This window comes from Sciurus vulgaris (assembly GCF_902686455.1).
Source record: "Sciurus vulgaris genome assembly, chromosome: 5".
Taxonomy (NCBI): Eukaryota; Metazoa; Chordata; class Mammalia; order Rodentia; family Sciuridae; genus Sciurus; species Sciurus vulgaris.
This window is the reverse complement of record NC_136465.1, coordinates 129,479,228-129,607,100: the sequence shown is the minus strand read 5'-3', so window position 1 is coordinate 129,607,100 and position 127,873 is coordinate 129,479,228. Positions and strand designations below refer to the sequence as shown.

Here is a 127,873-nt window from a genome sequence, read left to right as displayed (position 1 = left end):
CTCTCCTTGCTGATTATTTTCCAGGAGTCCTTTATGCCAACCTACTAGTGATCCACCTGTACTTAATCCAATGATTAGCTTTTGAACCTAATCAAATAGTGAGAGGCACTAACGGTAATGACTTGGCTAATGTTTTGAGTAAGAATGTGAACAAGACACAAAAACTAGAGGAGCAATACAAGGTTCATTATGGAAGCTGAATGAGGCAAAGGAGAAAAAAATGAACTTTAAAGAACAAAAGATGTTTTAGTCAGGTTTTCCTGTTTTAATAGTATAGATCACAATTATGCTGATCCACTCAATTGGATCAGGCTTTTTTTTTTTGCATGTTCTAGAACTACTCTATGAACATTTTAATAGTTCCATTGCTCAACACAATACATTAAATTTGATCTACCTTTGGGAAGGCTTATACCATGTTTAGTAGCAAGATTTTAAAAAAAAACGATTTCTGATCTTAAAATCTTGGTGATGTGGCACAAATTTTGATTAATTAAGAGAATTGTGACCATTTTGAAGATGTCTTGAAAACAAAATCTGAAATTTTCTCTACAAATCAATCCCAGGAATTCTGAGGGCTATTGTAGTTACCTTTAATGAATAACATAAAGTCCTGGTCTGGACACAACCCAAAGCAGTAAAAGTGGCCAATATTGTGTTTTTACGGAGAATTCATCTTCCAAAGAATGTGAGTAAATAATTAACTCCTTTATAAAAAGTAGAAAGAATTGAGGCAATTAAGATGCATATCTAAATTTTATCTAAAATGTCCAGATGAAATCACCTCATTTTCCCTCAATGGTAGGAAAAAAAAATACACTCTGTGATGTCCTTCCTTTTGGTCAGTGGAGATATACAAAAAATTCCAGATCCATTACAAAAATGCTAAAAATGTTTGATCCCTCACCTCTCACCTTGAGTAAGCCTTGGTCCTATTTTTATAAAACATTTGAACCTAAAAGAAATTGGACTTTAATAGTGATTTGAATTCCTAGGAGCATTTAATATTCTCTGTCAATGTTCAAGTCACTAGACAAAATAAGGCAAGAATACTTCCTGTGTGTTTTAATCAACTTGCTATGGCTGTAACAAAATGCTTGAGATAATCTACTTAAAAAGATGAAGGGCTACCAGGCTTGATGGGTGATAGACACCTGTAATCCTCAGCAACTAGGGAGGTTGAGGCAGAAGGATTACAAGTTTGAAGCTAGCCTTAGCAATTTAGCAAGACCCTGCCTCAAAATAAAAAATAAAAAGCTCAGTGCTAAAACATACCTGGGTTCAATACTTAGTACAAAAAAAAAAAAACAAAAAAAAAAAAAACAAACAAAAAAAAAATGAGAGAGATAGAGACAGAGAAAGAAAACAAACAAAAGGAAGAAAGGCTTATATTGGCTCACAGTTTCAGAGGTTCCAGTCCAGTTGTCCCTGCTGCTTTGGGCCTGTGGTGAGGTGACACATCATGGCAGGAAGCACATGGTAAAGCCACCTGCTCACCTCATGGCTGGGAGGCACTCCCTCTATGGCCTAACTTTCTCACACTAGGCCCCCATTCTTAAAGGTTCCTCTACCTCTGGATGTGGGGTAAAAAGTACACTCATACATTGCTGGTGGGGCTGCAAATTAGTGCAGCCACTCTGGAAAGCAGTGTGGAGATTCCTTAGAAAACTTGAAATGGAACCACCATTTGACCCAGCTATCCCACTCCTTGATTTACACCCAAAAGTCTTAAAATCAGCATACTACAGTGATGCAGCCACATCAATGTTCATAGCTGCTCAATTCACAATAGCCAGATTGTGGAACCAACCTAGATGCCCCTCAATTGATGAATGGATAAAGAAACTGTGGTATATATATACAATGGACTATTACTCAGCCATAAAAAATAATAAAATTATGGCATTTGCAGGCAAATGGATGCAGTTGGAGAATATCATGCTAAGTGAGATAAACCAATTTCAAAAAAACCAAAGGATGAATGATCTCGCTGATAAGCGGATGATGACACAAAATGGGGGGTGGGAGGGGGGCAAGAATGGAGGAAGGAAGGACTGTATAGAGGGAAAAGAGGGGTGGGAGGGGTGGGGGAAGGAAAAAACAACAGAATGAATCAAACACCATTACCCTATGTAAATGTATGATCACACAAGTGGTATGCCTTACTCCATGTACAAACAGAAACAACATGTATCCCATTTGTTTACAATAAAGATAACATAAAAAAAATAAAAGTTTCCTCTACCTCCAAAACATACCATGAACCGGAGACCAAGCCTTTAATATGTTGGTCATTGAGGGACAGTTATCCAAACCATCGCAATGTCAGTGGGTTCAAAATCCAAATTTTAGTTCTAATCATTCCCAGGCCCCTCCTTTCTTCCTTACTTTCTAGTTAGGTATGAATTTAATTCTTCTGTAGACCTGCTTTACACACACAGGGGGCAAGGTGGGAAAAGAAGCAGGCAGAGACGGTGCATTTCAAAGACAACAGCATAAAAATGGCCTCAAGTGGGCTTGATGGAAATTATTTCCAAAATATAAAATTAAAATTTGAAAAAAGAATTCGATTTCCCTCCCTCAAAATGCTGCTTTAGAACTTGAGTAACCCGGTGGGCTACCTAGAGCACCTCGTCCTTGCCCAGCCCACTTTGAGAAACAATAGATCACAGTGGCTGAGGGAGCGGCAGGCCTGGGCACAAACGCCAGCTCCCCTCACACCGTGTGACCTGGAGAAGCTGCTGACTTCCAGGCTTCAATTTTCACATCCGTAAAATGACAGTGATAGCAGTGCTTACTCTGCGGGGTGGTGGTGAAGACGAAATGCTCTAACCTGTGGGAAGCTGCTAGCAAAGGGCCAGGATCATATGAGACACTCCATGAGTTTGAGCCACTATGATAATTCCAAGGGGGAAGCCAGTCTGCATCCAGCCCACTCTCCCTCCTCCGGCCCAGAATCGTCAGCCCATCATGCGATTATCCGCAGACAGAAAGGCTGCTTCATTTATTTCTCACTTCCTCGCTGTCATTTTGCCTCTAGAATGTTGATGTCAAAAGAGATGTAAATAATAATGTTATCTGTTTACGCAACATTATTCTTATTTTCTTTCTTCCCTCAGAAATGCTCTGATATTATCAAATTAGTCGCATTTTGAAGATGATATCCACTAGAACTAATCAAATGCAACATTTTTTTATTCCTTGGTTTTACCCTGAATCCTCGCCCATTAATGTAACAGCTGCACTATTTTAAAAGGAGGCTGGAAACACTCACGCTGCAGATATTCGGCACTTGGTGACTGCAATCATGACTGTTTACTAAATATTAATATTCTGTATGTGTTGTGCAGTTCAGCCTTCTAATGCCAATGCTCATTCATTGCAAAGAATAAGAAGTTTACAGAAAGGCATTCCCGTTTAAACCAAAATCTAGTTCTCTCCAGTTGTCCTCGGATCTTTGAACATTAACTCCCACTTGCCAAATTTCTGAACATACAGTAAAAGAACCATTTCAATCTTAAACCTCTTCTGATACTGTGGTTTATTATAAAATAACTTATATTTGGTCTCACTCCGGTACACAACTTCTAGAACCCTTGGATAAGAGTGTCTTTGGGATGCTAATGAGAGGGCTGGTGGCTAGCAGCCCCCATGTACTTTCAGGATTGGGGTTGTTCACAGGACCAGTCAAGGCATGATTAGAAGGTCGGGACTTTTCCTACCCACAATCTCCAGGGAGGGGAGAAAGGCTGAAGCTTGACTTGATCGTCAATGGTCAATAATTTAATCAATCATGCCATGTAATGAAGTTTCCTTCTATAAATACCTCAAAGTACTGGGCTTGGGGAGATTCCTGATAACTGAGCATGTGGAGGGAGGTCCCTGTGGGTGCTTCCTGGAGAGGGCATGGAGAATCCAAGTCCTGTCACCCATACCTTGCCCTGTGCATCTTTACTTCTGATTCTTCAGTTATATCCTTTATAAATAAACTGATAAATGTAAGTAAAGTGTTTCTGAGATGAATGAGCCACTCTTGCAAATTAACTGAACCCAGGAAGGGTTCATAGGAACCCCTTAGGTAAAGCCAGTCAGAAGGATCCGTCATAAGTCGCACTTGCCCCTGGCATCTGAAAGGAGAGAGGCAGTCTTTGGGACTGCATCCTTGACCCACAGGATCCAACACTGTCTCCAGGCAAATAGTGTCAGAATTGAATTGCACTGGAGGACCCCAGCTGATGTCTGCTGGAGAATCTGCTGGAGAACGGCTGCAGCTGGTGTGAGGTAGGGGGAAATACCCATATACCTAGTATCAGAAATACTGAGTGACAGACTAGAGGGGAGAGGGTAAGAAAAAAACACTTTGCTATCTCTTGAGTATTTGAGAGTGGTATCATCTTCTGATAATAGAGTGCTATTTGAATTTTGTTACTATTTCTTGTGTGTCCTGAACATTTCAATGTTTGAGATATTACTGTTTGAGATATTACTGACACTGTTATTTCTCCTGAATACAAATGTCCCTGAAAAGACCTGCGTAGCACCAAAGGCCCCTGCCTCCTCCCCTTCTCCGTAGGCTTGCATCTCAATAATTCTAACAGTGTCTGTACGCAAGTGCAAACTTCATAATTTACTGGCTTTTTGTACCTGAGAGAAAACAGCTAAACATTTGATATTATGTAGACTAAAGTTTCAGATGTTTGACCTAAATTGTATATTTTGATTTTACTTTTCATATGAATACCTTGGTGGATTCCATTTAGAGCCTGTATTTATACATACCATGCAAATGGTCAAAGAAGTGACTCAATAAAAGATCACTCAATTGAGGGAGCTTTTATAAATCTGTTATTATCTCTTGGAAATAAAAACTGGTTTCACATTTTTAAACTAACTTCTGATTATTGCTCTAATGAGTATAGTATTACTTTCTGGTTTTAAAAAAATGCTTTCTAGTTTTATTTCTTTGTTCTGAGTATAAACATAAAAATTCAAATTAGTAGCCAGGCACAGTGGCACATTGCTGTCATTCCAGCTACTCAGAAAACTAAGGCAGGAGAATCAAGAACTTGAGGCCACCCTGGGTGAGTTAGAGACAAGCTTTCTGAAAAATAAAATAAAAAATGAGGTGGGGGCTGTTGTAATTCAGTGCTGGAGCACTTGCCTAGCATGTGCAGGGTCCTGGCTTTAATTCCCAGTCACACACACCAAAGAAGAAAAAAATAAAATTGCTTATACAGAAAAGCAAAAACAAGACAGTAGAAATCACTTGAAATCCCACACTTCATTTACATTTTGCTGAATATCCTTGGAGACATCTCTCTATGAATGTGCACATATAGATGTAATTCTACATAATGTCCTAGAATCTGGCTTTTCCAGTCAGCAATATGTTTGGACATTTTCCTGTGCCAACAAATATAGCTCTGCATCTGTGATTCTCATTATGTCCGTCATCTTCTGGATAAGAGTATGATGTGTATGTGGAATACTGTGAACCCAGGTTCAAAGCTGGAGAGTCACCCCATCCATCGCCATAATTTATGACAGTCTCACTATACCGACCCGCCATATTGTTCTCACCTTATCCTTCCATGACTGGCACTTGTTTCCAAAAGTTCATAGTTGCATATTTGTTAGGTCTTTTTTCCAAACTTTAAATTTTTTACCTATAGTAGATACCATTTTTGTCTTAAGTTCCACTCTTATCTAGAGTCTGAAACATCTTATAGCTGAGAACATGAATGCTGATAATTCTGCTCCTGTTCCACTCTGAATACTTTGATTTATAAAAGAGTCTGATGCTACTTGATAATGTATAAAGCTACATACAGGAAGTAAAATCTTTATTAAAAGAGTCATTTTTAACTTACTTTCCTACTTAGCAAACAATTCAAGGTTTTCCTACTAATAGACAACTGATGACTTACATGTTACTTTTTCTTTTGGTAATTCTGATAAGTGACACAAGGGTACACAGGCTCACCCCACAACTCAGAAAGTCTCCTTTTCACAGTCAATGAGCTCCATACAGTGTACTTGGCCATTGACCATTATATTGCACTTCTCAGAACTCGAATAGGTTGAGAAGTTGACCTTAAGTTATAGGATGACATTAAAATCCATTTTTAGAAAACAAAACAAAGAGACCAATTTGGAATATTAACTTTACAGTTTTTTTGTGTTTAGCAGGATTCATTCTTTGGGGAAATACTTCTGCACGGTCAGGCATAGTCAACTCCTGCCGACAGAGAGGCAAGCACATTCATCCACTCATTTATTCAACCAGTACGTTATTTCAGAAGGGACAACTGTAAGGTGTAGTCCCAATATACAATGATGCCCTTAGAGCTGGGCAAATTTCTATATATGTAGGCTGTTGCTGGTTGGTGTCTTGCTCTGAAGTTGAGCCCAATGTACTCCTTTCACAGCCAAGTTGCTTCTGCCTTCCAGATGATTCCAGAAGCATGGTAGTAGCTCTAAGCACATCTGATTCAAAATGAGGAGACCTTAGTTTAACTCATTTGTAACCTTGAGGATTACCTCTGCACCTCAGAATTGCTATACAGGGTTAGCATTCAAAATGAGGGTTAATCCATCAGACTCCTAGAGTTTTTTGTACATGCTGTATTATGTGTGTGATAGATTAGCATAGGGTAGGTCTTTAAAAAGGGTTATGTGGAGCTACTGTGTTTAGTGTCCAAGCAGAATAAAATTCCTTTCTGCTTGCTCCTTTTCACAGTTCAAACCAAAAAAGATACAAACCAGTAAATAAATCCAGCCAATTCCAACTACTAGAGAACTTAAAAATAATTCTTTTCTTAAACACAGGCTCTCCCTTTTCTTTATTCAACATCTGTTTGTAGAAAAACAAAAGGCCAGTCACCTTCATTCAGATACTTCCATGACAGTGGCTAATCTTTGATTTAAACAGATAAGAATTTGATTCTTATTTCCTCTCTGGTTCTGAATCACATTTAATGGAACCAAATTGTTGATCCTTTATTTAAGAGAAGGATCTTCACGATCAAGGATAAAGTTCAATATTAAACTGGATTCCTACCTTGCCCATGGAGTGATAGTGTTCTGGCTATCTCTGCTGGTCACCAAAACATCATTTCACCTCCTGGTGGGTTTCTATAGCTATCGCATTCAGAAGAAAGCTACTCAAGAAACAGATACTTGCTGTTGGGAACAATCAGATTGACTTCCTGAGTATCTGAAAGACTCTCTCTCAGTCCACAGCTCCAGGGGACGGGGGAAGTGACAACAGGCTGTTGTGACTTGTTAACTACCCACTGAAGACCTCTCTTCATTTCTCATCTTTCTCTAGGTGTTTCTTCAAGTTTTTCATTTCTCCCACCTCTAAAGTTCTTTCCTGATCTCATCCCTCTTCTTCTAACAGAGCATGTTGTAGACAGAAATCATTTCAGTCTTTTGATTCACATGTCACAAAAGAAAGGTCTTTATGGTCACTTACTCTAAACCTCTCATTCTTCAGATGAGGAAAGAGTGTTAGAAACAGAATTAAAATCAGGGTCCTGGACTGACCTCCAGACCAAAGCACTTCCAATTTGCTATATTTGTGAAATAAATGTTGAAGGTTCCCATGGTTAGTTTTAAAATTAGATGAGTTAAGTCTTTTCTGTTCGTCTGGAGATGAAAAGAGAGCATAGCTTCTCTGTCTGTCCGGTGGTGTCATGCCTGGTCTGGGGCAGTCTGACTAGCTCTTGAGGATTTGTGCCCATTCCATCAGTTGGACCCTTCATTGATGTGCTGTTTTATACTTGATTAAAAAATGGGAAATTCAGCCAGGTGACTGATTCTCCTGGATCCCTTTTCACTATCTACCCCCTCTTCCCTGTCTAAACCTACTAATCTTCATTTCTCACACAGAAATGCCTGTTTATGATTCCTGCCCTTCACTAACAATGAGAGACAAGTATGAGGAAATAAAAGTCTATATTATGGTTTTGATAAGCATCTTTTTCCAGTGTATTCTTGGAGGATGATAGAATTTATTTATTTATTTTTGTGCTGTTGTGCTAAGCACATGTTCTACCACTGAGCTATCCCCCAGCCCAGAATTTATTTGAATTCCCATACCAATTTTTGCCTCTATTAGTGTACTAATACACTATTAGTGTATATTTAAGAAAGATATTATTTTCAAATTATGGTTTACATTAAAATCGTCATGTTTCTCTTCCTGTATTTATTTATTTATTTTGCAGGACATGGTGACATTTTTCTCTTCTTATCATAGGAAGACAAATTCACTTTAGAAAGATAAATGTCACATTTTAATGAAAGCCAGCTTACAGTTTGGATGGGGATAGGGATCCTAAAAGGGGAACAAACAGGGGTACACTTTGACATTTCTCATTCTTCTTAACTGAAGCGTAAGATTTACCTTTATTTTTTAATATTGGAGAAAATGCCCTGGAAATCCCATCATAAGGATGAACTGAATACCTCTGGGAGTTCATTGACCCTCATAAACTAAATCCAGAGCAATATTCCCTGACACACACAAAAAAATTCAGTAAAAAGGAAAATAAAGCAAATGAGAATTGGAATGTGAAGCATTTTTACTGCAAATAAAAAAGAAGCCAGATGAGCATGACATTAGGAGGGTGGATTCTAGAAGAGTGCTGCATCCAAGGTCAAAGCCATGTGACTGCATAGGCTTCCGGGAATTTTATCTCTGCACAGTGGATCATGTAATGGTGAGCCATATCACTACATGGAGTTTAATTTTTTTTAATATACAAACTAACATAGTACCTACAGTGGACATTTATCCTCTTTTGGTTGTCCAGACCTGATCTTCCTTCCCAGTTTTGGAGAATTTTTCCTATGGTGAGTCATGGTGGGAAGCAGCGTCTGCCTCTCACTATCTGCTCTCACTCAGGTCTTAGAGACTGGAACAATTCCTGCAAATAGGAACTTACTCCAGCTATAGGGATTACCACACCCACTGACCAGCAGCAGCAGGGAAGCCAAGGGCATGCTGTGGTTGGTGCTGGCGTGGGTGCTGTTGTCAGAGACCCATCCACTGGTTGAGAGCGGCATCCTCCCCAGACTCAGCCTACAGTGGTATTGGGCTCTGATGTTCAGTGCATCACCTTTTCTAGTTGAATCTCTAGAAGCCCTTTCTACTCAGTGTGATCTGGAAACTTGTTAGGAAAGCAGAATCTGGCCTCACCCCAGATCTACCCAGTCAATGTCTTAAAATTCAGTAGAGTGTCTTGCACATAATAAAACCTTCATGAATATTTCCTGAATGTATAGACATAAGGAAATGTATTAAAATTAAATCTTGTGGAAGTTATCTGAATTATATTTCTTCAAAGCATATGTAGGTGAACAGCTCTTAACCCAATGGTTGTACTCTTGAAAACAACAGCGAATGATATTATATATAATGAATTATATTCTAAAAGTACTTCACTGATAGTGAAGGGGCTCTTCTACTGAATACTTCTGTAAATTCATTATGCCTTTTCAATACATACTCACTTCTTTACTTATCTATGTTGTTAATTTGTATTCCTCCAAGCAGAGCACACCACAGTAAAGATTACGGTAATCAACTGAGTTGTCACTGAAATGACCATTGAAATTCTCTCCACAGCCCCCAGTATTTTGGTCATCATCTGTCTTTCCATTGGCTCCCTAAAGTGCTAGCTCCACATGATCTTGGTGTGTATCAGCACATAACTAAGCAACCCAAATGGATACATTAAACAGTTGTCCTTACAAGGTCAGTCGAGTGCTGTTATTCCTGAGCACTGCACTGTATTTGGCTACCTGTAATGACTGAACATTAAGGGCAACTTGCCCTTTGGGTTGGCATTGTGCCAACCTCAAGAGCCTTCAGTAGTCATCTCAAGTCAGTGTGGGGGTAGTGCCACTAATACAGTACCAAAGAATACACAGAGCTTTTGCAATCTTACCCAGAAGAGAAGTCCTGAAACGCAAATCTGAAATGCTTTGGTGAAGCAAGCTGGAAGAGAGATAGCCATGTAAGCAGAGGAAATGCTAGAACTTTGTAATCAACCAGTCACCCACTTACCTGTTATGTTCTCAGGAATGTTTCTTAACCCCCTAAGTCTTTAGTATCCTCTTGAATAATCTGGAGCTAGTAAGATTGCTTATCTAATAGCGTGTTTGGGAATTAAGTATGAGAATGGAGATAAAGCAGTGTTGGGCACATAAATGTTGCTCCATAATTATTAACTGTGATGATTGTTACATTTCTACTACAAAATATCAGCTCATGATCAGTTTATAGAATGATTTAAAATGAGGCTTAGCAACACATGTATCACAGATAACCAGATGCTTTTATGTGAGAACTGATCCCATCTTCATATTCCCAAAACTATGACTTTTAAAACCTGTCATCACCATAGATTTTAAGAGATGTGTTGAAGAGATACAATCACAGGATTTGTCTCCAGATAGATTGGGTTGGAATATCAGTATCATGGAGATTATTCCCTTTTCCCCCTTGGAACACTAGATTTTTATTTAGATACCAGTCCCTCCTTCCCACTACCCATATGCTATAAAGAACTGACCAAAGCTTGGACTTAGGGGACCTGCAATCCCTTCCCCCTACCCAAAGTAATTGTTCAAGAATGCAAGCCTCGGGGGTTTCAAGATGGCGGCCTAGAGGGTGGCTGCATTTCATGTTGCTCCAGGACTCAGGATTCAAAAGAGGAGATATTGAGACGCTTGGGACCAACTCAAAGCAGCCGGGTGACTCTCACCCCCTGGGGAGGCATCCCGGATGGGACGGTGCTCCCGGAACGCAGGAAACTTTGTGAAGTAGAACTGCCGGCGAGACGCCCCTCCCCCCGCTGGAGCAGTGAACTCGGGCAGCTGGGAGCGCCGTAAAGGAGGCCGCTCGGCACAGCGCTGGGACTCGGAGCAACCACTGGGGCTCCGGCGGCTGCCCAGGGGAAGAGTGGCGAGGAGAGCTGTGTGGACTCAGGACACCGGGGCCTGCCCTGAGGAGGAGGAGGAGGAGCGTGGCCACTTGGATTCAGAGTGACTGCACCAGAGCTACAGGCGGTTGCCAGAGGAGAAGCCACGCAGCGAGCTGTTTGGACTCAGAACGACGCTTCTGAACCCCGGGGCCTGCCCTGAGGACGAGGAGGAGGAAGAGGAGCGCGGCCGCTTGGATTCGGGTAACTACACCAGAGCTACAGGCGGTTGCCAGAGAAGGGACTGCGTGGCAAGCTGTTTGGACTCTGACCACTTCTGAACCCCGGGGCCTGCCCGGAGGAGTAGGACGAGGAGGAGGAGAAGCGCAGCGGGCCGTTTGGACTCGCAGTGGCTGCATTAGCGCTCCAGGCGGCTGCTCAGAGGAGAAGGTGAGTGGTGAGTTGTTTGGTCTTAAAGTGACAGCTCCTGAATACAGGGGGTTGCCTGGAGGAGAAGCGTGGTGGGACGCTTGGTCTTGAGTGGCCGCACCAGAGCTCCGGGCGGTTGCCCAGAGGACCCGTGCAGCGGGTCACGTGGATTCAGAGCCACTCAGAGGGACTGCTCCTGAACACCCGGGGGGTTATCTGGAGAAGGAGGAGGAACAGGGAGGGTCACTTCGACTCGGAGTGATTGATTGCCCAGGGCTACGGGTGGTTGGTGGGAGGAGGAGGCACGAAGTGAGTTTCTTGAACTCCTAGTGACCGCACCGGAATACTGGGCGGCTGTCTGGAGGAAGAGGCCTGTGGCGGGTCTCTGGGACTCAGAGCGATTGTTCGGGGCCACAGGTGGCTGCTCAGAGGAGGGGCCACACAGCCAGGCGATTAGGTGCAGAGCAGGGTCCCAGGATCTAGGAGGCTTCTGGGTGGAAGAGCCGCACAGAGACAGGCTTAGGGCGGAGCGAAGGTTCCAGGCCTGTGGGCAAATTCTCTGAGGAGGGGCAGCCTAAGGAGATTCATCTGCGAAGGGTGAGGCTCCCAGGCCCAGGAGGTAGGGCCGGGCCCCTGGGAACTTTGCAGAGGAAGGCAGCCCAGCCCAGGCGGTAGCTGTAAATTGAGGGGAACCTCTAGGAGGGAACTGACCAGCGAGACCTCCCCACCGGGTGAGTCTTCCCTGGTGGGTGAGGTTTCCCCACAAGGACGGTAAAACCAGAGACTTAGGCCCAAACAGGCCTTGCCTCAGCCCGCAGCCTAGGTCCCCTTTGGATGACCATTGGTTAACAAGTGGAGGCACCTCTGCCCACTAGCAGGGATTATACCCCACCTGAAGGCCACCACTCCTAGAGAGGCAGCTTCCTTGTGGAGCACCACATTATCAACTTCCTCCATGACTTCAGCCTACTGAAGGCTAAGGGGGGATATATATAGAAATCTTCAGGGACATTGTAAGTCAATAGAGGAAATCTGCAATATCTCAGCAGTCCACTGATACCTGAACAATATGAGAAAACAAGGAAAGAAAATGCTGCAAACAAATCTAGATGTTACATCAATAAAACCCAATGACAACATGGCAGAAGAAATGACAGAAAAGGAGTTCAGAATGTACACAATTAAAATGATCAGAGAAGCAAACGATGAGATGAAAGAGCAAATGCAAGCATTGAATGATCGCACCAATCGACAGTTAAAAGAGCAAATACAGGAAGCAAAAGATCATTTCAATAAAGAGTTAGAGATATTGAAAAAAAACCAAACAGAAATCCTTGACATGAAGGAAACAATAAACCAAATTAAGAACTCCATAGAAAGCATATCCAATAGGATAGAACACCTGGAAGACAGAACCTCAGACACTGAAGAAAAAATATTTAACCTTGAAAACAAAGTTGAACAAACAGAGAAGATGATAAGAAATCATGAACAGAATCTACAAGAACTATGGGATATCATGAAAAGGCCAAATTTAAGAATTATTGGGATTGAGGAAGGTCTAGAGAAACAAGCCAAAGGAATGAACAATTTATTCAATGAAATAATATCAGAAAATTTCCCAAATCTGAAGAATGAAATGGAAAATCAAGTTCAAGAGGCTTATAGGACTCCAAATACACAAAATTACAACAGACCGACACCAAGGCACATTATAATGAAAATACCTAACATACAAAATAAAGACAGAATTTTAAAGGCTGTGAGAGAAAAGAACCAAATTACATTCAGGGGGAAACCAATACGCATATCAGCAGATTTTTCAATCCAGACCCTAAAAGCTAGAAGGGCCTGGAACAACATTTTTCAAGCCCTGAAAGAAAATGGATGCCAACCAAGAATCTTATACCCAGCAAAACTTACCTTCAAATTTGACGATGAAATAAAATCCTTCCATGATAAACAAAAGCTAAAAGAATTTACAAAAAGAAAGCCAGCATTACAGAACATTCTCAACAAAATATTCCATGAGGAAGAGATGAAAAACAAAGAAGCAAATCAGCAAAGGGAGGAATTATCCTAAAGGAATTGTCAAATAAAGGAGGAAACAAGTTGTGTCAAACAAATAAATAAACAAAATTTTAAAAATGAACCAAATGACCGGGAAACCAAATCATTTCTCTATAATAACCCTGAATGTTAATGGCCTGAATTCATCAATCAAAAGACATAGACTGGCAGACTGGATTAAAAAGAAAGATCCAACAATATGTTGCCTGCAAGAGACTCACCTCATAGAAAAAGATACCCATAGATTAAAGGTGAAAGGATGGGGAAAAACATACCATGCACATGGACTCAGCAAAAAAGCTGGAGTATCCATCCTCATTTCCGATAATGTGGACTTCAAGCCAAAGTTAGTCAGAAGGGATAAAGAAGGTCATTTCATACTGCTTAAGGGAAGCATAAATCAGCAAGATATAACAATCATAAACATCTATGCCCCAAACAGTGGCTCATCTATGTATGTCAAACAAATCCTTCTCAATTTCAGAAACCAAATAGACCACAACACAATAATACTAGGTGATTTTAACACGCCGCTCTCACCACTGGACAGATCTTCCAGACAAAAATTGAGCAAAGAAACCATAGATCTCAACAACACAATCAATAATTTAGACTTAACGGACATTTATAGAATATTCCATCCAACCAAGAGTGAATACACTTTCTTCTCAGCAGCACATGGATCCTTCTCTAAAATAGACCATATATTATGCCACAAAGCTAATGTTAGCAAATACAAGAAGATAGAGACACTAGCATGTATTCTATCAGATCATAATGGATTGAAGTTAAAAATAAATGAAAGAGTAAAACACAGAAACTATTCCAACATTTGGAGATTAAACAATATGCTATTATATGATGAATGGATAACAGAAGATATTAGGAAGGAAATTAAAAAATTCTTAGAGGTAAATGAGAACAAAGAAACATCATATCAAAATCTCTGGGACACTATGAAAACAGTACTTAGAGGGAAATTTATTTCATGGAGCGCATTTAATAAAAGAAGTAAAACTCAAAAAATAAACAACCTAACACTACAGCTCAAAGCCCTAGAAAAAGAAGAACAGAACAGCACCAAAAGTAGTAGAAGACAGGAATATGTAAACTCAGAGCTGAAATCAATGAATTGAAACAAAGGAAACAATACAAAAATTGACAAAATAAATAGTTGGTTCTTCGAAAAATAAACAAAATTGATAACCTTTAGCCACACTAACAAAGAGAAGACGAGAGAAAACCCAAATCACTAAATTCGGAATGACAAGGAAATAGTCACAACAGACAGGATGGAAATACAAAACATAATTAGAAGCTATTTGAAAATCTATACTCCAACAAAATAGACAATTTTGAAGTACATCAACAGGTTTTCTAGAGACAGAGAATTGCCTAAACTGAACGAGGAAGGACATAAACAATTTAAATAGACCAATTTCAAGTACTGAAATAGAAGAAGTCATCAAAAGCCTACCAACAAAGAAAGTCCGGGACCAGATGGGTTCTCAGCCGAGCTCTACAAAACCTTTAAAGAAGAGCTCATTCCAATACTTCTCAAAGTATTCCATAAAATACTTCTCAAAGTATTCCATAAAATAGAAGAGGAGGGAATCCTCCCAAACTCATTCTATGAAGCCAATATTCACACTGATACCTAAACCAGACAGAGACTCATCAAGGAAAGAAAATTTCAGACCAATATCCTTAATGAACAGCGACGCAAAAATTCTCAACAAAATTTTAGCAAATCGCATACAAAAAACATATTAAAAGATAGTGCACCATGATCAAGTGGGTTTCCTCCCAGGGATGCAAGGGTTGGTTCAACATCAGAAATCAATAAACGTAATTCACCATATTAATAGACTTAAAGTCAAGAATCACATGATTATTTCAATAGATGCATAAAAAGCATTTGATAAAATACAGCACCCCTTCATGCTCAAAATACTAGAAAAAAATAGGGATAGTGGGAACATTCCTTAACATTGTAAAGGCCATTTATGCTAAGCCCATGGCTAATATCATTCTAAATGGTGAAAAACTGAAAGCATTCCCCCTAAAAACTGGAACAAGGCAGGGATGCCCTCTTTCACAACTTCTATTCAACATCGTTCTTGAGACTCTGGCCAGAGCAATTAGACAAACCAAAGAAATTAAAGGGATACAAATTGGAAAAGAAGAACTCAAACTATCCCTGTTCGCTGATGACATGATTATATATTTAGAGGAACCTGGAAATTCCACCAGAAAACTCTTAGAACTCATAAGTGATTTCAGTAAAGTAGCAGGTTACAAGATCAATGCCCATAAATCCAACGCATTTTTATACATAAGTGATGAATCTTCAGAAAGAGAAATTAGGAAAACTACCCCATTCACAATAGCCTCGAAAAAAATAAAATACTTGGGAATCAATCTCACAAAAGAGGTGAAAGACCTCTACAATGAGAACTATACAACACTAAAGAAAGAAATTAAAGAACACCTTAGAAGATGGAAAGATCTTCCATGTTCTTGGATAGGAAGAATTAATATTGTCAAAATGGCCATACTACCTAAAGTGCTATACAAATTCAATGCAATTCCAATTAAAATCCCAATTGTGTACCTTACAGAAATAGAGCAAGCAATTATGAAATTCATCTGGAAGAATAAGAAACCCAGAATAGCTAAAGCAATCCTTAGCAGGAAGAGTGAAACAGGGGGTATTGCAATACCAGATCTTCAACTCTACTACAAAGCAATAGTAACAAAAACGGCATGGTATTGGTACCAAAATAGAAAGGTAGATCAATGGTACAGAATAGAGGACACGGACACAAACCCAAATAAATACAATTTTCTCATACTAGACAAAGGTGCCAAAAATATGCAATGGAGAAAAGATAGCCTCTTCAACAAATGGTGCTGGGAGAATTGGAAATCCATATGCACAGATGAACTAAAACCCATATCTCTCACCATGCACGAACAAAACTCAAAATGGATTAATGACCTCGGAATCAGACCAGAGACCCTGCAGATTATAGAAAAGAAAAGTAGGTCCAAATCTTCACCTTGTTGGTCTAGGACCAGACTTCCTTAACAGGACTTCCCATAGCACAAGAAATAAAAGCTAGAATCAACCACTGGGATAGATTCAAACTAAAAAGCTTTCTCTCAGCAAAGGAAACTATCAGCAATGCGAAGAAAAGAGCCTACAGAGTGGGAGAATATCTTTGCCAATCATACTTCAGATAGAGCACTAATCTCCAGAATCTATAAAGAACTCAAAAAACTCTACTCCAAGAATTCAAATAATCCAGTCAACAAATGGGCTAAGGAAATGAATAGACACCTCACAGAAGAAGATCTACAAGCAATCAACAAACATATGGAAAAATGTTCAACATCTCTAGTAATAAGAGAAATGCAAATCAAAACCACCCTAAGATTCCATCTCACCCCAATTAAGAATGGCGATTATCAAGAATACGAGCAACAACAGGTGTTTGGCGAGGATGTGGGGAGAAAGGTACACTCATACACTGCTGGTGGGGGCTGCAAATTAGTGCAGCCACTCTGGAAAGCAGTGTGGAGATTCCTTAGAAAACTTGGAATGGACCCTCCATTTGACCCAGCTATCCCACTCCTTGGCCTATACCCAAAGGACTTAAAATCTGCATACTACAGAGATACAGCCACATCAATGTTCATAGCTGCTCAATTCACAATAGCCAGACTGTGGAACCAACCTAGATGCCCTTCAATTGATGAGTGGATAAAGAAACTATGGCATAATATATACAATGGAATATTACTCAGCCATAAAGAATGATAAAATTATGGCATTTGCAGGCAAATGGATGAAATTGGAGAATATCATGCTAAGTGAGATAAGCCAATCTCAAAAAGCCAAAGGACGAATGATATCGCTAATAAGTGGAGGATGACACATAATGGGGGGGAGGGAAGGGTTAGTGTTAGGGTTAGAGTTAGGGTTAGGGAGGGGGGCAAGTATGGAGGAAGGAACTACTGTATAGAGGATAAAGAGGGGTGGGAGGGGTGGGGGGAAGGGAAAAAATAACAGAATGAATCAAACAACATTACTCTATGTAAATTTATGATTACACAAATGGTATGCCTTTACGCCATGTACAAACAGAGAAACAACATGTATCCCATTTGTTTACAATTAAAAAAAAAAAAAAAAGAATGCAAGCCTCAGCCAATCAGGGCACTTAATCCAAAAGGATTGACTTAATAATGGACCAATGAGCTGTGAGGAGAAAAGTGGCAGTCCTGAGAGTGCAACTTGAATACCTCCTATTCTAGCAGCACAACTGATCAAGGACCCAGGTGCTGCACTCAGGTAGTCACCCCCAAGTTTGTGGATCCGAAGGAATATTAACACAGATTGGTTCCTGGGAGACAAAATTTGTATGTCAGTTGATGTTGACTAAAAAATTCTCTTAAGATTTTGCTTAGACTGCACAGTATAAGCACTTCCACCAACCTCTCTCCCTCTTTCCTTCACTCCATGCCAGAGTTCAGTTAGAGTCTGACTCCTCTGCCAGCCTTCACAGATCACTATTCCCATCCACACTTGTTTTTCCCTTTGAGAGCCCAGCAGATATAATCTCATCCTGGTGTCTGTTTTTTTGAGGAATCTCGCCTAACACAGGTTTCCTGGAAGCTTTTAGAAAGTATGTCTCTTTGTTCTGAAAGTAGGTCCTGGGGAAAATGTTCTTGCATCCTCTGGATATATGAATGTCATGGAAAGCCTAAAACTGCCCCCATGATTTCCTAACAGGAGTTCTGTTCTCCAGGTTAAATATTCCAAATGCTTCAATCTTTCTTTGTACTAAGTGGTTTTCAAACCCCTTACCTGCTGGCACCTAGAATGATGGATTAGGTAGAGAAGACAGAAAATTCTGTAAGACTATATTCACTTGTGCTTCTCCATAAGTATTATATGGCTTTAGCTTTTGGAATTTCTATAAATGTATTTTTTTTTTTTTTTTTAGGAATTTGGTAGTTACCTTCACATATTTGAAAGACTGGCACACAGAATGCAACTATTAAATGTTTATTCATTCACTCTTGAGTAAAAGGAGCAGCAGAGGACCTGGATTCCAGAGTCAAACTGAGTTCTAATCCCAATTGTGTCTCCTATAAGCTAGGCATGCTTGGGCAATGTAACTAATCTCTGTGTACCTCAGTATCCATCTCTGTAAAATGTTCCCCAACCTTGCTGATACTGAGTAAATATCTAAGAATGAAAGACTGCTAACCCTAGCCATGTATGAATTAGAGATGTCAGCAGGGACTTACTTTCTAAATACTCTTTCTACTCTCAAATTTTAGGATTTTACTTCTGAATTCCAAAACCAAGATGGCACACTGTGCTAGATCTGAGGTTGGCAAACTGTCTCTGTGAAGGGCCAGATAATGACTACCTGAGCCTCTGTGGCCCACGCAGGCTAGGTTGAGCTACTTAACTTTGCTACTATAGTGTGAAAACAGCCATACACAGTGTGCAATGAATAGCCATGACTACGTGCAAATATAACTTTATTTATAAACACTGAAATGTTAGTCTCATGTAATTTTCTTGTCATAAAATGTTATTCTTCTCTGTGAGAGAATAGCATTCTTGAGAACCATTTGAGAATAGCATTCTTATCCCTCAGACTACGGTTGGGCCTATGAGCCATGGCTTGGCTTCTCGCCCCCTGTGCTAAATGAGGTATAAGGGAGGTTCCCAGTTGAGGATGAGGTGTCATCTGAGGTTGAGAGTTCAATGACAAGTCAACATCTCAGAAAAACTGAGACAGAACCATTTCTGCTCTCATTAGTACAAAAGTCCTTGGATGTAAGAAACAGTAAAACTTGCAATGAACTGGGGTTTTGACATAATGACAACCATCTTCATTGAGCTTATCTTTTCTGAATAGGGTCTCTACCTTTCCCATCTGCTCTCTTTATAAATTTTGTATAATTTTTGATAATTAGAGAATCCTGGACTCTTTCCTGCATCCTTTGACCCCTTTTAAACATATCTACTTAGAATATTTGTATCATGCTTAACTCACCCTTTACACCATTTCAAAAGGCAGAACCCATTTTGAATTCTATGAAGCTCACTTAACTAGTCTTAGAAATAAAGAGGAAAAAGAAATTTAGGAAGTTGCTCACAAGTTACTCTTCATTACGAATTAACAGCTACTAGGAGTAGGTGATCTTGAAGGATACTTGTGAGACCCCAGTCACCACTGACATGGATCAAGAAACTGCTTCAGAATCTCAGGAATTAGTCTACAACTAAACTCTGTACTCTCCTATGTGCTTATTAGGAGTCTATATCTCTGTATTGCTGCTATATGCAAAATCTTGGACAATATAAAACAAAAACCCCAACTCCTACTCTTTACCTTGTTTAAGTGCAAGTGAAAGAAAATTCAACAGAAAAGTAATTTAGATGAGATAAAAAAGTATTTCTCTCTTACCTAAACGAAATCAATATAATTTGTCATAATCAAATTATAACAAACTCAGAGCTGTGATGGAGATTTCAGAAAGTCTTTAAGAATCCAGCTTGATAAGTTTTCATCTCCACCTTCTCTCGGGTAGTCCAAGTTCCAGTCTACAAAGTGAGAAAGTAACAAAGGAGGAGAGAACTCCAAGACACACATGGCTGTTCCTCAGAAAAGGTGCTCAGAAGCTGACCACCATTTATACTTACATCTCACTGCCCAGCATTTAGACACAAGATCATGCTTAGCTAAAGTGAGGATAAAGCTTAGTCTTCCTGAAAGACAAAGAAAATGTCTTCCAGGGGTGACAAACCATCTCTGCCCTGCTTGGGGCTCACTCTCTGAGAACCACTCCATCTTCTCTTCATAGAAAACCTATAGGCAGACAAGAGGAGAGTCTTGTGCTCCGCAGAAGGATCAACCCTAAGGAGAGGCAACCACTGGTGTGGAACTAGAATTTGTTGCAGGTGAGAGCACCTTCCCATCTGGGGAACCCCAGGAAGAGTCCTATTCCATGTGAGCCTCTACCTCCCAGACCCCACATTTATAAATCAGGACAGGATGTGCTAGGCAATTATTCTTGTTTTGAGGGGAAATATTTGAAGTTTCTTGTGGGTAAGCTAAATAAGTTCTATGAATAAATATATATTCTTTTTAAAAATTTTTATTTATTTTTATTTTTACAGACTGCATTTTGATTCATTGTACACAAATGGGGTACAACTTTTCATTTCTATGGTAGTACATAATGTAGATTCACACCATTCATGTAATCAAACATGTACATAGGGTAATGTCTGCCTCAGTCCACTATCTTTCCCCCATCCCCTCCCACCTCCTCATTTCCCTCTACACAATCTAAAGTTCTTTTCTCAGTTCCCCAACCTCCAAAACCTTTCTAAAATTCTCCTGGGTTTGCCCATTTGGTCTAAATGTAATCCATTCATTTTCCTTATGTTGGAAACATTTTGCTCTTATGGATTAATGAACTTTAAGAAATAAAAAGAACTATCAAGGCCTTATCTTTACTCTTAGTGTAAAGTGTAGTGAAGTAAGCAAATATGTCCAAGACATCTGGATGCCATTAAATTCATATTGCTCTGGCAAGGTAAGGTGAAGAGGGGAGAACAGGATTCATGTGCTCAAACAGATGAACCTGCAGAGAGACAGAGATATTGTGGTTTGAATTATTTGATGGTTTGTTTATAGTGAGCAAACAAAGGGATTAATTACCTAATCTTCAATTCCTATATTTTTACTTAAACACAGATTACAGTCCCAGAAAACATAACCTACAAATGATGTAGACTAGAGAATGAAATGCATACTTCTACAGGAGGTTAGCACTGAGCCTTCTCTTGCTATGTTTTCCTCTGACACGCCTGCAAAATTGGCAATATAAAGAATAGCTCTAAATTAAGGAAACTTTGTAGAAAATTATCTTCACCTGGCCTCCATAATCAAAGACAAGAATGATGTCATAAAGACAAAAGCTGTTGATGTAGGTACCTCAACTTATTCATACCTGGAAATATTCTTTGGTGTCATATGTTAATAAGTCTAATTAAAAAATAGTTCGTATCTGAACCCATCTTCTGTAATGTAGAATACAGATTTCAGTTGGTGAAACTAAACCAACATTACAACATAAACTGTATGCGTTTTTGCTACTTTTAGTTTAAACCAAAATATTAAATATACAGGCATAGCTACAAAGTAGTTTTGACTAATTTTCAACCCCTCTTCCCTGGACAACTTGTAGTTTTCTTTACTATTGTATTATGTATGTAGGTAAGTAGGTATATAGATGGGTAGATAGATAGATAGATACATAGATACATAGATAGATAGATCTATTCACCATCATAATCTATAATTTTTCAAAAATGCTGTTTCATTCCAAAGACACAGTGAAAGTGAAACTCTTATTCCTTTTGGTAGACTGAACACATACCCCATCCCTGCCCCAGCACATACCCCAGAGATATTCCTTGTCCTACTCCAGAGACAGCTGTGCAAAGCTCTCAGGCCCAACTCTCAGGCCCAGCTCTTGCTGGCTCAAATCTCCACCCTCTGGAGCTTTTCTCCTAAGTGCTGAGTCTCTCCTCCCCCATGCATCTGTCCACTGAGTGATCTTGGTTTCTCTTTGATGATTTCACCTTATTATGAAAATTATAGAGAAGTGATGAAAAATGGCATGAGGGGACTTTAATTAACTGACTTTCTCCCACCAGGCACTAGACCTTGTGCAGGCTGTGCTGGAGCTAATGTCTAAATAACCAGGAAATGTCAGAGGAGAGACGTGGCATGCACTTTCCCAAGGGGAAGCGGAACAGGGAAAAAACCAGGGGTGGGAACCAGAACTCTGTGTTCCACTCTCCCCTTTTCTGCCACTGACACACTGATAACTGGAGGTGAGCCCTGGATGATATTGTGCACAGCACATATTCACAAAGTGCCTTCAAATTCATCACTATATTGGCTCATCTGTTTCAGCTTTAGTTTGTCCCATATACAGCCCTGTACCCCCACACCATCATTATCCCCATTTTCTTGCAGCTTGTTACCACTCTAGCAGAAGATAATAGTATTTTTACTCTCTCTCTCTCTCTCTCTCTCTCTCTCTCTCTCTCTCTCTCTCTCTCTCTCAGTTTTTCCAACTCCAGGAAACATTCACAATAGCTGCCTAGTCCACAGCTGCTCTCTCACCATGCTGTGCAATGTAACTAAGGATGCGTTCTGCATACTTACATAAATAAATACCTTGCCATTACTGGGCATCTATCTAACTAAGAATGCAAAGTTGTATTTACATAGTTTCAATCTATGGAAATCTTTTGTTGGAGAAATAATTTGCTTTAATAAAAGTAACAACATTGATGGTTAGCCACCAGATGGTTAATCTTGGTTGTCGTCTTGACTGAATTGAGAGGCACCTAGAAAACAGGTAAGGCATCCCTCTGGGTGTGTCTGTGTTTCCGAACCATTGGCAGGTAGGTCAGTGAACTGAGTGGGGAAGACCTGTGCTGAAGGTGGGTGCAAGGGAAAGGGGAGAAGAGGTGAAGCTCATGTGCCATCAGATCTTCTTAACCAGGCATGTTTTTTTGCTGCTGCTGTCAAATATCAGATTCCAGATTCTTCAGCTTTGGAACATGACTTGCACCAGACATTCTCCAGAGGGCTTGCAGGCCTTTGATCTTGAACTGGGTCTGCATCATTGATCCCTCTGCTGTGAAGTTCCCGGCTTCTTAGCCTGAGCAGCTTCTGGGTTCCTGGCTCTGCAACATACAGACAGCCATTGTGAGTTTATCTCCCTCTACCTTATGATCACGTAAACTAATCTAAAAATCCCCTCTTATAAGTAGATTTATGTTCTATTCCCCTGGAGAACCAGATTCATACACTACAGTCTATGTAGCACCTACTATATGCTACCCACAGTAGTAATTAACGGTATCTCCATTCATATTCATACAAATCCTAGTGAGGTGGGCATCGTCACCACATTTATAGGTGAGCTTACCTGTGTTGACCTAAGTCACAGATCTAGGAGTAGGACAGAATTTGAACCTGCTGTCCAAATTCTTCTATACTACACTGTGTAAGCATCAAATATCTCTCTGGTTTTATTTTCCACATGATAATACGGTCCTCCCTTTAACCTTGTCTGTGTGACTGTCATCTCTTCTATTAACTGCCACTCTCATCACCATAAGAGAAATCACTTTTTCACCTAAGGTGGGTTAAAGCGAACACTGACCCCATCTGAAATGGACATGAAGTAAGCCTTCCTCCCACTTCCTGCAGGGTACTCCAGAGACATCTCATGCCAGGGCCTGGTTCCTGTGGGTGGATCTTGAGATGAAGGGTCAGATGGGGCTTGTGGACAGCTGTGCCTTTATGAGGGTCAAAGTCTCCTTCTAGGCCTGTGAATAGAAAGGAGGAAGTTTATCCAGTGGCTCCATGCTGGTTACACAGTGTCCTTTCCTCCTCCCATTTGAGTCACCAGAGAGTCCTGTCTGTTTTTCACAGGTTTCACCTGAATCATTGTAACAATGACCTTGCTGGTGGTGGAGTGTCTTGTGAAAAGAGTGTGTGCCTCAGATAACAACCACCTCGGGTTCAAAATCTACTTCTGTAGAGAGGATATGACACCCACCTTTCCCAGTCAAAATAAAATAAAATAAATCAAAATAAGCAGGGTAAGTGCCCCACAAGTGGCAGATGTATAATAAATGTCCGTGCCTTTGATTTACTCTCTGTTCCAAGAAGCCAAACATTGGGAACTCATGTAGAATTCAGGAATAGGCCAATGGACACCTAATTCTGTGACAGCCAGCCTCCAAAATAGTCCCCATGATTCCTCTCTCCCAATATCCCCACACTTGTATGGTACCCTCCCACTGGATTGGGGTTGGTACTTGTATCCAACAGAATACAGGAATGACAGAATATCATTCTAGAGGCCAGATTATAATTATAAAGGTTGTCACAACCTCTGTCTTGCTTTCCCTTGTTTCACTCACTCTAACGGAGACAAGTCCCCATGTCTTGTGGATCTTGGGTGGCCTAATGGCCCATCCAACAACCTGACTGCAACTTTGTGAGAGACTCTAAGACAGAACAACTTGGTTAAACTGCTGCCAGATTCCTGTGTGAAAGACAAATGTCCTAGACATTTTATGGCCACTGTTTAGGCAGCAATAAATTAATTCACATACATTCTCCATTCCTATTCACCACTACCTACCTCCCCCTGCAGAGATGTCCACCATATAGCTGAAATCTATCTTTCAATCACAAGTAAACTAATTTTACTTGTGATTGAAAACAAATTATAAATTGCTTGAGCATTGGGATGTAGCTCAGTGGGAGAGCATGTGCACCAGGTCCTAGGTTCATTCCTTGGCAACATACATACACACACACACACACACACACACACACAAACAAATTTTTACATTTCTTCATTTTTTTAATTATCAAATGACACATCCCACAAAGTCAAAACAATCTAACTTTCTTAATGAGAATTATCAGTATTGTAACTGGGAACCAAATTTAAAATATATTTGATTTGTTTCTCTTAGAGGGCCTGTTTTAATGGAATACACTGAAAGAATTTGAAGATCTGTGACTTTTTGAAAGTCAAATACTCTTAGGTACTATAAAGCACACTGAATGAAAGAAAACCATAAATCACACTATAAAGATGTTTTTATCATCCAGAGACTTTCTCTCACAATAGATTGATACACTGTAGGTGATCTTGTTCACACATTCCACTACCTTCTCTTGACAATCTGCCATGTGCCAGGAACAAGTTAGGAATAGAAAAAATATTTGCTCCATAAATTCAGAATATTGATGGTCTAGAAGGAAAACATTCTAATCACTGAATTTGTATTTTATTTTTTACTTTATTTAGCTCTCTCTCTCTCTCTCTCTCTCTCTCTCTCTCTCTCTCTCTCTCTCTCTCTCTCTCTCTCTCTGTATATATATATATACATATATACATATAGAATTTTAATCAGAAATTTTAATTTATAATTATTGACTATATAGAGATACTCAAAAGCAGATGATGAAAATGAAGCAAGTTCCAAGGAATTTAAAGTCAGATATTTTGTTATAAATTAGAAGGAAAGGATGAGCAACACTGGTTATCCAATTTGTATGGCCCAGTGCTAGATAAAAATGTAGGTTCCTTGTTCAAAAATTCCTAAGAATATGAACATGAGAGCAGACATTAAATTCAGCATAGTCACTGAGTAAAGAGTCGATGACAGCTTCCCATTAAGCTGGCCCTGGTGACAGGATGTGCTTTGTAGCTTCTAGAAGAGATCTCTGTGGAGTTAGATGGTAGAAGCAAAAGAGAGGCCAGGCCAGGAGTACATGTCATGGAAGGACACTGAAAATCTCCTGTTTAACTAACAGGAATTACTATTTCCACGGTACTTTATATTTTACAGAGCACCTCTGCCAGATCCAGTATCTCACTTAATTGAAGTGACAATTGTGTGAGGTATTAAGGTGATCCCCCTCACCTTAATGTACAAGTTTGTACAGAAGGCAAACTGTACTTGGGCCCACAGTGGTGAAGGGCCTCACTGAAGGCCACTCAGCCAGTACAGGACGAAAAATGCAAACCAAGATCAATACACCCTGCTGCTAAGAGTTGTGGGTTGCAAAGAGACACAGAACTTTACATCTGCAGTCTAGAATTCACTAGTGTAGGTGGGAAGTGACAGGTGGGACATCAACAATCTGTTTTAATTGGTTGTTTTCATGCCTGTGGGTCTGACATAATTTTAGAGCTATACCAGACTAAGTTCCAGATCCCTAATCCCTACTCGCCTTCTCCTGTTTGTCTCCTCATCCTCCATAACAGCTTGAGATCTCATTTCTCCACCAGTTTCTAGACTAGACAATAAAACCCCCATCAACCTAGAAATCTCCCCTCAGGCTTGCCATGTTATAAGACCCAGGAATCTGAATTTCCTACACCTGACTGTTGCACAACCACCTTTTGAAATATAAAGCACACAGCTCTATTTTTAATAGCAACCTAAAACCCTCTTGAAAATTGTAGATGTCATCTTAACTAATCTCTCTTCTTTCCATAGATGACAGCTAGTATGGAATTTGCCAGCATAAATTTGCACTTGAACAAAACAAGTTTAACAGTCATTCTTAAACTCATTTCATTTTCTCTACTCTTATACTTAAAATCATGAAAATTTATGTTTTTATGACAAATTTTAATTATGAAAGATCAAGAAGCAAATTATTAAAACAAAAACCACATTGCTCTTTAATAGTACTATCTAAAATGGCATTACTAATGAAATATTAGCTTTTAATTGGGTAAATATATAAACTTGATTTAAGTACCTCCTCAACTCTAATTAATAATTTTCCCCTTTATTTCATAATGTTTCCCAGTACAGGAAGTCCAATGTCAAGTACAACATATTTCCCTTAAATTCCAGTTTTATTTCCGACTTGCTGTAAGGCACTGGTGCAAGTTTCTAAATTCTCTATATTTCAGTTTTTTTTTTTTTTTTTTTTTTTTTTTTTCTGGCTATAAATCACTAGTTCATAGTGCTTGCCTGGCTTACAAGGATCTTTGAGAAATCCAGGTTCTAGTAGTGCAAGTCATTTTAAAAGTACCAAATATCATTATATTTATGATTACAACCTTCTTGACAGTTTCATCATGCTATACCATAGGAAATATATATTTCAAAATAATAACAACAGAAATTATACAGGTTTGGGAAGGGGTATTCTGAGATCCAGCAAGAGTTAGAATACCTTTAAAAGGATGTTAGCCAGAGCTGGGTGTGGTGGCACATACCTCTAATCCCAGCTACTCAGGAAGCCGAGGCAGAAGGATGTCTAGGGAGAAGATCAAGTCTATCCTGGGCGATTTAGCAAGAACCTCTATCAAAATGAAAAAAAAAAAAAAAATTGTACTGGAGATTGAACCCAGAGGCACTTCACCACTGAGTTACATCTCCAGCCCTTTTCATTTTTTATTTTGAGATAGAGTCTTGCTGAGTTGCTGAAGTTATCACTTAGTTGGCCAGGCTCAAAAAGGGTTGGGTTTGGGGTTGGGTTTGTAACTTAGTGTTTTTCTAGCATGCACGAGGCCCTGGATTCAATCCCCAGGGTTGGAAAAAATACAAACACACACACGTACACACATATGGTAGTTGGTGTGGGGTGTATGCCTGTAGTTTCTAGCTACCCAGGAGGCTGACAGGGAGAATCACCTGAACCCAGGGAGTTCTAGGCCAGCCTAGGCAGCATAGTGAGATCCTGTGCAAAGAAAAAAAAAAAAAAAAAAAAGAACTGAGCCACAAGCACCAAGATAATATTCAAATCCAGAGTCTACTCATATCTCATGATAAACATAAGAGAGGAGACTCTCAAGAATGATGTACGCTATCAACTGCTAAACTAACATTACACGTGAACATATAAATGCAGAATATAAAATGGTATGTATTAGAAACAAATAATATTTGTAACATGTAATAATATCTGTTATCATCACCTTTGTTTTTATTTTATCCTATTTCTAATGTCTATTCCTCAGGGCAATAGGATAGAGTAAGAAATATCAAAAGTGGAAAAAAAAAAAATGGGAGAGTACCAGGAAAGAATGGAGAATCAGGGCAAAAATCTGAAAGGGTATCTGAAGGGATAAGGATGAGAACATAAAGAAAAGAGAGAGAGAGTGGGGACTCACTTGACAGACTTCCTGAAGGAACACTTGCATTCTGTTTGGGGCTCTTCTCTGTCCTGCATGATGGTTTCTGCTCCTTGCCTTGACCAAATCCCTCAAGTGGTGTTTCCTTGCCTTAAATACGGAAGTCAGTTCCATCCCTTGCATGAGACGCTCTTGCTCTTCTACTTTTCTAGTGAGTGCTAATCCCCCAACATCCAACCCCAGCCCTCACACAAGGTTATGGGTTTGATTCGTTTTTTTCCTAAGTTCTCCTCCTCCCTGCCAAATTTTCCCTGGCTGATCCCCAAGTAGTTGTTTCCTCCCAGCTCATCCTGTATGGTATCCCTCCCTATTTCCCTTCATTTGTTTTTCTTGTAGTTCTCCTACACTCTCTCTTGTTTATCTTCTGAGCCATCATATCCTCTATTAGCTGAGGTTATCTCTGGGTGTTGACTCCCATCCAGAAGCATTCATTTTCTTTTGACCCTACTTTAAAAAGGAATTTCAGTTAATTATTTATGCATTTTGTTCTCCCAGAGGGATGATCACTCAGATTTTCTAAAGTCCCTGCTGTCCTACACTATTACACAATTTCATCCGCTGGAAGACAGCTGGCAGGAGACATGACAACCCAGCCCTCTCTTTAATCTAAGGATAAAGATGACCAGCCTGCCTCCATGCTCTACCATCCCTGTTTTTGAAAACTCCTTCTTTGATGGCATGGCATTATTGGTTGTAAATTCAAGCAGGAGACAGAAAAAAAGTAACATTGAACTCTATTCCTTTTTAGGACATTAAAAAAAAAAAAGTAAAAAAAAGTATTATCAAATTAAGCTCAACTTTAATCTTATGATAGCGTTAACTTATGGCTTTTGGTTTCATTTTATGCAAATGACTGCTTATATAAATCTATGTTCATATGTAAGCTACTGGAGTGGACATGGAAGCACTCATGGAAGAAATTGTGTGAAGGCAGAGTGACATTTGTCTTGGATACTCTTTCTTTACAGATTATGACTTGGTAGCTTTGGGGACTATGTGGCCTTATGGGAATACTGTCTTGATTTTTCAAAGAGACACACACTATTTTAAAGGTATTAAGGGAATTTCTATATAACCTCTTTTTAAATGAGCCAAGTCAGCCAGAGGCTGCCTTTTGTTCCAAAGGTTTAAAGTACTTGAGAAGATCTTTTTTTTTTTTTTTTTTTTGAGCTGAAGAATAAATGCCAGTCAGGGAAAGTGAGACCTAGAGAAGTTACTCGTTACGCATGAAGGACTGGTGGTGAAGGCAGGATCAGACGGTGAGCTACTGGCTTCTTTTGCTACCCCCTGCCTTTACGTTCAAGGCTCAGGTACGCCAATGACAAATACAGACTTTTCCACAGAAGGCAAGGCACTGGAGAGTCCTAATATTCCCACTTATAATAGCTTTCTTTTTCCTTATTACATTACACAATTACAATTCAAAATGTACTATCTTCCACTGTATCACACCACCAAGCATGGACCCCAAGAGCTTCTCTGGTCTTTTTATTTTTTATAAACTATAAGCATGTACAATTGAAAACTCAGAATTTCTAATCAACAACATTCCTTTCACATAAATTGCTTAAAATTTCAGAAACATGTCACTTGCCCTCTTACATGGATTTCTAAGTTCATGACGTGAAGACAACAAGAGTGTCTTTTCACTTTAAACATAAAAAGACAATTTAGAAACAGGCAATTCTGATAGATTTTTCCAGGTGCTTGTGACACCCTTGAACACAACATGGAAACCCCTTGTGATTTCCAGAGCACTTCAAAGATTACAACGTGATCATATCCTAATGATGGAATGAAACTCGGTACGGGCAACCGACTCTTCCTGCACTTGTCCTACATGTATTCACGTGCAGACAGACATGTGATTTGAATCATTCTTCTCCTCTTTCCCTGCTCCTAATTCCTTTCTTATACTCCTCTTAGTCCTCCACCTTTTTTCACCCTAGGAAATATTAGATGATCCCTTCATCCCATCACTTTCCTTTAGACCACAGTTGGCAACATCCTTCTCAGACATCACCTTCATATTTGCTGCTGCCTTATAAGGTGACTTTTCACTATCACCCAAATTATTTCTCACTTTGTCTCTCACTGTGCACCAAATTACCATGCGCTCAGCAGCTTCTAACAACATCTGTTTATTAATTTGCAGTCCTCTAGGCCTGAAGTCCAGCTCAGTGTCACTCAGTTCTCTCTTCCAAGGATCACAAAGAGGAACTCAAGCTCTGAGCCAAGTTGAGTCTTCATCTGCAGGCTCTGAGTAGACATTACTCTAGGCCCACTGAGGTCACTGGCAGAATTCAGTCTCTTGTGGTTATAGGACTAAGGGCCTGGCTTCCTTGATGGCTGCTGGCCAGGAGGCCTTTCTCTTTAAGGTTGTTTGAATTCTTTCTCAAGTGGTCACCTGCATCTTCAAATCAAATCCCCTTCACTCTTCACATCTCTCTGACTTCTGTCTCCATCTGGAAAAGCCCTGTTTGAAAGATTTCCTGTGATTAAATCAGGCCCACCCAAGTTAGCTTCTCCCATCTTCAGGCCAACTCTGCCATCAAACATGATACAATCACACGGCTGTATTCACAATTCTGGTTGTAGGGCAACCAGAATTCTCATACTTTGCTGACCAGAGTGAAAATTATTACAACTGCTTTGGGATGCTGTTTGACTGTTTTATGTCCAACAAAACTGGACATACCCATACTTGATACTCAGTAATTCCACTCCTAAGTATATACTCAACAGAAATGTATGAACCTATGGGTGCATTTTAGGAGTTTTTCACACTGCAACCCACTTTTTTGGCCACATCTCAGGAGGAAATATCTTGGTTTGTGGATTTGACCTTGGGCAGAGGTCAAAGTAGAAGAGGAAAGAAAGCAGATGAGGTATAAGGGTATTTGGGTGTTATAATCATGCTCCTTGCCTCCCTTAGCTGGACTACAGTCCTTCATTGCCTGTCCATAGACTACTTTCCATTTCATCAAATTTGTATTTCTCTTTCTGGCATATTATATCCCACCTTTCAGAGCACTTCTCGGAAACTGCATTTTGCAGAGGCTTCTTGATTTTTCTTCATATGCTCCTTCCATGTGTCTTCACAGAAAACGCACAAGCAGATCTCTTGCCTTTGGGTCTCTTACAATTCATAATGTACTACCTTTTTTGGGTTAGCATACAAACTGAACTTTCTGTTGCTCTAGGTAATATGGTATATAATAATTTCTCAGCCTTGAGCTGGCCATTTCCACAAGATCCTCCTTCAGAGACACCTTCCTAAGACACAAAAAGCAGTAACCATCAAGGGGGGAAGTATTGATCAATGGAATGAAATTAAAGTTAAGAACTTCAGTAAAAAGGTAAGTCAGAGACTGGGAAAAGGGAGTTTCAATACATATTCTGACAGAGGGCTCTTATGTGGAACATAGAAAACACTCCTTTGAATCAATTAGAAAAAGGAAGAAAATAAAAAAAAAAAAAAAAAAAAAAAAAAGCACATATCATAATAGACACTCCACAAGAGAATATCCCCAAACAGAAAATAAACATATAAAAAGGCACCTACCTTCATTAGCCATTGGGGAAATGAATGTTAAAATCATAATGCAAAAAATACAACATATCATTCCAAATGGCTGATATAATGAATCAGATATTGTAGGGCAACCAGAATTCTCATACTTTGCTGACCAGAGTGAAAATTATTACAACTGCTTTGGGATGCTGTTTGACTGTTTTATGTCCAACAAAACTGGACATACCCATACTTGATACTCAGTAATTCCACTCCTAAGTATATACTCAACAGAAATGTATGAACCTATTTAACAAATGGCATTTACATGAATGTTAACTGCAGTTAACATTATATTAACTTATATATAATTTATTTCCAAACTGGAAAAAAATCCAACTATCCATCAACAGTGAAATGGATAAAAGAAATCATGATACAGTGGAATAATATAAAGGAACGAGCATTAAACAAATTGCAGCTATACACAAAAAAATGAATGAATCTCACAATAATATTGAGTAAAAAGAGTCAGTCACAAAAGGAACATGTCATGACTCCCTCTTTTATAAAGTTTAAAAACAGACAAAAAGTCATCATTGATTTTTGAAATCAGAAGAGTACTTACCCACGGGTGTTAAGAAGGAGACACAAGAAGGCATCTGGGGTGTTGGTGAGGTTCTGATTACTGATCCAGATACTAATCATGTATGTGTTCATTTTGAGAAAGCAAATGGAGCTGAACACTTAATTATTTATACCCTTTATACATGCATTTCATAATTCAGCAGAAAATCTCACATTATGCAAAATAATTTATATATCCAATATCTTTCCTACCCGTGAGTGTGGAACCACATCAGTTTATTCATTACAATATTAGCAGCCCCTGGACAGAGTCTAACTCATAATGTTGCTTGTTGAATGGCTGATTAATGAATTCTTAAGAGTGTTTCCTAGTACATCCTTTTCTTCTTCACTGGACTAGCATTCCCCCATGTTTTACCCAATATCTTTAGATATTACTAGGCAATTGTTTCAGGTATATGAGCTTGTGGAATGGGTAACGGACAGCAAAATGCAGTGAGGGAGCTGGAATTTAAGCTTCCCAAGGGCAAAAGCTTTTTTATTGCTTGTTTACTGTGCAAGCAGGCACTATTCTGATAATTTTACATGTACTATAGAAGACCTTTTAAATCTTCATAACAAGCAGCGATTTTCTTACCTATGCACATAGTAGGCATTTGAAAAATATTTGAGGAAGTATTATAAAAGGTACGTCTCATTCCTTTCCTCCCAGCTTCCCCACATAGTCATAACTGCAGACTAATGGTCTGTCTCAGTGGGGTGGAATGGGGAACTGGAAGAGGGAAGGCAGGAGAGTTTTGACAGGGTGGCAGATACAGATGTTTGGCATCATCCCCAAATGAGATTATATGTGCAGCAACATTCACTCATAGGACTGGAAGGAGTCATACTGACAGAATCTTTAGCTTGGGTCCCACTGCCTACAGTGTTCCCTACTCATGTTGCTTACGTATGTCATGTTTATTTTGAAAAGCAAAATAAGTACTTCATACTTACTCAAATGCATGTGCTAAAAGTACTAATTTCTTAAATATAAATATTAAAAATACAACATGACATCCATAACCCTATTTTGGTATTTCTTCACTTTTGAACATAGCAGGATTTTTTTTTTTTTTTCAAATGGAAGTGGCTCAAGGCACTTTGACTTTGGAGAGATGCTGACAAATGGGCAATTGAGTTCAGTGCGTGCAGCAGGATTTCATCTCATGCCAACTTGAGTGTAACCACTGCTAAGAGAGAAGGAAAAATGGTCATAGCTCATGGGCTGATTTGAATCACTGAAGCCCATAAAAAAACCTGAGGCTTCTTTTATTTTTAACTCTTTACCCTGCAAGAGTTGTGCCCAGGATGGCTTTTAAAGAGTAACAGAAATGCTTGAATTTGCTTTTCATTTCCGTCCCTATCTCAGGGCTCCGGGGTGCAGATTCTCAGGAGGTTTTGATGACAATAGCAACACCTTCTACTTAGACGGGATTTACAATTCATTTGAGTCCCCTTCAGTCCTCTGAAGAGCCCTGTCAACAGTAACTACTCCTGTTTGAGAGTCCAACTAACAACCCTCCTCACCTCCCAAGAAAGTAGAGTGACCTGTCCCAGGTTACGGAACTACAAATGGCCAAGAATGGATCCCATTTCCTGTGATGGGGAAAAGAAGCATATCAGGATCCGCAGGCTGAGAACCATTCCATTGCCTCAAAAATTGCTGTGTTTATTGATGCTTCTGCCTTTAATTATGGGGAAAAATGTTTAAAAATTAATTTCAGTTGGCATTTTTTCCATTTTCATCCACTGAAAAAACTCAAACATTTTTACTTCTTTTAACATGTACATTTAACTTGGGAAACGGTCCATGTGAACCAGGTGAAGGAATTTTATTTTTATTTGGGCAGAAACCAAAAAGGAGAAAATACTTTTGGCAGAGAATGAAGCCACACTATTTTGAAAGGAAAAAAAGAGAGAGAGAATATAACATAAAAAGGAAAATATTTCAAATTTGTAAGGAAAAATATTTTTTACTAGAAAAATTTCCTCATGCTCTCATTTGTGCTTGGCGTAGCCTCCCTGTGGCATTACAGGCAATCTGTCTCTCAGCACCACAGCTGTGAAATATACGAACTTAAGGAGAAGCAGTCGGTTTTAACCCCGCCCTCATTTATTAGCCTCTTCACTTTCTCTGGATTTCATTGTCTTGCCATAGGCTTTCACGTTTGCTGTCTAACTTGTTTCATAATTCTATTTTACAGAATAACATCTTCATCTAGCATAGGTTAGAATAACAGGGGAAATGGTAACAATCAGAATGATGTATTATCACAAAACCACATTGACATATTTGAGTAATTTATTAGGGATGCTATTGCTCAGGCTATCCTGGAGGAATGGACTAGCTTAAGAGCATACAAAACTACAGACTTTATAACAGGAATTCCTTCTACTAGTTCAGGAGCTGGCAAACTTCTTTGCAAAAAGCTAGATAGCAAGTATCTTAAGTTTTATAGATGGTACTACCCCATCTCAACTATTTAACTCTGCTATTGCAGTGAAAGCAGTTAAGACAATAGACAATATACCAATGAATGGCTATAGCAGTGTTTCCATAAAACCTTTACAAAAGAAGATGGTAGTCAAATTTGTGAGGTGGAGCTACGGTTTGTTGACCTCTGATCTGGATGATAGATACGTTTGCAACTGCATTATAAAGAGTCCTCCTAGACACTCAGCCCAAACCATTTGTCTGTTAATTTATCTGAAAAGTTGTGTTTTTTTTTTTTTTAAAGTTAAAATTAAAATGAATGTTCTCAGGAAAACATATTTAAAGGGTGGATACTTTACAACTTTGTTGAAGGACTGGTTATGTCTCAATAAATTAATCTGAAAAGATCAATGGATAAAAATGTGTTTTTGGTGCCTATGCAATGAATAAACCAAAATGCACAGCTGAACTTTGAGCATTGTTGATCTTCAGATTACAGCTTTGCCGCACCCAGTCTCCCTTACAGCAACTCCAGCACACAAAGTCAATGCTGCTTCTTTTAAGGATTAACTCCTGCTTTAATCTTGGTGGCATTATTGTGCATTGTACTGACTATACTTTTTAAGGCAAAATGTATGACTTGTAGAGACTCGGTATGATGTTTCCAAACTGAAAAATGACTTCATTTCCAACTTGATACTGATGGTGAAAATCCTTTCCTTTATTTAGGAATTTCCCTAAGATTTTAATAGATATTTCCTAACCAGGATTTTGTTTAAATTTCAAACAAATAAATGAACTTAAAGCACCACATGTCAGCTGCCACACAGTTAAGTACTAATGGTGTTCACTTAACTGTCCTCCTGAACTGAGCTGCCAGCACTAGGCATAGAACACCAGGCAGTTTCAATGATTAAGGTAGTTTAAGTTATTATATTACCATATTGGAATATTGATAGAAATTACTCCAAAACATGCAAAAATTTGTATATGAGTCAACAGCTAGAATATTGCTTGGTCTTAACCCATGTTGTACGTGAACTGCTGCCCTGAAGGATTTTGTACCTGTAATTCCTTCCCTATGTTTCCCTGGCTGATCCTGGCTTACAGATCTCTCCTTGTTTCAACCTGGACTTTTTCAGTGGCATAGCAACTAGGACATCTATTTTATACTATTCTATATTGTACTCCTGACTATGATATTTATTTTCATATTTGCATTGGGCTTTTATTGTCCTTCCTCCTCCAAGTATGGGGGTTGCTCATCCAATGTATGATCAATGTCTCTTGAATAAATGAATGAATAAAGGTCTTTGTTTATTCATTAATCCAGTCTATGACTCCTCACTGAGTGCTGACCATGCACTAGTAAACATAACAGGCAAAAGTCCTGTAATAGTGTGGCATACATTCCAATGGAGGAAGTCTAAAAAATAAACATAATTAATTGAACAAGTGGTAAGTTAACACTTAACAAGTGGTAAGTCCTACAGAGAAAATTAAAATGGGAAAGGGGAACACGGAAAGCTGGAGGATGTAGGGATTGAGTTTCACTGTGGTGGTTAAGGACGGTCTCAGTAAGGAGACATTTGAGCAAAGACCTGAAGGAGGCAGGGAGAGGACCTGCCCATTTCCTGGGAGAAGAGTTTTTCTAGGCAGAGACACACAGAGGAGCAGCCTGGGGCACTAAGGTCATGTCATGAAGTGCAAAGAGGACAAAAAGGAAGGGGATCTGACCTCCAGAAGGACTTTTCACTCAAAGTGAGATCAGTTATTTGCTTCCTGGGTTTTCAAAAGTTGATTTGTCATAAGCTATACAATGGCTTTGACCATTCTTTCTCCAAAAAAGAGATGATCCCACATGTCTACTTATTCTCCACATTTTCCATGTTTAATTTTCTTATAGGCAAAATAGGAACAACACCTTTTCTTACAGGGAATTTTGAAGGGGTTCAATGACCATCACAGTAAGAACATGAGTTTAAACTATCCAATAAGCTGGCAATGCAACTATTTTTTATCAACAACCACTTACTGAGAGCCATTTATGAGGAAGGCAAATGGAACTTTTATAAGAGACATGTGGGGAAGATTGAAGGGCTGGAGCAGGCTGAAAAGGAAAGCAAAATCAATTGATAAGGAAGGAGGGACAAGGAAAGGGAAATAAAGGTCAATGTTTCTAATCACAGGAATAAAGAACATGGCACTGGGTGCTGGGCTGACCTGGTTTCAAATCATAAATATTCCGTTTACCTTCGGTAAGTCACATTTGAGCCCATTTCCCTCTGTATAAAAATAGGATTTGACATGTGCCTCTCAGCACACTATTAGGATTAAAAGAGTGTACCTACATACCCAACACAACAACAGCACCAACTGCTGAGTGAATATTAGTCACCATACTTGTCATTATCGTCATCATCCCAGATCAGGAAACAGAGGCCATTTTGCATCTTTTGACAAAAAATAAATAAATAAAATAAAATAAAAAGCAGGGAAGACCTCTTGAGGGGAAACCTAATAAGGATTCATTTTAAAAGCAGCTGACTGTAAATCATGTACTAGGACCCAATTTATTGCTTGAATCAGGATGAGCCCCAAGGAACATCTTTTCAGTAATTCAAGTTCCTAAGAATTTGGCTCAGCTAGGAAACAGGAGTTATCCTGGAGAACGCATATCTACAGAAAGGAGGACATAATTCTGTAAAAACCTGGTGATAATTCTACATTAAAAACAAATACAGGCGACCTTGTGTGACTTGGATAAAGACCGTAATGTATTAGCAGTTTCAGGAAAAGCAGAAGACAGATTTGGAACTGAGCAATACAAAAATGAAACCCCACTGTGCCAAGGAAGAAGGGATGAAGTTAATCAGCTGCCAAGTGCTTTTCCATTTGGGATAGACAGGGTTTAGAGCTGGCAGCCCGAGCAGCACAAGACTTGATGTATGAGAGTCTTATAAAATTATCTGAATTTATTCTGTACTGCAGAGGGCATCTGCCACTTTTTAATTTGTCTGGCAGCCCTTACTGCAGAGAACAGCCCCTTCCCAACTCTGTATGATTCTCTTGAGTCTATCATTCACTGAGTCCTACCTTCCCCATCAGAGTAGTTTTGAACCCCAAAAGGTCCAATTGGAATACCTCATTTCCTAGGCCAGAGAAAGACACATAACCCAAGCCTGCTAGCTGTCAGTACCATACAGTCTTAGAGCTGCTGGAAGTTTGTTGGTACATCGTGGAACAAAACTAACAATTCAGTGAAAAGCAAGAAGAATCAAAAAACAGTTATAGATAGAAGGAACAGGAAGGGGAAAGAGAGCAAGAGAGAGACAAAGAGGGAGGCATGAAGGGAAGAGGAGCAGGAGAGAGAGAGAGAGAGAGAGAGAGAGAGAGAGAGAGAGAGAGAGAGAGAGAGAGAGGGAGAGAGAGAGAGAGACAGTCTTATTGATACCATGTGACTTTTAATTCTTTTAATTCCTTGGTTCAGAGATCCCTGAACCTCCCACTTCTTGGGACTTTTCATTCAAGCAGATAGATTACTTTTTTTTTCTTTCTATTTTTGTTACTTTTATTATGAATTGAATTTTTTCATTTATAACCAAAAACATCAACTAGGAAAAATGTGAAAGAAATGATGACTCTAATGTGATAAGGGTGGCAACCTACATGGGATACACAATTCTGTCTACCCAAAACAATATAAATAAATACAAGTCTTTAGATGTTACAACAGATTTGGGTAGAAGTTCACAGCCCGTCTGACCCACATCCTGGTCTTAAAGGTCTGATATATAAGGAATTGCATTGCAGTCTTTCAGCTGTAACCACAACTCACCTGAGGTAGTAAAATTGCTCCCCTCCATTGGGAAATTGTTTTTCAAGTATAGGAAGGTTTAAAGTTAAATGTAAAGATCATAAGTAAATTGGATCCATCATATTAATACTATTAAGTAGGTTTAGAAACAGAAGTTAAAGTTTGTGTTTAAAGTGTTAGCAATGTTTAAGGAAAACTATCATTAAAGAATCTGACAAATTTGAAGTCATCATTTCAACTTCAAATTTATAATTAATTTTATTCTTTTTATCTTAACTTGCAAAATTTTGATAATTATATATTTTAGAAAGTATTTAAAGGTTTTGATTCATTGTGGCTTTAAAATGAATTTTTAAATTCACAAGCTCTTTGGTTTTGCTTGTTAAAGTTTAAGTCAGGCTTGTTAGGCATGAGTTGATTGATAAATTATAAATGTTTATTTCTATACTGGAAAGATTTTGATCTGCTCAGTTGTATTAATCAAATAGGTGGAAGAATGGTCTTTAAAATTACATAAAAATTCCCTGTTTTATAAGTAAAATCAGAATTACAAAGTGAACTTAAAGGACTTGCAACTTAATGGAACACTTATATTTTTTTCAGACTTTATTTTTTCTATTTGTTCTTTATAGATATACATGATAGTAGAATGTATTTTGACAAACTAATACTCAACTACCTATAAATAGTTTCTTTCTATGCACAAAACCCCCCACTTCCAAAATATTGAAAAACACATCATCACACATGGCAAGAAAAATCATTACAAATACAGAAGGCCTGGCTGCAACAGCACTTCCTGTAGAGAGTGAGAAGTGTGTGGTCTCGATGGGAAATGAGGTAAGGCAAACCACATAAAAATATTCCCAGTAAACAATGATGAACCAGTTGGATCAGCTTCCAGGAACTAAAAGTAGATAATCAACAACTGAGGTGGTAATAATCTTTCTCCCTCCCTCCCTCCCTCCCTCCCTCCCTCCCTCCCTCCCTCCCTCCCTCCCTCCCTTCCTTCCTTCCTTCCTTCCTTCCTTCCTTCCTTCCTTTTTTCTTTCATCAGATGCTTATTGAATATGTAGTACACATTAAGCTCTATTCCAGAGTTCTAAGATAGAAGTGAAGAAAGGGAAACAGATTATAGGTTGGATGTGAAAAAGGTAGAAGGAGAGTGGATACAGCAACTGGAGATGAAGGAGAGAGGCCGGCAGTTACTTCCACAGAGGAAGGACCAGGCTGCCTCGTCTCAGATTCCTTAGCTTTGCCCCATGTCAGCAAGCACGAACTATAAGAAGTGGGAGTATCCCAAAACATAACTCTGAAGAAAAAGAGAAAATAAAAGGAAAAGAGAATGAGGTAATACTTTTGGTAAAAATAGATTCCAGCCACAAAAGAAGATGGGGTGGGAAGGGACCAGTGGAAGAAGCGAGTGGCAGTGACTACTGAAACAAAAAGAAAACAAGATGAACTCGAAGTAACTACAGGGCTGATCTGAGTGGCACAAATATGGGTAAAACAGCATAAAGTAGGTACAGGCAGTACAAATAACAAGACCAAAAAAAAATCACTGAAGACTCAGTCTGTGGGATTCTGAGAAGAAAATGTGGATATGAGTTGAGGCAAAAGAAATGACTAAACACCAGAGCATCTGATTCCAAAGGACTGAGGCTGGCTCTTCGTGCTGATCTGGAGAGCAAGAGAGACACATGGTCCATGGCAGCTCAAGAGGACAAGCACATGGTCATGCTGCAGAGAAGGGTGATAGGCTTGTTCCTAGGGCCTTCCTGTCCACTCAGGTACAGGCCTCTGGAAGTCCTGTTGCCCACACACCTGGCCATTCCATCCCATAGCAGACAGCCAGAACATGCAATGAGTGATGCAGATGGTAATGTTTGGTGGGTGTTGTTTTGTTCTGATTATTTTTTAAAAAAATATTCCTAATACATAAGTAAAATATATTTGGTCTAGGAAAATTAGTTGAAAGATAATCAAATGAAATATGAGGAAAAACAAGATCACCACCCTAAATATTGGTGTTCCTAAGAGAGAAAAGGCGATTGGCATTTCTAATTAGTCATTCAACAATTTTGCTGGAACTGCCAACCCATCTTCATCCTACCCTGAAAGTTGGCAGTTATGGCCCCAATACAGGAAATGTGGTAAACAGAACTGCCAAGTCCCAGTCACGAATAAAGCTTTTCATCAACTAAGGCAAGACATTCTCTTCAAGTACCTACAAAGCTACATTGGCAAGATCTGTAAAGGGTCTCACTCAAGTATTCATCAGACTACTGAGTGCTGCATACATATGAGGAAACAACCCAAGACTAAGGAAAGAGTTATCCGAAAGGATTAGGGGGATAACATAAAGTTCTTCCGTATACCATTCATTCCCAACAACCAGACTAGAAAATCTCCTATTTCATAGGTCATTGGGTAGAATACTCAGAGGACTCTTGCCTCAGTAATGGGGCAAAATTAGTACTAGACTGAATACTGCTCTGTTCCTACATAACAAATCTCAAAAGTATGACCTGAAAGAATTAAACTGTTTCCAAGTAACTTAACTGCAGTCCCACAAAAGCTCAAAAATATTTATTAAAAAAAAATCCAACAGCCCCAATTAGGAAAAATATACAATGTCTATCATACAACGTCTGGTGAGAAAAAAAAAAAAAATCAATCAATTGAAACCAACTCAAACCTGAGGCAGATGTTAGAATTAACAGACAAGAATATTAAAATAGCTACTGTAGCTGTATATGATATATTTTTTAAGTTAGGTAGAGATGTGGAAGATATTAAAAATATACAAATCAAACTTCCAGAAATGAAAGAAATGTGCTTGAGATTTACAAAATTACACTGAATGGGATTAAAAGTAGATTAAAACTCACAGAAGAAAAGATTAGTGAACCTGAAGACAAAACAATAGAACTACCCAAATTAAATATATAAAATATCATATAGGAAAAAGAATAATATCTCTTGAAGAAAGATGTATACCATAAGACTTAAGTCAACCTTATGTACGTGTGGATAATGTTTGTAACAAAGAGCTAAAGTTAACAAGCCAACAGAGGAGACAAAATGGAGTCATAAAAATAACTCAGTCCAAAAGAACGCAGAAAAAGAGGGGAAGGGAATAGAAAATATATAGAAGGCAGACAGCAAGATGAAGGATTTTAACCTTAGCATGTCAGTAATCACATTAAATGTTATTATTTAGGCACTTCAGTTGAGATTGTCAGGATTGAGTGGATTAAAAATCAGAATCCACCTATATTCTTACTACAAGAAGTACACTTTGCATACAAACAAATAAGTAAGTCAAGTGTGAAATAATGGAAAAGATATACCATGAACAAAAGTATCCATGTATAGACAGAATTATGTCCCTTCAAAATTCATATGGTGAAGCCCTAACCAGGTTGTATTGTATTTGGAGAAAGAGCCTTTAAGGTCATTTAGGTCAAATGGTGTCATAAAGATGGGAACTCTATCCTGTAGGACTGATATAAACAGAGAAAGGCACCAGAGAGAGCTAGCTCTAGCTCTCATTCTCTCTCTCTCCTCTCTCTCTAACACACACACACACACACACACACACACATACAGTATGGCCATATGAGGACAGAGCAAGAAGGCAGCCATCTGCAAGTCAAGAAGAGAGGCCTTGACAAATGCCAATTTGGCTGGCACCTTGATCTTAGACTTCCAGCCTTTAGAATTATGCAAAAATAAATTTCTATTGTTTAAGCCAGTGAGCCTGTGCTAATTTGTTATGGTAACCCAAACACATTAATTCACATGCTATGACTAATCAAAAGCAAGATTAAGTGAATATATCAAAGTCAGACAAAGTAGATATCAGAACAAATAATTTCACCAGGGACAAAAACAGGCATTTTATAATGAAAAAGGGGTCAACTCATGACAATATGAAATACTTATATAGCTAATAACAAGAATTCAAAATATTTGAAGAAAAAAGATCACAGATCTACAAGAACAAGTAGACTAATCTACAACCATAGATGAAGGTGTATCAATATTCTCTCTCAATAATCTATAAGAGAGAGAAAAAATGGGTAAAGAGAAGCAAAACCATCCACCAATATGACCTAATTGACACTTAAAAAATCCTCACCAAACAACAGCTGTACACACATTTTTCCAAGTGCACATGGAACATTACTGAATTCAATATCAACAAAATATGTATTCTGACCATTACTGGAATTAAGTTAGAATCAATAACAAAAAATTTCTGGATAATTCTCAAATATATGCAACAAAATAACACATTTCTAAGTATCTGGGGATAAAAGAAGAAACCAAAAGGAATATTAGGAAGTATTTTGAAGTATTGAAAATGTAAAAAGAACATTAAAATTTGTGGGATGCTACTAAAGAAGTACAGTACTTTAGGGGAAAATTTAGAGTATTAAATGCTTTATTTAAATTTTTTTTTTTTAGATGTTGATCAACCTTTATTTTATTCATTTATTTATATGTGGTGCTGAGGATTGAACCCAGTGCCTCACACATGCTAGGCAAGTGCTGGACCACTGAGCCACAACCCCAGCTCACTAACTGCCTGTATTAGAAGAAAGTTTCTCAGATCAATGTCAGTTACTTTACAAATAGGTAAGTTTAGCAAAGTTACTGAATACATAATCATATTAAAAATCAATTTTGTTTCTTATATACTAGTAACAAATAATTAGAAAATAAAATCTTACAAAATAACATTTATAATTGTTATGATCTGGATATGAAGTGTCCCCCAATAAATTCTTGTGATAGACAATGCAGGAACATTTAGAGGTATAATTTTAGATTATGAGAGATCTAATCTGATCAGTGGATTGATCTACTTATTGGGTTAAAAATTTTAAAGGACTACTGTACTGGTAACTATAATCAGGTGGGGCTTGGCTAGAGGAAGTAGGGCTTGGGAGGATGAGTTTGGGGATTATATCTTTTCCCCAGGCTCTTCCCTGCTTCCTGGCTACCATCAAGTAAGCAAGTGTCTTGTAATGCCCTTCTGCCATCATGTTCTGCTTTATCTCAGCCCCAAAGCAATTGAGTTAGCCAACCATGGACTGAACCTCTGAAACCATGGCCCCCAAATAAACTTTCCCCCCTCTGAGTTGTTCTTGTTAGGTATCCCAGTCACAACAACAAAAAGCTACTGAAACAACAGTAGAATAAAAAATGTGAAATACTTAGGAATAAATCTAAAACACACACACACACACACACACACACACACACACACATACACACACATACACGCGCACACATACATATATGCACACATATGCCCAAAACTAATCAAATTAGATACATGAAATATGAGAACTTTATTGTATGCCAGTAACACCTAGTAAAGTTGGTAAAATCTAAATAAAATAATACATAAGTATGGTTAAATAGTCTCAAAACAAATAACCAAATTATGTTATGTGCATACATAAATATGTGACATTGAAACCCACTATTATGTATAATATACCTCACCAATTAAAATAAATCTCAAAATAGGACAAAGTAGAAAGTTCTCTCTCCCCCCATAAAGAGTTCCACTCACCAGTAATAACTGTTTTTTAATATGTTTCATTTAAAAATTTCTTCTGGGAATTGACTACATAACATTAAATATAACTATACCACTATTTCTCGATTTGTGAATTTTAATCTGTATCTTTTGACCTCTCATTTAAAAAAAAAATGAGAAAATAGACTTTCTAAACTACTACCTCCCACTTCCAATCTCTGCTCATTGAATTTTAATATTTAGTTCTGTTTGTATTCCTACATAATCATCATTGAAAACACATAGCACTTTTTATATGCCATTATTCTAAGAATTATATTAAGTCCTTTTATTTTCAGAAGAGCTTTGTGAAATATTAATTATTTTTGTCCTCATTTTTCATAAGCATACCAAGGCATAAATAAGCAATAGCCCAAGTCAAAGTATGGAGCTCATTTCAAATCCTGATATTCTGGTCCTAGGATTCATGCTCTGAATGACTATGCTGTACTGTCACCATAATTAACCAATTTAAATAATATCCTTAAAACCCTCAAACATGAATATAACATCTTGTAATTTTCTAAGTTTGATGAAGAAATCCAACATCACTACATTTTCTTCCACCACTCTTCAAATCTCTCCAAACCTCCATTCCAACATATTATTGTTGTCCCATTTGTCCCACAACTATAATTTCTGAGGCACTGTCTGTATGTTGATATTTTTCAAACTGAAAACCAGAAAGTAGAGTCACAGTAGCATCTGTAGGAAAAGGTTCAGTGGCACTACTGCAGAAAGTGCCTCTGAGCATTTAGAGGCAATGCAACTCTTGTCAATAAATCCTTGTTAATGGAAGTAGAAAATTAAAGTTTCAAGAGGGTTAGGATGGCAGCATAACATAATGGCCTACTATGCCTTTGCTGTGTCACAAGATCACTCAGCTTCCTAGTCATTCTATTTGAAAGTAGAGAAGATCCATGTCCTCCTGAAAGGGATTCCTCACAGAGCCTCTGACTTTCAGTTCTAATTTGGACCGGTGGCTCTCTGTGTTTGCCTCAGGGCTGCCATCCTGGGATCACATTTCATTCCAAAGCTGGGTAACAGCCACATTTCCTTAGAACCTATGACTTCCTCTTACTTGAATTCTTTTTTGTTTCACTTGAGTAGTCCTTTCAGAAATATTTTTGTGGGTGGTAAATTGTCTGGATTCTTATATATTTGAAAATGCCTCACTCTGGATTGATAGTTTGGCTGGGTAAATAATTTTAGGCTCAAAATATTTCCTTCAATATTTCGAAGACATGCTTCTTGTGTTATTTTCCTTAGTATCTACAATTGTTGAGGATCTGATGCCAATTGGATTCTTGTTTCTTTTTTAGGGACTTACTCTTTCAGCCTTTAGAATCTTCCCATTATTTTCAATGTCTAAAAAGTCATAAGAACATGTCTTGAGGTAGTTTTGTTCATTATCCTATTTTGCATTTCTTTACTTTTCTAATCTAGAGTCCTCCTTTCTCAAAATGTGAAAAATTCTCTCCTGCTCTTTTCTGTTCTGTTTTCTCATTCTGAACATCTTTTGGATGTTAGCATTTTTGGACTGTTCTCTGATCTCTTATTTTTTTTCTCCCATTTCAATTTCTTTCTCCTAAGTCTTCCTTTGAATTTTTGACTTTGGCAATTAGTTTTGCATTTTAAGAACTTTTAAATTTTCACTGTTCTTTTCCTTGGCAACCTATTTTTGCTCCACAAACACTTTTCATGGAATATTTTTTTTTCTTTATGAGAATACTAAATAGAATCACTTCAAAGATATTTTCTATTTCCTGCATTATGTATTTCCTCCAGGGCCTGTGTTCAACCTGGACTTTTTTTTTTAATCCTTATTTTTCCTCCAGTTTTTATGATCCTTGGCTTTTGATTCATATTCACAACTGAGGAAGCTCAACTTGTTCAAGACGGCTAGCTCTGCCTTGCCCAGGTCTCCCCTTCTCTCCACGGGTGGCCATCCCTGGCGGCCTTTGCTCCAGACTTGTGATGGAAGAGGATGCAGCCGGATGCTCCTCTCTCACCTTTCCCACTTTGCAGCAAAACTGGAGAGAATGTCACCAGATGGGATATCACCCCTACTAGGGCTCTTTCCCATGAAGACTATTCAATTATTTTAAAGATTAGTCCTCTGGTTTTTGCTTGAGCATGTGACACAGGGAAGGAGAATGTGGACTCTGACTCACACAGTTATTCCACAGTTGAATCCTCTCCAACTCCCCTCTCATAGTCCAAGTTTTGAGCCTCTCTCTGGGTCTGCTGCCAGGAAAAATAGCTCTGGCCAGAGCCTACTGCAGCCTTCTCTTATGAATGCAGTTTAATCTGTTAATACAATCCAAGTATTTCCACTTTTAAGAAATCTGTCTATACCTCCAGTTCCCTGACATCCCTTCTCCTGTACCTACCATATTTTGCTTATTGTTCTTCTTTTTTCTTTATCAGCATTTCTACGGGATTTTAGAGCAGAAAGCATTTATATGTGTGACTATCTGCTGTCCTGAATAAGAATTCCCATCACATCTTTGCACGTATTTGTGACTTCCTTCTTATTTGGGGACAAAAGTCTCTTCATGGCTTCCACATAGGGCCACAGGGTCATACAAACAATTTCTTAATTTCTCTTCTACTTGTCAGTTTTCCAAATATTTGAAACTGGTTTTCTATTCTCCTGTCCACTACAGGTTAAATATTTATAGCTCCCCTAACTGTGCCTAACTCAACTGCTTGTCCTACCATTCTGATTAGTTTCTTCTGAACATCCTCTTTCTTCCTATAAGAATTCAAGTGTGCAGGGAACCAGTGCTAAGAGCTAGTTCTCAGCAGCCGTGTCTCCCCAGGATATCACATAGTCACAACATCCAGCTATTCCTAACTCCCTACTCTAGGCAAATAAAGTTAATGGTGTATCACCAGCAGCTGCTGTGAAGACCCTGTACGAAGGTGACATATTAAAAAAGTCAAGAAATTATGGGAAGACAGTATTTCCAACCAAGAATTTCTAGGCTGTCTAGCACAGCTTCTAACTTGTACATAAATATGCTATCATCTGAATAAAACTTATTCAAAAACTTAGTTTTACTCATGTGGTAAAGAATAATACTTTGTACTGAGGGGGAAAAAATCAAATAAGTTGTTCCTAAATCAATTGAAGCATGCAGTTGAATTCACTATACATATTATGTTTCAGTTATTCAAAATGCAATTTCAAAACTCCAACCTACTTCCATTTATCACAAGCAAAATTGAATGCTTTCTCAGAGTTTGATATTGTTGTACTAGTAATTTTCATATTATTAGTAGTATATTATTATTATTATCATAATTATCACTACTAATCATATATATAATGTTTAAAAATTACTAAAATGTGGACAAAGACAATCGCTATATTAACTTAAGAGAGGAGAGCTATGGTAATATCCATTTACAGGAAATAGTGTTTAAAAAACTAAATAAAACATTGACAAAATTACATGGTACAGTTCTCAACTAACAAAGATTTTTCTGATTATAGTACCTTTCTTGGAATATTCTCTGGCCCCAGTTCCCTTAAACATGTATTTGTGAATTGTAAAAGAAAAACGGTTCTTAGTATATTCATGTGTAGGGAAATTTTTCTCTCAAATACATAAAGAGACCCAGAAATTTTATAGTAATTCAAAAGAAGTCTTCAAATTATGTTTGTTTGTTTATTCTGTGTGTATGTATGTATTATTTATAAGAATTAAGAAATTGTTATGTGCCAAGCACTAATGATTAAATGATACAATGGGAAAACTTGCAATCTCTATTCTTGCAGCTCTCACAAGAGTGAAAGTTCCAATCTTGTTAAAGCACTTTTTTCCCACGCTGATTCAGAAAGGTAGATTTGGATGCACATCAAATGTGTACCATCCTCTAGAATCAAAAAGTCTGGCATGTTTTCCATTCTCTGGGCCAAATGGACTATGTCAGTAACATTTATGGAGTATTAACAAGAAGGATTCACAGATGAAAAGTTAGCTGGAAGAAGCCATTTCAGGAAAAATCATTTAATGATCTCATCATTATTTCTTCCAATCAATGAGAATCTGGAGATAAAGTACTCCAGTGTCTACAGCCATGTGGTACCATGGGGTGTGCCAAGTATTGGTGGTGCTTTGGAGTCTTCTACCTTCACAACGGAATCTCCTGTAAGCCTCAAATCCTGTGCTCTTGCCCTGGCATCTATTTTAGTTCACCAAATGCCATATTCTGTCACAGTTCCTTTGCTTTGCCTGAAATGCCCTTGCTCTCCTCATTCACCTGGAGTCCTCGCCTACTCAGGTTTCAAGGCTCTGTTCAGACCCTGCTTTTCCTCAAAGCTGACTACTCTGATTCCCGGTGGTTAGTTCAGTGGAGTTGTAGCCACAAAGGTGAGAAAAGACAGACCAGAAGTGAACCTCTGTTCTAGCTTTGCCAGATGTGTAGTTATGCAAACTTTGTGAACTTTCATTTTTCCCATCTATAAAACACACATACTTGCTTTGTAGGGCTGCTTTAGGACTAAATATAATGGGGAAGGTAAGGTCCCTGAATAGTGGGCTTGGCACAAGGACAGCACTCAGTAAATGCTGTTTTCCATCCTCCTTCTCTTTTTTCACACCTTTGAATGGCATGAACTTAAATTCTCATGCTTAGATCAACCATGGCCCCTACTGTGAAAATCATTCAGAAAGCAGTAAGAAATTTCAAATTAAAACTTATAAATAAAAACTTATTATTTTCTGATTACTTACACAGATCCTTCATGCATAGTATGACTCTAAAATAATGAGAATGATCTTTTACTTGAAGATGGGCATATAATATTTTCAAAGATCCTGATCAAAAGCCTCAGCACTGTGTGTTACAACCTATGAATTTTACATAGAGGTCAGTGTTATATTTTTAGTAATCACATCTGCTCTCGCACCTACTTTACAGACTCAAGAGGTAGGCCAGGTACAACAAAGTACATTGACAACAAATATTTCCAAAGGATGGTAATATTCTAAAAGCAATAATTATTGATTTTTTTTTAAGAATTTGCATTTTTCCAAGTGTTTCATGAACACCTTCAACATTCTACAAACATTTGTTATCCCCCACAACATCCTCTGAGGCAGGTCAGTAGTGCTCAGGGACTCAGTTGTCCCAATGTCTGTGATTGTGTGCAAAGGTACTCAGTGTAGCAGAGGGTCACTGGGTATGCTTATTGAATGGCAGGATAAGGAATATGGAGTACTTCTAAACAGGCTAGAAGCTTCCATGCTTTTCCAAGTAGTTCTTGGTTTTGGGTCAAGTTTTCACTTCCATGTTGAGAACTGGGAATCATCAGTGCTTTGCTCCACTATTCTGTCACTGACTTCATAACACAGAAGTTATAAGTATGGAACCTGGAGTGGGTAACCTGGGTTCCAATTCCAGCTCTACTGATTACTAGTAACCAGGTCTTGGGTGAGTTACTTCTTCCACAGACTGAATGTTTATGTATTTTCAGTGTTCATACACTGAAGTCCTCACTCCCAGCATGATGAGATTAGGAAGTGGGAATTTGGGGAGATAACTAGGTTTAGATGAGGTCATGAGGGTGAAACCCTCATGATGGAATTGGTACCCTTATAAAAAGAGGAAGAGACCAGAACTCTTGTTCTTTCTTTCCTCCTACCCCTCTCTCTGCCACGTAAGAAAACAGTAAGAAGGTAGCTGTGTAAAAGACTGAAGGAAAGCCCTTACCAGGAACCACATCTGTCAGGACCTTGATCTTGGAGGTCCCACTTCCACAATGATGAAAAATAAATGTCTGCTCTCTAAGCCATCCAGTCTATGGTATTTTGTTATAGTAGCCCTAGCTGACTAAGACACTTTGGTTCAGCTTCCCTATCTGTAAAATGGTGATAATATTATCACCTACATCATGAGGTTATAAAATAGTACTCAGGACATAATTAATGTTCCTATTTATTAGGAATTATTGGTGTAAAATCTTATTTCTTTTCCAGGGGGGTCCAAGATGGTGGATTAGAGGGAGGTTGTGTTCCTTGTTGCTCCGTAACTTGGGTTTCAAGCAAAGGATATCTGTTTCTCAGTGAGGCAGTCTCTGCTACTTATCGATCCCCTGCTGTTTACCCCATTTGTCCACTGCAATCACCTGCAGTCTCCCAGCACATAGACTACTTTTTGAGTGCAGATTGCTCACTGACTGGTGCCTATCATCCGCCATTTGCCTGCCTCTTGCTTGCCCATCACCTGCCTTTCATCTACCCATCGCCAAGGGTAGCAAGGATTGGCAAGGTCCACCTGCCAATCGTCTGCAAGTAGCCAGGAGACCGAACGTAGACCACCAGCTGCCTGCTGTTGATTGTACTCCACTGTCACAGTACCTGCAGGTTTGGTTACACATGGTTGCTGCCATTTTGAGACAACACCCAGGACCTGTAGGACCCCTGGCTGGACTGACTGAGCCCTGCCTCCAGGACTTCTAAATCAGACCAACCACACCCCACCTACAAGACCCCTAGCCGACCACACCCACACCCCTAAGCTGCAGCTCCCCATTTGCCAACACATTTGGAAGTCAGAAGGGCCATCTTGGATTATCCGGGGAGTGGTAGCTCCCATCTTTAGGTGGAGCAAATCCCTTCCTGAGATGCCTGCTGGAGACTGGAAGCATATTGCCAGGTACCTGTCATGCATTAGGCTACTGAATACAATATGACTATTATAGTGTAGTTTTTTTTTTCTTTTTCTTTCTTTTTTTCCTCCTTTTTGTAAATTTTTAAGACTTTATTTCTCTACTTTTCTTGCTCTATTTTCCTTTTGTTTACCTATTCCCTCAGTCTCTTTCTCCTTTTTCTCATGCTAACAACCAACTTCACTCTTTCTACGATCTAGAACTTCTATATACGCTTTTCTTATCCCATTAACAATTACATCCTACACCCCTCCCCATTCTCTTTGTCCTCCATTAGAAACTATAGACCTTATTGCAAATCTATTTGTTATACTGTAGATAATAATTGAACTCATTCTCTTTTTCAGGCACTGAGATGCAATAGGTGAACAAAAGTACTCAACAAATACTTAGTAGTTGGATAATGCAAAATCATAATTGAATGAAGCCATAAATGTAGACTTTTTAAAATCCACGTGGATCCTATAAATGGCTGATGTCAGAGGACAAAACCTTAAATATTCATATGATTGAACCTCAACAACATGCTCATTTGCCCAAAAGCAGAAATAGAAATGATGAAATTATAGGCCTAATGTCACAGAAGAGAAACCAGTAAAAATAAGCCAAGAAACTCTCTGCACAAATGCTCCTTTTTAAATTTGGCTGTAGCATGGATTGCTTCTTTTAAAAAAAAAGCCTATAAGCCTTGTTTAATTATTATCCAAATACACTGACTCTCCAGTGAGGTCATATTTGGAAATATATATGTATCAACATTTAAACAACTCAAAACCATAAAAGCTTAAATATTTCAGCCAAATTCTCTCTCAAAATTGAATATATGTGTTGTAAAAATTAGGGGGAGACATTCTGAATCAGATCATTGTTTCATGCCACCCTTTTTATATAGTGAGCACAGAGTTCAGAAATTTCAAGATACCATCATTAAAAACTGTTCACAGCACTGATCAGTTCTAATCACAGCTAAAAGTTCTAACACTACTGGGAAAAAAGTAAAAATAAAAAAGTACCTCAAGAAAGCACAGCTATAATATTTACATCTGCCTACAAGAACATAATCATCTTAAGTCTCAAGAGTGCTATAGCTAGGGAAGTTTTTTTTGTTTGTTTGTTTGTTTGTTTGGTACCAGGGACTGAACTCAGGGGCACTTAACCACTGAGCCACATTTCCGCTCCATTTTTATTTTTTGAGTCAGAGTCTCGTTAAATTGCTTAGGACCTTGCTAAGTTGCTGAGGTTGGTTTTGAACTTGCAATCCTCCTGCTTCAGCCTCCCAAGTTGCTGGGATTACAGGTATGCGACACTGTGCCCGGCCTAGGGAGGTATTTTTAAGGACTATATGCAAGTAATTGACACATATTACAAATAGTACAGAGGATTAAAGAATGGAGAGAGCTGGAGTGTGAAATTATGCTCCTTCCTATTGAGAAAAGGAGAATGTGGGCACAGGAATATGAGCACCCTTGTTTTATTTTCCCAGAGATTTGATGAAACATGAGGAACTGAGGGTACTTAGAAAGTTGATCAGTCATAAGAAAGTTCTTTCCAGATATCAGCATAGATAACATTGTCTTTACTGTGAAGGAAAGTGAGGGACTGGTTTTTTAACAGCTAATAAAAACAGACTAGTGCAAGAAAGAAGAGAAAAGCCAGAGAATGGGGAAGCTACCTTCAGTGGCTGGGAGTCCTGAAAACACAGAGGATCCCCAGAGATCCCTGGACAAACCACACACAGACGCACAATATACTACGAATACACATACACATAACACACACACACTTGTGCGTGCGTGCTACACACATATACTCTCAATAGTAATGACAGATAATGGTGAGACTTAGCTGTTATTCCATAATTCCTTGGTAGACAGCTATTATGTTTTCTCAAATTTTCGCTCTACTTAAATAATGAATTACATTCATCCAGAGACCTGTAATATTTTTGCTTATTGTGAATTTTCGTTTTGACCAAGAAAGTAAACTGGGGTGAAAATGTAAGTTATACGCTCTTTGATTCACTTTACCCAGCACTCTCTAAGCAGCAACTTTCATGGGTATAGACAGAACATACCTCGTCACCTTACTGTTCTTTACATCAATGTTTCTGTCAGGAAACAATGAATCCCCCAAATGTGTGTATATCCAAAATATTATTTTTTAAAGTGTTATTAGATTTTATGCCTTAACAGATTAAAATTGATTTTCTCTTAATGTTGTAACAAATTACTCCAAATTTAGTGACTTAAAAACAGTATGAATTTTTACCTCACAGTTCTGTGGGTTAAAAGATTGACACTGATCTCACTAGATGTGATGGTTAATATTGGTTGTCAATTCAATTGGATTGAGAGATGCCTAAAAAGTTGGTAAAGCTCACTTTTGGGTATGTCTGCAAGGGTGTTTCTAGAGATGACTGGCATGTGGATCAGTGAACCAAGGTGGGGGACCTGCCTTAAATCTTTGCAGTACCATCCAATAGTATAGGGACCAGGTGGAACAAAAAGTGGAAGAAGAGGGAAGGTCACACACACGAGCAAGCTCTCTTCTTACATGGGTACATTTTTTTCCTGTGGCCATCACTCATGGACGTCAGACTGCTAATTCTTTAGCCTTTGAATGTGGATATGCACCAGTGACTCTCCAGAATCTTCCAGCCTTCAACCTGGTTCTTGGGCTGCATTGGTCCCTCTTGTTCTGAAGTTTCCAGTTTCTTGGACCAAGCAGCTGCTGGTTTACCCAATTCTGTAGCCTGCAGACAGTCATTGTGGGACTAGCCAAGCTCTGATCATGCAAACCTATTTAATAAATCCCCTCTTATAATTATATGTTCATTCTATTGGTTCTGTCCACTAGACAACCCTGACTGATACACTAGGTTAAAATAGAGATACCAATAGGACTGCATTTCTTTTGCCTCCTTCTACTTTAAAGGATGCTTATGCTTACATGGGCCCACCTGGGAGGGCCCAAGACAATTTCCTCATCCTAAAGTGAGCTGATTAGCAATTCTAGTTTCATCCACAACATTATTTTCCCTTTTCCATGTGTATTAGTCTGCTCTTGCTGCCAAAACAAAATGCTGAGACCGGTAACTTAAAAAACAGAAATTTATTTTCTCATAGCTCTGGAGACTGGAAGTTCAAAATAAGAGGTTGTTTCTGGTGAGGGCTGTGTCCTTAGTTGTAAAAATCTACATTCTTGCTGTGTTTTCACATGGTTTGTGCTAGGTGTGCACATGCTTTGATATCTCTTCTTGTAAGGACACCAGTCCTATAGGACTAGAGCACCACCTTTACCACAAAGGCTGTATCTCCAAATGTAGTCTCACAGGGTTTTGGGGCTTCAATACAGGAGTTTGAGGAGAACACAATGTGACCTATAGCATCAGGTACCTAACATATTCACAGGTTCTGGGGATTAAGACGTGGGCATTTTGGCAGAGGCATTATTCAGTCTATCACAATGTTGTACTTTGAATTTCAGGCCAATGGTAGCGATATACTCTGAAGGTTCAATGAGGGAAGAATGGTGAGACTGAGCCCCGAGTTGCACTCTGGCTTTTTTTTTTTTTTTTTTCCTTTTTCCCAAAATGGTGATAATTGAAGCTTGGACCACTTCCAAACAGAGAACCAAACTTTTTTTTAATCTGGCATTGGTTCAAGGAAGATCAATAGGAGCACTTACTCAAGGTGAAAGCAATGGTCATGGTGCCAGGCCCTCTAAGCCATGGGGCCATGGCAGTTGCAACACTGAAGTGTCTCTTCGATGCCCAAGGTTAATCTGAACACTATTAAATGGTCAGGAACTCATGGGCCAAGCACTTTACATACTGGGTATGTACATACATACATACTTTTTTATACTGGGTTTTAAAATTCACATTTCATGATAGCATGATAGCAATGCATTGTTGGTTATAAAGCAGTATGTCTCAGAACAAGTACAGAGAAAAGGGTCCCCCAAACAGGAAAAACCTCTGATCTTTATATTCTCTTTTATATCATTCATGAAGGTGCCTGGGAAAATCAGCCCATTATTCATCTTCTAGGTAAGGACACATAAGAATGTGTCCATCTTGGTAAAATGTCTTACTGTTGTCAAGAGGAAATAATTAGCCCTGGAGTAGGAGACCTGCAGATTCCAAGCTTGAAAAGAGACAGCGAGTATCTAAAACATGAAAACAACTGCGGGTCCCTTCTACCTTGTTGTCAGTACCATGCACCTCTTAGTGATGGCCAGGGGCCTGTTAATAGAATTTTTACTCAGAATTGGCTACCATTCTAATGTCACCCAAAAGATCAGGCATGGAAAGTGTAGAAGAAAGGAGATTAAGATGAAGGAAATATGTTTTGGTCCTTCGTCTATCCCACTGAATATACACACACACATATGCAGATGTTAAAGAATACATGAGTAAATTATACTGATATAAAAGCACTTATACTCTTAATGTTATGCTGGTTCCTAAAAGGGGGAAAAAAACCCAAACTACCTAAATATGAACTGAGATATGGTGTCAGTTGTATCACCTGAATGCAATTACAGATATCAAGACAAGAACTGAAGTGATGTATACTGGAACACAGACAAGTCTGTTCCATTGCTAAGCTGCCCCTTTCTATGTCCATGGCAGACATTGTTAATCAATCATAGCATGAACCCTGAGGAAACTTGATAATCACAAGACAGGGTTCCAGGCTGCCACTTTCAAGCCTTCAATGGTTGGCATTAGAAATGATATGCCTTCGTGGCATCCAACACTTCAAAACTGCTTCCTCTCCACTGGCTTCTTTACCTCCCCTAAACACACAGGTACTTCAATTATAAGAAGTTGTGGAGCACCTACTATATGCCAGTGCATTTAAGGTAGTAGGAAATAATACAAAGGCAGCAAGAACTAACATAATGTAGATTACATGCAATGAGAGAGACTGACAGTAAACAGTCACTAAACAGACACAAATTTTTTCCAGGTACTGATCAGTGTTTTAGGAAAAAAAAAAAAAAAAAAAAAATCAAACAGGATGATGTAATAGAAAGAGACTGGGGCAGGGAAGATGGGCACTGGAAGAATGGCCAGGAAGAGCTCTCTGCCCAGAGAGGGTCCAGCCTAAGTGAAAATGGTGAGGCGTCACCCGACCAAAGAGAGAGGGGAGAAGTGTGTCCTCAGAGGGAACAGGAAGGACAAAGGTCCTGAGACAGGACCACACTGGAAACATCAGAGACACACAAAAGACAGCTGTGGACAGATTGAGCTGGGGGAGCATGGAACCATATGAAGTTGGAAAAAACCAGGAGTCAGGTCATAGAGGGCTTTCAAGCCCATGTCAAGGAAATTGTCCATTTTTCCTTAATATGATGAGAGGTCATTGGAGAATTTAAGGAGAAGAAAGTACCAGGCTCTGCTTTACTTCTGCCTATCTGAAAAAAAATATTCAATGGATCTGCCTTTACCTGGCATCTTCCATCTTTCTTGACTTCTGAGATTTGTGAGTGGATCTGCTTTCACCACACCACTGCCTCACCATTGGCTCCCTTTTAAACCTATGGATAACTTTCCATTTCCTTTACTATTTTGGAACCTCCTCCTCAAAGGGCAAGGATGGCTTCCTTTGTACACATCTCTTGGACCCTCTCCAAGCACTCCATTCACACATTTGCAAGTTTTTATTGAAGTCCTGTTTTGTCTCAAACTTTACGCTACTCACTAAGGATGCCTTAGGAGGTCAGAAAGAGAGTATCTTGCATTCTTGGAATCTCATGATTAACAATTAACTCAATCTGACATTGAGGTTTTAAAGTCTATGCAAGTGGGTGTTGAGATGGACATCAGAGAACACAGCAGGAGCAACTAGGTCTGAGGAAGCCTGTGAGGTGGGAAACAGCTAAGAACAGAGGAAGCACTGGCTACTGGAGATCTAAAGACAGCTGGAGTTATCCAACTGTCCAGTATTCCAGGTGGCAGAAACTGGAGGTGAGACGGCGCAGGAGAGGTGGAATGGTTTGGCATGGTTCAGCAGGACAGAAATGAGCTCCCTCCCTGTAGTAAAGTCCTCTGCTCACCTGCTACATCCAAGTCTTCTTTTAGTTTTATTCCTTTCCTTCGATATATTTTTATTTTTCCTTTTTTTGTTTTAAAAAATGTTGTTAAAATGTGAACACTCATTGTGACAATTGATGAAAACATATAAGAAAATTAAAATCAATGCTACCTGTTGAAACATTGGAATATTTCCTTCTAATTGTTTTTCTGATGCCATCTCTGCCTCTGCCTGCTATGGTAGGGAAGGCATTCAGTTTTGGGTCTTTGTGTTTGTGTCTACGTATATGTGTGTTTGCAGGGATTTCATTGTTTTATGGGTTTGCTGTTGTTGTTGCTTAATATTACAATGTGGGCATAAATGTAAGCAATCCTTTGTTGATGGATACCAGTGTTTCTTCAGATTTGTGCTATATGCTTATTTTGTACACGAAATTTGTTTATGCCACAGATTATTTCTAGAATGTATTCTTGGAGCAGGATAGAAGCAAGTGAGTACTCCTAGAGCTCTCAGTGCAGACTGCCAAGGTGCCCTCTGGAAAGCTTACACTAATTATATCCCAGCAGCAGCAAATAAGCCTTTTGTGCCACCACACGCTCGTGAGCATCGAGCATCACTGTTCCTTTAATTGTTGATACTTCGTGGGTTAAAAAAACACACACACACACACACATTGCTTTAATTTACATTGCTTTGATTCACAGTTTTATTTATTTATTTATTTATTTATTTATTTATTTATTTTTTATTTGGTTTGTTTCTGATGTAAATGTTTTGAACATGCCTTGTTCTACTTTTCCTCTGCAAAGTGTCTTTCTTACTCTTTTTAAATGTCTTTAATAGATTAATTAAACTGCAACTATGAAACTTGAGGTTTAGTAGGCAAATGGTCTTCCCAGATTTAACAGTTAAAAAACCTTCAAGACTTTAAAAAAAAAAAGCCTTCATGTGTAATTTTAATATGGTCATCGTGAAGGAACACATCCTGCAGGGTCTTAACACACTTCTCCTCACCTCCTAGGCAGAATTCCTAGTCTAGCACCACTTTTATTCTTATTGAATTCTCTCCCTAACTTCTCCCAGGCAGTTGGGACTCCTCTGTTTCATGAAGTGTCACCATTTCCATTTGGGCTCCTATCTAGGTTTTCTTCACAGAAAACCAGGATGGCTGTTTTTTAAAAAAAAAAAAAAAAAAAAAAACCACCAGGCTGGGCTGGGGAGATAGCTCAGTTGGTAGAGTGCTTGCCTCACAAGCACAAAGCCCTGGGTTCAATCCCCAGCACTGCGCACAAAAAAAAAAAAAAAAAAAAAATCCACTTTAAATGCATCAGTGGCTCTCTGGTATAATCAGAACACCTCACCAGTTCCTCACCACGTCTGTGTGCTGTGTGTCCTTGCCTGTGGCCTGACGGTGCTTGCCTTTCTCTCTCTCCTCATTTTACACCGACCACCCCTTGATCACCAGGCTTCAGGTAGCACAAGCCTTAGTCAGGTACTAGAGCTCAGACTCTGGATTGCTCTTCTTCCCTTGGCCTTTGAGCATCCTTCAGAATATCACGTCCTTCAAAACACACCTCTATCCCGCTACCAGAAGAGTGGACTTCGCCCTCCTCCAAGTCCTTTATGCTTCCTCACGACATCCAGCTACTTCGCTTTCTTCATAACTAACATTTTTCATGATTATCTGTTCAGAACCCACCTTCCAGCCTAAAATGGTATCTCCAGACACTTTGTGTTTGCCAGTTTGTGTCCAAAGGGAAGCTGCAGAGAGGGTTCCACCTCCTTTTCTCCACCCAGTTCTACTCACATCCCAGTGGGTTAGCAGAAATCCCTCCCAGGTGCAGAGAAACAGAGGCCAAAGCTAGCGTTGGGTAAGGGCCACCTAGCCCAACCTCAAGTGAAAGAGGGCTTTGTGGAGGGATCCACATTTGGTCTGTGCAGAGTTCCATAGGATGAGGCAGTGGCTACTGAGAAAAGCTTTCTAGAGATGATGGCACATGTGAAATGGCTGGGACAATGTAGCATGTTCGAGGAAACCACATGACAAGGCTTACCTTTCCAAGTGAAGTATTCCCATCCCTTCACTCTGCCTTAAAGTATGCCAAAATTATACACATAAGTCAAATATTGGTGACCAGGTGAATGAATAATACACACATGCTCAAGGAGAGCAATTCTCCTGGAGCGTCTTTTCCTCTCTTCCCACCTGAATTGAAACCGGGCTGAAAACACATCTCCTTGAAGTTATCCTTACTCAGTAGCAACACAAATGACTTTTACTATTCTGAAAGCTATCTTGTTGTTGTTGTTCTCAAATTGTTTAATATTTTCTATCTAATTTCATCTTCCCAATTACATATAAAGTCCTCAAGGGCAGGGACCTACTTCTTTCTCTACTCTTTTCCTTCTTTTGGTATTTTTTGTTTTGGTATACCATACATGTCAAATCCAAACAGTAGTCTTCCCTTACCTGAAGTTTTCTCTTTCAAATGGCTTCAGTTACCTGGGGGTCAACCATTGTCTGAAAATATTAAATGGAAATTTTCAGAAATAAAAAATCCATAGATTTTACATTTTAATTTACTATTCTGAGTAAAGAACTCTCACTTTATTCCACTGAGACATGAAACAACCCTGTGTTCAGTGTGTACATGCTGTATATACTACCCACCCAGTAGACACTAAGGAACCATCTCATCTTCCACTGTCACAGAATCACTGTGTTCAGGTAACCCTTATTTTACTTAACAATGGCCACAAAGTACAAGACCAGTGATCCTGGCAATTTTATTATAGTATGTCATTGTAATTGTCCTATTTTTGTCTTTGTTAATTTCTTAATGTATCTAATTTAGAAATTTTATCAAAGATATATAAAAACATGACATGTACTTATATGTGTTTGTGTATATATGTATGTGTGTATACACACACACACACACACACACACACAATGTTAGTACTACCCCTTGTTTCAAACATCACTATCTTTGGAATACATTAACTGCAGATGAGAGGGGCCTAGACTACAGTATACCCTGTCTGAGAGACAGGCAACCTAGCAAAGGGGACTGCTATATTGGAGAATTTGGCTTATCTGACCCCTATAATCTTCCCTCTCTCATTGTTTCCCCAATCCCTTTTTAAGAGTTTCTGAAAAAATTTTTTGAATGAATTAATAAGATTTTATTCAAAGTTTTCAACTATTTATCAGGAGATAGTTTACCAGTACTTTATGCTCTGCAGACAAAGATGTTAATTTTCAGCTCTTGCCTTCCTCAAATGAATTGGATACTGCACTTCCTTGATGCAATGTAGCAAATCAAAAATAGCTAAAGCTACTTTTCATACATGAAGAAACACCTCTGTTATTATCTTATATTTCTGCATCCTAAGGAGCCCTCAAATCCACCTTCTTTAAATATCTATTTCTCTTCTATGGTCTGATCTGCCATTTCTTGACAACACTTCTATTTTTTTTTTTTTTTTTTTTTTTTTTTTTTGGTACCAGGAATTGAACTCGGGGCACTTGACCACTGAGCCCAATCCCCAGCCCTATTTTGTATTTTATTTAGAGACAGGGTCTCACTGAGTTGTTTAGCATCTCAATTTTACTAAGGTTGGCTTTGAACTCACCATCCTCCTGCCTCAGTCTCTCAAGTTACTGGGATTACAGGTGTGTGCCACCTTGCCCAGCTTGCCAACACTTCTAAATGGTCTTCACCTATTCATACCCTTCTTGGTATATTCTACTAGACAGCCAGGGAGAGCCAAGAGGCTTACAGCATTTTTTTTTTTTTTTTCTCCTTAAAATCCCTTGCTTGTTGCCTTGCACATAAGACAAAGACCAAAATCTTTAATAGGGCCTGCCATGTCCTGGTGCCCAACTACCTACCAGCTGCATGTCACACTCCAATTGCTCACCTAGCTTCCTCTAGCTGCCTGCTTTTCCTTCCTCTGTTCGAAAGCTATTTCCTAGGGAAGCCACCCTGGAACCACACAACCACCACCTCTGCCACTGTGTATACTCAACACCACGTGCATTTCCTTCACAGCACTTATTACATCAGCAATTATGTCTTTGCTCATATAATGATTTATATAATGCCTGCCTTCCCAACCAATCTAAAAACTCCCTTAAGACAAGAACCATGTCTGTTTTGCTCACCATTATGTATTCTGAGTGTCTACAACAGAACTTGGCATGTACTAGGAATTAAATAAATATTTGGCAAATGAATGACATCTGCAATAGATGTTAATACGATTCTATTACTTTTTAAATTTAAGCCTACCCAAGCCAAAATTCCAATGAATTGAATTCTAGGGAAAGGGGAAATTAAGGACTGTATTCTTCTTCAAGTAAAAGCATGATGAATTAGCCCAAATTTACTCATACACTTAAATTTACTTAAGTTCTACATAAATTGTTTATAATTAATTATGTTTCCCCCCAAACAACTGAAAACAATTCAATAATCTTTTACTTAAGTGATCTGGGCCTATTCCTTGGGCTTTGGTTTACAAATAGCACACTTCATTTTTACAAATGAAGAAACAGTCTTGATATTTAAAAGACCTAAAACTCAGGAGGGGAAATAATTTGGGATATAACGCAAGGAAAGACACAATATTTTAGTTTGTAAAACTGGTTTATTTACAATTTGGTATTTTAAAATTGTATCTGAAATTTTTATTTTTATATATTTCCCTGGCAGGCATTCTATATTTTCTTAAATATAGAGGCATATGATAGGAAACCTGAGTAAGTTTGAATGTAAGATTCACCTACTGCTACAGTCAGTAAAATTTAACTTTTAATCCCTGAGAATTAGTAGTGTCAAAAAATATTTTCATACACTCAAATGTTAAAAAAAAAAAAAACATTTTAAGAACACAGAAAATAAAGAATAAGCTACAATAATTACCTCCCCTTAAATGGCAAGGTAAGTTACTCTTCTATAAATATACCAAGGGTGTATACAAGTGCATTTAACATTACTGGGTGCCCCTGAAGAGAAAGAGGATGCTCTAGTCCTTTTTTTTTTTTTTTTTTTGTAGTTTCTACCCATTGCTGGCACACATTCCCTTCCTCCTTCTAAATTTTTTGTGCAATAGGTGGCAATAGGTGCTTTGGAATTTTCCTTTAATGTCCAAGACCAAAATTACCTGATTAAAACCTGGACCCCAAATTTCGTAGTTTTTACAGTCACTTTGAAGCCAGTCACGTTAGTTCCTTCAAGTATCAAGTGAGGATAATAATAGCTCAAAAGAGCATGTGAGGATGAATGGAGGTCCACAGGGCACCATGAGATCTGTGGCACCTTCCTTCCTAAGGAGCAGTGCTCTCTGGAACACCTGATCTGGTCATAGCATATCCTTGCTGCTCCTTTACGTGGATGGATAGTTAATACTCCTAAAATGTCAGCTTTCTTCAGAAAAGTAAATATCAACTCATTAGCTTCCTCACTAAACTTCCTCTGCAAGGAAATGGCAATTCTGTCTTTCTCCCATAAATGAAATACTCCACATATATTAAGAATATGATCATAGCAAACAGTCTAACCAAGTACACAAAGACTTTGCAGGGAGATGCAGTTCTCCTACGTGTGTACCACACACTGGCAGTCATTTTCCATTTGGGACTGCATTAAGTATCACTAAGGAGAAGTGTTTATTTGACTAATGGCCCAACAGAAATTCAATGTAATTCAAACTTAAACAAAACATTGGAACAATACTACAAATAACCTTTCTTCAGATCCCTCTCAATTTTCTTGCCAAAACAAAAAATAATCAAACCAATTTCCCCCTTTTAAAGGACTCAGTATCAACCTCAGCTAGGAACATACTCTAGAGCTGGTTTGATGGAAACTTTGAATTTCCAAAAATATGTGTATAGCTGTTGATTCCAAAAGGGAAATTATAGAGATTCAAACAGAATATAACACTTATCAATTTCAGAAAGAGCTCCGAAAGATTTGATAAAAGAGAGTGGGAACTACAATCTCCCTGAAGTCAGATGGGGATAATATGTTTGAAAAATTGCTGCTTTAGCACTAACTTCCAACTTTATATGTAACGCTCATCTCTTAAAATTTTATTTCTAATTGTCTTGTTTTGTTTTAGGTTGTCTAATTAGTTGGGTTTGTTTTTTGGGTCTTTTGTTTCTTTTGTTTTTGTTGTTTGCACTGGGTATAAACCTTGAAAAGCAAAATAAACAAAAATGGAAATCTATGGCATAGCTTATACTAAGACAAAACCTGGGCTGAGGAACTCTCATACTATTCCCCTGTTTGAGCAAATCCCATTACTGATGCAGGAAAACACACAAAGTAATTCCTCGGCTGCTGGTGGCAGGAGGGATGTAAATACAAATGTGAGGTAGTTCTTTCCACATGAGGGAAATATTTGTCTACATAATATCCCTGCAATGTCTGACAAATTACCAGAGCATCTGCTCGCTGTCATCTGTAAGTAAACTCTTAGCTTGGTGTTAACTGAACTTGACACACCATGAGCCAGTTGCAGTTCACAGGCCTTAGTTCCAACCCAGGCATGACAAGAGGCACTAAAACCCCAAAATGTGAACTACAGAGAACACCAAGTACAAAAACTGCAAAAGCATTCACATTAAAAAGCATGAGGTGGAGCTAGGGAGAGCACACAATAATAATTTACCATAACTTGTGCACTAGAAAGAATGAAGACTGGTGGGGAAGAACTGACAGACTGTCCCCATAGATTAACTGCCACTCCGGAGCATTTAAAAAACAAAGAAAAAAGAAAAAAGAAAAAAAAATTTGAGGCTCTAAGCATGGTAGAATATAGCTGACACCATGTAAAAAATTAACATGAAAACATTAACGGTAAAGAATTAGAATATTCTGAAAACATCAAGAACTGTGTATTAAACTTTAGTCTCTCTTACCTGGAGTTTGCACATCTCTATTGAACTAATAAATTATTGCTGATGAACAAACTAGTAGAATGGACTATTTTAACTTTTCAAGTCACTGATACAGAACTACCTGCTTAACATTCTAAACTCTCTAGACTAGCAGACCAAGAATGATACCAGCAATAGATCAGGAGTTAAATTATAGTTAGAAAAGGGGAGAAAAGTAAGGTAGGACATTAAAATTTTATTCTGAAATTATCTCTGGCCACAACAATAAAATTTAACAAATATTCACTAAACAGTCTTACTCCTGTCATCAGCTGTACAATACATACAGTATCATAGAACTGGCCACTAGGATTAAAATCCACTAGAACATATTTCATGTTAAGTGGCGACAGCAGCATCTCACAGAAATTTTTACATACATATATACACAGTCCACATTCAACCATTTTCACATATTTTCAGTACACACAGTTGCAGCATATTACAGTCACGTGTCTAAGTTGTTGCTCGATAAAAACCCAAGCCACTGCCTAGACATAACTGTAGCAGTTGAGCTGAGTATAATTACAATTAATTTTTTATATGTCCATAGCAGAGAGATGTACAAGCCCCTAAGAAACAAAGAGTTCACAAATACTTGTTTTTTAAATGCTACCACAGCATTATGTTGGGCAATATTAAAACCTTTACCAACCAAATCAGATTTTTAAAAAGTCTTCTGCTTACCAGAAATATTCTTGATGAAAAAAATTACAAAAATGAATGCTCTCTTTAAAATAATTCACACTTGTATTTTAAGATTCCAATATGGCCCAATGCTACTGATGCCTAAAGTGTTTTCTAACATTCTGAAGGAGTCATTTAATATGACTCCAAACCACCCATTAAGTTTAAAAGTGGCTTAAGTGCCTTGCACCCATATTGTAAAAATCCCTGGCCATCCTTACTAGAGCCAGGCACATATAAAAGGAATGCACTTTGGTTCATACCAAATGCCCTGGGATTAATCACACTATAAAATTAAATGGTTTGAGGTAAATTTTTACAAATACAGTTGATTTTTGTCTAGTGTTAGCATAACAAAAAAATATCCTTTAAAAAATCAGTCTGATGTTAAGATACAACAAAGGACATCTTTAACCCCTTAAACACAGGAATTCCCTGTGTAACTAGTCAATGGTTATCTTGTTCAACATCCGATGATGATTCACGCCTTATGGTTTCTATTAAGGCCTGTAACTAGATAGTTAAGACAGATGTAATTTTGCAGAGGTGGGTTCCATCCTTACTGCCTAGCATTCAAAGAGTTAAAGAGGCCAAAAAATGCATGCCCTACAACATGGCATTCAGAACAAAAGGCACATTGTTAACACTAAGGGCACAATTTCTCCTCTACTGTTAATCTACACAGTCTTGCATCACTGTTGTTCCACCGTTGTAGCAATACACTTAAGTGGCAATGAACACTCTGGTGGTGCAAGAAACAGAGCCAAATGAGACTGCAACCGAAGACAAGACGACACTGTGCTATTCCTACATCTGACAACAGCTTAGACATCCCTAGACAATGGTAACCTGTGAGACTAAGGACTGTTTCCAAGCCGACCCCTAGTAGCCTAGCAGAGCCCTTTATTTTTTAGGTTTTGTAAATCACGAAGATGCAAGATTTTTCTTTATCTGATAGTATAATCAAACTAGAATTTTTTAAAAGCAGCTCTGTCACTAAATGCTGACACGTGGTGGCTCTCATGAATATAGAAACTTCCACTGTATTTGGGTAAGAAGGGAAAAAAAAAAAAAAAAAGCCCCATAGCACTGCACATTATAGTTTGGCTTAAAAGTTTCCGGTTGCATTTGTGAATAAAGATAGTCACAAATGCATTGCTGGCATCTTAAGAACCAGTTTTGTGTGGTGGGAAAAAGATAAACATATTTTTACTATTTAATATAAGTTTTCATATGTATAATGATCTTATAGGGAAATAAATAATGGCAGGCTCAGTATCACATATTTGAGCCAATGTAAAAATGAGAGTGGAAATGGAAGAGGAGAATTGTAAGGGGAAAGTGACCTTTATGTGTTTCTATTTATTTTAATGACCTCAAGAAGCTAACCATCATTAAGAGACTCATGGTTTTACAAAGTCACCAAACCAAGTCTTACACTTCTTAAGCCTTTAAGCCAAAATCTCAATAAATACACAAATGTTTAAGTCCTATAAACCACTGATTGGGGGTTTCATCACATGAGCATTATTTAAAATGCAACTTACTAACATATTATTGCACTTTCACAGATTACACATAAATGTGTACAATATGCTAAAGAATTTGACTAGGGGAAATAAGCTATAATTTCTAAATACAGAAGTACAAATTAATTTATCAGTGACACCTTTAAATAGTAAAGGAAATATCAATATCACTATTTTATTAATAAGCTAATCTTATTACTGTTTTTTGGCAAATATCTGAAATATTTCCTGAGCATATTTTTCCACCATCAACCAGCAAAGCCTCAAGATAAGTAAAATTTTTTTTTTTTTTCAAAACTACAATTTTTTTATCTTAAAGTAAGAGAAAACTGTAGGATTCATATTAAAAGAACTTAACCGGAAACTTTCTTGGCCTCACTGGGGACCATGCTTTAAGTACTTGTAATTCAATTTACAGGCAATACAATAATATCTGTGCATATAAAAGGTTATTTATCCTAATTTATACTACCCCAAACCTATTGTCCAAACAGGCAGAAATCTTTCTATATTAAATTGCACATACTAAAAAATTTTTCCACGTGCCTTGAAATTGATATATATCACTGCTCATACATTAGTGATAAAATACTGAAATTTTCACTGTGAAAATAATTATTATTCAGAGAAGAAAATATTCTTTTACCTAACTCTCGGTTACTTTCCCAGGTAAAGTGTCATTCCCACAAAAACAATCAGTGCAATCCAAAAGAAAGTAAAATAAAATAGAGGAATGCAAATTCTGTGGTTCTTCTAAAGATGCAAAGAATAAGTCAAACCATTTAACTTGAGGTTGAATTTCTCTTCCTTTAAATGCGTTGTTAAAGCTGGCCTTACTGAACGGCCACAGTGATTTCTGTTCACCAAGAGGGTTTTCAACCCTACTGTTTCTTTTCTTTTTCTTTTTTTTTTAAATAGAGTTGATACTTTCCCAGGCTAAGGGAACCTTGCAGTGGCACCTGAAATGTGTGAACTCACTCCAACCTGCTAAATCTTCTTTGGAACTATGGAAATTCCCACCTTCAGTAGCTGGACTGCTGTTCTTTTTAAAATTGGAATATGAAGAGATGGTCACAATCATACAGCTGAGATGTCTCTTTCTGAATTAACAGTCTGGGATATACAGCTGAAGGAAGAAGACAAACTAAATGCAGATAACAGATGTGTGGTGAAAGAGGAACAGAGAGAAGAGCAGAGAAGTGAGGAACAGTCATGGAATACATTTCTAAAATTAGGTGCATAACCAATCTTGTAATAGGAGGCTTCCTGACAAAACAGCTTGCCGATCAGAGTAGAAAATTTGGAGGAACACACACGTTTCCGTTTCCACTTAGCCACCAAAATGCTGCCTTGCCAGCTTTTAAAATGTCAGAATGCTAACTGGGCAATTTAAAACTTGGGGATCTTACTTTGTAATTGATTATTACTTCAGGAACAAAATCTCTTAAGGTGCAGTTTTTCTTAGAATATCATTTTCATCCTGACCATTGTCCTCCCACCATCACTACCACCCAGATTAATTTATGGAAAAAGGAAGCAGGACATGCTACACCTCTGCATGAACCTGGCGCGTGGAGAGAGAATGAGAGAATATAATATAAACCATAAAAACATAGTGAATGTCTTTGACCAACCTGTAAATGCGCAGCAGTCATGAAGTAATCAATGGCCTGCCACTGATGTTATTACTCCGCCACACTAAATACAGTAAGGCTCATCGTACTTGTAGAAAACAAAAAGTTTCAGAAAGTATAAAAACTTAAAGCATTGTCCCCATGTATTTTATAAAAACAAAACAAACAACTTTCTTACATTAAAATTAAGTGCTGAAAAGATACAAATGAGTCGAGTTATTGAGCAAATAAAAACAGGTCTGAGCTACTCCTTTTCAACCCAATAAGGCTCAGCTATGTCGTATCTTTCAGATTACCAGCATCGGGGGGGACTCAAGCTCAGCTAACGAGTTTTGGCAACACTGTCCTCTGCTGAATATTCCCATTGGCATCTGTCATTTGTGCCAAATTAGTCCTCAGTTTAGAAGCTGAGCTGGAAGGTGGAGGTAACTTGGAAATCGACGTGATAGCACCAGTGCTCTCGCTTATCCTTTTCACTGAAGTCTTCTCCCCAGTGGGAGGCTTTGGCAACCGCCTCCTCAGCCAGGGGTGCCGTAAAGCCTGGCCCGGGGTCATGCGAACGGCAGGATCCCATTCTAAACACTGTTTTAAGAAGTCAAGGAAAAGGGGATCATCACATCCCTTCAGTGCATTTCCCCACTCTCTGCTCTCCGGTGGGCCCCTCAGTTTCCCCCTCCGGGAACGGCCTCCATTGAGGACCACAGAACCATCTGAAAGGGTCGTGACAGTGCAGTAACGGGGATAACCCTTGGAGCTCACAAAATTTTTGGCTCGTTTGGATGCGTCCAGCAGTTTCTGGGAAGGCATGCCCAACAGTTCAATCATACAGGCCAGCTGGTCCCCTTCATCCTCCCCAGGCAGGAGGGGGTAACCTGTCAGGAGCTCTGCTAAAATGCAGCCCAGGCTCCACATATCAATGGGCATGCCATATCTGGCCCCAAGTATCACTTCCGGAGCCCGGTAAAACCGTGACTGGATGTATGTGTAGACACGCTGATGCTCATAACAACTGGAGCCAAAATCAATCACTTTAATACTGCTTCTACCCTGCTGCTTTAACAAAATGTTCTCGGGCTTAAGGTCACAGTGAATTATTCTGTTTTTGTGTAAAGCATCCAAGCACTGCAGAATCGAGTGAGCAAATTTGCGGACCAAAGGCAGGCTGAAGCCCTGGAATTTATTCTTCTTGATGAGCTCATAGAGGTTCATACTCAGCAGTTCAAACGTCATGCAGATGTGGTTGCGGAAGGTGAAATTCTCCAACATGTGTATGACGTTCATGGTGTTGTCTTTGTCCTGCTTCCGCAGGTGTTCCAGGATTCGGATCTCCTCTGCTGCCTGCCGGTGAAAGCGCTTTTCATTCCGCACCATCTTCAGGGCCACATGCTGGTGGACTTTGTGATCATAGGCCTTGACCACCTGACCAAAGCTCCCCTTTCCAATGACCTTGAGGACCTCGTACCTGTAAGCCACATGATCATGGGGCACCTGCACATATGATCCCTGGTCGTCATCATAGCCACCATTGTTGGGTCCACCTGTCATACCCTGGCGCTTCTTTGCATTTGGACCCAAGAAATATATTTCAGGGTAGCTAAAAATCTCATGGTGTTCGAAGGCTGTTAATTTTTGCATGTATTGCTTCATTGCTTGTTCAGGAGTCATGGGGGTGGCTTTTACCTTCCCCATGCCTTCCATAGACTTCAGAGAGGTGGAGCTCCCCTGCCGTCTGTGAATGCTATCCAGCTGCCGCTCTGGCACCACTGGCAAGCCTGTTTTGCCCATTGTTGTAAGCCCATTTGGTTGTGTCGTGAGCACGGTCCGCTTGTTACTGTTATCCTCAAACAGCTGCTGAACCTGGATCTGTCCGTGGCTGTGGCTGCTAACATGCAGGTGATCATTCATTGTGTGCTTACTGCCACCAATCTGGAATTGAGACAGGAAACATAAATAGAATGGAACAGCTCTGCCTGTTCAGATGTGAGATTTCATAAGTCAGTCACCATCCCCCACCTTTACAAAATCCACCTCCATTTGAATCCACAGGCAGAATCAGTTTTACTAAATGGAGGGACCCCATGAACACACTGACAGAGACTGGAGATGATGCTAACAGGCTCTGATGCAAATAAAGAAAAAGAGCTAAGGTGACTGAGTAAGGCTAAAAAACATGACTGACACACACAAGCAGTCTGCTCTACAAAGTTGGAGTCCTTACAGTAAGTTCTTCATGGAGGTAAAGACTAATCTTTCTTGTTCATCATTCTAAACCTAACATTTAGTACTGGCCCATCGTTAAGTGTTCCACTCAATGCATACTCGACATAAAAATGACACTGGACACAGGAAAAGCATTAGCACATCAGAGTTTACACAGGCTCCCAACCCCCAGATCACAGCATCTTCCACACCCCACACAGCAGCTTCTTTATAACATGAGGATGAGAGTCACATACCATTTCTCCAATATCTAGATCTATTCCAAAACTGCTTAATCACCCGTGTTCCCTTCTCCTTGGAAATCTAGGAACATATATTTGATTTAGTGACAAAGAAAAACATTGCTTGAAAGATCCTCACAAAGATTTGCACCATAGTTATCTTGTAAGCCTCTGATCTATTTTTAAAAGTTTCTGGGCTTTCCTGACTATAATGACCATTTAAGGCCATTCAGCCCATCAAACCAAGCAACCAACACAATGTTTGGGGCCTTGCTTTGGTCAATGGCTCTGCTCTCAGAAAGTAAGCATTTCTATGGCTGCTGAGATTCTCAGCTTTCCAACAGGGAATACAAAGTAGCCATTGCTATTTGAGGCACAGATGCATCCCTGAACAGTCCTATCTAAACAAATTGATCTGGTAAACCAAGAGGCCTAGGCCTTCTGAGAACATGCCTGATTTCCTTCAAAAGAGCTTACTAGGTGATTTTTATATGAAATCTCAAAGATCAACTTATCATTCACAATCCGCCTCATTCATTCAACTCTGGTATTGCCAGAGGTCTGACCACAAAACTAGGAGTGTGGGTGTCCTTCAGGAGTTTATAATAAACTAGCTGAAGGCCTCTGTCATCAGTATTTTTTCTATCATCCCCTGCTAAAGCCTACCTTTGGAGCTTTTTATACTTCTAGGAAAAAAGTACTCTGTAGCTGTAACACAGTAATTCAAGAAATGGTCTGGGAACACTGAGATTATAAACTGAAATTTCAAATCCTTCCTACTAGAAGATCAAGCCCTTTCGATTTTCTTCAGCCGACATATCCCATGTGTTATGATTATCTGAAAACTGCATGCTTCTAAAGTAGATTAGAAGGCAGTAGTTGAACCTGTCTATGACTTTATAGATTCAGGGATCTAATTTCTCAGAGAGATTTACCTAAGACTTATAGTTGAGCTCTTTCATTAAACTCAGAGATGATATTCCATGCTAGGTGACCTTATATTCTATTAGGGTGACTGGACAGGTTAGTTCATCTTCATTCTACACCAAAAGCAGGGTAGTCCATAAAAATGCATTAGGAAAGCCTTAGGCATGTATAAAAGTAATACAGTCTTCACTGCTTTTCTTCCCAAACCTGTTTCTCTGCATCCCTTCCTTTACACTATGGTCTGTCAATCATTAGCACTAAAACACCTGGAATTCAAAACATATCCCTCCTATACAACTATTCTCCTAAGGGCAGGATGAAAGTATACATTACTTACATACATGCTATAAGAAAAGCTTCATTAAGCTTACGGCTACATTAACCTTGCAAGTTTAAGGATTCCTAAAATGATAGCCATCATTTTTTTGAGCTTCAGAAATTCACTCTAATTTTTGCTGTGGCATTTTTTATGTTTCACATACTTCAAAAAGTGATCACAAACATTTCAGTGAGCTAGAGTTTGTCCATGAACTAGACCATCTTGTACCTCTCCAACCGCTTCCTCTTGGTCTGCTTTGGTAGTATCAACTGTCAGTTTGCCTGTCCTTAGGTTGGTTCCAAGGTTCTTTGGGGCTCGAGGCTCAGTTCTCTTGGTTGCTCACTCCTACAACTCCCTGGTTGATCCTGACCACAGCCAGGGCTTTAGCATCACTCATGGGCTGATGTCTGCCCTATCTTCTCTAGTTCAGACCTGCAGAATCCATGTCTCCAGAGCTAACGATCTTCATCCAACTGCTATTCAGCTCTTTCAGAGGCAAGTCAAACTCAACTTGTGATTTTTCTGCCAAAATGTTTTTCTCTTTTCACAATCCTCAATTTTTGACAAACAAGAGACTCCAACTCCGTAGTCACTCAGTTGTACACCTGGAAGTGACACACCTGGAAAACCCTCTTGGCACCCCCATCCATCTTCCCAAAACACTGTGAGGCCTGGCCACGTTTATCTATAAATAACTTTTCCATAAGCATCCTAAATATACCCCATTGCCTTTCACTAGGACATCTGAAGCAGCTTCATAACATGTATCCTTTCTTCTCAGAATGGAATTTTCCAAGTCTCTTCTTCATAACGTCTTTACAGTTACATTTACAAGCATCAATCCGAGTGCTCTTGCTTTTGCTCAAGGCTCACAGTTATTTCCCATTTCCACAGCTAATGCAACTTACCAGTGAGAACACAAGGCCTTAAAATGTACAGCCTCAAAAATCTAAGCCCTTCAGCAGTCTAGTCACTGCCACTCAGCTAAGAGGAACAAAACTGAATTCCCCAAGACCCATGAAAACACCAAGTATTTTTATGCTACTTTGCTTTCGGTGAGGTCACATTTTGTAGGAGCCCAAGGATTTCCAGTAAGACACACATAAAATGAATCCAGCTCCACCATTTACCAACCATGTGAACTTGGGCAATTAATGTCTCTGAACCTCACTGTCCTTGTCTTCAGAGAGAAGGTAACAGAGCAACCTCATTAGTGCTACTAGGAGGATTAAAAAGTATGTATAAAGTATTCAGCAAGTGAAAGTTATTATTACTGTCCTTTTCAGATGCTATATGGAATCTCCTTCCATTGTCTAGGTGATAAACTCCTACTCACTTTTCAATGCCTGGTTTAACTCTCACTTTCCTGACCTACTAAACAGCTCTTTCTGTACTTACAATGCTCTGTTATATTATTAATAACACTTACTTCATTCTACTGCAAATGTTTTAACATCAGATGTTCCCACCTGGAATTGACTGCGAGTAATTTCAAGGCAGGTTCGCCTCTTATCTTTGTAAGTCCCTCTTAATATAAACTCAGATATACAATAAGCACTTAATGAATATTTATTTCTTGGGGGTTATTCTTGAGAAATATATTTTGTACCTTCAAAAAGAAACATGAAGTCAATGCCCAGGGCATTAGGAAACATCCCTGATGACTTAAGTCTCAAAATGTTACACTTTCAGTACATTAGCACAGACTTGGAGGCTGAGGACAGTTGGTTAAAAAGGACCTGTACCAGACATCAACTAAACACCTAAAAGCCACATGTGAAACCTTACACTTTTCAGACATTAAAGGGATTCAAGTGAGAGCGAGTCAAAGAATTTTGAGCCTAGAACGCTGTAGGACTCTGAAATCACAGCCAAACTCAAAAGCACAATTAACAGATCTACAAAGGTGGGGGTCGGGGGTAAAGAATTAGAAAAACCAGAACATTTCCAGAATACATATGCCAGGAGTACATCATAAACTTAAGGTCATTAAAACCCTCTCACTCCCACTTGAGTCTCTGAAGGCTGAGATTTTGGCTTATTCCTATTTGATTTGCTAATGTCTAGCACAGCATGTGTCACATTTAAAAACATAGGTTGAATGATTAAAAATACCCACAAGTGATGAGTTAAATTAGAAGAACCTACAACAGTTTCCTTTGACCATGAAATATTTCAGTATTAAAAGTCATGTAAGAACAACAGTCTAACAAGTTTGGTAACTTTAATCCCTTCCAATGAAAATAGGACAAATTTTTTACTGCACTACTATCTTCAGGGGTTTACAAACTTCTCCAAAGTCATCCTAGAACTATTGTGTGTACTGTTATGGGAATAAATCTGAGTCTAAAGACAGGATGTGAACTCCTCCCAAGCACAGACAGCCCCTGTAGCCTTGAGTCAAACATTAACCTGTTCTGCTTCCAAACATTATTTTTAAAATATGAATTTTCATTATTTAATCCCAATTATTTTATAAAGATAACTGGAGAGTGCTTTCAACATTTAAAAGTCATGAAAGTGATAAATTTCAGTATTTTGGAATTTTATAAACTAAATATATTAATATTCCCATACTATATTTTTTAAAAAAATGGGAATCAAGATAAGTACTGGGTATACTTTAAAAGACAAATAAACTAAATTAGTATAGTATAAAAAGATAAAAGGAGACAGAAAACAATGGGCAATGGGAAATTCTAAGAATCATAATCTTACTATACTCCATTTATGCATGATTTATCAAAATGTATAAATGCATTCTGTCATGTACAATGAAACAATAAAAAAATTTTAAAAAGAATCATAATCTTTATAATCACCTATTTACCTGTCTACTATATCATTTATAAGGGAAAATATGGGCAAATTCCTATGACAAGATCATTTTTCTCTCCTTAATGCCCTTTTCTCCCCACTCATTCTGAAATAATTCTTCCAAGTGTAATTGCTCTGGAATTAAAACTAAAAATCTTATAAAAAATTGACAGACATATGGGAATATGAATCTGCAAAGGTTCTTGCATTTATAACATAGCTAATACAATTTCCTAGATTTAATAGTGCCAGGCAATATATTAAAACCAGACTCAGGAGGGTTTGGGACTGTACAATATGTATTGATATGAGCTGGCTAGGGAATGTTGACCAAACCAGTTATTTTTGTGGAGTCTGCATCTTCATCTAAAAATGAAGGAATAGGGTCCCATAAACTGGGTCACTTTAACCTTTCTTATTCTATGAAATCTGTGATGTTATACATATAGTATCAAAACTAAACAACATTCGAAACCCAAATTCACATTTTCAAAACCAACCATCTAATAATTAACAGCACACTGAAGTTTAGACTTAAGCTAAAATCAAGTAAACCAGGCATATTTATACAGACAGCAAAATACAGACATTTATCATTAGAAGCACTGGGAAATACACTCACATCTTCGCGTTTCTGGCACACAACAGGCTATTCCTCCACTGGAGATTTTGTTTTCTCTAATTTCATCACGTATTTCAATGGCAAAGAGGCACTGATCAAGCTAAGCCCATCCTTAAAAGAGTGGAATCCAGTTGCAAACCAAGTATTCTTTCCCAGTTCACATCATGTCATGTGATTACATCAACACATGGAAAAAAACTGGATGTTATATTTTCCAAACTGTCAGATGATTCTAAACCAAACAAAAAAATCCGAATCCTAAAACCAATGGCAGTCCCTTAACTGAAATATCTGTGACAAGAACATTCAAGGGCAATACACAGAATTATTCATCCTACCTGCAGATTCTCTCCCTCCCATCAACAGTCCAACACAGTTAATATCTGTAGTGAATTCCTAGCCCCTGGGACTAGACATGTCAGAAAGAAAAAAAAAAAAAGAGAGAGAGAGAGAGAGAGAGAATGATTAACAAGAAATGTTTCCTCTGAAATCTCTCTCTCTCTCTCTTCCTCCCTTCCTCCCTCCCTCCCTCCAAGTCTAACAGGAATAACTCCAGCCCAGACATCCACTCACAATTTTTCCTGGAATAAACAGATTTCCCCAGAACACATGAGCTCCAGAGTTGATCCTCCACAGCCTACAAATGTCCTTTTCTACAGGAATTCAACTTTCACGTAGAAAACAAAACCATATCCCTGCCACTGAGCATCCCTCACACAAAACCACCTTAGGGGGCTCATCTGGAAGATCCAACTAGGAAAAAGATCTATAAAACCATCACCTCCTCCAAGAGCAAACCTCCTCTAGGATGCCAGTCACCATCCAAGGGCAATCGCTGGGAGCTGAGAAAAGGTCCATGCTTAAGTCGAATCCAGCTTGCTGATCTCGGCAGTCACCAGTCTCATACTGGGTTCTCCACTCTCTCTTGGCCCTGGGAGGGGCCACAACACCTGTCAGGCACCCTTTCCTTGCCACCTACAAAGCAAAGTTGGCCCTTTCCTTTTGAATAATGTCCAACTAGAGAATCCTACAGGGATGGCTTGTTTTGTTTTGACTGCTGCTGTGGCTTTTATTTTTGTTAATGTTAATTACAATTTCTGCTGTGCTCAAACCTGTAGCACTCATAAAACATGCTTACACACGCGGGCGACAATTGGTGGTGCTCCCTGCTGGCTGGAGCCAGGCCTCAGAGGCTCTTTGGGGGAATCGATTTTCCGGGCAGGGCGGCCTGGCTGTCCCCAACACATATGTTTCTATAAATACCCACTACCCAAGGGGAGGGGGGATGTTTACCGGGTCAGGGAAGGGAACTCTGGAAAGCAAGGATGAAAAAGAGGGAAGACAGAAGGAAAGCTACGAAAAAGAAGTTCCAAGGAAGAGGATCTCAGGGGTGGGCGGGCTCCGGAGGGGAAGTGAGGGGCCCACGCCACGAATCTTCCTTTGTGGCTGCAGCTTTGGCTCGCCCAAGTTAGAGGGCGGCGTCGAGGACAGGCCACAGGCCAGGGGCGTGAAGCTGCCCGCACTTCGCCCTCTCTTGTCCCAGAGTCACAACCCCACAAGCCCGGTGCTTCTGCCAGGCGCCCTCCCGGCGCCCTCCCGCCGCCCACCCCCCTGGCCGCCCGCGGGCTGGTTCTCACCGTGTGGGCTGCGGCGGCAGCGTTGCTGGCCCGGAGAGGAGGCAGGGCGATGGGGGAGGGCGGGCCGGTCCCCACTCCGCTCCGAGGGGCCCCCGCACCGAGCCCCGGGGAAGCCTGAAGCTGGCGAACAGCGCTGTCCCCTCCTCGGCCTGGGAGCCACACGCGGGAGGAGACAAAAGAGGGTCAGGGGGGAGAGAGTCATCCAGATCCCCCACCCCAATGGGCAGCGTATGCTGTCTCCCAGAAGACCGAGAGAGAGACTGGAACAGCAAAAACGTGCATCAGGGGAGTGAAGGGGCGTCGGGACTGGCTCCCCAGCGCGCACCCACGGGCGGGGCTCCGGCAGCTGCAAAGTTAAGTCGGGCCCCGGCGCGCGAGTTCGCGACCCGCGGGGAAGCCGGGCTGGGCCTGAGCTTCGCGGCCCACGTTGCAGGCGGCCAGCGGCCAGAAGGGGGGGTTGGCCGGCTGAGGAGGGCGCACGGCCTCCCAAAGCTGGGACTGGAGGGAAGAAGGCCCCGCCAGCCCCGTCAGAGCCCTCACAGGTCAAGCCAGGCCGGGGCGGGGGGCTCCCTTCGAGGCCGCCCTGGGCCCGCGTGCAACAATGAGCGCAGCGGTGCGGAGGCCAGGGCGCGCGGTCCGCCCGGAGCTCTCCCGCACCTCACCGCCGACTTTATTCGAGGTCCCGCGGACAGCGGCTGCCCGCCCCGCCACAGCTGGTCCGGGGGCGGGCTGTGGGCCGGCTGGGGCGGCGCGGCGGGACAGCCCTCCTTACCGGTCGGGTAGGCGGCGGGAGCGGCGGCCGAAGGTTTCCTGGTTAACATGGCCGCTGGAGAGAAAAATGCATTTCAAGGCTGCCGTCTCCGCCGCCGGTCCCGCTGCTACTTCTCGCGGCCGCCGCCGCCTCCTGGCCGCCCCTCACGCGGGTCTCCGACGCCTCCTCGCCGCCTCGCGTCAGCTACAGCCAGACACACACAGTCCGCTGCATCCCCTCGGCCCGGGCCCGCCGCCGCGAGCCCCCCGCTCTCCTCTTCACCGCCGCCGTCCTCCTCTTCCTCGGGCGGCTGCAGCACCCCCCGGCCCGTGCACATGCCTCGCCCTCCCCTGCGCACCGCTGGCTCCCCGATTCCCTCACATAGGGGCGCGGGGAGCGGGCTGTGCCGCGAGGACCCACTAGCTCGGGAGCCTCCTCCCGGGCTCGCGCGCGCGCCCCCGCGCACACTCACACACCAGCTCCCGCGCGCGCCGCGGCCCAGGAGGGCAGCCCCGCCCCCGCCGTAGGCCCCTCCCCGGACTCCCCCGGCCCCAGCCACACACACTCACGCACACCCCACCCCCACCCAGCCACCCACAGGAGTCCCAGCTCTCCACCGGATCCTCCGCATAGCCACCCTTCTACTCCTGCAAAACTCTGCAGCCCCCGCTCGCCCTCCTCCTGCCCCTCTGGCCATCTGCCCTGTTCCCGTAGGCTTCTCCACCAACGACCTTTTCCCCTCCCCGGCCTCTCCAGCCCCTGCAAAGTCCCTCTTTGGCCTTACTACTCAACCCACCACTGCCTCTCTCCTACCGAAATCGCCGCAGAGACCCCTCCCCTTCCAAGCGCGCCCCTAAACACAAATGCATTTTCAGTTTCTAATGGCTGCTCACAAACAATACTGTCCCCCACTCCACGATCCCAGTGACTTAACCACCCTCCTCTCCAGTTTGTCATGTAGATCACTTAGTTGTGCTAGGGTCACCCTGGAGAGTCAAGCCCCGAGGAGAAACCCTTGCTGAGCCTAGTAACCCCGAGCATGGGCGAAGGCGGGGGCTGCCCTCCCACCTCAACCTCAGCCACACACACTTTCCCCGATTTTACTGACACCAAATGACCGCTCTCCAGTCGCTATGACAAGGGGAGGCAGAGAGACGCTGTGGACGGCAGCTGGGGAAGCAGTTGGCTGTGGGTTGCTAGGCAAAAATAAACATCAGAGACACCTCCCATTTCCTTACAACTCGGAGCCTTTTCCCTGAGCGGCCACTGGGAGAGACACACCTTCCTATCTGCTCTCTGCTGCGAGGGAGCGACACCTCTAAATTCTCTCATCCTCTGGTATGATTCTTTCTCTTTACCTTCCAAGGCACGTGAACTTTTTCGGTGGCCTTTTAATTGGTCTTGTACTGCTTCTCTTTCCCGTGAGACCCAAACAATTGCCTGCCCATCTCACACCTGGACCTTGTGGTGCGCGGCACACTGTGAACCTTTGTCCAAAGGTCATAGGTTTTGCCATTTCACCAGTTAAGAAAGAGGAAAGTCTGGCAAATCCCAGATGACAGGGCAGAAAGTTATGCCGTGGATTTCTTTCCTGAGAGGTATCTAGTTTCTGAAGTTCTCCTGGGGACATGGGTTCATTCCACTCCACCCAATAGCATGTGTCTCCAGGCCCCTTGCAGGATCCAGCTTGCAGGCCCAAACTAGTGCAGACTCCAAACAGAAGAGAGCCACCTCCTGCGGAGTTCCATCGCCTCTACTGTTCGCAAATTGTCATAGCGACCTCCCACAGAGAGCACCTTCAGCTTTATGCAAAACCAAAAACTGGATGTTTCAAGGTACAGTGTGACCCTCCCAGTGACTCCAGGCTCCTGTAGTGAAATCAAGAGTAGGGGGCTTGGTAGGGGGAACCTGTTGCAAAGAGTATAATTTTGCCTAATAATCTTTTCAAAAAATTCTCTTGGGGCTTCCTCCTAAGAGAGTAGTACCACAGTAGAACAATCAGTCTAACTACAAGCTGCAGAAGAATCATGACTTATATTGGTCCTGGTGAGAAATATCTCCCTATGCTTATCACTGAAGGCTTTTACACTTATATGCACTTGGGAAAACATATTTAGTGTTCAGAATTAACTAAAAGAAAAGGGTTACTAAGTAGCAGAGATGAAACTAGAACTGGTTTCCTTACCCCTGGTCTGATGTCCCTGTGCTTTCTATCATACCACCTTGCAATTTCAAGAAAACTCCTTCTTCCTCCTTTCAAAATAATTGCTTATACTGTTTTCCTCATTTTTAAAATGAGTATTCCAACTACTGATGTTCAAATTAAAAAATTCAAAAAATCAATTTTAATATGAACTGACATTTGTTTTAAGATTATCTGTATAATACCCCAATAGAAACTGAATCTACTACTGCTTTTTCATGAATAAGAAAAATACTAATTACTGTCAGCCATAGTTTGAGTTCTAAATTAATAATATTAATTCAGATATTAAACATGAGGAAAAATCAGGAAGTTTTACTTTTTACGAACATAAAGTATCACTAATTAAACTGGCCTGGTGGTGCACACCTGTAATCCCAGCAGATTGGGAGGCTGAGGTAAGAGGGTTGCAAATTCAAGGCCAACATCAGTGACTTAGCATGACCCTGTCTCAAAATTCAAAAAATAAAATAAAAAGGACTGGAGGTGTGGCTCAGTGGTGAAGTGCCCCTAGGTCCAATCCCTGGTACCAAAATTAAATAAATAAATAAAAATAAAAAATAAATCACTAAGTTAAAAGAGATATGAGACATGTTTAGGAAACTTTTCTTAGTATGTTTCGTGAAATGACAAGAATAATTTTGTTTATTTACTCAACATAAGGAAAATTGGCAGTTAACCCAATTATTAACTTTTTTTTTTGTGTGTGTGTGTGTGTGTGTGTGCTGAAGATGAAGCCCAGAGGCCCTTTATCAGTGAACTACATCCCTAGCCCTTTTTATTTTTAATTTTGATACAGGGCCTCACTAAGTTGTTGAGGCTGGCTTCCAACTTTCGATCCTCATGCCTCAGACTCCCAGTTTTTAAATATTTTGATTTTAAATGACACACCTTCGAAAATTATATTAACTCTTACTGACTTCTAAAGTAGTATTAACCATTGCTTGAATTTCGGGATCTCAGCCTGAATTAATGTCTAGTAGAAAGATATATGAATGTTTTTGGGTTCTTAGGGAAGAGTGAATAGGATAAATTCTGGGAGTTATTTTTCTCAAACTGTATTTTTATAAACTATCTGTATGGATTGCATAGTATACTGTATAGTATAATTGCATAGTACACTATCTCTATAAAATACTGTCAAAATATTACCATGTTTAACCTTCATAATTGCTAAATGACCAGAACTGATTTTAAATACCAACCCCCTTGAGGGCTCCATTCAGTTGGTAAGTTGCCTCTTTGGTTCTCACTTGTTGTAAATCCTCTATCTGTCCTGTAATGTTTATGAAATCCAGAGTCAAATAATAAGTAGGTAGGCAGGAATTAGTAGAAGTAGAGAGAAAAAAACTTAGGGAAAATCAGAATTGAGCCTTGTGGAAGGAAGTTGATTTTTCACTAAGGAAAGTACTGATCACAGAGAAAATTGGAAACGAACAAGAAAATTACTGGCTTCAAACCACATTCACTCATTTAATTCCCTTATCCCCAAAACATTTACAAAGAATTTAGTATGTACTAGGCCTAGGAGATATAATGAATCAACAGATGTAGTGGGCTAGGCTTCAGGCTGGCAATCCAATACAACTCCTTCTTTTATTAATTTAAGCAATAAAAAACAGTAAGTGCCTATTAATAGTGTGACGCTATGGTCTGAATGTTTCATATCCCTCCCAAGCTTTATGGTTTAGTGTCTATTAATGTAACCTCCTCAGATATAGGAGGCATGGATGTCAGAAGCAAATGGCCAGTGGTATCTACCCTTGCCTCTGGAGTGTGTCCATGGCCACTGCTAGCATGGAAGTCTAGAAGAGATTTCTGTACTGCCAGAAAGTTGGTGATCTGAAGGGTCTATACTGACTTCCTATCAGCCAAGGTGATGATAAGGAGGTAGGTGTTGAGGGAGATGTTTAGGTCACAAGGCCAGTCTTCTCATGAATGGGATAGTGTGCCCTTATATAAATGAGCAGAGCTAGTAACCTTTTCACTTTGCAGGTATCTAGGGATCAGGCACCATTTAGGAATCAGGCACCAAAACAGGCCCTCACCAGACACCAAATCTGCTGGTACCTTGATCCTGGACTTTCTAGTCTCCAGAAATGTGAGAAATAAATTTCTATGCTTCAAAAACGACCTAGTTTATATTATTTTGTTATAGAAGCCTGAATGGACTAAGACTTCAGCTACCCAATTAATTAAATACTCCCTCACTCTTCATTGCTGTTAAGATGTCCACATCATCAGATGTCATGGGGGAGGTCAGCAAGGCACATAGTAGGCATAGTAGTGGCCCATGAGAAGGAATGAAGAGCTCTTCTTGAGGTGGCTGCTATCCAAGGATGTTCAAAACATCCACTGTGTTTCAGTGGATGCTTTAAAGATGTTTGGAGGAGGTGAGGGTGAACTATTCACACAAGCCAGGATAGGACATCCTAGGCAGAAGTGGGATGTGCAGAGGCACCAAGGTGTAAGAAAACATGTTATGTCCTGGCATAGTCTAAGCAATTCAGAATAGAGGGAGTGTGGGGTGGTAATTATCCTTATAGGGTTAGGGCCGTGTGATTTTGTGAAATATGTATTTCCCCATTTCCTGTCATACAACTCCTAAAATCTTCTGGAATCTTTGAAGTGAGTCATTTTGTATGCTAATGAGTTGACACATGGCTGGCAGCCCCTGGATACTTTCACAGTGTAAGGGAGTCTTCACTAGCAGGAAGGACTAACAGTTGGGACTTTCAACCACATGCCCCAATATCCAGCAAGGGAAGAGGGACTGCCCATTGAGTTGATCACCAATGGCCAGTGATTTTATCCATCATACCCATATTTTAGTCAACTTTTTTCTTGTTGTGACTGAAAGACCTGACAAGAACAATTTTAGAAGAGGATAAATTTATTTGGGGACTTACGATTTCAGAGGTCTCAATTCATAGACAGCAGGCTCCATTCCTTGGGACCTGAGGTGAGGTGGAAGAGTGTGGCAGAGAGAAGTGGCTCACATGATGATCAGAAAGCAGAGAGACTCCACTCCCAGATGAAAAAATACATACTCCAGAGCCCCACTGCCAATGACCCACCTTTTCCAGCCGCACCCTACCCACCTTCAGTTACCACTCAGTTAAGACTCTCATAACCCAATCATTTCTCCTCTAAACCTTCTTGCATTGTCTCACACTTGAGCTTTTGGGGGATACCTCACATCCAAACTAAAACAACCCCTTTTCCCATACTTTTTCCTATGCTTTACTTCCTCAGTATCCTCTGTAATATCCTTTATAATAAACTGGTAAGTGTGTTTCCCTGAGTCTGTGAAATGCTCAAGAACATTAATCAAACCAAGAGAGGGTTATGGGAGTCCTGATTCATAGGTGATTGGTCAGAAGCACAGGTAACTCAATCTGGAACTTGTGACCAGCATCAAAAGGACACTTGAGGACAGTATTGGGGACTGAGGGCTCAACCTGTGGGGCCTGATGTTATTATCTCTAGTACATTACATCAGAATTAAATTGTATTAGAGGACACTCAGCTGGAGTCCACTGTAGAACTGAATGCTTGCTCACTAGTGGGGAGAAACTTCTATACCTTCTTTGAGTTCACAGAAGCCTTTTGTGTGGATGCTTATGGTGAAGAAAAGAGGAAGAGAGGTTTGTTTCTTCTACACAGGTCTGGATAGAGTCAGGTTAGGAATAACCTCAAATTTTATCTGCTCTGGAAATGGAGAAACAAGGTACAAGGACTTTTATAGCAACTACGTAAATTGCTAAGCAACTGATTGTTTTAGGATAACATAGACTTTTTAGGAGAACACAATTAACTGATGGTACCCTCCATTCTCCAGCACCAAGGTCCAGAATCCCTTACAGAGCATGAAGATTTCATGACCTAGTGTCCATTAATGTAAACCTTTCAGATGTAGGAGGCAGGGATGTCAGAACCCAATGACCAATGCCTCTGGAGGGTGGGTCTATGACCATCGCTGGTGTGGAAGTCTAGAAGATTTCTGTACTGCTAGAAAGTTGGTGATCTGAAGTGTCTAGGCCATTGCTGTATTTTGGTTAACGTACTTACAGATCCAGTTTTCTCAAACTAGGTGGAAGAGGGTACATTTGTTTCATACAGCAAGTTAAATATTTGGAAATGTCAGTGAATTGTTCCATCATTCCTTGGGAACATTTTGTCTGCTTTTTTTTTTTTTTTTTTTTTTTTTTCTTCCCAGTCATAACCCAAGGACAGGATTAACATTGAAAACCAGTAAGCAGGTGCTGAGTTTTGGGTCTTGAATGTCCCCCAAAGACCTACCTGCTAACTAAGGACTTGGTTGCCAGTCTGTGGCACTGTTGGGAGGTGGTGAAACTTTTAGGAGGTGGGGCCTAGTGAAAGGAAGTTATATGATTTGCAGTGTGTCCTTAGAGCAGATATGGGGCCCCGTTTTCTTGCTGTTTCTCTTTGCCTGCTGGTCACCACGAGTTGAGCAGCTTTGCCCCACCAGCTGCTCCCCACCATGTTATGCTGCCTCACCATAGACCTAAGAGCAATGAGTCAACCATCCATGGACTGAAACCTCTGAAACCATGAGGCTAAAAAAAACTTTCCTTCATTTAAGTTGTTTGTCTTGGGTATTTTGTCACAGCGATGGAAAGTTTACTAACACAACAGTACAGGGAACATGTCCACAACCCAGTAAAGGTCATATGCTGCATGTTTTCTTTTGGCCCCTCAGATTCACTCTCTACTCTTTCACCGCATTCTGTGTGCCACAGGAGGCTTTACAGACTGAAGCAGGAGTTTTCTTATTGCCCACTGGCCTCCTGCTGGATTTGGGCAATGAAAGGTATTACTGAGATCAAAGGACGCAAGGGCAATGATGTGGGGCTGTTTTTCTCCCTGGCTGTGTATCCCACCCCCAGCTTTTTATGCTGACTAGGGGCCCTGTACACCTTCTGGTTGTGAATCATACTTGCATCTTCAGACCTTCCAAGCTCTAGGCCTCGGTGGGCTAAGAACAGGACAGACATTTTATTCTCTTTTAAAATATAGATCTGTTATGAGGAAAGTTCAGAAACGTCCAGATCAGTATATCCCTGCTAAACTATCCATGGTCTGAGGACTTTCTAGACTCTGGCTAGATGAAATGGGTGTAGAAGGAATCAAGGCTAATAAACCCTCCCAGAGAGTAATGGTGCCTTCACTAACACCTTAACTGCCTGAGTCCTCTCAAAATAATACTAACATTTATGTGTGGTGCTTATTGTGTCAGGTAAATTTCTAGAGACTTTACCCATGTAAAACACATATAATTTTCTAAATTATCTTGTATAGTAGGCCCTATGAGTCCTATTTTAGAGACAAGGAAACTGAAGCACAGATAGGTTAACTAACTTACCCGAGATGGCAAAGCAAATAAATGCCAATGCAAGTAGTCTAGCTTTAGAATCTGTGCTGTTGCTGTTTTGGGCACTAGGTAGAGATTTGACCAGGCAGATCACTATCATAATCTTCTTAATCTCATTATAATTTTTCACAACACAAAATGAACTCTTCAGTAAAGCCCCTCATGTTCACACAGTCAGCCTCAGCAGTCTATTACCCAGGGCAAGCTGGGTAAATGAGAACCATGAATTGAAAAGAGCTAAGTGACATGCCATAGATAGGGCATCAGGGTTAGAATTCAGTTTATTGACCGCCAACAAAATTTTCTTTTTTTTCTCCCAAATTAGATTATTACAAAATTTCCTTTAGGCATTTGTAAAAGTATATGTCATATGTCATAGAATAATCAAGTTCTGATATTGTAGGATTTGGGGAGAAAATTCTAGTGACCCTAGGAATGATTATAGTCTGGTCTTTAAGAATAAACTTTGCCACATTCACAAAAAATTTTAAATAGTTTACTATTTCCCCTTTATTTTATTATAGCAGATCTGCCCCCTTTGCCTCAAGGAAATGGAAACAAAAAGAAAAACAACAACAAAATAAGAGGTGTCTATGGCAGTTGAAGTGGGTGTTCTCTACCAACATGGTCACCCCATAGAGTGATTCACATTTCCCTAGGGCCAGGGAGAATTTCTTTTAATTAAATCATACATTTATCCATATCTATACTCTTATTCAATTTAAAGTCCAGGTTGATATATGTTGGCTCATTTAGGTTGTATGAACACATAGTGTCTAGGAGTCAAAAATGGACAATTGAACAATATGGGTAATTGTTAAATAGTCCTGGACTATTTTTAACATTTTTTAGAAAATATCTTTGACTGATGAAAAGCCACTTTAAATATTATTATAAACAATACATTGTGCTTGTTAGTGTTTCTCATAAGATGATACAGGATAGATTCATTGTTCACACAGCAGTATTCTCCAGCGAAGGTTTTGAAATACAAAAACTCTAAAGCAAACACTTGTGTTTAGCACATGTGCAGATGAATTGCCCTTGATCAGCCTCTTCAACCGGCCCAGATAATAAAAATTAGCCAAGACATAATGAACTATGGGTAGGCAGATAATAATGGATATGAAGACAAGATTAAGAGGGAGTTTGTTAAGTGATCATTCCTTTTTAGAGAAAGGGGGGAAAAACAATTTTATTATAACCTGGAAGGAACAAAAAATAAAGTATGTGGCAAGTTAGAGAGAATAATGCCCTAACAGAATAGGAATGGATAAATAAATCATGGTGTACCAGACAGAATGAAGAGCCAGAAAATTGGTGTGGAGAGAGAACAAGAATAAGAGAGGAGAAAATGAGAGAAACTTTACAGAATTTTTTATAAGAGGACCATGATGAAATGTGAAGTAAGGTCATGCCTGAGATAAAGGTGAAAACAAAAGCCTAGAAAGAAATATAACTGGAATGCTGCAGTCAAGTTTTTTGTTGTTGTTGTTGTTGTTGTTGTTGTTGTTTTTGTTATAATGCACACCTTTATGTCTGGAGTTACCTTATTAAGGGTGCTACCCTAGACAGAACAGATTGCACTTATACTATGGGGCATGGAGTTTGGTCAGGTCCCGGTCTTCTATTCTCTGCCCACACATTTTTCATCTGACCTTGCAGGGGCACCTTTAGCTTCTCTGGTGATACTTTTACACCCTCCCTAAAGATTGAGAAGTGGAAAAGAGGAGTCCTTCAATAAAGACCTGCCTGCACCAGCATGCCTGATCCAAGCAGGAACTAGTACTGTTTCCATGGTGCTATTTCCCAGCTTGGTCCTTATTTTGCCTTTCCTTATGTGCCTAACTCTTGAACAGAATTGCTTCCTCTAATGATGGAGCTATCAAGACAGCAGCTGGGAAAACATGAAAACCCAAAGAATTTATGCAAAGAAATACTATGTTAGGCATGTGAGCTGGACTAGAATTGCACGTTTCTGCTGTGATTCACTCAAGGACCATCATATTTGCAAACAGGAATGTGGACTAATAAGCTAACTGAGTAGAGAAAGATGATCCAGGGCCAAAACATTATTGCATATTTCAGATATTTGAAACAAAAGTTTTCATGCCATGGTCTCGGGTGAGTTTTTCTTCCTTAAGAAATGAAAAATCAACATAATCTTTTGATGAAAGCAGCCTTTATGTGAAGTTGTTGTAAGTTGAGAACACAGATCCCATTAGATACTAAACAGCTGTAATCCAGTAGTTTCACAAGAAGAAAATAATACGATGACCCCAGAAAAGAAATGGAAAAGAGAAAGACCCCATTGTTTTGTTTTGTTTTTTAATTAACGAAAGGACTTTCCCACAGAGTAACTGGCATTGAAGGGTGTCTAAAGGGATTGTTTATGAAGAGTAAGTCAGGGGGAAACACTAATATCCTTAAATTCTGCAAGGTCTTACAAAGTGCCCAAGAAATCACTGAGAGCATACTCAGCTAGCCAGCACCTGCAGCAGAGTCTACAACAGCCCAAGATCAAATTTTCAACAGCAGCTTATGACTTCCTACCCTATGTCAATAAATCTCCCCAAAATTGACAAAATAATTAAATTGAAAGGTAGACAACTGCCCCCCATTCATCAAGTTGCCTTTGAGTTAAGTTTGTCTTAATCTCTCTTCCTCTTCCATAGTATTTCAGTCAACATTTCCCTCCTCATTACAAATTTTCCTGATAAGATTTGGCATTATCTATGAAGCAGGGGTGGGGATTTGTGAACTAAAATTGTCCTTCATCTCGCTAAACCCCAAGTAACTTTCTATTTTCATCCTAAGCAATAGAAGAGTTTTTAAATTCCCTAAAGAACCGGATGAAATTTTTGATTTGTCCCTGATAGGACCATATGTAAACAAGAACTACACTCACCTTTTAAAATTAATCTTGAGAAAAGACAAGGCTGGGAAATGGAAATGTTTTCCTACAATCAAAATATCATAATGATGACTTTCAACCATCCAGAACACAGCAGAAGATAGGAAGGAGTATATTAGTCTATATATACACAATTGGTGTTGCAAAATCCAGGCATCATAACCCAGGCATTTTATTAATAGAAGAATCATTCATGCTTTTGTTCAAAAGCAATCCAGAACATGGTACAAGGGTCAGATGGCCTAGACCTAATCAAGGCTCTGCTGTGTACTCATTGTGTGAGCATTGTCAAATGTGTCAACATCTCCGTGTCACAGTTTTCTAGTCCATAAAGTACTATCTCCATTGTAGGGCTCCTATAAGGATTAAACAAGATGATCTACTTTAAATGCACAGAGCCTAGCATATAGAAAGTACATAATACAGACAAGTAAATAGCATTTAATATGCTTTTCTAGTGAACTTAGAAGTCTGGAGTCCCAGGCTGTATAGCCTATTAGCTTTAGCAAATCAAAAGAGGTGGGAGGGTATTCGTAAAAGATTAACTGATAATTCACAGTACATAAAGAGACAACATGAAAGGATCCAAAAGGTATAGCAGCTTCAAGCCATAGACCATCACAGTCAGGCACCCTGGATTCTTCTAGAACCACACCATGTGAGCAATTGGTGCAATGAATGACGTCTTCCAATAAGCAAGAAGTTTTCAATTTGCTTTTCATTACTTACTCTGAATTATGAAGCCAGGAAAAGTAGAAATTCATAGATTGTTCCATTTCAATGTTTAAAAATTAGCTTATAATTTATAAGCAGCATATTTAATTTACAATGAAAATATTATCTAGCAACAATACCCCTTCCTGGCACTTAACCTTCATACTTAATATGTTTGGGATAGGTAAGAAACCACGTAGAGACCTGTTGAATAACTTTAACAGTACATGTATGTGTGACCCTTTCAATATCAGAATATAAACGAATTTGAAATGTCAAATGATAATATGTACATTGTTATACACTGAAATCACAAATCTACCTGATGATGTTGCACTCATTTAAACTAGCATTTACATCTAAGCTGGGTGCCTGAGCCTCTACCATTCTCTGCACATAAGCAGAAAATGTGCATAAAATGAGTTCTCCACAAGCCCATCCACTCTTTCAGGCAGTGAATGCTGAACCCCACCATGCACCTTCTCCTTGACTGCCTCCTGTGTTTATCCAAAGAGCACTGAAAGCTCTAGTTGAACTTCCACTCTAGACAGGATTAGTGGATGCCCTGATACTCCCCACTGGTTCCTGTTCTGGACTTCTGCACTTCTCCCTTTGCTTTATAGAGTCTTGCTCTTTCAACTCCTTGCCCCTGCAGGAAAAAAGAACAGAGTCACTCTCCCACCCAAGGTGTCAGCAGATAAGAATTTTAAAATAACCCACTATGGGGATATCTTCTCTCTCAATTATTTTGTTTTATTTTTCCCCACATTTTTTATTGGTGCATTATAGTTGTAGTGGGATTTATTTTTACATATTTGTACATGCACACAATATAACAATGTAATTTGGCCAATATCACATGCTGGCACTTCCCCCATCCCTCCCTGCCTTTTATTCATTGGTTACTTTCCTCTACTGATCTTCCTTTGTTTTTTAGGAGATCCACCCCCAACTTTCTTTTCCTTTTTCCTCTCTAGCTTCCACACATGAGAAAAAACATACAACCCTTGACCTTCTTGGTTTGACTTACTTCACTTAACATGATGGTCTCCAGTTTCATCCATTTTCCTGTAAATGCCATAATTTCATTTTTCTTTATGACTGAATAAAATTCCATTGTGTTTTTAAGCCACATTTTCTTTATCCATTCATCTGTTGATAGATACCTAGGTGTTAGTTCCATAGTCCAGCTATTGTGAATTGTGCTGCTGTAAACATGGGTACCCATGTAACATGACGGTAGTAAGATGACTTTAGTTCTTTGGGATGAATACTGAGGAGTATTATAGCTGGGTCATGCCTAGTCTTTTGAAGAACTTCCATACTGATTTCCATAGTGGTTGTACTGATTTACAGCCCCACCAACAATGTACAAATATTCCTTTTCTCTATATTCTTGCCAGCTTTTATCATTATTCATGGTGACTGCCAATCTGAGTGGTGTGAGATGAAATCTCAGGGTAGTTCTGATTTTCATTTCCCTAATTGCTAATGATGTTGAACTTTTTTTCATGTATTTCTTGGCCATTAGCACTTCTTTACTCTCAGTTATTTTAGAAGAGAAAAATGGAGAGCCACCTCCTCCAAATCTATAGGTATATGTGGAAATGAAACCACACAGAGCAAGAAACTCTCAGGAAGTTCTCTGGAAGATAGATAGCTTTCCAGATTCATCTCCCATCACAGTGCCTGAACCAGGGTCCAGCACCCTGCTTAACATATCAACATGAGTTGAGTGTAAGTATTCTTCCAGCTCCATCCAATCTTCCCTGACTCTTGCTTATCAATGAAGATTTCCAGATAGAATGCAGAGAAAATAAGTTACTAGGGAAAACTATGAAAAATAGAGTCATAATGAAAATGTCTCTATGTTTATTCCAGACAGAACCAGTCCTTTTACTGGTTCTGTCTGGAATATCATCAGTCTGGATGATTTCCAAGGTCAAACATCTTTTCCAAAAAGATTTTAGGAGATTCTTACAAAAGGTCAACCTATTTTGGAAGCAGCAGAGCATGACTCTATTTTATTCCACATCATATTCAGTTTAATGCAGACAACTTAAATTTGAGAAGATTTATGAAAAAAAAATAACCTTTGATAACTATCATATTTTAAATTCTGAAAAATAGAGACTTGTTTTTATTCTATTATTATTTTGCTTTTGTACTTTTACCTTTGAAAATTAGGACTTCCATATTGAACCAGAAATTTCAGCTCATATACCAAAAAGAGTGGCTTATTCTGTTAGGAGAAGTAATTGTTATAACTAGGTAGTAATTAATGACTCAGTTTAGTCAATAATTAAAATTGTGTGCAAAAATGTCAAAGTTAGAAGTTGCAAAGTTACAAGTTATAGACCCAAAGCAGTCTATAAATATGTTTCCTTTGCCTTGTACAGAGCTTTTGAAAATGTGAACTCAAGGTCAATGTTTTGAAATCGAGACTTAATAAATATTAATTTTGGCTTTTCTGGAAATAAGGCAAAAAATCTAGCTGTGCTGTCCTCCCTCCCAGTCTTGCAAGGCAGTAAAGGACCCTTCCCTCCACCTTCTTGCACACCACTCCCCAACCTCCACCCTGCACCCTACAGATCACCACAGTCCTTACCACTTCCTGTTATTGTGTGTGTTTTAGGTCAACCTCACCTATCGACAGTACCTACCTTTCTCCAGGAGGGACTTGGGTAAAACCTACAATGAATTTTGCGTTCCCTGAAATGCCCTCGTCTCCATCACTCTGTGGTTTTAAGTTTATCCTTGCACTCCTTCCTTTGCATCATTTATGTTCCATTTCTTGATACTACTGTAAGGATGAACAGAGGTCAATTGTGATTTGGGTATTCATGCTGAGACCTTTCCAACTAGTTTTGTGCATAGATACATCTCTGGCACAAGAAACATTGTTTTCCCCTTGGACTTGAAAATCAACTCAGTTTATACTTAGTACCAAAATATGCAGACACTAAAACCACTGCCTAGATAAGAGCTACTGCAGTGACACTGTTCTGCCCTTTGGTGGCCTAATGCAGTTACTATGGACATAGTTAGCTCTATTTTGGGACTCTTTATACAATATAAGTGATATTCTTACAGTTATCAATTTTTTTTTTTTTTTTTTTTTTTCTGAAAGTAGTTAAGATCCTGAACTTCATGTAGAAGTTCATAAGCATGTTTTGGATCTAGCAGTGATTCACATGTGTCTCAGTGCTAGAGAAGTGCTTAGCTGAAAGGAATACATTCAGGACACAAATGAATCTTAAAGCAAGCTGCTTATTCGGCATCACAACTTAGATATCTAATAAATATCTTGAATGCAACATAACTAATATTGAATGTCTGAGCTCTATGTCTGACGTGTATCTTCACTCATGTTTTCTCTTTATCTCCCTCTGCTAAAATATATGCTTTCTGAGAACAGGGACCTTGGTCACTCTGTTCTGCTGCTGTTTTTTTATACCCAGAACAGTGACTGGGACCTAGGAGTTCCTCAATAAATATTTGATAAATGAATTAGGTAGAAATACCATCAATTTAAACCCTATTTTCAGAATTAAAATTTATAAAAGAGAATGCATGATTCCAATCAGGAGTATCTTTATATGATCTTCAAAAGAACAGGAAACAAAATAAAAACATTTATTTCTTGCATTCTTTGGACATGACCCACAAGTCCTGATTTATCAAAACTAAGTCCTTGACTGGGTTCCAAAGGTGCAGGACCCCCTATAAATGAGGTTCTCTAGGGAAGTTCTCCATGTTGAGATATGACGAAAAGGGACAGAGTTCCATTATGATCTTAGGGTGATTCTGCTCACTCTTGTCAGAGACATCCAGGATTCTAATGCATCTTAAACAGGGACTGCTAAAGGGGAATGCTGAGGCCATTTTGCTGTTTCCCATCTGAGATCTACTCTGTTAATTTGGTAGCATCACAAACTGCTGCATTTGTTTCAAAATCTGACCATGGGTTAAGATGTTACAACTCTTGGTCCTATATTATTAGAACCTAGCACAGTTGCTTCTGAACTTGAACAAATAAAACCTCAGGGAAAAAAGAAGCAAAAGCAAAATACAACAGAAACATCTGCCACTTTAGTAGAAACAATTATGAAACAAAAACAAAGTGGACAACATATTGGCCACATTAAGACCTCTGTTAGCTGTTGATTTGTTAGAGCTGCTTTAGACAGGGCTGCAGTCACTGTTCCTCTTATGTGCCATCAAAGAAGTTCTGTTAAAACAAGAAGTGATCAGCTGTCCAATCTGATTATTAACTCTAGAGTTGGCATTTATCCATTTTGTGCAATTTATGTTCTTGTTGACTTTTCTTTAAAACCCTGAGGAACAATTTGCAAACTGTTCACCCGGTACAGATATTGTTCTAAGAGCTTTTCTGTAGTATCTGACTAGGGTGTTATGAGGAAGAGAATGTGATTATTTCCATTAACAGTGGAGAAAACTAAGCCAGATAGAGGTTAACTAACTTGCTTCAGCAAACAAACCTGGTTAGTTGCAGTGTCTGGTTTGAACACAGGTAGTTTATCTTTGAGTTCATCTTCTTAACTAGTAGAGTTAGAAAGAAGAGAGAGAGAGAGAATAATAAACAGTACTCAAATAATTAGAGTATTTATAACTTTTTATTCAAGTTCTGCAGGAGATGCAAGATAAGAAAATCTATGTCTTTCAGAGTCAAAAGCACTGTTGTGAATTTAACGACCTTTGAAGAGAAAGACCTACCGAGAATAAAAATTTAACCCCAAGCAACATAAGCTCTTATGAAAATGCCTTTCATCTCTCTCCAATCCCAGGAATGACTAGATATCATACATCAGAAAAAGGGAAGAAGGGCATAGCAGGATATTCTGAATATTCTGCCCCAGAGACCTTTTATGCTAGCCAGTACAAGGACTCTAAACATACCATTGGATACACGGAAGAGTACAGCACAGGGCTGTACTCTCCACACGTCAGCGGCACGGATGGCAGTCTACAGCAACATGACAGGACAGCTGTCCTCCCCAGGCAGGAAATGCCCAGAGCTCCTAAAGGACACAGATTGGCCTCATTGTAAATTCTAGTCACATGCCTCCAACATGCTTATACATAAGTGTGCTCCTGCTGCAATGACAATAAAAATATCATGATTTCACCTAACATGATACAACTATCCTGCATACAAACAAGAATGCAAACCACTTCTCCAGAAGAGGAAATAAAATCCTAAAGCGATATTTACTTTTCCCTGATAACCCATAACTTAAATACTATGATATAAAATTAATAATACTTAAATACAGATTTAAGGTCAAAACATCTTAAATTATAAGATAAGGGAATATGAGAGGAAAGAAAACAAAGGTATTTGTTATATACACACAAAAATATATTCAAAATAAAATAAGCTCTTATGATAATTATAGTCCTTGTTTCTGTAACTGGTCATGTGGTATTAGTTAGTATTTATAACTAGATTCATCTACTACACATTCTTTTTTCCCTTTGCCATTAGAAAAGCATTTCAGCTAGTCATAGTCCTTTACCGATGAGAGTGACCCATGCCTTCATTTCTTAAGGATCTGGGCCATTCATAGTCCTGCCTGCACTGAATTTGTAGTTTCCCCTTGACCTTAATCACAGGGTACTGTCACTCTAAGAGACAATTTTGGGGACCTCTTCTATTGCAGACAAGCTCTTCTTTGCCTCCACTGTGGAGTAGTAGGCCAATTTCTTCTTGGTGGTCAGGATCAGTCACCCCAGGCAACATCATAACCCCCTTCTTGGTCTGTTGATTCAGAGGAATGAGCCCAAAGTGGCTTAACTTCCAGTTCAATGGGATCATTGATGTGTTTCTGGGAGGAAGCATTTCTCGCCCTTGAACTAAGACCTCTGGGCCAGCAGAGTATAAAGTTGTGGGAACGGGAAACAAAACTTTGCTAGATAGTTACTAGGGTTAATAGTGAGTGGTGCCATTTCCATTTCCAGCCACTTAGTTCCTGGACTTGTGAATCTTGGGAATCAGAACAGCACCAGATATTAGATGCTGATTCAGAGCACATTCTGTTGAAACTTAACCCAGGCTTGAAACACACAACCATCAAATTAATGGCACAACTGAGTATTTAAGGGCCCATTCTACCATTATCAAGTTGGTGGCTTCAGCATGGTGGGTAAGACCAATGAATGGGCATTGTGACCCTTTTGCTGTAAAGTGAGTTCCTTGATCAGCATCAATGCTGAATAATACCATGATAATAATACCATGATAGTGGATAAGACATTCTATAAGGCCATGGGTAGTTTTGTTAGAAGAATTACATGTGGGGAAGGCAAATTTTGCATATAAATGCATGAATGCATACACCAGGAGGAAAACAATGTTGCCTCTTCCATGCTGGACATTGTCCAGTATAATCAACCTGCTACTAGGTTCCTGGCTAATTGCCCTGGGGAATAGTGCCATGTTGGGGGGATCTGTGTTGGCAGATTGGGTACTCAGTGATGACTGTAGCCAGGTTGGCAGTGGTGAGTTGAAATCCATGTATAACCTCTACCTCTGCCATTCAGACTGCTTTGTTCATGAATCCATTGGATGGTGACAGGGGTAGCTGGGGGAGGAAGTTGACTAGTATCCTTAGATTGGGTCATCCCATATACTTGACTATTAAAATCCTAAGGTCACTTTTTTTTTTTTTTTTTTTGTTCCAGGAATTGAACCCAGAGGAACTTAACCACTGAATCACATCCCCAGCCCTTTTAAATTTTTATTTTGAGACAGGGCCTCACTAAGTTGGTGAGGCTGGCTTTGAACCTGCCATCCTCCTGTCTGAGCTTCCCAAGCCCCTGGGACTACAGGCTTATGCCTCCTGGGATTACAGGCATATACTACCACGCCTAGCTTTTAGGTTACCCTTTTGTAAGCATGCACATGAAACATGCATATATTCACAAATAATGTATATCCACATAAGTCTCCTCTAAAATTTGTCACCAATTTTTCAGTCATTTTTTTTTTCAAATCTCTGACCCTTCAGTCAAGCTATTGGCCACAGTCCATGAAGTGGTATATAATTGTGTGTCTAGTCATTTCTTCTTCCAGGCAAAGTGCACAACCAGGTTCACTGCCTGAAGTTATACCCACTAGGAGGATTTTCCCTCACCACTGTCCTTTGGAGATTTCCAGAGAGAGGATATAGTGCTGCAGCTTTCCGTTTTGGGATAGTACCTGCATAGTATGCAGAATAGCATTTAAACCATGCCCGATTCTCTCTTCCTCTGCCAACTGATTATAGAGAACTTCCCAAGATGTCATAGAAGCGGAATGAGAGAAGTGTAGCAGAAGTAAGGACCAGGGGCATTTGGGTTATCTCTTCATGCAACTTACTTGTGCCTTCAGTGCTTGTTCAGCCCTGTTCATCTATTTACATATATATATATATATATATATATATATATATATATATATATATATACACATAGATAGAGATAGATAGATGAATAGACAGACAGATAGATAGATAGATAGATCTCACTTCCCTATGATAGTGGAGTATTGTTATTACTTGGTGTCACATAACACCAAGCTCACAATAGGCAGTTCAATTCACATGTTAATTTGGCAGTCCATAGTCAACTGTTTAGTCTCTGCTAAGGCCCCCTAGCAGACAAAGAGCTAGTCCTCAAAAGAACAGTTAAATGTGGGTGATGGTAGAAACTTGCTCCAAAATTCTGAAAGCTTGTACTAAGATTCACCTATGTGGACCAGTCAAAGGCATCAAGCAGTATCCCTACCACTGCCACTTCAAGTACCATTGTATCTGCTGGGCCATATAGCTCAAGAAGCTAAGTAGATTGGACCTATTGCAGAACCTTTTCCAGTTCCAGGTCTCACCCCAAACTAGGAGCTTTTCAGATCACTCAGTAAATGGGCCAGAGTGACACACCTGAATGAGAAATATGTTGCTTCCAAAAATCCAAAGATACCCAGTCAGTATTGTGCTTATTTCTAGGTTAGAGGAAAAACAAGATACAACAAATTATCCTTCACCTTAGAAGAAATATCTTCTTATGACACATGTCACTGGCCCTCTAGAGAGTCCACTAAGGTAGAACTTTTTAAATTTTGGTTGGAACAATGTCTCATTCTTTGATACTTAAGTGTCTTTTGGGTTGGGGGAAACTCTTCTACAGGGGAAAAAAAAAAGGCTTATCAGAATTTAGAAACTGAATATCTGCAGTTTTGTCAAGAATATTTTCACATATCCCTATTACAACTTATAGGATTCTATTCTATCCCAATCAATTCTTCACTTTAACTATAGATATCCTGCAAGGCTGGGAATTCAATTTGTGTTATAATTCAGCCATTTGCACAATGAGGTTCTATGTTCGATTTTCAGAAATTTCAGCTCTACTACTTCAGGAGATAAGGAATTTCTTCAGGGTACAAATGGAAGTTCTTAGGTCATTTGTAAGTCATTTTAACTGGAAATTTAAACCTGACTCCATTCTTTTCTTTTACAGCTTTCCCTAGAAACATCAGATACAATGAACCAAAATTGGTATACTCATTAATTCTCCAAAAACCTTTGAAAGTATCATATATAGAGCCACCTATCTCCTTGCTTCTTATAAAGGGTCAATTAGGCATATCCATTGCAGATGTTTTTCATATCTCTATCAATGCTATCTTTACTATTAGAGTCATCAGCATGTTTAAATCTAATCAGATTAGAAAACTCAATTCCAGGAACCACAGTGCCAATTCAGAAAACTCATCCTTAAAATTATTATGTCCCTCTAAAAAATACTTTCAGTACCAAAATCTGTATTAGTATTTATTAGTTTGGATTCTCCAGAAAAACAGAACTAATATGAGATATAGATGGATGGATAGATAACTATAGATTATTGAGTTAATATTCTATCATAGCTCCCTGAAAATTCCCGAATTATAGGGTTCAGATTTCTTCTGGGCTGCTGAACACATGGAGTTATCAGGCAGGTGGTTTCCCAGAGGGGTCATGGAAGTTCTGTACCCCTTCCCACATACCCTGCTCTATATACCTTTTCATCTGGATGCTCATCTGTATCCTTAGTAATTTTATTTTTCATAAATGGGTAAACATAAGTAATGTGTTTCCCTGAGTTCTCTGAGCTATTCTAGCAAATTATTGAACTAGAGGGGAGGGATTATGGGAACTCAGAGCAGTTGGTCAAAAATATATCTCATACCTGGAACTTGTGATTGGAATTTAAGTGGGGGACAATTTGTGGAACTGAGCCCTTAACTTATGGGGTCTGCAGTTAACTCTGGTTAGTGTCAGAATTAAACTGAATCATAGGACACATAGGTTGTATCCATTGAAAAATTGCTTGGTGTAGAAAAAAAAGAAACACATTTTGGTGACCAGAAGTGGTATGCATTGAGAGTATAGTAGGAGAAAACAGTTATGTGCTTTTGTTTACTATTCACAGAGTTAAGAGTGCAGGCTGCAATTTTAAATAAAGGAGTCAGGTAGCCCTCACCAAAGGGTAACATTTGAGTATTTGAAATACTAAGCAAGTTTACCCCCAGATATCTTAGGGGAAGAGTGTCTAGACAAAAAGAACAACTAATGCAAATTTCAGAGAATTTGCTTAGTTAGTTCCAGTAACATGATTTGGCTTACACTGGGAATAGATAAGCACTATTTGGGGAACAAGCTTTATTTTAGTAAACAAGAAAATGATCTTTCTTAATTGATAGTTTCCTTTTTCACATCCCTTGGACATTTTCTTGTGCAGTCAATTCTGTGCCAAATAAAAAGTCTCATCCTATATGTCTGAATCTTATCCAGTGATTTTCAGCCAAGTAATCTTGGCACACAGGTACATTATGACCTGTGAATAGGGTTTCCCCCAAATTCACAGCCAATTTGATTTTTAGGATAGTACCTTAAGATGGGATAAAAACATGTAATTTAAATTCAGTTTTTAAATACTATTTCAAAATGAACTCTTATAAGAAGGGCACAGATTCATGATTTGGTATAAGAGTTTATAATTACAGCTACATAATGATCCTAAGAAACATTACTGCACCTGAGAATCAAAAGTTCTGTGTGGACTTTTGGAACCATATCAACAGTGGAGAAATCATTACTTTGGATTCTTGTCAGTTTTTACCAGATCAAAAGGGAATGTATACATTTATTGGAAATGGTCCTAGAAATGTTTAGTCACCAGCCAAAAGAGAAAATCACATTGAGGCTTTTTCAAAAGTAAACTAGAGAAAATAGTTTATATGAGAAAATTGTAAATGGCTAATAAACCTGATAAAAATGTTTAACTGCACTGGTAAGCATAGAAACACAAAAAAGTTAAAATCCTTAAATCTAATTTAAATAAGAGTTAAAATATTTTTAATGTATATTAAAATATATAAGAGTATTGCCCAAAGATTAATGATATGGGAAAACATTTAAGTGATAAAAGTATTTTGATGCACAATGAAATCTGGTTCAGACACATGGTCTCAGGCATGCAAAAATATGTACTAGAAACAAAACTGGGTGGAAATACACTAAGATAGTAACAGTGGTTATCTTTGAATAGTGAAATTATACAAATGTTTACTTTTCTTATATTTTTAGTACAAAGAATTTATGATAAATACCACATATAATGTTTCTACCATTTTTATTCCAATATAGATTATGTATTTTAATATATGAATCTTTTACAATTTTCAGTATGCAAACTTTCAAAATTATTTTAAAATGGAATAAAAATGTATTTAGAGTATGGCTAAGCAGTATAAATGAAAAGTAAGGTCTTTCTAAATTAAAGATAGTTTTCAATTTTCTAGACATCAAACCAGTGCATCAGTCTGCTGTTGCTCTGGCTAGAATAAATCAGTAACAGTCTATCTGGTGCTCACTGATAGATATTTCAATATTTACCAAATTATTAGTGAAAGTGACTTTAGGGAAACCTTTAAGATAGGCCAAGCCTTCAGAGTGGTGTCATTAAGGAATAGATGAACAGGATAAATTCTTCAAGTAAGTCAACCAGGCGTGGCTGGCAATGCGGTGGGGAGAACATGTACCTAACATATGCGAGACCCTAACTGATTGCCAGCAACACAAGGAAAAGGAAAAAGAAAAAAGAAAAAAATCCAACAAGTAAAAGGGAGGTTAAGTGTAAGAATCTAAATTTTATATACCAATAAGCAACCTTACTAGGTAGTATGAAAATAAAACTGACAGAAATTTGCAACTGTAGATAGAATTACTCAAATCCTGCACAGAAGCATTGCCTTTATCTTTTTTTTTTTTTTTTTTTCTTCCAGCTTAGTATCCTATCCTCCTGTTATTTTGTTAAGTGATATTCCATCTTAATGTCAGGTTTAATAAAAATAAATTAATTAATTAATTAATAAATAATAGCTTCTCTCTTTTTCTGAGGGAGACTTTTTAGCTTTTTAAAGGCAGACCATTTAATTTTATTACTAGGAAAAATGGTATTGGTTATTTGAAGCACAGGTGTTTTCTTTGTTTTCGATTAAGTCTTTGCTCTTGAAACTTTGGAAAACCAGTGTCTTTAGAGCTGCATTTCATTATGAGGCAGTTATGTTCAATGAGTTTGAAGCATCCCCTGAGGGTCTGCCTTCTCTTCTTGTTCCAGGCTGGGTTAGTTTTCTGCACCTTGGTGGCCCATGTAAAATGTTAAAACACCAAGTTATCCAAAGCTTCCCACCAAAACAAGCTAAATGTGTGGAAGTTCAAGTTGCTGTTCAGATGAGTGGATGTCTAAGCCTGGTATTAAGGATGCAGGAAATTCTGAAAAGGCTCTTGAAACAAAGCCACATTAACACTTCCAGGCTTCTGCTGCATTCTTTGGAAAGGTAATTTCCTTGAAGTGCTCACTTAGCTCACCCAAGTGAGCTGTTCTTCCCCCAAAGCTTGTTTCTCTTCCTGCTCTGCTCTGCAGGTGTTTTTTACTTAGTTTTTTTTTTTTTTTTTTTAATGTTCCTCCCTCAGGAATCAGAATGTGATACAAATTTGCTATTCTGTTTCACAGTCTTCATTTTGTTGGGATGGACATTAGATTTTCTTACTAATTGTCACATAGGCTTTTAGGTTTTTCATTCCCTGAAGGCCATACTATGAATCCCACATCAGCTCTAGCAAGATACTTTACACCTCAGAGTCAAAAGCAGACACAATGCTAATGAAAAGCAACCCAAAGGGAAGGGAAAGGGATGAGAGAAACATGTTTCTCTTACATTAAATTTCTTACTTAGCCTGGAAATCACTTATCTTCCTAGTTTCTTTGAAGAGAGTCAGTCTGTAATGAACTTGGAATATGTATCAGTTGCCATATTAGCAAGTTTGGGAGCAGATCCTTCAGCTGTGGTTCTGCCCCAGGTGACTACCACCCTGTTCACACCAGGATTGCAGCTGACTAGTGACATGCTCATCTAAACTGCCTCTTAGAATTGCCAGGTCTGGATACAAAGGGGCAACTTTTTATCACCGGAACCACCTCAGCCTCCTACACGGAGCTACATGCCTCGGGAGACCATCAGTGAAAGAGTCAGCCTCAACATTTCTTATAAATTTCATCAAATATTATCTATTTTGTCCCAGGAAAATATCTAGTGTTTGGCTGCATTTTTTAAAAAAAAATTTCAATTTAATTTAATTTTTAATTTTTGACTGTGCTGGGGATCTAATCTAGGCCTTTGGGCATGCTAAGCAAGTATTCCATCAGTGAGCTGCACCCCAACCTTTGGCTGATCTTACAGCATGCCCCCTTTGGTCATCTCCTCTGTTTTTGTCCATTTTTTAAAAATTTGGTGAGGAATCAAGATACTCAGCATAATCCAGTTAGACTGATGAAATGGATGAGTTCAGCTTCTATCACAGGTGTTTTGCTTATGTTTACCTGAAGTTCCCTCCAGCTAATTTGGAGATATCTTCATAGTGATGATACAATGTACTTACACAGTGTAGAGATCTTAATACCAAGAGTGTATGCCTGTTTTTAAAATCTTGTAATTTATAGTAGTTTTACAGAAATCCGGCAATGCCAAATAAAGAAACAATAGTAATAATTTCAGGTAAAAAAGAACAGGCCTTGAGCAAAACTGCAAGGGTTTCTTCTGGGGTTCAGTTTGTGCACTTCACAATCTGCCTCCCTCTTCCTGGGCCTTATTCCCTCAACTCCTATAAGAATCATTCAAACTGCTGTAGCTAATTTATCTGAAACATCTAGAAGTTAGGTTACTAATATTCTTTTTTCATAGATAAGGAAATTAAGATAGACATAGCTTAGGATTGCACAAATTGTTAGTGGCAAATATGGTGTTTGAAAACGTTTTCTGTTTTAAAATTTGGTGCTTTTCCATATTGCCAATCAATACTGGTTTCATTTTTGTCTACAAGATGATCTATTCTACTTAAGGAATAATTGCCTTTTGCATCTTTTTAAAACCAAAAACGCTCATGCAATTAATCGTATCTGCATAGAGTATCCAATAAGCTCTCCTACAGCATGGTTGTGATGATGGTCTGTGACCACACTTAGAAAGCCCCAGCATGGTGACTAGGCACTGGTGCTTACTGCACATGCAACAGACCTTCCCTTCTGAATTCACCTGTGTGAGCTGGGTGCTCAGTGTTCACCACCGAGGATCTAGGACAAAATTCACTGCACTGTGTTTTTCAGTGTAAGTCTGGGCAATAACAGGGCTTTTGTTAAAAATGTGAAAGCTTTTGCTAGTGAACATACAATTTTTGTTATGGCATGGAATTGGTTTTTTTAACCCCTTTCTTTTTTGTTACAAATTTTCTAGCTGCCTTATCCCTGTGCTTTACCCACAGCATATCTTTCCTTTTCAAGTGCTTTGGAATACCCAGGCCCCTCAGAAAAAGGAAAAGACACATGATTAACTGTTAACACTATGATCTTAATGATTACCATGGCATCCCTTTCTTGGGTATATTTTCCTTTTAAAAAGAGGAACTGAGCAGAAGCAGTATTTAATTCAAAGAATGGAGTTTGCTATGGTGGAATGCCTAACACTACAAGGGTATAACACTTTCAAAGACTGGAGGAAAGAAGGTTATTTAGGACCAGGAGAGGGTGTTCCTTAAGTCATCCTAGGAAGGGCTCCCATCTTTGTTTTGTGCACAGAGGTTCTTTTTAATAATAATTTTAATGGCTTCATGGAATGGGGCAAAAATATCACTTTTTCTCCTCTGCTAAAATTGTTGACCCAGACTGTGAAGGTCAAACTAAAACCATGAAAGCTTCATGATGTGAAGCTGGGGAAGATGAGATTCAGATCCTTAACTACATACTAGCTCTACTTAGGCACTCTACAAACTGAGCACCAGTTTGTCTTGTTGTTATTGTTTTATTTTTCCTCTAAAAATGAAGGCAACTCCTTGGCAGAGCAGTCATAAGACCATATGAATTAGGACTGGTAAAAGAATCAACCACAGCCAGTGTTCTACATGACTATTGCATCTGGATTTTAAGTGGGCTCCACAGTGTGCCCTGCTTTCTCCCTTTCAGATTGGAGCCATGGTTTCCTGGATTGATTAATTCCTTCTCTCCTTTCTTTCATTTCTGTCTTCCTTCCTTTTTCCAGGAGAATTGAACCTGAGCCTCGTGCATGCTAGGCAAGTTAGCTAAATCTCTAGCCCCTCATAGATTTATTTCTTAAAATCAAATAAATTTCTAGGAATTGGCAGCAGTTAGGAACATAGAAAATGATTTAAACGTTCCTCCAAATCAGAGAAAGCAATTCCAAAGTAGAGATCATCTGTATTCTTATTCTTCTCAAAACTTTATTTACTATTCAAAAGACTGCACAGTTGAGAAAGAGAGAAACTAATTAGATTCAAATCCCTACCCTCCTTTTCCAAGTCTAAATTAAAAGGCATCACAAGATACCTGTGTGCTGCAAAAGCTGCCAAAATTTGAAATTTACAACCCCTTTGACTTTATGTTTCAGGAAATTTGATTTTGAGATCTAATTTTAGAATAACAAATAGCCCTACACAGAGCGCCCCAAATGTTCTGGGTTTCCAAGGAGTTGTAATTTCAGCACTTCTCTATGAAAATCTAAATATACAATCTTTCATTCCTATTTTTGATAAATGACTTATATAAATTCTCTGAAAATCAACCTTCGAATCTTATGCAGAACCATTATTTAATCTGCCAAGAAGGCAAAATTTACCATAAGTACTTTATAAGAGCTCAAGGAGTTTTATAAAGACCAAAATAAATCTGAAAAGCAAAAAGCATAGATGCACATAAACATGATGTTATTTTAAACTACTTGAAAAGAATCATTTTCCTTACTTGTACTCTTCCTAGAGCCCACACTAATGTTCCTAATTCCAGCAACCACCTGAACAACCGTTCCATCCAGAACTCTAGGGTTGGCTCTGTTGTCCTCTCAGAAGACAGCATCCAGCCCCACTTTGGACACAGCTCCACCCTTAGAGCAAGTTTTAATACTGCTTCATTCCAGAATGAGATCTTACTGCATGGTTTCAGCATCATTTCTCCTTTACTTTGTGATTTAAAACACACACACACACACACACAAACACACACAACCTTGAGCAGAATGTAACAACCTATGCCTTGAAGTTAATCATAACTTCAATATTTTTGCTGGCTGGCAGAGCTCCTGACATTCAGACATCTAGAACTTTTGGGTTTATTGGTAGAAATTTTATTCCATTTTCTCCAGGCCACTCCTAAAACTATTATTTTGTGCCATGGATTCAAGTTCTTCGGCATGTCTGGTGTCACTCATTTCACAAGTTCTCCTCTTGCCTCTGTGGCAAGACTCGACTGTTTAAGAGTCTACCATATCATAGAGTGTTCTTGAACCCCTCATTAAGTCAACAACCAAGTTAGATGATGAATAGACCATTAACAAATGCTAGATGACTTAGAAAAAAAAGGTGGGTGGTGTCTCATGAAAATTGAAGGGAGATTAGTAGAGTAGAAGAAAGGGACCAGGGGAGGGAAAAGGGGGGAAAAGGGGAAATACTGGGGAATGATATTGGGCAAATTGTATTGTTATATTGTGTACATGTACAAATATGTAACAACAAATCTCACCATTATGTACAATTATAATGCACCAATAAAAATATGAAAAAAGCAAAGTAAAATTAAAAAAATACTAGATGACTTAAAATGAATCCCTATTATTTGGAGATGTTGGCAAATATATCTTTCTAGTTTTTAATAAGAGACTCAGTTTAAGCAAATGCATTTTTAAAAACTTTATTATCATGGAAAATTTAGAGAGAAGTATAGTGAATTTCCATGTAACCTTTACCAGCTCCAATAATTATCAATTCATGGACAATCTACTTCTCATAAATAGTTTTTTTCAATTAATAGATTATTTTTTAACAATTTTAGATTCACAGAACCTAAAACTCTGGAAAGCCCAAAGTTTCTAAATACTACCCCCAAGTTTTCCATTATTAATATTACATATTAGTGTGGAAACATTTGTTACAATATTAATGAGCAAATATTGAAGCAGTACAACTGAAATTAGGATTCACTCTTCGTATTATGCATTCTATGGGTTTTAACAAATATGTAATGGTATATCCATCATTGTCATATCATACAGAATAGTTTTACCAAGTATTTTTTTTAAATACAATTGTGTCTTGCTTAATGATAGGTACATTTTCAGAAATGCATCTTTAGGCATTCTTGCATTGCACTAATATCATAAATTATACAAACCTAGATGATGTAGGTCAAACACTGGACATGCAGTTAAGGGGTGTGGTACACATGAGCTGTACTATATTCTGTTGGTGTAACAAGGCATACTGTTCTGCAATAAACATTTTTTCATACATAAAAAGAGAAGGAGTCCACTCTAAAAACCATGAAAAAAGTATAGCCTAATGAAGACATAAATCAGTAGAAAAGCTATTCACTCATTATCAAGTATTATGCACTGTACATAAATATATGTGATACTTTTATGCAACTGGAAGCACAGTAGGTTGATTTACAAGAGCATCAGCAAAATCACATACGTAATGCAAGTACTGTGACTTTACAATGGCTATATCACTAGGTGACTGGAATTTTTCTGCCCCATTATAAATTTATGGGACCACTGTCATATATGTGCTCCATTATTGACCAGGAGGTTGCTATGTTGTGTGTATTATGAAAATAGCTATGATTAACTCCTATTTACCTCAGGACAAATTATATTTATGCAATTAAAATTCTTTTATTCAAATTCAATTCAAATTTTATGCTTTTTGTGCTGAATTCACACACACTGTGCCTTTCAGTCCACATAGTCATTTCCTTCTGTAGTAATTTTTATCTTCAATTTCTAAGATATTGAAGCTCAGGAAGGTTAAATAACTTTTCCAAAGGTCAAATAGCTAGTCAGGGGCAAAGATTCCAACTTAGATTAAGCAGGAATAATTCATGCTGCTAAATTTGTGACTTGTTAAATGATAGAAATGCTAAAAATAGTCCTTTCTACCATTTGTGGAGCAATTAAGCATGTAGCTGAAAGTAGAGCCAGATGGCATCTGCCTTCCCAGGAGTAAGGTTGCTTATTCTATGGTGGAGCAATGATCTGAAAGTGGAGTTAAGGGTGGTGCTTGGTGCCTAGAGCACCTCCCCTGGGTTATGTTCCCTGTGTATGTGTGCAAGAATGAACAACTGCAAGAGAAGGATCTATTGAGAGCCAGGATCCAATCAGGCCACGGAGCTGAAGGTGGGGAGCATAATGTATGTGCCATGGTACAGAGGTTCCATATGGTAGAGAAGAAAAAAAAAAAAAGAGGAGGGAAAAAGGGGCAGTGGGAAGTTGCAGAGGGGAGAAGAAGCAGAAAGCAAATTATGGATGAGCACAGAAGCCAGAGATGCTTATGTATCAGCTAGTAATTAAGAAAAAAATGAGTGCAAGGTGTAATGGGTTTAACTGACTACCATGTTTGCAAAAGGATGCCCTCTCCAGCCCTTGGCAAGTGTTGGAGTGGGCCAGCCCCACTCTGTCCTGGGGCCAACATGCTCTGTAGTTGCGCAGGGAGAGAGCCTGGTGTTCAGCAACCTAGATACTCAGAGAGTGGTCACACCAGGCCTTGGTGGGTGGTAGCCAGGTTTCTGGATGCTGAGCATGGCCCAGGTGGACACACAGGTGAGTTATTCCATTCAATGTTGGGGTGATGGGGTGATTACCAAAGAAGAACGTATGGTTTAAAAGCAGGGCAATAACAGTAAAAACAGCTTTTTTAAAAAAATCTGCCATTTCTGAGTGGGGTGCAGAGCCAGTTCTAGGAAAAAAAAAAGGAAAGACAGTTTAACTATTCTTGAGTTCTCTCATTACCTTCTTTCCTCCACTTTGAAGACTTCTTTTCTCTTCTCCCTCATGACCATCTGTATTGCCATAGCCCACTGTGAATTTCTCCCCACAGCATATTTTCATGATAATATTCTGTCCCTTTGTACCCCATAAGAATGTACCTGTCATTTCTAATTTTATATTAACTTATCTTGCTATTTTTACAATCGTGGAATATTCATGTTTTAAACTATTTCCTCTTCTCATCCTGTGATTAAATGCCCCCATATAACTCGATCAAGTGATCCTATTATCTGAACATGTTCAGAAACCGAAAACTCTCCACCTTAAAATGTTACCCACCTTTGGATACCTGGGAGTAACAGGGAGTTCTAACTGAGTGAAAATCCTTAACTGTCCCTCAGAGTCATCTGGAATACAAATAATTCCTCTTACACAGGACATTCTTTCAAATAGCAGCCCACAGGCTTATTTCATCAGTATAGTTGCCAAGTCCTATGTACCTCAGACACTGAATAACAATGCAGAAGGGTGACTTCACAATTCCCAGATAAGAAATATGTCTCTCCATGCTAGACTCCACACTAATTGTGAAGATTAATTAAATGTTATCAATCCCCCCCAATAACCCCAAGAGAGAAATACTGTTTTCTTTCTGAATAAATAAGGGCTTACAGGAAAACATGATTTGCCTTCAGGGCACACTGTTTTTTAAGGGCAATGGAAGAACTGAAGTCTGGGTTCTTCAACTTGAAGGTATTTTCTTTTGCCACAGTTCAAATGAAAGTGACTCTTTTCAGACAATGCCCCTTCTAGTGGAGCAATCCGATGTAGAATTCCAGACAAAATTTCAAGTCTGCAGACTGAGAGACAATTCAAAGCCTACTTTATTTATTATTACCATTCCCCCAAAGCATAACATATAAGTAGATTATTACCTCTGTTACTCTCAAGGCTGAACTAAGTGTGAGATGGTGTCTTTGTTAAGGGTAACAGACATTAGGAGTTGTGAGAGTAAACCCTAAGATTTTAGTGACACACTTTGTGCGTTACAACAGTCTAAAGCAGATGTCCTTCTTTGGCAGGTGATTTTCCATGTGGCCTGTTATGGATTTTAAAAATCCATATTTTGAAGTCTATGCATTCCTTTGGTAGAGTACCTCCACATGTGACCTTTCGGGAAATAGTATTGTTATGGATGTCATTAGTTAAGATGAGATCATACTGAAGCAGGGTGGTTTCCTAATCCAATAAGATTGCTTTCTTTATAAAATTGGACACAGGCACACAGGCAAAGAGAATGTGATATAAACATGAAGATGGCCACCTACAAGTTAAGAGAGAGGCCTGGACAGGCCTCAGAAGGAACCCATCCCACCAACACCTGATTTCAAACTTCCAACCTCTGAAACCATGAGGTAGTACCTTTCTGTTAAGCCACCCAATTCATGACACTCTGTTGTGGCATCTCTACCAAATGAATGCATGGCCTTATGAGACCATCTTCCTATTTTGTGGCTCTTCCATTATCTAGAACCTCAGAGTTCTTCATTGGAGCTTCCGTGTTTGGCCAGTAAATGAAGGAGAGCATATGGAAGGCCATATGGTATTCTGTGGAGCACGCATGAAGAGACATCAATGTCTTCTGCCCACATTTCTTTGATAAGAAGTCAGTCAGTGACCAAACCTAACTATAAGAGGAGCTGGGAAATATAGGCTAGTCATGTGTCTGAGCTGGGGAAAACAGATATCAGTAAACACGTAGCAGTTCTTGCCCTGGTAACTTATAGTACAAAGATACTAGAGGAAAGAGGCCACTGCTAGGAAGCTTATATATAATACTTATTTGCCAGCACTGAACTAGGTATGAGGAATATAGCAAGAAACTAAAAGGAACAGATTTGCTTCCTTCAAGGAACTTGTACAGTGATAACCTATGAAAGAAAAATGCAGAGTTCCTGATTTCAGACGATGGTAGTTGTCTTTGTTTGGTTTGTTTCTTTTTGTGCTGGGAATTGAATCCCCTTGTCCTCAAGGGCTAAGCTCACTTTCTACCACTGAGCTATACCGTGAGCCCAGGGAAAGTTTCTTAGAGGAGGAGATGTTGAAATAGAATAGGAAGGAGCTACTGGTCTACCGTCCTTTCTCCACAGTTCCAAAATTCAGCAAGCTCTAAAACTCAAAGTTCTATTATGAAAAGCTATTTGGTAAGAAAATCCAACCTAATCTTGATATATTTGATGGAAAAGCCTGATTCGAATGGACATAAGGCTATCTTTATTCTCTATTGCACTTTGTATGAATATTTATACATCTCACTAAAGAAATTTTGATATGTTTTATTGCCAAAAATAGATCAAGAAACAGTATTGCTATGATGCCAGACAGAGTCAACAGAGAATTGAAATACAGGGTGAATTTTAATGGGAACTAAGGATGGCACGAAACTTCAGAATATCTCTCGTTCACCCAGGTTTATGGACATCTTTAATACTTACTATTCTTGTAATTCTACTAATTGTGTAATTCCCCTATCTCTGACATCAAAGAGCAGTCACCAATGGTGGTGCAATTCCTGGAGCTATAGAAACAGAGGTTTTGTAGTTGTGGGAGCAACACTGAGAGTAGTACCTTGGATGGCTACTGAGAGAGATATGTGAGCCACCTTGACAGAATGAACTGAGGATCCAAGGTTTGTGCTGGTTGGGAAGTTGGAGACAAAGGTAATTATTTGGGCCATTGTGATTCTGGGTTGTCTTCTCCTCGATAACTGTGACATAGGAGAAAAATTGCACCATTCACAGCTTCTGAGATGTTCCACTTTCTCAGTCTTCCATGGCTAACACTTGGAACCCATCATAAAAGGAAATGTTAGTTCCAGTCTCTCACTTATGAGACTTGCACTCACAAATGAGCTACAAGGACAGCAGAGTCACCTTATTTTTCAGGACATCAGGACATCTGGGAAGTGCCTGATGTGGAGTGGCATTGTTAAGCAGAGCTCTGTGGACGTATACTATGACCTGTGTTCAACAATACAGTAGTCATGACCCCCTTGTATCTGTGGATCCTCAGGCACTGAAATGTGAATAGGGTGGTAGAGGAATTGAATATTCAATTTCATCTAACTTTAGTAAATTTATATTTTAAATTATATAGCCACATGAGTTTATTTTAGCTTCTGACCCTGGGGGCTGGAAGTCTAGGACCATGGTATTGGCCTCTACTTAGTTTTTGGTGAGGGCCTTGTTTTGCATCATAACATGGTGGAAAAGTGAAGGGCAAGCCATACATGCAGAAGACAGAAAACAAGGGACGGCCTTGCTTCATAAGAGCTCACTCTTGAGGTAACTGATCCAGCCCCTCGTTCTCCCGAGGGTGAGAACCTCCATGACCTAGTCACCTCTTAGGTCCCACCACCTCTTAGTACTTCCACAAGGGAACTAATTTTCCAACCACAAATTCTGGGGAACATATTCAAAACAAGTACTCTCTTAACTCTACATTCTCTACTCTCTCTCTACATGTTTGTTCTTCCTTCTCCTCTTAGCCAAGTAGAAAGAGAAAAAAAAATTATAAAGCAAGATGTGTACACTGGCATGTTGAAAAGCTTGTTAGACGTTTCTTTGGCTAAAATGTAGTCATTCCACGTAACTTGGTGGGATTAGTTTACTTCAGACTCTAGCTTTTTCCTGGTGACCAACAGGGATGTTATTTTAAAGCCAGGGACACGTTCGCTTTATCCCTGTGTGGCAGAGTGCCTGGTACTTAGCAGGCATTTGCTAAATGTGGGTTGGATTACATAGCTCATCACTGTCATACAATGTTTAAGTTTACTTGGTAAATACTAAGTTGTACAACTCTGCAGACGCTTTGCAAACTCTTCCTGATGCAACCTAATTGGAGCCAGACAGTAAGTCAGTCCAAGTTTATAGAGACATAGCTTAAAATTGGACACCGAATGGAATGATAGTGGAGCTAAACAACAGTCGTGTAACGTGACTTCTCTACAGGTGTAAAAGGAGGACACAACATTCTCCCTGTAAGCAGTGTTAGTGACAATCACTCCAAATATTTTTCATTTCAACTTAGAAAGAAGTCAATAGGGGTTGTCTCAGAGTCTTCCTTAGCACTAATTCTAAGCTGGGAAAACTGAATAAATTTAGCCTTTTAAGTTCCCTGAAGCCTTTCCCACTAGAAGAAAAGACCAAATTCTAAAAGACTTTCTCAAGTAAGTATTCGATAATTTCAACATTGTAAATGTTTTTCTTTTGAGAATTATTTCTCTGAAAATCTATGTTTTTTTTTTCTAATAGCTATAAGAAGCTCTAATTTCTCAATTAAAATCTTAATCCCTGGAATGAGTTCATAAATGAAAAGCAATTATACAAATAAAAGTAGTCTTACAGAAATATTTGTGTCAAATAGTGGATATAATAGTAATGGCATAAAAACAGAGAATTTTGGCTTCATCTTCTTTGTTAAATGAATATTAAAATGGTAGATGTTCCTCCAGCTGACATAAATTTAATGGAGAGGTGCATTTAGAAGCACTATTGCAATGTGTCTGCTAATATCTTCTGGATGTGGATTTCTCCAACTGGGATCAAACCTCTATATTTCAAATGCCCTTTCTGTTATCCACTATCAAATTTGTGAAAAGGGAACTAGGAGAGATTCCTGTCAACCCTGGAAATGTTGTTGTCCAATGCTTGAATTTGCACTTGTCTAACCCTGATTCATTTTAGAGTCACTTAATGGCACAATTGAGCCTCAAGATGTTTTCTGCAGGCCTGTCTGGGTAAGTCAGATATAATGTGTTTATACTTACAGATAACATAACATAAGAATTTCCCTATACACAGACAAGATGTGGACCTTGCACAAAATAAGAGAATTTCAGCAATAGTAAATGATATCATGTAATGGATAATTTTTTGAATAGTTAACTACAGTTAACAAAAAAGTCACAAATGCTAGAAATAATTTTTTATTATCTCAGACAGTAGAAGGAGAAAGTTAGGTTTTATGAAATGTCTTAATCCACCTTGGCCATTCACAATTCATTATTGTTGGTCACCTCAGACAATTAGAAGAGGCTGGGAACCAGAGTTCCCTCCTCCACAACTTCACTACCAACAAGTTTCAGACTGGATTCTGACATGTATATAAATCCTAGTCCTACAACCAGTTCTTGTCACTTCTCTACCTTTCTGGGGGTTCTGACAAGCATATTGTGTGCAAATAGCTCTTCTAGGTAAATACAACGACTTTTGTTGGCAGGATCAGCCAGGTAGATCAAGTCAAGAAAATCCTCCAATAAGCTATGAAGTGAATTCTAAATGTAGAGACTGTTTCAAAGGTATTCAGCTTCAGGGCTGCTCAGATTCACAAATCTTATTCACACAAAGAGAGAGCTCTCAATACAAATCTTTACCTGAAACTGTCTATTTTAGACACAATAAAAAACTCACCAAGAATAAAAACAATGTCTAATATTCATATGCTAAATAATCAGCCTTCTAGGAGTATCTGTATATAGTATTACTGGAAGCATTTGCTACTGGAGTATAGACTTATTAGGATCCTTTCAGTTTCAACTAATTGTCTATGGACTATGGATCTCTGGAGCACTTCTGATCTTATTTAAGTGTCCCAGGAAGTATACTGAGGATACAGAGGTATTTCAAATAAATCACAGGCAATATTAAAAAAGTCATTGGAGGAATGAAAACTGGGGCTGAGCAATCAACAATTTGCAAAGATTTGGGAAGATGCCTTATGATCCACCTGCCTTTTGAGGGTTTCTTCACACTGTGGTCTCATTTATCTTCCTGCCAGATCATTCATGTTGACCACTTTTCATGAAAGGAAGAACTAAGCTTCCAAGTCAGACTGCCTGGGGTTGCAGCATAGCCCTGCCCCTTATGCTTGGCCATTCACCTTGGCCATTCACAATTCATTATTGTTGGTCACCTCAGACAATTAGAAGAGGCTGGGAACCAGAGTTCCCTCCTCCACAACTTCACTACCAACAAGTTTCAGACTGGATTCTGACATGTATATAAATCCTAGTCCTACTTCTGACTTCTAGTCCTATAGTCTGACTTCTCTCTGCCTTCATTTCCTTGCCTGAAACGTGAAGATAATAAGATACCTATGCCATCAGGTTGTTCCAAGGATAGGAAGTAACTGAAATAAAAGATTTGGCACTGTGCCTCACACTTAGTATTCAATAAAATATTTAAAGAAAAGCAAATACGTATCTGCAATGATGGGACTGTATTAGGTAGAAGTACACAGAATAAAGTGCAGTGCCTGGTACCAAGGATCTCACCACCTGAGGGGATACAGACAAGGAAGTAGAAATGGCACAGTGGGTCAGTTCTATGCAAAAGGTATGCAAAATGCAGCACCAGGATAAACTGTCAATCACCATCAAACATCACATTGATCCATCAAAGTCCATTAGACATTTCCAAGAGGAAGGTTAAGATACCTTGTCATTAATGGTGTTAGAGAGTAAATCCTAGCTTAGACTATACTCAAAAATAATTGACACAAAAAGATGTTTTATTTTAAATGTTCTACATTAAAATTTTGTCTCTTTGGATGCTGAAAATATTTTCCAGGGCCCTTTTCTAGTTAGAAATGAGACTACTATAAACAGTCCAACAATTAACTACATACAGTTGGCCTCTATGAACTAAATATAGTTAGTGAGCCCAGATCTATAATTGCCAAACATTTCACCAGTTACAAAGACAAGAAAGAATTATATTAAGGAATCATGGAGTTTAGAAAGAAGTAGAAAGTGTAGAAAGTTTTATCTTTTTTTTAAAATTCGTTTACTCCTTATTTTAATAGGTTATCCCAGCTTTAATAGCAAAGCTCAGTATTCTTTTCTTGCCAAATGTGGGTATACACTAAGATTTTTGAGCCATTTCACAAGAAAAAGCCAATTTAATAAATAATACATCTATAGGTTTTAAATCTGGGGAAAGAAGTTTTTTCGTTTTATTTTTTTTATTTTTTTTTTATTTATTTATTTATTTATTTTTTTGTGGTACTGGGGACTGAGTCCAGGGCAGTTTACCACTGAGTTATATTCCAAGCCCTTTTTTATTTTTAATTTTGAGACAGGATCTTGCTAATTTTCTTAGGACCTCACTAAGTTGCTGAGGGTAGCTTTGAACTTATGATCCTCCTGCCTCAGCCTCCCTAGTAACTGGGATTATGAGCATGTGTCACCATGCCTGGTCAAGAAGGTAAGTTTTGAAGGCATAAAAAATGCATATTTTGGGTCTTATAAGGTTCCTCATAGTATAATTCAAATCCACATATGCTTCTTTAATGGAATCAAGAAATTTTCTTTAAAATGGTTAGGGCAGGGGCATGGGATTTAGTTGAATTGGAAGTGAAAAACTGTGAAGACAAAAAGGTTAAAAGATGCAAATAGAGCCCCATCTCTTTTTCGTTTGAAAATATTGTAAAATCTGGAAGTGCTTCTGTGTTCATGAAGGTGAGGAAAAAACTTAATTGCAGTTCAAATCATTTAAAAGTAGAAAACATAATTAACTTTCATCTTAAGAAACATAATTGAGTATATTAATATGGTCCATTAATATCCACATTTTACACCTGCCTGTTCACCAGAATATCAGCCTGACTACATTTTCTCTCAGCTATTTCATTTTCACAGAGATTCACAAATGGAGAGTGAAATTGTATTCCTATTCCTTTGCAAAGTTAGATCTTACATGTTTCTCGCATTTATTTCACTTGTGAAGGTAATTTAAGAGTGGAATTAAGAGATGTTCCCAAATAGATCAAATACAGAAATGAGTGTCATTATTTTCAGTCTCATTTAGTTTTATATTGAACAGCATGTTAACCATTTGGGAAAGAAATTCTCCATTAATAACCTTGAAAAAGAACACAGACCATGAGTTCTTTCTAAACCACAGTCCATTTGGCCTCAAAGAGTACCTGCTTATAACTACTGTGCACACAGTGCTACAGTCATGCATAGTGGTCAGTCAATTGTTGACTGCAGGGATATATACATTTCTTCTATTTCATAGGTTAAATTTAAAAGTCAAGTTGAGTACTCACACACCAGATTATCAAGAAAGTTCAGTTTCTTGCTCTCCAGGCTACTCTTTCCCTTTCAGTATCAAAGAACTCCAAAAGCAGGCACAGACTATTATTAATAGAGGACCAGTCTCACTTCCACATCCAAGTAGAGATCAGACATTTATTGCCATGATTTCTCACCAACACATGATGTCCCAGAAAAATATTGTGTCATAAAATCTAATGGGCAATGAGAAATGTTTCTAGGCCAGGGCCATGTGGCGATGGAAGCCTCTGAGAAAGCTGGTTCTACCATTTTGGATCTGCACATGAGACTAATTCTTTTCCTCAGGTAAAGGTGTAGGGCAGGATCCTTCATGTGAGTTCCCAGGTTCACAGTTTAGTTTTAAACTAGTCTCCAAGGCACCGGCTATACCTAGTGTGCTGTGACAAGGGTCTAATAGTCCACCATTTTTCCCAGCCAGCATCCCTGTTGTTTTCCTGGGAATTAAAATACCAATAGAAGCTGGGAAGTTTCTCATTTCAGACCCTTATCACAACAGGCTTTCATTGTCCATTTGGGTTCCAGACACTCATAGCAGGATATGTGTCCATACTTTTCTCTGTCTTTATCTAGCCTTGGACTCGATTACTCCAGAAGGGGCTGCATCTCTATCCTTTGTGTGGGGAAGAAGTCATGTTCTTGTAAATAGTGATTTACCCAAAAGCAAAAACAAAACAAGACAAAAAACAAATGCTGCAATAAATTTTAAAAGTACATGCATAAGTAAAATTTTGAAGGGGGCATCCTATTTCATTTAGTTTCAATGATATGTGATTATTTACTCTATTCCTTCTTAGTGAAAGTATGTAAGTCCATCTTTCCTTTGGTAGATGTCTTAGTCTCCTTAGGCTAGTGTAACAAAATACTATAGACTGGGTGACTTAAATAATAGAAATTTATTTTCTTGTGGTTCTGGAGGTTGAAATCTAAGGTTAAGTTACCAGCAGGGTTTGGTTTCTGGTGAGCACTCTCTCCCTGGCTTCAGAAAGCTGCCTTCCTGTGTGTCCACACAAAGTAGAGCATCAAACTTTATGCTTATGCGCAAGCTTTATGCTTATGACCTCATCTAACTCTAATTATAACCCAATGGCCATCTCAAGAAACCATCACACTGGGGTTAGAGCTTCAACATATGGGTGCAGAGGACACCCAGACATTCTGTCCTCAACAGTAGATAATTCTCATTGCCATTGTTTTCTTGACTAACATTCAGAAGATATTTTTTCTTAAAGATTTGTTGTATTTCTGAAGTGCATTATTTCAATAGTGAAACTGATCAACAACAGAATTTGTCTTATTTGACCATTAATATCTTGAGAACTTTAGAAAACAATCCGCATTTTTACCCAAATCAACTCTGCTTCAGCTTTTACCTTTTCCAACTTGTTGCATATTGTCATACATGGAATTTTAGGGAAAGATCAGAAAATAACACCAGCATGGAAAATATATAAACATGTATCCATACATGTACTATTTATTTTAAGGTAGTTAAAAGAGAATACACAAGAAAATCTTTAAAATGCTGAGATTTTTCAACCTTTTCTATAACCAAATAAATATGAACATTTCTATATCCAAGATTTCTAAGATTTTCTTCATCATGACTGAAGTTATCTGAAATTTCATTTATATATAATTTCTAATTTATAGGTTTTATGGAGGACAACAACCCAACCATTTCTAATATGTAAATAAAGATTCATGACATATTACAATATTAAATATTAATACTAAAATTAAATCACTACTACACAGAACTGATAGAAAATGACTTGTAGCAACCTAATCAAACTTTATCTCTATTTATACAGTATTTTGAAAACTGAAATAATAATGGTATCGCTTTAAGCAGTGGGACTTTCAGATAACTTAAAATACAAGTTGTTCCCTTCGGCCTCCTTCTTAAGATATATGGGATCATCACAATGAATTCTTCTGTATAGACACTGGCAAAAATAATAGTATAATATCAAATGTAAAATGTCTTAGTAACTGTAGAAAATAAGGAAGAAGGAAAGAAGTTCATCACTTTTTTTTTTTTTTTTTGAGGAGGGTATCCCTCTGGAAGCTTTTATAGCCATTATACTATTTAAACTCTTACAGTTTTCCCATCTAGGAGGGAATGCTTTCATTGTGGCACTAAGTGGGTACTGCCCAGCATGAAAGGCCAGGAGAGCTGAGTTACCAAACTGTTTCATGTACACCTTAGTGTGTCTGGGTATGTTGTTATTTTTATATGAAGGAAGAAAGTGTTCCTGCAATTTTTTTCTAAAATGGGCAGGAGATATATTTCTATACTCTAAGATTTTCAGTTATTCCTAAAGAGTTGAAGTATTTCATCTAGAACAATTACTATTGCTTAATCCTGCCTGGTGTAGAAGAGGTGGTGCTGATTAGAGGGAGGAGCTTATCATCTCAGATGTGCCAGGAACTCTAGTGTGAACCCTGATTTTAAACCTTGTGACGATTTTCTGGGCTCCCTGTCCTGTGCACTGTGTTCAGGAACACCAAGGCAGAGAGAGCTGAGGAGACTACACTCCTACCTCCAGATTTGGGAAAAAAGGGTGACCAAGGCAGCGTATGGTGCAACAGCAAGAAAGAGACAGGGAATGACAGTGAATGCATGCCTACTGCATGCCAGGCTCTGACTCTTTGTACACATTATCCCATTTAGAAAGCACCACAAATCTATGAGGTGTATATATTATTATTGTAATATTCAGAGGCAAAAATAGAGACTTAACACCCAAGGTCACATACCAACACTACTGGGGTTTGAACTTCAATCTGCCTGATTGCAAAACATGCACCCCTTTTGCTGTATTATACACACCAGTATGCATCTCCTGAAACTCAGATACTGTTTTCCCATCAGAATAAAGCCATTTCATTTCTACTGCTGATTATATCCTCCTGTAGCAAAGTGGGTTTTTTTCCTTCTTTAAAAGACAGCACATCAACTCGAATTTAAGCTTCACGATATGAGGCATTATCATAAATCAAATGCTGCTTGAAGTTCTGAAAATGAACTGGCCAGGGAAACTGTAGATTCAGGATATTTTTCCCCATAGAAATTCATATCTTTGTGACTGTCATTGAAATATATATACAGAAATGATAGATTTGGGTTTGGTTGTAACTTCTCTAATTTTTAGAAGGGTTTCCATTCTACTTGATATCAAGTTATGCATTTCATGACCATAATTTAGATACTGCCACTGGTCTCAGAGTAAAATTTCAAATGCAGCCTTAACACACTGCTATGTTTTATGGCAAAAGATAAATTTGGAGTTGTGTTTCTCTTCCTAGAAGCTTGTGTACATCTTCTCATTTCTAGGCCTTGATGCTGGTTGCTTCTGGGCCTGTCGTCTTGTCTTAGAATGCCTAGTCCTGTCAGTCTCCTTGCTTTCTGAGATTCTGCACTCAGTTTTCTCTGCTGGGCTAATGCTGCCTGAGTTCTTCCTCCTCCTCCAGGAAACCAGATCACAGCTTATTTGAATGTAATCTCTGGCGACAGCATTTGAGCTTGCCTTTGGGTGGAGGTCACAGCTAATGTCTTAGCTTCTGTGCTTCCTGTTGGTTTGTGGTTGAGAGGATAATGGTCATGAATTTCCATTTAATTCTTCTTCAGTACAAGATTGTCACTCTATGACAGAGCATCATAATGAAAAAAAGCTAAGTAATGAGGAAAAAGCAATTCCATTCTTCCTGTAACCAGAGAGACCACATGGTACAGAGAACAGGACCCAGGACTCTAGCCATTCCAACGCACCCTGGTGTCTTTCTGCACCAGGACTTGAGGCAATACTTGAGTCTTTTGTCACTAACCAGTTCTATACTGATGGACTAGCCACTTAACTTTTTCCCAGTTATTTTTAACTTCTAAAATTTTTAATTTGTGCATTATATTTATATATAATAGTTGGATTCATTATGCCATACTTGGAATGCACATAACACAATTTGATCAATATCATTGCCCAATCCACTTGCTCTGCTTTACTGATTTCCCTTCGATTATTATTATCATTATTATTTTAGTGTATTATAAATGTGGAATTCATTGTGGTATATTCATACATGGACAAAGCATAATTTCATAGATTTTGTTCCCCAGTATTTCCCCCATTCCTTCCCCTTCTTCCTCTCTCTCAATTCCCTTCCTCTACTCTCTTGGTCTCCCTTCTATTTTCATGAAATCCCCTTTTTTTCTTATTCTTTTCTTTTCTCTCTCTTGAGTTTCTGCATATGAGAGAAAACATTTGACCCTTGACTTTCTGAATCTGGCTTATTTCACTTAACATGATGTTCTCTTGTTCCATCCATTTTACCAGCAAAGACATAATTTCATTCTTTGTTTTGGCTGAGTAAAACTCCATTGTGTAGATATACATTTTCTTTATTCACTCATCTATTGACTGGCACCTAGGCTGGTTCCATAATTTGGCTTTTGTGAAATGTACTTTATAAACATGAGTGTGCATATGTCACTGTTGTATGCCAATTTTTGTTCTTTGGAATAAATATGAAGGAGTGGAATAGTTGGGTCATTTGGTGGTTCCATACTTTCCAAAGGGGTTATGCTAATTCACCATTCTACCAACAATGTGTACCATTTTTAGCTACTTAATCATTGTGGCTCAATTTTTTTTCATCAACATAAAGTAATAATGAGATAGTATGTGGAGAGTGCGTTATGAAATACAGATTACTATACAAAACTCCAAGCTACTGCAGTGTGACTAATTCCAGTGTTCAGCAGCCCCTCCTTTTTTCCTTACTCATTTGGCATTGAATCAGAGACTACTATAATTGGGATAACCAACCTCCAGTTTGCCAGGAGCTCCCCTGATTTTAGTAATAAAATTCCTGGATCCTGGAAAACTTTCAGCCCAGGACAAATCAATATGTTCAGTTGCCCTACCAATAATGAAATGATTTAATAAGGGGGAAAAAAAAAAAAGCTAACTAGTGCTAAAATCTCCTTTCTCCATCCGTTCAGCCAGAAGGAAGCCAGCAAGGTGTTTCCATATAACCAAGCTATGCTCCCATTATTCTCTCTAAAGCAAAGGTTTTTCTGAGAAGGGCTAAACTGGTGGTCATTGACGGGAAGGGAATGAAGACATCATCAAAACTAGTATTTAGTGTTATATTAATAAGGAAACTGAGCACAGGTGGGTGTTCAGGATACCTCCCTTAAAACCAGACCCAACTCACTCTCTTGTGTAGGTCCTGGTGTTCTATTTTGTGAGAAATTTGGAAACTACCTGATCCCAGAACCCACTACCACAGTGACTCTGCTTCCCCAGCCCCTCTCCCTTCCCACTTGCAGCCAAGCATCTCTCTAGTATTTTGTGCATGAATACAGGCATGTGAAATGTTCAGTTCTGCTGAGATGATATAACATGGTGTCCTGGTGTTTTGTTTTTGTTTTTTCTTTTTGTTTGCTGTTTGGTCAATAAAACAACTATCTTTACCTAACTGCAGGCTCCCAACCACAGTAGGCCTAGTCACCTCCTCAATTCCAGCCCACACACTCCCTTCCTCCCACCTCAAGAGAATGACAAGTGGTGCGGCTCCTCCCCCTGCTGCAGTGACTTCCTACCCCACTGGAGATACAGCCTGATCAAAGGCCTGTTGTTTTCTTTTAGCTCTTGAATTCGCAGGCTGCAGGTGTATCTGTAGCACACAGACACACACACACACACACACACACACACACACACACACACACACACACACACATCTTGTCCTGAGCACAGCAGATTATGGGAAAGAGAAAACATCAAACAATACAAAATGGCAGTAGCTGAATAATCACCTCTCTCTGAATCTCATGGAAGAAAGAATTGAGACTTCCAGGGAGGGATCAGAAGAGATTTCAGTAGCTCTGAAGCTATGGTCAAGCAATCCAAGAACTGGCCAAACGGGTTGGACTGCTTTCTGTGAGTCATTGACATTACCACAGGCCTGTGATGAGCTGGGGCCCATTTACTCCAGGTCCCTCTCTCCTGTGGGAAACAGGCTTTTAAAATAGAGGGTTGTCATCATCACCAGGCCTCAGTTTCCTTGTGTTTACCGTGGTTGGGCACAAGTCATGAGATCTGTCTTTATTCTTGTACTTTTAAAGAGTTTTATTCCTTTGCATATGCAATGATTAGTTTTGGAGTGGATTTTTTTGAAATGCTGGTTATTTTGACACTGCAATAGGCCTTAGGACTTGAAGGCATTGGGAAGAGACATAGAGAAGCCCAGTGTCTCTGAAAGGAATGAAGTTGTGGATATTTTCAATGATTCTCAGTTCCTTCACTTGGAGGGATCAGTGGCATGCTGACACTTGTCTATAAGCACTCTGAGGGGGAAACAAAAGCAAAAACAAAACCTGATTTGTGAGTTGACCATACTCTCACTGAAGCCAGAATTGGGGACAGGCAGTTAGTGTAGAAATAGGGAACCTGGTCAGATCAAGGAAATGGAGGCCTTGAAAGCCACCTGTCTCTGGAAGTTGGAGACTGCCTTGGGAGAATGGAATGTCAAGGACCTGGAGAGCTTATTGATTATCAAATTTACCTGCCCTTGTCAGGGGCTACAGACAAGGAGATGCTAATTAATGCCCCCTGGGCCTTTACCTGCCTGAATCACCTTGGCCCTCCCCCTGCCCATCACTTCTCACTTTATGCAAAACCGAGCCTAATCCTGTAAATGGGAAGGAAAGACTTAAGAGGGAAAGAATGGGAGAATAAAACCTATAAAAAGACAAGATTTTTTTTTAATTGTAAACAAATGGGATACATCTTGTTTCTCTGTTTATACATGAAATAGAGGCATACCATTTGTATAATCATACATTTACATAGGGTAATAGTTTTTGACTCATTCTGTTATTTTTTCCCTTCCCCCCCACCCCTCCCACCCCTCTTTTCCCTCTATACAGTCCTTCCTTCCTCCATTCTTGCCCCCCTCCCACCCCCCATTATGGATCTTCATTCGCTTAGCAGCAAGATCATTCGTCCTTTGGTTTTTTGAGATTGGCTTATCTCACTTAGCATGATATTCTACAATTGCATATATTTGCCTGCAAATGCCATAATTTTATTATTCTTTATGGCTGAGTAATATTCCATTGTATATATATACCAATTACTTTTCTTTAATAAAGTTTACTTTCTCCTCTACGCTTGCCTTGGTGTGCTTCTCTGGCGTTAATACTTCAACACCTGAGGAAGCAGGACTAGTCACTGGTAAACGGCAGTATCATCACCTTGATCAGTTTAGCAGGCTCCTGCACACCATTCAACGGGATCCTAGTTTTCGTCTACCAATGGCAATTTCACCTGATAGATATTATGAATTTTTTTTGGAAAATATACTTACTTAAGAATAAAAATCCATCAAAATAATTTCAGTTAGAATGCTATATTTAAAATTTCACTCACCTTTCTTTCTTGTTCTTTAGCAATTTGGTGTTTCCTATATTCTTTCAGTACTCAGTCACTCTCTTTTTATTTGAAGTCTGTTTCTTTTTGACACTTAGCTCATGTTCCCTTTATCTATGCTGGGAACTGATGTACACCCAGATGTTCTCCTGGCTTTATCTTTTATCTTTGCTTTTTTGTTTTCCCTTAAATTATTTAAAATTTATCACTCCCAATCCTTTCTCCCCTCAATACCTAGAAACTCAGTGGCTCCCATAACTTATAGAATAAAGTTCAGACTCCAAGACCTTTGTGATTGACTTTGACCCCAGGATTCTGTCTCTAATTCCCAGGATCCCCTCCTCCCCATGAGACTTGCAATTTGACCACTCCTAGATTCTCACAGCTCCCTGAATATGATAAAATGCTTTACTTATGTGGAGATTGCTCTGACCCTCTCTCCTCATTAAGCCCTTAAGTTTAGGTTTATGCCGAGCACCTCTGTGACTACAGCATCCATTATTATCCGTCTCTCAGCACCGACAGTAATTATTAATCTACTAAGATGTTTTCATTTAGACTGAGGTCCATTTGGCTCAGAGGCATTTATCCTTATATTCTAACTTATAACAAACTGTCTGGTATATACCAGATGCTCAATAAATACCTGCTGGAAAAGAAAAAAAATTAACAAATGATAATTGAGATTGTCTCATTTTTATCACAATTTAAATTCTAAATTATTAAAGTCCTTCAATCATTAACTGAAAATCTTATCCATCAATATAATAGTTAAGGAGATTGATTCAATAAAATAGCATACAACCATCAGAGAAATAAAATTTGATATAGAGCTCCAAAAAGTGAACCACCAAGATACAAGAAAAAAATGTGAGCAGCATTATCTATTTTACGTAAATAAATAAAAGGAATAAACATGTTACACACACAAGTCTTTGAAAGCATATGTATTAGAACTTTACTTTTGGTTTTATGTCTTGTATATTTATTATTTTTATATGATAAAACAGTTATATGAGGAAAAATCAACAGAGATTACATAGTGATAGAGTTATGGACCAGTTTTTATTCATTATCCTTTGTAACTACAAAACATGACTTTTAAAACTAAGACTAAGCATAGCAATATTCTCCACTAAGACTATATGTAGCAATATTCTCCACGTCAGCAGATTTTTCAGCATTGCCTATGAACCCACTCCAGTAAGTGGGTTATCTCTCTAATTGATAGCTTCAGTACAATCTGTTTCCTGGTGACAGTTGCCAGGGCATGCCTCCTTCTCTCTGTTCTTCTTCCAGCTCACTTTAAAGGCCTAAAGGCAGAAAGATACAGTCAGAAAGGCCAGCAGCAGCATTAGCCCCGTTTTGTGTGCGCCGGTGAAAGGAGCTCTGCCTGCATGTCTGCTCGGAACAGCAAGTGCCTCTGATTTAGCCAAAGCCCCTCAAAGAGGAAAAACTCCTTTCAAGCCTTGCAGGAAAAGTCTGGGGCACAGTCAATGACAAACAATCACTACAGCTTGGCACAGAGGCATATGCCTATGGTTATAGTCCCTGGGGAGGCTGAGGCAGGAGGATCACAAGTTCAAGGAATGTTGGCAACTTAGACCCCACCTAAACATAAAAAAATACAAAAGGCTAGGAATGTAGCTCAGTGGTGAGTACCCCTGAGTTCCATCCCAGGCAAAAACAAACAAACAAACAAACAAAAGAGTCATTACTTCTTGTTTTAATGCACAACAGAGTTCCTATAACTGCCTTAAAAGGCATATATTCTCTCCCTCCACACATATCACACATTGCTTTCATATTACGGCAAATGAAAAAAGAAACAGTTTGCAAAGTAACACAGAGCTCTATTTTTAATTAAAATTGTCTATCAACATTTAAAAATTTTAAAACATGCAAATAATAAGGTACTGCTAAATGGTCCTAAAGGAGTACTGCTTTTCCCAAAGGTCAGTTTGCAACAACATTATAGGTCACAGGCATGAACACAAAGGTTTCTATACATTGTGCTGTGACACGATGTGACCTTTGTTTGGTTTCAGGGTTTGCTGGCACCATTTTCCCATTTTTCCCATTGACCCCTGGGGTCACCAAGAACCACTGTGGTAGGAGACATGGAGAGCTTAGAAACCATGGCAGGACTATAAAGATTCGGAGATAGATAATATCCTGAGACTTGGGGAATGAGACTTAGGGTTGGGGGTGGCACATCATCCATTCTCTCCCCACCTCTCCACAACCATGGTGACAGCTATTACAGGTTGGATACTATGGGGATGAGGGAGTTGTAGGAGAAGGCCCCAGGAGAAAAGAAGCAGAAGGTAGAAACCCAAAAGAATTGAGCCTCTGCAGTGCTGGAGGTAGTGGGAGGCTTTGATCCACAAAAAATGTTTTGAGATTTCTGGAAACTTCATGGTCTGAAAACAGACATCACTGAGGAAATCATTCAGCCCATAGAGATCTGAGGGCCTTTGAAGTCCAAACTCTGTCCAGTTTGGGCAGGTGGTTTCTGCTTTGTGAGAACCTTCATTCTGATACTTTTGAAGCATGAGGTTGAGTCCTAAAGAGGCAGAGAGAGAAAGCAAGAAATTGACTTCTCAGGCTTGGCCCTCGACTGAAGAGAGAAGTATTTACCATTTCACAGCTTATATATAGATCAGAACATCATGTATACATATACATACATACATATACATACAACAAATATATACATATACCACAATATGTATATATTGCCCCAGTTTGAAGAAAAAAAGAAAGAAAGAAATATAGGCAACAGTAACAGTACTACTTTGGCAACTACTATTATTGTTTCTATACAATTCCAACTCTGAGGATATTTGCAGCAGTATTGTTTATAATAGCAGAAAATCCAAATAAATGTCAACAATGCAAGATTTTAACAATGCATTTTTCTATCTAATCCAATAAAATACTCAAAAATCAGGGATTGAGAGAGAGAGAGAGAGAGAGAGAGAGAGAGAGAGAGAGAGAGAGAGAGGAGAGAGAGAGAGAGACAGAGAGAGATTTCAATGGAACTTCTGTCTGGAGCATCCCAGACCCCAGACTCTCATCGTATCAGCTTGGCAGACACAGTGCAACAGGATAAGGAATTCCTGATTTGAAACTCCAAGACCCCAACAGTTTTCTCGAAGTTATCTGAGAGTCCTTACTGAGTAAACTCTAGTTTAACACTCCCTTCTTTTATAAACCTCAGTCAGATTTTTGTTGTGAATCTGCTTCCTGACCCAAGGTAAAAACCATCCCTGTAACTTATTTTCAACGAATTAGGCTTATACATTGGCATTTACTCTTGCTTGTGAGGCCGCAGTAACTTACATGGCCTATCTGGGTCTTTATATCTTTATTTGTAAAGGAAAGAGGGGAAAGAGGACTAGACCTCTGTATTAATTAGAATACTTTTGGCTATAAAATATGGGAAATCAACTCCACCTGCTTGAATAATTAGGACAAGTGTTAGTTTACATAAAATAAAGTACAAAGGCAGGATAAACTTCGGAATTGGCTGATTTCATTGTACAGTGATTTTATAAAGGACCAGGTACTCCTGTACCTCTGTTCTGCTGTTAGCATCATTTGGGCAGGCTCTTTTAGGGTTGTAGGATGGCTACCTAAAGTTTGGGGATATCTCTTTATTTATTTCCTTAAGGTGAAAGAAACTTTTTTCTGGTGTCTTTCTTATGTAAAAGTGTTTTCCCAGAAGCTTCCAGAAAGTTTTTCCTCATGTCCTATTGACCAGAATTGGGTCACATGCCATTTCTGACAAATTCTAGGGAAGATGGATGATACGGGGTTTAGACCAATTAGAATCACTCCTGGAATTCAGATTCTCCTAAGCTTAATGGGAGAGATGTAGGTAGCTGAACAAATTTGAGATTCTGTTAAGAAAGAAGTGGCAAGGAATGCTGACTTGACACCCAAGCATCTGTAAAATTCTTCCAGATCAAGGGATCCCACTGTTCTCTTAGATATTGGTTTCTGTATCTGGGTGATATTCTTGAACTGTGCATTTAAACTATTCGTAGCTAGTTGTATTTAGAGTTTTGTTGTCTTTACAAGAAGAGAAGAGCAGTATGTTTTTATTTTTGGCTTGTCTAATGTACATCTACATATAGTGCCAAATGCATATATTTGAGGCTGTCAATTTTTAGAGACTTGTTTAAAAATCTTAAAAGGCAAAAATAAACACCAAATTTAGTAAACTAAAGCAGATATAGAGATAGAAATATCTAACCTTTAAGTTTTTAAAAACTGTATGGAGTTGCCAAAAAGTACTGACTGACAGGTGCTGTGGGTGACATCATTTAACTCCTTGTGCGTAGCAATACCTGCCCTTCCATGATAAAAGATATGTGAAAGAGTACTTTGAAGTATAAAACAGCTAAAGAGGTGAAAGATGTTAGTACAACCAGTGTCTCACTGTCCAAATGAAGGGTTTTTGAGAACCAACGCACTTCATCTGAAGGATCATTAGGCTGATAAAGAAGGGAGCCTCTGTCACACACCCATGTGGGGCCCCAGAGCACATCATTAGCGTGTAATTTAACTTGGTTACTTTGTGTTCCCCTTCCCTTATTTTAAGTAGGTTTTTTGGATTATTATGCCTCAGATATTTTTGCTGGGAAGAAGGCAGATGCCACTGAATTTAGTGTTCTTCCTGTCATTTGTAAAATATAAGCTCACTGAAAAGATAATAGGAAGTGTCTTGATAAAAGCTGGGAGAGGGCTGGGAAGATAGCTCAGTTGGTAGAGTGCCTGCCTCACAAGCACAAGGCCCTGGGTTCAATCCCCAGCACTGCAAAAAAAAAAAAAAAAAAGGCAAGATGGGAGAAGGTGAAAGCTTTTGAAGATGAGAAGACAAAGAGATAGGAGGAAGAAAGGAGAGATCTGTGGAACCATGAGCCCCCAAAATATAAGCCCACTTCTTGACTGTAAGAATATTGCTTGAAGTAAATAATGGAGCTGCAAGCTGTACCGTGTGCCTTGAGAACAAGGTCCGAGCCAAAAGGTACTCAGTAAACCTTCTGAGATCACTGCAGGTTCAGGGATGGCTGAGAGTGACCAACTACACCAAGGCTGTCTGGGAGAGTCCCTGGGATGCAGAATTTTCAGTACCAACATCTAGAAAATTCTGTGCAAATCTAATGATTTGGCTTTTCTTGGGGGAAACTATATGACAACCATGACGGAGTGGAATTGAGAAGACCTTCTCCTGATTTGTGGGAAACGTGCATCTTCTCCCAATGGAGAGGGTGTTCTAAAATGTTGACATTTTAGAAACCTAGATTCAACTTTCAGGTTTTTTTTAAATTTATTTTTATTGTAAACAAATGGGATACATGTTGTTTCTGTTTGTACATGGAGTAACAGCATATCATTTGCATATTCATACATTTACATAGAGTAATG

At 39.0% G+C, this 127,873-nt stretch overlaps 1 protein-coding gene across 8 annotated transcripts; it reads right to left on the bottom strand.

Annotated features, from left to right (window-relative positions):
* Positions 1-21,739: 21,739 nt before the first annotated feature.
* DYRK2 (dual specificity tyrosine phosphorylation regulated kinase 2) lies at positions 21,740-77,725 on the bottom strand. Of its 8 annotated transcripts, none has more exons than XR_013764283.1 (7): positions 77,281-77,725; positions 76,509-76,657; positions 67,746-69,671; positions 59,417-59,467; positions 32,372-32,443; positions 23,712-23,877; positions 21,740-23,229 (listed from the first exon to the last, which is right to left on the bottom strand). XR_013764283.1 is itself a non-coding variant. In XM_079143052.1 (3 exons), exons 1-3 carry the CDS (start codon positions 77,327-77,329, stop codon positions 68,064-68,066), a joined length of 1,806 nt encoding a protein of 601 aa, XP_078999178.1. In that variant the 5' UTR covers positions 77,330-77,725; the 3' UTR covers positions 62,068-68,063. The 8 variants fall into 8 exon arrangements, 1 of the variants encoding a protein (XP_078999178.1); XR_013764285.1 differs by lacking the exon at positions 32,372-32,443 and having other exon boundaries at positions 21,740-22,110; positions 22,765-23,229; XR_013764284.1 differs by lacking the exon at positions 32,372-32,443.
* Positions 77,726-127,873: the final 50,148 nt, after the last annotated feature.

What these genes read in the sequence shown, in the direction of transcription:
- DYRK2 (XM_079143052.1), bottom strand. Translation starts at nt 77,329, where the DNA reads ATGTTAACCAGGAAACCTTCGGCCGCCGCTCCCGCCGCCTACCCGACC. An exon ending in TCCCGCCGCCTACCCGACCG is followed by an intron (nt 76,658 to 77,280) that starts GTAAGGAGGGCT and finishes TGTGGCTCCCAG; the next exon opens with GCCGAGGAGGGGACAGCGCT. An exon ending in CTGCCGCCGCAGCCCACACG is followed by an intron (nt 69,672 to 76,508) that starts GTGAGAACCAGC and finishes TCTCAATTCCAG; the next exon opens with ATTGGTGGCAGTAAGCACAC.